The sequence below is a fragment of the Ochotona princeps genome, chromosome 1 (genome assembly GCF_030435755.1).
Source record: "Ochotona princeps isolate mOchPri1 chromosome 1, mOchPri1.hap1, whole genome shotgun sequence".
NCBI lineage: Eukaryota > Metazoa > Chordata > Mammalia > Lagomorpha > Ochotonidae > Ochotona > Ochotona princeps.
Genome location: NC_080832.1, coordinates 117512471 through 117643123, shown reverse-complemented (window position 1 = coordinate 117643123; position 130653 = coordinate 117512471). Strand labels below are relative to the sequence as shown.

General features: G+C 47.6%; 8 protein-coding genes across 8 annotated transcripts; 5 read left to right on the top strand and 3 right to left on the bottom strand.

The window, feature by feature from the left end:
* Positions 1-20727: 20727 nt before the first annotated feature.
* MOG (myelin oligodendrocyte glycoprotein) lies at positions 20728-29470 on the top strand. Its single transcript, XM_058669973.1, has 6 exons — positions 20728-20806; positions 21909-22256; positions 26139-26252; positions 27343-27363; positions 27886-27906; positions 29014-29470. Exons 1-6 carry the CDS (start codon positions 20728-20730, stop codon positions 29163-29165), a joined length of 735 nt encoding a protein of 244 aa, XP_058525956.1. The 3' UTR covers positions 29166-29470.
* Positions 29471-30603: 1133 nt separating this feature from the next.
* ZFP57 (ZFP57 zinc finger protein) lies at positions 30604-37200 on the bottom strand. The gene is made up of 5 exons (XM_004598417.2): positions 37130-37200; positions 34090-34552; positions 33577-33703; positions 33150-33254; positions 30604-32109 (listed from the first exon to the last, which is right to left on the bottom strand). The coding sequence occupies exons 2-5, from the start codon at positions 34381-34383 to the stop codon at positions 30887-30889; spliced, it is 1749 nt and encodes a 582-aa protein (XP_004598474.2). The 5' UTR covers positions 34384-34552; positions 37130-37200; the 3' UTR covers positions 30604-30886.
* Positions 37201-41663: 4463 nt separating this feature from the next.
* LOC131480811 (cytochrome c, somatic-like) lies at positions 41664-42257 on the top strand. The gene has a single exon (XM_058666922.1). It carries the CDS (start codon positions 41735-41737, stop codon positions 42047-42049), a length of 315 nt encoding a protein of 104 aa, XP_058522905.1. The 5' UTR covers positions 41664-41734; the 3' UTR covers positions 42050-42257.
* An 18803-nt stretch (positions 42258-61060) lies between these two features.
* Positions 61061-77416, top strand: LOC101518025 (RLA class I histocompatibility antigen, alpha chain 11/11-like). Its single transcript, XM_058669963.1, has 6 exons — positions 61061-61133; positions 61391-61660; positions 61887-62165; positions 62795-63070; positions 63158-63256; positions 77409-77416. The coding sequence occupies exons 1-6, from the start codon at positions 61061-61063 to the stop codon at positions 77414-77416; spliced, it is 1005 nt and encodes a 334-aa protein (XP_058525946.1).
* Positions 77417-86050: 8634 nt separating this feature from the next.
* On the bottom strand, positions 86051-88166 carry LOC101517778 (putative uncharacterized protein ZNRD1-AS1; the record flags this gene model as incomplete). The annotated part of the gene is made up of 3 exons (XM_012930688.2): positions 86051-86824; positions 87544-87619; positions 87985-88166. Coding segments are annotated over 3 exons (1017 nt in total), but the record flags the coding sequence as incomplete, so codon positions are not given.
* A 2122-nt stretch (positions 88167-90288) lies between these two features.
* POLR1H (RNA polymerase I subunit H) lies at positions 90289-96066 on the top strand. Its single transcript, XM_058666901.1, has 6 exons — positions 90289-90378; positions 90481-90627; positions 90765-90865; positions 91014-91123; positions 92308-92473; positions 96055-96066. The coding sequence occupies exons 2-5, from the start codon at positions 90486-90488 to the stop codon at positions 92330-92332; spliced, it is 378 nt and encodes a 125-aa protein (XP_058522884.1). The 5' UTR covers positions 90289-90378; positions 90481-90485; the 3' UTR covers positions 92333-92473; positions 96055-96066.
* Positions 95235-98505, top strand: PPP1R11 (protein phosphatase 1 regulatory inhibitor subunit 11). The gene is made up of 3 exons (XM_004598371.4): positions 95235-95513; positions 96447-96555; positions 98285-98505. Exons 1-3 carry the CDS (start codon positions 95445-95447, stop codon positions 98485-98487), a joined length of 381 nt encoding a protein of 126 aa, XP_004598428.1. The 5' UTR covers positions 95235-95444; the 3' UTR covers positions 98488-98505.
* A 1300-nt stretch (positions 98506-99805) lies between these two features.
* Positions 99806-111239, bottom strand: RNF39 (ring finger protein 39). The gene is made up of 4 exons (XM_004598370.2): positions 110425-111239; positions 108931-108953; positions 108622-108713; positions 99806-100807 (listed from the first exon to the last, which is right to left on the bottom strand). The coding sequence occupies exons 1-4, from the start codon at positions 110785-110787 to the stop codon at positions 100224-100226; spliced, it is 1062 nt and encodes a 353-aa protein (XP_004598427.2). The 5' UTR covers positions 110788-111239; the 3' UTR covers positions 99806-100223.
* Positions 111240-130653: the final 19414 nt, after the last annotated feature.

Here is a 130653-nt window from a genome sequence, read left to right as displayed (position 1 = left end):
GGCGGGGGGGGGGGGGCGGTGAAAGAGCGCCCGATAGCCGAGGCGCTTGCTCCCTCTTGCCTGCTGTGTGAAGCGAGCGCACAGTGGATGGCAAGGGGCCCATGCAGGAGAGAAACTGAGGTAGAAGAAAAGGTGGACGTGGAGGAATGTCAAATGGGCAGGAGCCAGGAAGATCTGGACCTGATGAGACCTATGTTAATGAAAGGCCAATTGCAAACTCTGAGGACAGTAGGGGACGTGCAGCTCCAGACTGGCCCAGGCCGTTGTCTGCAGCCAGGGGAGGGCGGGAGCTGTGGTCGGTGACAGGCCTGATTGGAGCTGGGAGAGAGGGGAGGGGCTTCAAGAGAAAGGTGGGAAAAGTCCGGAGCTAATGGGGCTACCTACCACCCAGGACCTCTGCCTTCAACGCTTTTCCATAATAAACCCTTTGCCAACCTGAATTGAAATTCACACATGACACATCGGGGATAATCAAAGAGTTCCTGTCAGGGAAATAAAAGCGAACTTGTAAGAAAGTAACAAACTATTTTACTGAATGAGTGTCAGAGCCTTACTACGGTAGACTCCGTGTTGTTGTAGGCTGTTTGCGCCCATCCATGCTGTCACCGGGAAGGGGCCGCTCCCAGCGCCCGCTCACACAGGTGCTGCGCTGTGTGACTCAGTTACCTCCAGCATATTGCCATCACTGAAGTGATTCAATGAAATGTGGACAACTCCTGGTAGCAACGTGAGTCTTCCCTAAATGTGTGCAGAACCAAAATTGCATTCCTAGAAAGTCCATTGTGTATTTAGACTATTTTTTAAGATTTATTTCTTTTTATTGGAAAGTCAGATATACAGAGAGGAGGAGAGACAGAGCAAGATCTTCCCTCCATTGAGTCACTCCCCAAGTGGCCACAACAGCCGGAGCTGGGCCAATTCAAAGTCAGGAGCCAGGAGCTTCTTCCAGGTTTCCCAGGCGGGTCCCAAAGTGTTGGGTTTTCCTTGATTGCTTTCCCAGACCACAAGCAGGGAGCTGGATGGGAAGTGGGGCTCTGGGGATATGAACTGATGCCCGTGTGGGATCCCGGTTCTTGCAAGGCGAGGACTTTAGCCACTAGGCTACCTCACCACACCCATATTTAGACTATTAGAAAAAAAAAAAACTGGTGTTCTAGGCTCAGATAATTAACCACAGGTTTTCACCTACACTGGTGTCCTAGGGGACTTGGGAATCTGAATGAGGGACATTCTTTGTGGTTCAGCTGTGCTCTGAGCATCATTTATACCCCTGCCCTGCTCATGATTATCAGTAGTGCCTAGTTCCATGGTTGTCCTAACAAGAAGAGGACCCACAAGCTTCCACAGTGGGTGTGTGGGGTGAGAGCCACTGAGCTGGAAAATGAGTAGATGAGAGAGAGAGAGGATTTCTGACCACTCAAAATCACAGGCCCCACTCCCCGCAGGGCCTGCCCTCTCAGCACACAGAAATGTGGGTGCAGTAAGATCATCCACACAGGAGGATCATCCTGAGGTGAACAGCTTCCCCTTTCTGCAAGGGGCAGAGGAGCTTCCTGACTTTGAGACCAGGATACAGGTTCATTCACCTGTCAGCCTGGCCACTCATCCTTGCTGGCACGGCTGTGTGCCCAGGGAACATGCTTCCCTGCCCCCAGCAGGGCCCCTCCATGGGAGGTGTCTGAGCAGGTGCTTTCCCAAAGCCCAATCTAACTCCCAAGATCCCTACTCAACCTTACACCTGGGCACTACCTCCAGCCCCCCTGAAGTCCTGCTGGGGGGGGGGGGGGGAGTCACAGAGTCTGTGATGTTAAAAGTTACACTGCTGACACTAAATTCAAAATGGAAACAAATTAAAGGTGTAGGAATCACAGATACTGGTTCAGTGCATCAGAATGTATCTATTCAAGGAATAGTGATGACATCACAAGTGAAAGACTGTTCTGTGACATGGAGATGAAATATGAGACTTGGCGGAAAAAAGATATATACAAAATATGTACAACCGTGGTTAAATATATGTGTTTAGAGATTGGAAGAAAACACATCAAAATGTTTACAGTGATTGCCTCTGAGCTTTGAATACGCCTTGGTCACATTTGTTGTCCAACGTTTGTTCAAATTTTTTGCAGGTGTTACTTTCATAAATAGAGCTTTTTCTAAGCAAGTGAAGTAACTAAACTCGAAATTCAGCTGGTCAGAGTCGTTTCAGGAATATGTCAGAAGTTCCAACCACACTCACTGCAAAACTTGCTCATTGTTGTCCTTCGTTAGCTGTAACTTCCTTCTTTCACTCTTCATCTGTCAATGTCGGTGCCAGGAGTTCTGGCTCCTACTGCTCAGCACATAGAGACAGTAAGACCCAGCCCCCTGCCACTACCGAGCATTCTACCTGCACCTTCCTAGTCAACCCACTGCCTTCTTTTGCTTGAATATCAAACACAAAATTTCTCCCCTCTGGGGCTGGAGATGGGGAGCTTAAGACTGCTCGCATCTTAGGCCTAGTGGCTAAAGTCCTTGCCTTGAACGCCCCAGGATCCCATATGGGCGCCGGTTCTAATCCTGGCAGTTCCACTTCCCATCCAGCTCCTTGCTTGTGGCCTGGGAATGCAGTTGGGACCCTGCACCCATGTGGGAGATTCCTGGTTCCCGGCTTTGGATCGGCGGGCGGATGGACGGAAGATCTTCCTCTCTGGCTGTCCTCCTGTCTGTATATCTGACTTTGTAATAAAAATAAATAAATCTTAAAAAAAAAAAAAGACTGTTCTCATCTCTTATCAGAGCAATGGTCTGAGTGCTACGACTTCATTTTTTTGGTGGACGTAAGCATTCAGAATCACTGCACCAGAAGAGGATAGAGAATCTAACAAGCCCTTTCAAATCCTGCTCACACACAATTCTAATTTGGTTATTGTTTTAGTATGCTCAAGGACAAATACCTCCATCTGGTAACCTCTAAACAACAGGAAGGCGGGGGATTCCAAAAAACATGCCCAGTGTCTAGTGAGGGCCTAGTAGCTCACAGGTGGTGCCTTCCAGCCATGTCCTCACTTGGTGGAAGCCACTAACAGGTGCCCTGAGGGCCCTTCAGTAAACGCAGTAATCCCACTGAGAAACACTCTCCCCTCCGCCCCCCCCCCCCGTGACCTAAACATCCACAATAAAGGTCCCAGCATGGTAGCCTAGTGGCTAAAGTCCTCACCTTGCACGTGCCAGGTTCCCATTTGGCCATCAGTTCATATCCCAGCAGCCCCTCTTCCCATCCAGCTCCCTGATTGTAGCCTGGGAAAGCAGATGAGGAAGGCCGGAAGCCTTGGGTCCCTGCACCCACATGAGAGCCCCAGAAGAAGCTCCTGGTTCTTAGCTGCTGGATCAGCTCAGCTCTGGCTGTTGAGGCCACTTGGAGAGTGAATCAATGGATCAAAGATTTTCCTCTCTGTCTCTCCTCCTCTGTCTATATTTGACTTTCCAATAAAAATAAAATAATTCTTAAAAAAAAAAAAAGGGCAAATGTTGTGGCTCAGCTGACTGAGGCACAGCCTGGGACACAGGTGTCTCTTATCAGGATACCCAGCAGTTCATGTCCTGCTTGTTCAAGCTCCCTGCATGTCTGGGCAAGCATTTGATGATAGCCCAAAGCCTTGGCACCCTGTACTCCCATGGGAAGACGGAGGAAACAGTCACTTAGCGAGTGAACCTGCGGTGGAAAATCTTTCTCTGTATGTCCTTCCCAATGTAAAAAAAAAAAAAAAAAAAAAAAAAAGACTGACATTGTGACTTGGTGAGGTAAGCCACCACCTGCCATGCTAGCATCTCATCCATTGGAACCCCACTTCTCCATTTCTGCCACAACCCCTGCTAATGTACCTAGAGAGGCAGTAAAAGATGGCCCAAGTACTTGGAACCCTGCCACCCAAATGAGAGACCCAGGTGGAATTCCAGTCCATAACTCTGACCTGGTTCAGCCACAGCCATTGCAGCCATTAGGAGAGTGAACCAGCAGGTGGATAATCTCTAAAATTAAGAAAAACAAAAACAGGTAAATGGTCCCACATAGTTATTTGAAAGGGAGAGAGAGCTTTTCCTCACTGATTCAGTCCCTAAAGGCCTAAACCAGGAACCAGGAACTCCATGCCGGTCTCCTACATGGGTGGTAGGGTCACAGGTTCTTGGGCCATGCTCCACTACTTTCCCAAGCACATGAACAAGCTGGATCAGAAGTGGAGCAGTCAAGACTCAGAATTGGTGCTCCAGGATGGGATGCCAGCCTTGCAGAGAGCAGTTCAACTCACTGTGCCATGGCATTGTCCACTATGGTCACATCTTACGATCACATGAAAGACTATGTTTCAACATATAAATTCGGGGGCAACACAACATTCAGATGGTAGCAGTTGTATCTTCATACGTCTGGCCTTGGCTCTTTGTGCTAGTATAGGACACAGAAACACAACAAAACTCTTTCTTTCTTTCTTTTTTTTTAAGAATTTTTTTTAATTGAAAAGTCAGATATACACAGAGGAGGAGAGCCAGAGAGGAAGATCTTCCATCAGATGATTCACTCCCCAAGTGACCACAACGGCCGGTACTCGCTGATTAGGAGCCAGGAGCTCTTACGGGTCTCCCACGCGGGTACAGGGTCCCAAGGATTTGAGCCATCCTTAACTGCTTTCCCAGGTCACAAGCTGGGAGCTGGATGGGAAGTGGAGCTGCCGGCATTAGAACCAGCGCCCATATGGGCTCCTGACGCGTTCAAGGCGAGGACTTTAGCCACTAGGCCACGCCACTGGGCCCGACAAAACTATTTCTATAATGCCTTTGTAGGTATTTACACATGAGCACAATCCGGCAGTCTCAAAACCTCACTGAAATAAAAAAGCCACACTGTGAATGCCTACCCCAGTACCTACTGCCCCAGTGCTAGGGGCTCAGGACGGTGGGGTACCTACCATCGTCTCAGGTGCTCAGAGCTGATAACAGAGTCGACATTTTGAGGTCCCTTTAAAAGTAATTTTTCCATTAGGCAGCCTTATGTGATTATTAAAAAAAAAAAAGGATGCAACATAATTAAATGCTAGGTTATCTCATGCAACAAAAAACAAAACAGTGAGCTTGTTTGTCTTTTTACAGGGTATGTGTGGTCAAATTAAATAGACTCAGAAAAAATTTAGTTTTCATAAATTTAGTATTTCTACTCTGGGAAGTAGGAAAAATTATTTCAATATTTCACATTTAGCAAGTGATATGTTTAATCACACACACATATATATAATTAAGCATATGCTATCTCAGATATCTAGACATAATTTATTCATTTCAATCTGAAAACACAAGGATCTTAGTGTGTGTGTGTGTGTGTGTGTGTGTGCAATTGATTGGCAACGTCCTTGTTTTGTTGCAACGGATTTTTCTCTTCCATTATGTCCAGTTCAGACGCCTATAATGGTTGCTTTGGCTTTTTTTTTTTAAAGATTCATTTATTTTCACTGAAAAGTCAGATATAGACAGAGCAGGAGAGACAGAGAGGAAGATCTTTCATCCGTTGATTCACTCCCCTAAGGGACCACAATGGCTGGAGCTGAGCCAATCTGAAGCCAGGAGCCCAGAGCCTCTTCCAGATCGCCCATGTGGGTACAGGGTCCCAAGGCCTTGGCCTGTCCTTGACTGCCCTCCCAGGCCACAAGCAGGGAGCTGGATGGGAAGTGGAGCTGCCAGGATTAGAAGCAGGGCCATGTGGGATCCTGGCACATTCAAGGCGAAGACTTTAGCCGGCTGGGCTATCGTGCCGGGCCCACTTCTTTATTCAAATTCAATAACCAAATAACACTCAAAGTAATAAGACACATCCCCCATATGTTTTCTTTAAAAACCTACATCATGTTTGGGACTAGAATGATAGTTGAACTGGCTGATCCTCTGCCCACAAGCACCAGCATCCCATACAGACGCTGGTTCCACTTCTGACCCAGCTCCCTGCTTATGACCTGGAAAAGCAGTGGAGGCTGGCCCAGAGTCTTGGGACCCTGTACCTGCAGGGGAAACCAGAAGAAGCTCCTGGCTTCTGCCTTCTATATCCACAGCTCCTGGCTCTTGGCTTCAGATCAGCTCAGCTCTGGCCATTGGGGCTACTTGGTGAGTGAACCAACAGATGAAAGATCTTTGTCTCTCCTTCTTTTTGTCTGCCTTTCTAATAAAGGTAAACAAATTGGAAGGAAGGAAAGAGAGAGAGAGAGAAACCTACACTATGCTGAGAAAAGTCCATCATTTAATATGCTTGTGCAGATCTAAAGTGCATATTAAACACCGTTGTATTTCTGCATTACATGTATGACTATTGCAGTAGTTTAGATAAGCAAAAACTTGAAGTGGCCTCATGCCATTTGAATATGAGAAGATATTTACAAATAGATGGTTTAGGAGTCAAGCAAAAAATCTGAACCACTGAACTAGCACCCTTATTCATGGAAATGCCATATAGGGAGCATCTCCACAAGGGCCCAGTGTAGGAGCTGGTCCCTGCAACAGGGCCAGAGGTCACTAGGAGTCACCAGGATCCTTGCAGAAGAGAATTCCAGGAACAGCGATGATGTCAGCGCCACTTGCTGCCATCAGCGTAAACAAGCACCTGCTGAGTTTACTCCCTCTTTCTGGAGTTGTAAAGAGCAGACATGACTCACACACACACCTTCAGACGCACTCCCTATTCATGCACAGAAACAGGATACCTCATTGGCGCCTGCTTTGCAAAGGACTCACATTTGCTTCTTGCCATGCAGTCTCAGATCCTCCTGCCTCTCACACACAAGGCTTGATGGCAGCTCTCTGAACCTGTCCAGACACTTGCAACTCAGCCACCTCCTCAGCCTCCCATCCCATGCTGCCTCACTTTCCTCACAGCTTTCATGCCACCTTATCAGGGAAGCCCTCCTTGAATTCCTGAGACAGACTCCCTGCTCCTCCACCCTACCAGCCATTCTTATGTACATGTCTTTGGATATATATGTGTATGTATATATGTGTATTTGGATCTGTTCTGTTTCACCACTTGCGGAGTGAACCAGTGGATGAAAGATCTTTCTCGCCTTCTCTCTGTAAATCTGCCTTTCCAATAAAAATAAAATAAATATTTTAAAAATTATATATGTGTGTACACACACATACACACACACACACACACACACACACACACACAACACGAGAGAGAAAGGCAGATAGATTTACAGAGAGAAGGAGAGAAAGATCTTCCATCTGCTGATTCACTCCCAAAGTGGCTGCAATAGCCAAAGTTGAGCCAATCCGAAGCAGGAGCCAGGAGCTTCTTCCAGGTCTCCCATGTGGGTGCAGGATCTCAAGGCTTTGGACTATCCTCCACTGCTTTCCCAGGCCACAAGCAGGCAGCTGGATGGGAAGTGGAATAACTGGGACATGAGCCAGTGCCCATATGGGATCCCAAGCCATACAAGGTTAGAATTTAGCTGCCAAGCCATTGCACCGGTCCCTTTACTAGCCATTCATTTTTTAAAAAATATTTGTTCATTTTTATTGCAAAGTTGGATATACCGAGAGGAGGAGAGACGGAGAAGGAAGATCTTCTGTCCGATAATTCACTCTGCAAGTGACCACAATGGCCGGTACTGCACTGATCCGAAGCTGGGAGCCAGGAGCCTCTTCCGGGTCTCCCATGTGGGTGCAGGGTCCCAATGCTTTGGGCCGTCCTCAACTGCTTTCCCAGGACACAAGCAGGGAGCTGGATGGAAAGTGGGGCTGCCGGGACTAGAACCAGTGTCCATACGGGATCCTGGCGTGTCCAAGGGGAAGACTTTAGCCATTAGGCCACCGCGCTGGGCCCTCTACTAGACATTCTTGCATTATACTGTGTTAGGGGCTTCAAACAGCTGGTGAAAAACGGAATTAGATGTTTATTTTGGTGCAAAAAATTTTGAAATTCATGCACATAGCTTTTGCATACTACGGATTTTCCATGAACTTTTTGAAGACCTTTCATATCCGTCATTCAGAAAACTTATCTCAGTGACAACTAAGATAATTATGAGATCATGCTTTTAAAAAAAAAACTTGTTTTTATTTAAAAGGCAGATTACCGAAGAGAGTAGAAGAAACGGAAAGAAATATCTTCAGTCTGCTGGTTCACTCCCCGAATAGCCTCAACAACCAGGGCTGGGCTGGTCCAAAGCTGGGAGTCAGGAGCTTCTTCTGGGTCTCCCATTAAAGTGTAGGGGCCCAAAAAGTTGGGCCGCCCTCTGCTGCTTTCCCAGGCACATCAGCAGGGAACTTGATCAGAAGTGGAGTAGCCAGAACTGGAACTGATGCCCATACAGGAGGTCACCACCGCAGGCAGAAGCTTAACTTACGTCACAGCACTGGCCCCGTGGGGTCATGTGTTTAATATCTGCTTTCCTGGACAGGCTGAAAGCTCCATGAGAACAGGGCTCCTAAAATATGTTCATTTTAATCCTACGACAAGAGCTGAATAGTCAGACAAGTGATTAGCAGTTTAATGAAAGAATCAACAATCTTCTGACTCAAAAAATAGTTTTCACAGCACTGTGCAGAATTATCATGCCACTCTCCCAGTTTCTTAGCTCCCTCCTGGTCTCCTCCTGGTTCTCCATTGGTCTCTCTGACAGAGATCCTCCAGGTCCAGAACAGGGGATGACACAGTATGTGAAGCTGCCGCTCCGGATGCCTGTATGCCGTACCAGCGAGTGCCAAGTCCTAATCTACCTGGGGATGCACACCCTGAAAGGTAGCACGTGATGGCTCAAGCACTTGGTCCCTATCACCCATGTCTATGAGTTCCTGGCTCCTGGCTTTAGCCTGGCTCTGTGCCCAGGCTGCGGTGAGCATTTAGAAAACAAGCCAGAGAATGGAAGATGTGTGTGTGTGTGTGTGTGTGTGTGTCCTCTTTGTGTCAATCTGCGTTTCAAATAGGTAAATAAATCATTGTTGAAAAATTCATGCAAAATGAAATGTACATTTTCCACTAGCTTTTTCAAGTGCCTAGTACATTGCTAACATGACTATAAATTAACACAACTCCTTCCTTTGGGGAAAAAATTCATGTTATTATATGTGGTAGAATTTATTATCACATAAAAAAAGAGAACAATGATGAGCTCCAGTGTCCTTTGAAGTCCCACTTGGCTGAGGCTGAACTCAGACTCCTGCTGATGGAAGGGCTCAGTATGTTATGTATTCTTCCTGGGCTAGGTCTGTGGATATTTTCATAAACAAAGTTCTTTTAGAACATAATGGCAGGGTATTATAATTTAGAGGATTGTTCCATATCAACGCATAAAGAACTTCCTCCGGCTTTATTATAGCTAAATTGTTGTGTTACTCCATTTTCTGTTGCTATGACTGAACACCACAGACTGGGTAATTCATGGAAGAAACAGAAAGTGTTTAGGGATGGGCATTGTGGCACAGTTAAACCATTGTTTGTCAAGCGGGCATCCCACAGCCCAGCTACTGCACTAATCAGGCTTCCCACGAATGTGTCTGGAAAAACAGCAGATCATTACCCAAGCATCTGGATCCTCACAGTGCATGTGCGAGACCAGGATGAAGTTCTAGGATCCTGGCTTTGTGTCCAGTCACAGCTCTTGCAGGCATTGGGGAGTTACCCAGCGGATAGGGACCAGCACTGTGGTGTACCAAGCTAAGCCTCTGCTTGCAGTGCCACTATCCCACAGGGATGCTGGTCATGTCCCAGCTGCTCCTCTACTAATCAAGCCCCCTGCTAACGTCCTGGGAAAACATTAGAGGATGGCCCAAGTGCTTGGACCCCTGTACCCACATGAGACACCTAGAAGCTTCAGGCTCCTGGCTTCAGCCCAGCCCAGCCATGGCCTTCTGGAAAGGGAACCAGCAGACAGAAGATCTCTCTGTGTTTCTCCTCTCTGCAACTCTACCTTTCAAATAAAAATTAATGAACCTTTAAAATAAATAAACATCAGATAGAAGATCTTTCTCTATCTCCATCTCTCACTCTGACTTTCAAGCAAATAAATGATCTTTTAGGATCTAGTTTTATTGGAAAGGTAGATCAACTTTACGATGAGAAGGAGAGAGATCTTCCAGCTGCTGACTCACTCCCCAAATGGCCCTGACAGCTAGAGCTAAGCTGATCTGAAGCCAGGGTCAGGAATTTCTTCTGGGTCTCCCAGGCAGGTGCAGGGTCCCGAGGCTATGGGTCATCTTCTGTTGCTTTCCTAGGCCTCAAGCAGGGAGCTGGACCGGAAGTGAAGCAGCTGGAACACAAACTGGTGCCCATATGGGACTCCACTTGCAGGTAAGGATTTAGCCACTGAGCCTTCATGCCAGGCCCATAAATTATCTTCTTCTTTTTTTTTTTTTTTTGCATAAATTGTCTTTAAAAGAAGAAGGAAGAGAAGGAGAAGAAAGCTTATTCAGCTGACAGCTCTGAAGGCTATGGAGCTCAAGATAAGGTGGCTGCAGTTTCCTTACACTCTGGGGGGTGCTCTACTGAGTCGGGGTCAGCTCCAAATAGCACGTGATGAGACAGTCAGCAGGCTGCCTCAGGCCCCTATCTCATGCCTAGAATGTCTCCAGTGCAACCGTGAGGCCCCACCTTCTTGGGAAAAAAATTATGTATATACATATGTATGTGTGTGTGTATTTGAACGGCTGAGTGACGTAGAGAGAAGAAGGAATGAGGCATCTTCTACCTGCTGGTTCACTCCCTCCAAATGGCTGCAAAAGCCACATGTGGCCAGGTCAAAGGCAGCAGGCTGGAGTTCCAGCCCCTCTCCCCTGAGGGTAGCAGGGACCCACTACGTGGCCTATCATCTGCTTCCTTCCCGGGTACACTGGCTGCAGTTGGCTCAGAAGCCGTGTGTGGTGCTGGAGCTGAAAGCTGCAGCTCAGCTTGCTGACCAACCTTCAAATGGACCCAAAGATGGGTTCAGTCTTTCGTGGTTGAATGACCCTGCACATACATCACTGCCTGCATGTGGGGATTTATCTATAGAGTTATTTCCTATAAGTAGAATTGAGCAAATGCCAGATGAGCCTGTTATTTTGACAGATGTCGCCAAGCTATAGGCAAAGGGGGACCAGTGTCTGAGAAAAGCAAGCCACCACCAGGTCTGCTTAGAAAGACCAAAGGATTCAGGGTGTGTTTCCTATCTACGCACTGATATTGTTGCATCACTCTCCATAGCGCTCATTAAAAACGTGGTAGTGAACTTCTTTCTCTTCATTGACTCAGTATTTGTAGAAGCCTGGCACTTGGGTGCCACATGTGGGAGGTAGGCATGGTATCAGCTGTATTAGTGCCTCCAGTCTGCTACAGTGATATTTTTTCAAAGTTGTATTCATTTTTATTTATTTTAAATTCAAGGGGGAAGACACATACAGGAAGAAGGAGGAAGAAAGAAATCTTGCATCGACTGATTCATTTCTCAAATCCCTGGAGCTCTTGCTGAATCACCCACTGAGCGTGGCAGGTACCCAAGGAGTTGAGCCATCACCTGCCATGCTGCTCCAGAGACGGAGCGAGGGCTAGAACTCGGGCACTCCTGAATGGGATGTAGATATCCCAAATGATGTACACTTTTTTTTATTAAGATTATTTATTTTGTAAGTTACACAGTGGGGGAGGGAAGGGATGGAGGGAGGGAGAAAGAGAGATCAAAATATCTTTCACCCACTAGTCTACTCCCTAAATGGCCACCAATGCACAAGGCCAAACCCAGAGAGGGTCCAAACTCTTGGGCCATTGTCAGTTGCTTTTCCCAGGCCAGCACTAGAGGGTGGATTGGAAGTGGAGCAGCTGGGACACGAACCAGCACCCGTATGTCAGTGTCACAGGCAGTGATGGCCTCGTTGCCACAGGGACACTGGCCCCACAAGTGTTGCTTAACTATTGCACAGAACACCTGCCTCCCAGTATGGTGATTTTGAAGCTGGGGTTAAAAAAGGACAAACTAAGATCATGTTCTGGCTCTATTATAAGCTAGAACAGATATAAGTACTTGTTGTGGGGCCTAATTTACAAATTAAATTTCCTTTCTTTTAAAAACTATCATTCACACACTTACACATATACCTATGGCAGTAACTAGCAGACAAGTCAAAAGTCAAAATGCTGTGGATTGATTTAAAAAAAAGAACTTACAGAAGTTTAATTTTGCTTAAAAAAAGAAAATCACTTTGGGCCTAGTGCAGTGGCCTAGCGGCTAAAGTCCTCGCCTTGAACGCGTCAGGAGCCCATATGGGCGCTGGTTCTAATCCCGGCAGCTCCACTTCCCATCCAGCTCCCTGCTTGTGGCCTGGGAAAGCAGTTGAGGATGGCCCAAAGCCTTGAGACCCTACACCTGCACAGGAGACCCAGAAGAAGCTCCTGGCTCCTGGATTCGGATTGGCTCAGCTCTGGCAGTCAGCCATTTGGCCATTTGGGGAGTGAACCACAATAAATCTAATCACAGAAAATTTTTGTTATGTTATGAATGTTATATGTTGTGTATAAACCAAAATTGAAATGTCAATGAGGTGGTCACAGAAGGTGGATAAGAAATCGCATTTACTTTTACCATACTGGTTACTCATTACTATGTCAATTAATTCCATGGTGATGTAAATTTTTGCTGATGGTATGTTGGAGCTTTTAATCGATCGGGATGATACTCTGCTGGCTCTGTCTTCAGACCAGAGAGGGTATACCTAAGAAGCCGTTGAGCTTGACTAGACAATAAGATGCTGGACTCTATGTTTGGTATATGCTTGCAATGGGGGAATCTCAACTGAACTTGAACTGTGGTTATGCAACAAGGTGGAGGAATCCACCATGGTGGGAGGGTTTGGAGAGGGGTGGGGAGAATCCCAGTACCTATGAAACTGTGTCACATAATACAATGTAATTAATGAATTTAAAATAAAATTTAAAAAAATATATATATATAAAAAAAGAAAATTTTTGAAGTAATAACCCCATATAAAGAACAAATTATTATTTCTCCCAGAAGTTCTGAGTTATGAGTTAAAGTATGGATTGATAATCCAGTCTGTATGAATTTTGCAAAACGTGATTTTGTGGCTGATTTTGTATTTCGCTAACTACTGTCACCCTCTTTAATGAATTCATGTTAAACTTCCTGCCATCGCTGCCCGCCTCCTGCTGTGCAGCCTCAGAGCAGTAACTCAGATCGACCACTGGATGGCGACAGTTACAAGGAAAACCTAGGTCTCTCCGGAAATTGAGCATTTCTGAAGAACACTGTTTTGTAATTAAAAAAAACAAACAAACCAAAAAAAAAAAAAAACTTGCTTGTTAAGACAGAGCCAGTGAGATCATGTGATCCTCCCCAAATATCTCCAACAGCTGAAGCTGGACCAGGCAGAAGCCAAGAGCCAGAAACTCCATCCATGTGGAGAACAGGGACCCAAATACTGGGACCATTTGCTGCCTCTGAAATACATTAACCGGGAGCTGGGTCAGAAGCAGACCAGGACTGGAACCAGCACTCCACGGGCCAGCACTGGGACGTGATGGGTACAGTCGCTGCGCTGCACTGCGGTGCGGTGCCACTTCCGTCCAGCGTCCTGCCTTAGAATACAGTGGAGAATGACCCGAGGCCCATCTGGACTCCTCTGGGTCCTGCAAGGGTACTTGAGTCTGACAGGTGTCCAAAGATGGGATCCCCCCTGCACACACACACACAGCAGGTGCAGTGGGCAGGTAAGGCTGTCCTCTTCCTCGCTCAGGCTTGGAGGCTGCGGAGGTGGAAGTGAGGAGTAACGCAAAGGGAAGAGGAAGACAGGGACGAGCAGGGACGGCCGGCTGCAGCGACCCCACCTGGGGGCCTGGGCCCTGAAAACCCCAGCTCTTTTACCTCGGGTGGATCTGCGCAACTCATGCAGCCCCAGACACTTCCAATTCCTTCTCAGGACTTGAATTAGGAGCTTGAGATCCAAAGTCAAAAACAAGCTCTGCTATGCATTCTTCCTGCAGCCTTATTTCACTTCGCATTCCTCTCTATTCCATGCCGAGGAGGGCATGGGGAAAATGGTGAAACACAGCCCTAAACTCACAGGCTAACACGGCATGCATTAGCCAGGGAGAGGCGGAGCCTGCCTAAGACAGAGACATCTCCTGCTGCAGTATCCTGACCCCTGAGAGAATTCTAGAAACTCCATTCAAGGGCACAAGTATCCTTCCCGTAGAATCTTATTTGCAGGGGAGTAGTGGGGGATGCCCTGTGCTTGCCAGGTTCCAAGATGATCCGCGAAATGACAGCCTCCAGTTTCCAAAAAGGCCCCGCGGCGTCTTCTCCTGGCAGCTGCAGGTGACAGAAGGGCCCTCCCAGGTGGCCGCTTGCAGGGAGCTGAGCCAGGTACCCGAGCCGCCACCTGCGCCTTCCTCCTCCCGCGTTCCGGCCAAGCGACATCACAGCCTCCAGGTGCCCTGGGCTTCACAGAGAAGCTATGAGGACAGCAGCGGGAAAGCAAGTGACCGAGAGCTTAGCTTGCAGCAACTTGGCGCGGCTGGCACACACTGCGTTTTGACCCCTTTGTAATCGCGAGCTTTTCCCCGCCCCAGGGGCGCCTTGGCAGCCAATAACCTCCTGGAAGCCATAACGTCAGCTGTTGCAGGGCAGACAAGGCCCGTCTCCCTCGCCTGCACCTGCAAGGTCAAGGTGATGAAAAGAGAAGCGAATGGAGAAGAGGGGAGGCCGGGAGGAGCGGGGAGTGAGGGAGGCGGAAAAGGGGGCAGGGATGCCTCTGTGCTCATGCCAGCCTCCGGAGGAAGACCCTACGGTTATCTAGCCCGTCCCCCTGGTCTGTTTTCTGAATGGAGTCTGGTAAGACAGTTGAGCAAATGTTGGGGACTTGAAGCCCAGGCTCCCTCAGAGAGGAGCTGGAAATGGGGACGGGGGCGTGCGGGCACGTGTGCCAAGGCTCTGGTGCCAAGCTGCATTAACCTTAAGTGTCCTCAAACCCGCGTGTCACATTCAATGGAAAAGCAACATGATGACAGGCTGGCAGTCACATCACAGAAGAAACAAAGAGGCCTTTTCCCTGCTTTTTGAACTAGGAACCGTGTGGCTTTATGGTAGATCGCTGACATGCTGGCCCTGCTAGACTGAGAGCTGCTGCCAGGTTATGTGTAACAGTACAAGGTTGAAAACGCTGACCTGGCACTCATGTCCGGTACATAGTTGATACAGAAGTCGAATACAACTTTCATGAAGGCAAGAACCTTGTCTATCTTACAGAAGCTGTTCTGACAGGACCTGGGAGTGAGCATTGTGGCACAGCATGCTAAGTCCCTGTGTGAAATCCTGCCTCCTATAGCGGAGTGCTGGTTCCACTCCCAGCTGCTGTGCTTTGGAGCCAGCTCCCTGCCAATGCAATATAGTTCCTACCACCCATGTTGAGAGATTCAACTGAAACTCCTGGCTCCTGGCTTCAGCCAGAGCAAGGACTGACTGTTCAGGGAGTACACCAGTGGATGAAGGATCTTCTCTCTCCCTCTTCTCTCTCTGCAACTCGACCTTTAGAATTAATTATGTTTTTCGACAAAACCAAATACAAAGCTTGCCACGTACAATTTTCTGTTTAATACGTTTTAATTGATATTCATTGAGTATGCTTTTTTGTTTCAGTAAAGTATGTAATTTAAAAGTTAAGTGGGGGCCCGGCGGCATGGCCTAGCGGCTAAAGTCCTCGCCTTGAAAGCCCTGGGATCCCATATGGGAGCCGGTTCTAGTCCCAGCAGCTCCACTTCCCATCCAGCTCCCTGCTTGTGGCCTGGGAAAGCAGTTGAGGACGGACCAAAGCCTTGGGTTCCTGCACCCGTGTGGGAGACCTGGAGGAAGTTCCAGGTTCCTGGCTTCGGATCGGCGCAGCACCGGCCGTTACAGCTCACTTGGGGAGTGAATCATCGGATGAAAGATCTTCCTCTCTGTCTCTCCTCCTCTCTGTATATCTGCCTTTCCAAATAAATAAATCAATAAAAGTGACCCATATTGTGCCACCGTCCCATATGGGCAGCAGTTCAAGTCCCAGCTGTCCATTTCCTATCCAAAGAGCTGTTAATGTGCCTGGGACAGCAGCAGAGGATGGCTCGAGTCTTGGGCCCCTGCACTCACATGGGAGATCCGAATGAGGCTCCTGCCTTCGGGTCGGCCCAGCCTAGGCAGTGCAGCCTTTAGGGGAGTGAACCAATGGGAGGAAGAGCTCTCGTTTTTCTCTCTCAGCTCAGCATTTCAAATAAATCAATACTTTGAAAAATTTATTTTTATTGGAAAGACAGATATACAGAGAGAACAAAAGACAGAAAGATCTTCCATCCGCTGGTTCACTTCTCAAATGGCTGCAACAGCTGGAGCTGAGCCAATCCAAAACCAGGAGCCAGGAGTTTCTTCCAGGTCTCCTACACAGGTGCAGGATCCCAAGGCTTTGGACCATCCTCCGCTGATTTCCCAGGCCACAAGCAGAGAGCTGGATGGGCAGCAGAACAGTCAGGACACAAAATGGCGCCGATATGGGATCCTGACACATGCAAGGTGGGGATTTAGCCGTTAGGTCATTGTGCTAGGCCCAAATCAATATATCTATAAAAGAAGAAAAAAAGTGGGGCCCCTGCCACCCACGAGGGAGATCCAGAAGAAGTTCCTGGATCCTGGCTGCAACTGGCCCAACTCTGGCCACTGCTGGCATTTAAGGAGTGAATCAGCAGATGGAAGACATCTTTCTCTCTGTCTCTCCCTCTGTGTAATTCTGCCTTCCAAATAAATAACTAATTTTTTTTTAAAAATGTCGAAACCATCTAGAAAAGAAATGGGAGAGAATAGAAGTAAAAGAGGAAGGGTAGGGTGAGAAGTATCATTATGTTCTTAAAACTATAGATGAAGTACATGAAATATGCTCCTTTAATTTTTAATTGAAGCAATGTAAATGGCCTGGATAACTAGCTTTAAAAGTATGATATATTCATACAATAAAATACTGTGTAGTTGTATTGACTAGCAAGCCGTTAAGAGCTTGTTACTATCTCTGCAAAATTAAGGGTTGTTACTATTATTTTTTTTAACCATTGCATTTTAAAAAAATTTTCCTCTGGAGCGCCCTCTAGTGGCTTTATGTAGAGTTTATGGAAAAAATTAGAAAAGCTCTATGGGGCTTGACAAAGTTCATGGAAAATGAATATTATGAAAAAAAGCAGTATGTATTTTTAAATATTTTGAATTAAAGTAAACTTATCTTTTTGAATTCCATTTTCTGTGAGCTTTTCTTCAGTTAAAAGGTAGAATGAGAAAGAAAGAAAGAGATTTTCCATCTGCTGGTTCATCCCCTCAGGGCTGTAACTCCATCTTAGGCCTTCCACATGGGTGTAGGAGCCCGAGCATTTGGGCCCCATCTGCTCATTTCTTGGGAGCATCACCAGGGAGCCGGATGGGAGCAGGGCAGCCGAGACGGGCCTGTGCTGTGACACAGGGCTGGCATCTCAGGTGGCAGCTTGACTTGCTGAGCCATATCAGCCCCTCCATGAATCCCTGAACTACCCTCAGATAGGGTTCAATTACTGTATTTCCAATGAATGTTATAAGATCAAAATTTTCAAACATGAGAGATTGTGTTTCATATTAATGTAGAATTATTCATTAAGTGGCAAACACAGGAAGCAGAACAAGCATGTCTGTTATCATCTGTGATGTAGACAAATATTATAAAGATATGAATTTTGCACATGACCTGGAAAAGATTATATTATCCTGTTGGTGGGCAACAAAGTGGGCAAGCTGCTATTTTAGTAGATGCTTGTTATTAATTATCTGTCACACACATTCACTGTATTCAGAAAATGTCACTTTGCATGCGTGACCTCTTATTAGATCGAGAGAGATGCAAACCAAGCTCAGAATCTGGGGAAGAGCAACACAATTAAATGACAACAATTAAAATGCCACTTATGCAAACTCTGAAAGTGAGCAGCTCTGCTCAGCACAAGTGGTGTTCACCTCTCAGACGAATTCACCTCAAGCTCCCTGCCTGGCAAAACCTGCTGCTCCTACGCCCTGGGTTTCTGCGAGTGACATCACCATCAGCTTTATTTTGCATAATTCACATGTCCCCCAACACCATGTCATCCAACTAATTGCTTGCTCCAGCTTCAATAGTCTACCACCTTTCTGGAGGTCTGAGACAGTTGAGGGCCTGGAGGTGAGGAAGGTGGGCCCATCACAGGCCTTGTTATAGTGTAAGGTTTACTAGTGCCAATTCTGGGACAAGAACAAATGATTTGAAATCCCAGTTCTGGGGCCAGCCCATTGGTTCAGCGAGATAACCCTCCACCTCTAAGTGCCAGCATCCTATATGAGCACCAGCTCCCTGCTGGTGACCTGGGAAAGCAGTGGAGGACAGTCCAAAACCTAGGAACGCTGCATCCATGTGGAAGACCTGGAAGAAGCCCCTGGCTCCTGGCTTCAAATCAGCTCAGCTCTGACCATTGTAAGCATCTGGGGAGTGAACCAGTAGATAGGAGATCTTTCTCTCTGTCTCCCCTTCTCTCTCTAAATCTGCCTTAAATGACTCTTAAAAGAGAAAGAGAAACCCCGGCTTTGTCAGTCCCCACTGGGGTGACCTGGAAGAAGTTACTTTTTTCATGCCCTTATTTGCTCATCTGCAGACTGTGAGTGATAGAGTAGACATTTGTTTGGAAGCATAAGAATAAATGAGTGAATGCACAAAACCCTTAGAAGAGTGGGACAGGGGCCTGGTGGGGTGGCCTAGCAGCTAAAGTCCTTGCCTTGTGCGCCCTGGGATCCCATATTGGTGTCGGTTCTAATCCCGGCAGCTCCACTTCCCATCCAGCTCCCTGCTTGTGGCCTGGGAAAGCAGTGGAGGACGGCCCAAAGATTTGCGACCCTGCACCCGCATGGGAGACCCGGAAGAGGTTCCTGGTTCCTGGCTTCAGATTGGTGCACCGGCCGTTGCGGCTCACTTGGGGAGTGAATCATCGGACGGAGGATCTTCCTCTGTCTCTCTTTCTGTCTGTATATCTGACTTTGTAATGAAGTAAATAATAAAATCTTTAAAAAAAAAGAGTGGGAGAGGAAGCACCCAGGGAGGTGCTCGTTGACCAGTTTTGTTTTGTTCAGAGATGCTGTGATTTCTGTGACTCTGAGAGCACAGCGCCTAATCCTCTTTGCTCTCTCGTCTCTCCACCTCACCCCCTCTGCCATCCAGCCTGTGACAGCTGACTTGGTGCTGGACAGTTGCAAGCACCCTACCACCCCAAGCACTCCTGGGGGAATGTGTTGTGCAAAATTATACTTGATTGTTCATCATGGAGGAAGAATATCCCATAGCAGTTAAGGTTCTAGAAGGAGAGAATGCTAACTCAAGAGCAAGCACAGTGGGCCCTTTCCCCCATGGGATTCAGCTCTCCAAACCTGACTTTCACCCACAAAATTCCAGATGGTCAAACCTGGCTTGTATCAAACTCCAGCTGCTTTGCAGGGAGAAAGAACAAGCAAATCCCAAACACAACAGATAGAATCTACCCTTCTAACCCGTCTGGATAAAAAGCAGACAAGTATGTTCCAGAAACACTCTCGCATGCCTTGCTGCCTGATGTGATTTGAGGTGATCCTTTGCAGGGATAGAAATGCCCCATCCTTATGTGTAGCACATGTTAGGTAGAGTAACGTTGATCACTGAAGAATGGCTCCTGCCATCAAAGAGCTGGATTCTTAAATGTGCCTTACATTTTAATTAACATGTTACCTGGTAACTATGATTATAATACATAGTTATAGACAGCACCATTTTACTTTAGCCATCCAGCACTTTCTTCTTATTGGTCAAAGGCTGCCTCGTTTCAAGAGTGGGAAATTTTTGTAGCTTGGTGCCAGGGCTGGTCTCACCTTACACTTTCTAGCTAAATACCGAGATAAAGGAAATGGTCATATTAGGATTTCACTTCTTTGAGCGACATTGAGGAAGCCGAATAATAATGTCCAGGCTGAGGAGGTGTCCTGCGTGTGACTCCGTGTGACATCTATGTTGGCTCACATGGGTGCAACCCTGGCTGATCCTGCTCCCTCCACACACAGGTGGCAGTCAACTCCTGCTGTGCACCTGCAATGCATCCTCTGGGGGCTGAAGAAGATTGTACCAAGGTGACCCATCACACATCAAATCCTACGGAAGAGCACTTGGATCCGCAGTAGCAGAAGCAGCAAAGAGAACAGCCCAGTCATGATGATGGTGAGACAGCAGTAATAGGAAACAGGTAAACGTCTTATTCCCTTAAGAACTAACAACAATCCCTCTCCTTTGGCTAGTTCCAGGGTAAATGAGAAGGAGTGAGGGAACCTTCAGACTTTGTGAACAAGCCTCACCCACTGATGGGCCCCTGGAGTCCACCTCCAAGGCTGGGGTGCCTGGAGTGGGGGAGGAAGGCCCCGTACCAGGCAGCTGCTGCCCCAGGCGGCTCTGAGCGAGTCAAGGCAAACCCTGGTCTTCCCCTCCTCTGAGGCCCTTTTGTGTGAGTGCCTGGTGAGGGTGACGTGGGCTGTTGTAACCGGCACAGCTGTGGCAGCAACTGTGGTGGAGGAAGGGCCTGGGCAGTGCCGCCTTCCTGCATCTTCCTCAGGCTGCTTGGTGGCAGGGGACATGCTCCCCGTGGGCAACTGCCTGGCCTGATCCTGCTGCCGGGGCTCAGTGTCCCCACCAATGATGAAGATGACAGGTGTACCTGGCTGCCTCCTCTCCCTCCACCTTCTGCTGTTCCTCCAGCTGCCTTCCAGCCATGCAGGTAAGACCTGTGCAATGCCTGCCCTGGGGAGAATTTGGAACAGAAAGTCCACATTCCTGGGGCTTGCCTCCACTGCTCCTCCTCTTTTGAAAACTTAAATCCACTCAGAAACCTGCCTCACAAACACCCACGGGGCCCTTGCAGCCCTTAGGTTGGATCCTGACTTTCATGTGACTTTAACACAAGAGCACCCCAAGCCTCTGTTTCCTGCTTTCATTTTCTCTTCTCAAGTGGCCACAAAACAGGAAGAGCCTCTTGGAGTCATTGTCAGAGCCAAAAGACTTGAACTACCTGAGTGTGCTGTGCCTGTATTACGGAATACATCTCACTAAATGCTAGGTGATGCTGGGAGCCAGGCACTGGTCCATCTTTATATGGCAGCCCCGCAGAGGAGAAGTAAAGGAAGCAGAAAGCAAATTCCTAATCTCAGGGGGCACCTGACTGCTGAAGGAGGCCTTGTCTGTCACTCAGGGAAGTCCCTCCAGGTATAAGGAAGGAACCTGCCCTCCCTAACCCCCAGCAGCTCAGAGTCTACATAGACATGACTAGCAACATGTCCAGAGCAAGGATCTGGGGGCTGCAGGGAAGCTGACCATGTGGAGGGAGGGAAGCAGGAGATGAATGCATCCCCAGAGAAGAGGACCCCAGGGGAGATCATGGGGAGCGGTGATCTGGGGAGGGGCACAGAGGTAGTAAAGTACATGGAGCCACAGAAGCTAAGTCTTAGAAGAGGAACCCACTTGGTCCATTTGACCATGGAGCATTGACCTTTAGCACACTGGACCACTTTTCCAGAGAGACCCGAAGGCCAGGCTGAGCAGGGACAGATATAGGTGGCAGAAATGTTGGCAGTAGCTATGAGGGTGGTCACGGGACAGAGTAGTCTGGCCAGGACACCCACACCCTCTCTATAGTCAGAGATGTTATGGATTTGTCCCACTGCAGAAGAAAACTCCAACCCTTTTTTAGCACTAGAAGCCCACAAGCCCAAAGAGGAAGCAAATGCCCTTCTTTGGCTGCCAACCCCCTCCTTCCCTGCAACGTGTCTGCTTGTCGAAGACCCTTCTGACCCTCCTTCTCTCCCCTTTGGTATCTTGGACAGGACAGTTCAGAGTGATGGGTCCAGCGCGCCCCATCCGGGCTCTGGTTGGGGATGAAGTGGAGCTGCCGTGCCGCATAGCTCCTGGGAAGAACGCTACAGGCATGGAGGTGGGCTGGTACCGGCCGCCTTTCTCCAGGGTGGTTCACCTCTACCGGAATGGCAAGGATCAAGATGCAGAGCAGGCCCCGGAATACCGGGGCCGGACAGAGCTGCTGAAAGACACCATCAGCGAAGGAAAGGTGACCCTCAAGATCCGGAAGGTTCGGTTCTCAGACGAAGGGGGCTTCACCTGCTTCTTCCGAGATCATTCCTACCAGGAGGAGGCGGCCATGGAGTTGAGAGTAGAAGGTGAGCACAACCACGCAGAACTAGATGCTTTTTACCCACCGAGTGAGTAGCCAAGGCCTCCCGTAGATACTCAATCTTCCTTGTGCATAAGATGAGGTCCTGCAACCCACATACCTCACCCCAGAGAACCCATCTCAAGAACTGTACACGTCAGGACACAGGAAAAGCTATTCTAGTGTCTGCTGCATCGCAATTTCCAGTGGCAAGGGAACCAAAGGTAAGGCCTCTGAATAGTAAAGAGACTAAGTTAGGAGTATCCAAACGGTATCTATTGCGTAGCAGTTAAATGGTGTTGATAGAGCTGTGCCCTGCGGCTTGGAGGCATTCCTTGAGGTATTGTCAAGTAAGAAAAGGCAAGTTACAGAATGTTGGGAACACAAACATCACCCTGTGTTTTCCAATATACATTCCTATTTGTGGATTTCAAAGGTTTTTGTAGCAACATAAACTTTTCCCTTAGTTTGTTTTTTTTAAATTTCATTTTTAAAAGATTTATTTATTTTTACACTTGATCTTAGCCAAAAGGCCAGCGATAGATTTATTTATTTTTATTGGAAAGGCAGATACACAAAGAGGAGGAGAGACAGACAGGAAGATCTTCCGTCCAATGCTTCACTCCCCAAGCGGCTGCAATGGCTGGAGCTGAGCTGATCTGAAGCCAGGAAACCGGAGCTTCTGGGTGGGTCTCCCACGTGGTTGCAGGGTCCCAAGGCTTTGAGATATCCTCGACTGCTTTCCCAGGGCACAAGCAGGGAGCTAGATGGGAAGTGTGGCCGCTGGGATTAGAAGCAGTGCCCATATCAGATCCCGGCATGTTCAAGGTGAGGACTTTAACTGCTAGGCCACGGCGCCAGGCCCTTTATTTATTTTTAAATTTCTGCTTCTGCAATCCTAAAATATTCCTATACATATAGATAGATAGATAGATAGATAGATAGATAGATAGATAGATAGATATAGATAGATAGATATAGATAGATAGATAGATAGATAGATAGATAGATATCAGAGAAAGTTATGAAAGAACAATTACAGAAAAGTTCATGTGGATCAGTCGTGGGTATGAGGGAAAGACAAGCGTAGAGGTGTGTGATCCAGCCAAAAAGTGAGAAGGAAGAGGAGGATTCAGTGCCCTTGCACAGCAAGTTCCCAAGTCAGGGTGTGGGGCAAATCCCAGCTAGTCCACTCTCAGTCCAGCTTCCTGCTAATGCCCCTGGAAAGGCAGTGGGAGATGCTACCCATTTGGGAGACCAGGAAGAAGTTCCTAATTCCTGGGTTTAGCCTGGCTGAGCCCTGGGCTGATGTGGCCACTTGGGGAGTGATTCAGCAGTTGGAAGATCTCCTCTCTCTCTTATTTAAAAAAAAAAAAAAATTAAAGGAAGAGAGCAGTTTTATCCATTTGAATTTACTTGAGTTACATCAAAGTGTATATAAAATGCATATGTGGAAACATATAAGAAAACTTTTAAAAAAATAAAAATAAGTTAAAAGCAAAAACAGAGGGAAAAAAAGTGAATGCAGCTTTCCTGCTTATTTCGTAGTACTCGAGGGGAACAGGAATCATCTGAAAGTTAGTCTAAAGCTCCAAGTGGACCTTTCCGCCCTCTGACTTTGGATGTTCTTTTCCTGCCAACAAGGATGTTACTGTGTAAGATAGCATTACCCACTTTCCTATCCCCCTAAACCTTTTTTTTTCCTTCTTTTTCCTTTAACTGTAATTAACTATGTAAAGATTGTCAACAACAATACAATAAAAAGAAAAAAAAATTAAAAAAAAAAAAAGAATCAGTCGTTCAGATCACATTGCAATGAATTCCTCCGTGGCTGTATCTGTGGTGTTTCCATAGATGAGAATTGTTGAAAAGCATACTCCTTGCAAAAGGTAGTTCCAGTGAAGAGGAGGCCGACCCCTCAATATCATTTCAGAGAAGCCAGCATTACCACTGAGCCTTGTGGGAGGGACGGGATGGGAGTTTATTCTTTTGTTCTCCCTCAAGACAGATAAAGTGGCTGGAGGGGGACTTTGCAAGTCAATTGACTTTCAATTGAAGAACAGCATATTCTGGGTGGCTGAGCCTTCCCGCTCCCACCTGCAGAGCAAACATCAGACAGTCCACCACTCCCGTTGTCTCCCCGGCAGGGAGAAGACATTGTGTGAGGGATAACAAAGCGCTAGTTCTGGCGATGGTGGTGGGGAGACCTCGGCTTTCCCCAGCTCTTTTCACGGGTACTTTTCACCTGAGCAGAAGTCTGACACTTGAGATTTCTCCAGTTTACTCTAGTAAACTAGCACAGTAAATGCCCCCGGGCCAGCAATGTGGCTTAGCCGCCTCCAGCAATGCCGGCAGCTTCAACCTGGCTCAGCCCCAGCCATTGTGGCCAGAATTTAGCATTTAGGGAGTGGACCAATAGTTAGATGCATACTCTCTTTCTTACTTTCTCACATTGCCTTTCAAATAAATAAATGGATCTTACAATAAATAAACACCTAAAATTAGCTGCCTCCCCCCGCATGCTCCCTTAGTCCCAACACAGCATGACGCAGAGAAGAGGGGAGGCGGGGAGCTTCGCCTCAAGGGAGAAAGTTTTCCTTAGGATTAGTTTTCGCATTCCAATGCCCTCCTCCCATCCAGGAGTTTGCAAGGCTAGGAATCTTAAAAAACAAAACAAAGCAAAACAAAAGACCATTTGACAGGAGGGATGACTTGATGGCCCAGGAATCCTGGAAGCCTTAACTTTCATTGTAGTAATGTTTTAATTTGTTATGTAATGGGTTCCCCTCTTTTGCTAAGGAGTTCCCGATTTCTCTTTTAAACACTTTTGATCCTTTTTCTGACTTTGACTGCTTCTCTAATCCTGTCTTTAAAGTCTTCATCATGAAGCTTGGAAAAGGTAGACATGTGAGGAAATCTTCACGTGCCCGTCTCCAGCTGCAACAGTCAGCAAAGCAAGGGTGACCCATTCATTTCACCTGCTCACCATTCCTACTGTAAGAGCTGAGGCAAGCCCTGGGCAGCACCATCATTCCCTGTTAGGCATTCAAGAGCTGCCACTCCAACTGTAGGGACTCCTTTTTAGGGATGGGCCTACTCCTGCAGCAGCAGGCTAAGCTGTCGCCTAGTCCCACATCTCCTAACCCCACAAGACTCCTATTAATACCAGTTCAAATCCGGGCTGCCTCTGATTCAGCTTTCCGCTAACATGCCCAAGGGGCAGCCGAAGATGGCCAAGTCCTGGGATTTCTGCCACCCGTATTGGGGACCCAGGTGGCATTCCTGGCCATGGTCTCAGTTGGGTGCTAACCCTGCTAGGAAAGTCCAACAGGAGCCACACATTCCTGTCTGCCTTTGGAGGGTCCCAGAGTGTGAATCCTGCTGGTAATACCGCTGGTCACTTCCACAGTCCTTCCTGCCCTGGATGCCCTGTGAACCTCTAGAGGCATGAGCAGACTCAGGTTTGATTTGTTTTGGCAACAACACTTTATAGATGATGCTATATGCTTTTACTGCTTTATATCAGGTTGATAATGCTGGCTTTTTTTTTTTAAATAATTCTAATCCTGTATGAGCTATAAAATGTATACAAAACAAAACCCAAAAGGAACTGTTCACAGTGTGTACAACCAGCCCTCTGTGTTGGTGGGTTCTCCATCTGTGGGTTCAGCCAACCACAGATGAAAGGAACATTTGGGAAAACAAATGTGGTCCGTGCTGAGCATGTAGGGACGTTTTCCTTGTCAAGAATGAGCCCAGTATTTACATTGCATTAGGTATTGCACATAAACTGAGGTGAGTTGATGCGTAAGGAAGCGTGTGCCTATTCCCATGGACGTCTTGCACAGGGTGTTGAAGGCGCAGCTGACGCTGTCATTGTGCTTTTCAGATCCCTTCTACTGGATCAACCCAGGGATGCTGGTTCTCATCGCTGTACTGCCCGTGCTTCTCCTGCAGGTCACCGTGGGCCTCGTCTACCTCTGCCTGCAGCGCAGACTCAGAGGTGAGGTCCACAGGTGCATGGGGCGGGTCTGCATCCCTCCCTGGCAGGCACTGGCCTCTTAGGACCTGGGGCAGTTCACATTTCTTTTTTTTGAGAGGTTCCTGGGCATTTGACTCCATGGTGGTGATAGATTTTACCTCTTACCTTATGCTTTCCTGTGTCTACTGCAACCTTGCCTCCCCCAGGAGGTAGGTCTGGCACAAAACTGCCCCCGTTTTATAGGAGGAAGCTGCCAAGGTTGGAGTGGTCCCAGGACTCACGCAAACTGATGTTGCTCTAAGTGACAGAGTCCAGGTCAGCGGCTCACACCTGGCAGCTTCATGCCCTTGGAAGGGCAGAAGCTCAAAGATGTAGGCTGTTAGGAAGCTTAAAAAAAAAAAAAAAAAAGAAAAGGTACCAAAGTGAAAGTTTTCCTGTGTTCAAAAGTTACTTCCTCAGCGCTGTTCACTCAACACAGAGGACTGGAATTCAACTGTAGCCACGGAGGCTCCTTTGTGTGTCTGGAGTCTCATCCTGAGCTTTCTCCCAGGCTCCGAAGTATTCTCCTTAAGACCAACATACAAGGACCTCTGCCACCCACTGCCCTTACTAAGAGGACAGAGCAGTGAGGTTGCTCTCCAGGTGAGAGGGCCCAGTGTCCTCTTCTCACCCTGATTCATTCCAGATGCGCCTGGTGTTACCTACTGCTCCCCCAGGAAAAGGTCCCCAACCCCAGCACCGGGCAGGGAGAAGCCGAGTGGTAACCTCTGGAAGCACTAGGAGCGCTGAGCCAGTTCCTTAATCAGATGGTGGCCTCAGGTTTCCAGCGTGGCAACCCAGCAGGGTAGCTTGGCAATGTGAACGTAGCAGTGGAAGAGGCAATAAAACCTGAGGATGGTTTGGGGCACTGCCATTTACAGCGGGGTCTGCCTTCTTAATTCCAGACTGATACAGTTAGGGAGCAAGCCTCAGCTGCTGGCTCCAGACCCCACACTCCGCCTGTCCTCCTAAGAGGGCTCCCACACTGTGGACAAACAGCACAAAGGCCAGGGGCAGGGCTGGGATGCGGGGTTGAGCAAGGACTAAATCTGTTGCCTTTTTTCCATTTCAGGAAAACTTCGAGCAGAAATAGGTGAGTTCCAGTCACCCTCCTCAATTCCACATCCTTGTTAATCTTTTAGTATAATCAAAACAAGTCATTTTCTCAGACCCTGTTCTCTCCCTGGTGGAAAATTCGCCAGTTAAAGTGTTCACAATCTGGGCTGGCACCGTGGTCAGCAGGTTAAGCTGTCACTTAGAATGGAGTTCCAGCTTCTTGTTAATGTGTACCCTAAGAGGCAGTGGGTTTTAGCTCAAGATGGGAAGCCCAGATTGAGTTTCTGCACAGCCTCAGCAGCTGCAGGCCTTGAGGGGAGGGGACCAGGAGATGGAAGAACTCTCTCTGCCTAATAATGTCACCACAAAATTTTAAAACAAAACTCCACCAAGAATTGCAGAATGGCTCATTGCTGTCCATTGCCATCAGCCAGAGAAGTCCTACAGCTTCCCTTCCCTCCTCATGTGTCAAAGCTGAAACCCATGTAAAGACGTTAAAAGGCAGACTCTCACCCCCCGAGAGCCACACTAAACCCACTTCTGTTTCTACCTCTTTCAGAGAATCTCCACCGGACCTTTGGTAAGTTTAAGCTGGGTGTCTGTTCCAGCCCCCCACCTTTACTTCGGTATCATCCATCACCTAGGGGAGCAAGGACACCTGGCTCCCCGTTGGGTCCCTTTCCCTTCTTCTCTTTTTCTTGAAGAAGTGACCATCACATGTAGGAATAGCAAATACTTATATACCTTGTATGTGTGTGCCTGGCACCATGCTAACAGCTTTGCAAATGTTAACTCGCATCCCATTAACCCACTGTGCACCTTACTTTTTTTTATTGTCAGGAATTCCAAAAGGAAGGCAAACAGATCCTTTGCACATAAATTCGGTGTTGGAGAGGTGAAACACACACTTGAGCACGAGAACAGGGTATCTACCATGCTGATGTCTCAGAATGAATTTTCATATAGAAAGAGTAATTGTACATGACTAATCACAGAAGTCCCTGGAGATTGAAGCCATCAAATTCAGTTATAAATACTGCTTCCCTGAATGAGGCCATCTAAATGATGATGTGCGTAAGGCCTCTGTCCTTTGGTTCACTTGCCCAGTACCTAAAGACTGGCTACAGAATGACACCCAGGTATTTGTTGAATGGTGGCTGCAATGTTTTTCCGTCATAGGATTTGACATTAGATGGGCATATAAATACACATACAAATAATCGAGAACACTTAAAGGACTTTTGTTTAGGCTTAGAATACCAAAGATATTAACTCTTATGTTTTTAAACATAAACAGAGAACACATAGAATACTGAATCATTATATTGAAATAGCATTAGCACAATTTGTTATTCAGTAGCATGCACCTTTAACACTAAGTGACAAGATGGCAGTTAAGTCCAATAACTTGTAATTGGAATGAGAACATCTGGGGTTTCCATTGGTGACAAGTTTCACACTCCGAAGATGCTGATGTGTTCATGTCTTTAATAAAAGATAATGTTGCATTCAGCTAGAGCTTACAGAAAACACAATATGCAGCATTTTGCTTATCCAAGTTCATGGGCTCTCTAGAGTCTGTCCCTTCTAGAATTCTCTAGATTGGTGTTTTTGAAGGGCCCCCGGTGGTTGGGACATGGTGGGAGGGAACGCATGTTAACCATTACTGTTCTGATGAACCACTCAGATCCGCACTTTCTGAGGGTGCCCTGCTGGAAGATAACCCTGTTTGTCCTCGTGCCAGTGCTTGGACCCCTGGTTGCCCTGATCATTTGCTACAACTGGCTACACCGAAGACTAGCAGGTACAGTGGCTGAGCAGCGAACCCCCAACCTGTGAGGGCCAAGGCAGCTCTGAAGGGAAAACAGAAAGAGGGGGAATCAAGGCTTAAAACTCAGGAGCCGAGAACAACCTGTGGGGTCCTTCGGTGAAAAGAGCAGTCAGTCAGACAACCCTTTGGTCCAGAGGGAGGATGTGGGAGAGGCAAGGCTAGTCGTTTCCCACTGATCACCTGCTTGTTTTTCTGTTTTCAGGGCAATTTCTGGAAGAGCTACGTAAGTTCTCTTCTCTTTCTTTTAAGTTTAACTGAATACCACATGATGTGATATCCACATTTTCCCCCCCAAGATTGAGTCATTTGAAAGGTAGTTACAGTCTACGGCCATGCCACCCTGATCACGCCGAGCTCATCTGAAAGGTAGTTACCGAGAAAAAAAAATGATATATCTTCCATCTATTGATTCATAACCCAGATGTCCACAACATCCAGGACAAGACCAAAGTCAGGAACCAGGAGCTTCATCTTGGTCTGCCATGTGGATGGCAGGGACCCAAGCAGTAGGCTAACCTCTGCTGCTTTTCCCAGGCACATCAGCAGGGAGCTGGATTGGAAGCCGCTAGAACTCCAACCAGTGCCCATATGGGATGCTGGTGCTGCAGGTGGTAGCTTTACCAGCTATGCCATAATGCTGGTCCCAAGATTTCCCTTTTTATGGCTAAGTACATTCCTTAAAATATATACATTTTCTCTATCCAGTCATCAATTGATGGATATCTAGGTTGATCTTCTATCTTTGCTACTGAGAATTGGGCTGCTATAAACAGAACAGGTTTTTCCAAATCATTTTCTCCTTCTTCTAGGAAACCCCTTCTGAGTGACATCCCATCTTGCCAGGGATCACAGAGAGCCTGGGTGGTCCAGGGATGGACCTTTTGAAGTCTCATCCATCAAGCTGCACATTCACAGGCCTGCTCACTATGGAGCATCCCAATCAGCATTGCCAGAAACAGGAACTCCAAATAGAACAGATTTCCCTTCATCTGTCATCTTTTTCCACCCTCTCACCCTCCCCCACTTCTTTGTTCCACCCATATCCTCCTGCTCCACTCTGCACTCTTCTACCTGGAAGCTTTCTGGCCAAATCCAAAAGGTGCTCTGGCCACTTCAGAGCACAGCTGTGCTGGAGTAACAGGGCAGTGGGGAGGCTGTCAGCCAGAAACTAGAGATCAGCTCTCAGCTTTGCTCCTCCTCCCAAGATCACAGCTCTCACTGGGCAGACCTGGGAAGTATGGGAAGGGCCCAAAACATCTGGAACAGCTGAGTGAGCTGAGAACTCCGACCAAAAACCAGAGAGAAACCCACGAAACGCTGTCCAGAGCTCCATGTCGCCTGAGCACCTAACAAGGACTGAGGTGGATGAAGGCTGGGAGGTGGCAACACATTCGCTTTGGAATAGTACCCTTCCATTTCCTCCACGGAGCCCTCACTCTCTCCCTCCTCTCCATCTTCACACCTGTCAGATTATCCACTGTCCCACTCAATGATTACGACCTGATGGTCTCAGACATGGAGAAACAAATTAGGTGCTAATTATTAATAACACAAGTTTCCACGCGCACACCTGCTTTTCCTTTTTGATACTGCTTTAGTTCCCTGCTCACCTCTCTCCCAGCCGACCCCAGAGGTCAGTTCTCAGGAACAGTAAAGACAAGGTCAACCCTTAGTCAGAAAACATTGTTTCTGTGCGTTGCCAGCCCCTTACCTCCTCTGAGGCCTCATCTCATTTGCACACCTTCTTCCTCGCCTCCCCACCCCTGTGAGTTTGTATTCTAGGAGATTCGCTTCTTCCAGGCTTCTGGTCCTTGACAATTAAAGGGGAGGCAGATTGAGAAAAGCCAAGTGACTGGCTCAGGACCACCCAGCACTGAGGGGAGCTTCCCAGGAACCGTTCCTGGCTCTTAGAGTTCTTCCAGTGCCCCAGGAGGGCCTCTTTCTCCCCAAAGCACACGTCACAGATGGGGCACCGGTAGATCTTCTGTGTCCAGTGCACCTGCTGGTGCTCTACCAGTCTAGAAACTGAGCCGAAACACTTGCCACAGTGGAAGCAGCGGCTGGGCTGCTCCGGAAAGTGGGTCTGCTGGTGTCTGGAAAGATGTGATTTCTTGTTAAAATTCAAGGGGCAATTTGGGCAAATGAAGATTTTGAATTTTGAGGGCTTCGCTGGGAGGGCGTTGGGTCTGGGATCCAGGTAGGGGGAGCTGGTGTCAGATGCCTGGGTCCCACATGTAGGCTCTGGGGCTGTAGAAACTGCTGTCTGATTTCCTCTAGCGATCACCTGGTTCCCGGTCTCAGGACCCTGGGTTCTAAGTACACGTTCCTGGGTCCTGGGCTCTGGTGCCTGGTTTGTATTCACAGGCCTCTGTTTTCTGACAATGGGAACCTGAAATCTAGCCTCAGTGTCCAGAGTCCTCACCAGGTGCTCCTGATTCCCAGCTACCAGTTCCTGGTTTTGATGTATCTTTTGGTGACGTTTGAGCTCAGACTGATCCCTGAATCTCTTTTCACACACGGGGCATGAATGGGGCCGGTAGCCCAGGTGGACGCGGCGGTGACGACTCAGACCAGATGCGTCACAGTACGTCTTGTCGCACAGCGGGCAGCGGAAGGGCCGCTCCCCAAGATGCATGCGTCTGTGGTAGCTGAGGGCCTTGGGGTTCCGAAACAGCTTCCCACACTGGCTACAGCTGTTAGTGGGCTTGGGGCTGTGAACAAACTGGTGGCTCTGCAGGTAAGAGCTCTTGCTGAAACTTCTGCCGCAGGTGAGGCAGGGGAAGGGTGACCCAGCCTGGGATGCTGGCAACCCTGGGGTCTTGTCCGGAGAGCCAGCTGGAGCAGAAGGTGGACTCTGGTCTCTGCTTGTGCAAGCAAGGGATACCACGTCATCGCTCATTCCCTCCTCTCTTTGACTCTGTCCTTGCTCTTGAAGTTCATCCTTCTTGTCCCCTACAGTGAGTGAGGATAACAATGCAAAACTGACCGTGAGACTACTTGAACACTCCAAGCTACTACCCGCTTCCTTTCCTCCTCACCCTCAGACTTTACCAGCTAGAGAAGAAAATCTATGTTTTTTCAAATTGTAAGGAAACTAAATTATTCAACTGGAATCTTTGAACAATGTCAGAGATCTAAACTTTAACACAGAAGACCATTTCTTGAAATCCATTCTTTCCCAGTCTCACTATGGCTATACCTCAGATAGTCACAGAGGACTACACAACATACGACAGTCCCTCATCTATTGATGTGCTACCCAAGACTTCAGTTACCTGCAGTGGAAAAATAATATGTGAAAGTTCCATATTTTGAGCCAGAAAGGCCATATTCCCATAACTCACAGTATAGTCTTTTATTACTAATTCTAATTTAAGCTCTCATTGTGCTTCACCTTGGAATTAAACTCTATCATAGGAATGTATAGGGAAAGTATAGAACAAGTAGACAGGATTGTGTACTACCCATGGCTTCAGGTATCTATCAGGGGTCTTGCAACGTATCTCCAGTGCCTAAAGCAGGACTACGGCATCATGACAACTAGGAGACTGGAGGGTGAAAAGAGATGCCATTCATGATCCATCTGGGATGAGAAGTATACCCCAGGACTGTCCAGGAGATGTGGTCAGTGTGGCTTGAGGCCTCTCCCAACTCCTTACTCTACCCCCACGGAACATCATCAAGTTTATCAACCTTGCTTCAATTTTCTGTTGTGTGGAATTTCTTGATCAAAAGAGATCACTGACGCGATCCACCTCCGTGTACTCTCTCAGGACCTAGAAACTGAAAGCATCTGCTTGGATCTTCATCTTGATACCAAGAAATTAGAGCCAATGACCTCAGGCCTCTTTTAGCCCCAAGTGTGACCAGGCTGCACACGTGTGAGCTGGGAGTGGTGGTGGCGAATGCACAGCCTTGACCTTCTCAGTGGGCTCCCCACCCAGGCAGGGTTTGTCCTGAACCTTCTGCCATCTCTCCCTTGTGATTCTCACCTGCAACGAGGCCTCTGCCGTTCGGGGGACAGACAGCAGCTCTCTGCGATTCCGCTTTTGGTTCAGGGTCGGTGATCACATTTGGTTTAGTCGGAAAGATGCTGGCTGGTTAGTGGGAATGGGAGAGGTGAGTTAATCTCAGACTTGATCCCTTCATATCGTACGGGGACAAAAGGCTACCTCCCGTATCCTTGGTTGAAGGGCCACAGTCTGGGATATGGAGATACAAAGGCCAGCTCCTAGCAGGGTGCCTGGCACACGGAGTGCCTTAGCAACTATGGGTTGGGTGAACAGCAAAATATACAGATCTGAGAACACTGCCAGCACATTTACAAGTGCTTTGAATTCTTCTTCTGCCCCCAACTTAATGACCCAAGCCTAGAAGGTACTTCACAAAGCCAGGGAGGGACAGGGAGCAGCTTCTCACCCACAGATGCCAGGTTCCTACGGATTTCTGCCATCACATCCTGGTAAAGGGCCCTCTGGCTGGCATCTAGACAATCCCATTCTTCCTGCGTGAAGTCTACTGCCACATCCTCATAGGTGACTGGCTTCTGGAAGAGCAGGAGAGCCTTGGGAAGTCTACAGAAGCCCACTGGAGCCTCGAAGTTCCAACAGCTGCAAACCCAGACAAGCAAACCCCAGATGGAAGACAGCACGAAGAAAAGACTGACTTACAGCCAGCGACCGGGATGCGCAGCAAGGAGTAATGAAAGGGAGAGAAACTAAAGGGAGGTAGACTGAAGATACATAAGAAAAGGCCACCATCCTGACAAAGTTCAGGGAGTGTTCCACAGAGCAGTTCAGGGAGCTTTGGGGCGGAGTTGAGACAGGCCACCCCTCAGCCTGGAGCCCACTGAGAGTCCAGAGGACCTGCAGGCAGGGCAATGAGCAACAGGACCCCCACAGTCGGGGCTGGGTACCAGCTGGGGCTCCTCACCTGCACCCACGCACTCCGCCAGTTGTCTTTCTTCCCGATGTCCTGCACCACATCTGCCGCCTCGTCCACCTGCAGGGTCGGCTGCTCAGACGCCATCTCATTCCTGGGGCCTCTTTCCAGCTTCCCTTCCTGGCCTGGTCCCCAGGGCACACTGGTCTCCTTCTGGACACTCTCTGCCCGCCCACATTCAGGCAGATGGAGGGGCCCCGGGAAGGCCCCTGGCTTCGATGCGGATTCTGGCTCCGAAGGGCTTCCTCCCTTCTTTGTTTCACTGTCTAGATTCTCCTCTGTCATCACTGAGAACTTCTGTTGTTCGCTCAAAGCCTGGGCTGCAGAATTGAGGGCCCTGGTCACTCTTGGTTCGGCTGCCACGATCCTATAATGTGCTAGGCTGGGAACCAGATGTTTGATTTCTGTTTGGTCCTGCGTCTCTGGCTACTGGCTGGTGCCCACCTCTAGAAACCTGAGGCCAGAGAGAAACAAGACAAATAAGCAATTAGAAGAGTAAGCAACAATAGCTCCCTTCTTTGGCTAAGGAATACCAAGGCTTATATAACACCTGCTCTGTGTCATTGAACCTCTGGGGAGTGCCCCGGATGTAACAATTACTGACCTTAAGGGATCCGGCATACAGAGATGCTGAGCAACTTTCAGAAGAGTAGGTGGGAAATCCCAGACTCAATAGCATGAGAAAAAGCACTCCTGCCTGGGATAACCATGCCTGGCTCCATCACAAAGCGCCTTGAGCGAGTCTCCTCTGTGATTTGTATTGGAAGAGTACAAAGACGACACTCTCAGAGACCCCCTTCCTGAACCCAAACCAAATGTTTACAATTCTGTCCTGCATTTTAATATTCAGCTGTTCCTCAAATTACAATGGTGGTTATATTTGAATAAAAACCCACTGGAAGTTGAAATTTTCCATTAGGAAAAAAAAACACCCACATTTAATTCCCCTAGCCTGGGCAGATATGTGATGTAGCTGTTAAGCTGCCTTGGATGCCCAAGGGTTTGAGTTCAGCTGCTCCTCTTTCCCACGCCTTGCTCAGCTGCACCCCAGGAGGCAGGAGGTGACTGCCCGAGTATGTGGGTCCTGTCACTCACAGGGAGACCTGGAGTTCCCACCTCCGGCCTTCAGACTGATGTAGCCCCAGCTATTACAGGCATTTGGGGAATGAACTAACAAGATAAGAAATCCCTGGCTGTCTCTGTCTCCCTGCCTTTCCAGCAACAACAAAAAACCCACCCCTAACCTTGCTGGCATCTTTGCTCAGGAACACGACGTTCTGTGGAGCCTTGGTCGATTCCTTTTGTGATTACAGGGCTGACTGGGGCGCAGCAGCTGCTTAACATCCGAAGAGAGCACTTAAACAGCCAGCCAAGATTACAATTTCAAGTACAATTTACTTATTTAAAGGTTGATTTATTTTTATTGGAAAGGCAGATATACATAGAGGAAGATCCTCCTTCCGATGATTCACTCCCCAAGTGGCTGCAACGGCTGGAGCTGAGCCGATCCGAAGCCAGGAGCCAAGAGCTTCTTCCGGGTCTCCCACATGGGTGCACGGTCCCAAAGCCTTGGACCATCCTCGGCTGCCTTCCCAGGCCACAGGCAGGGAGCTGGATGGGAAGTGGGGCTGCTGGGATTAGAATCAGCGCCCATAAGAGATCCTGGTGCATTCAAGGCAAGGACCTTAACCGCTATGCTATTGCGCCGGGCCCTAAAGCACAGTTTAAAGTACAGTTGCTAATAATGATGACCTCACACCATGGTAAAATCAAAATTGCTGCAATGGGGTCAGTGTCGTGACGGAACAGGTAAAAGCCACCAACGACGACATCAGCGTCCCATATGGGCACCAGGTTTGTGTCCCAGCTGCTCTGCTTCCGATTTAGCTCCCTTCTAATGGCCTGGGAAAGCAGCAGAGGATGGCGGGGACACTGGCAACCACACAACAACTCAGGGCTCTCAAGCAGCCAGGAATGCCATTCCCTGCCTGCACCCTCCAGCCCTACCCCCACCCCTGGACATTTCCTGCCCAGAAGCTTACTATATTGACAACAACTCCTCTAATCTCTCCTCTCTTCTGTGGAAAGAAGAGAATAAACACGGAAACCTGTCGGCGCCTTCTCTTTGACTTTTGCCCTCCGTCTCCCCTTTCCTCCCTTGCTCAAGAGCGTTTGGTGGGCTGTGCAGAGCCAAGGTTCTGCTCCCATTTTTCAGCCAGACACAGGGCAACTAGCCTCCACGGTCGGACGCTCCAGGATCTGCCCTTCTGGATCCCTGGAAGGGAAGACCACTGCTGGCCCTGGTCCTCCAACCCCACGTGGATGGTGGGAGATGCCCTCGGTTAGGGTCTGACTCTCACCTCCGGCGGCCCCACGTGCGTCGCCCACCTCACTGCTCCCCGGCACAGGGTCCAGAGCTCCCCGTGCCGCCTGGGTGCGTCTCCGGAGGCTGCAGCCCCAGGCGGCCTTCTCAGTACCTAGGTCCGGTCCCACCCTTCCGCGGGGTCATCTCGGGGAATGTGGCGCCATCTTCCAGGGTTCTGCTTTTCTTCAAACTCAAACACCGGGAGCTCGCTCCTCACTGCGGGTCTGAAACTGACCCAACGCACCATCCAGGCCTCTGGGGGTCCCTCCTGCGCCACCCCCAGCCGGGGCCTCCAGCCGCGGGCGTTCCCCGCGCCGCCCGAAGGCGCTTTCGCCCACCTTTGGGGGTCACCCGTGCCGCTTCCGCACTGAACATGGTGGTGGGTCCAGAAGCGGCCCCTCCGGCCGGGCGCTCAAGGCCCTCTTGGCTCTGAAACTTCTTTTTTCGGGGTCCCGGCTGCCTCTGCCGGAGCCAGCAACCCCGCCTCGGTGCCGGGACCACACTCCCGCCTAGCCCGGGCTTCCCCGTGGGGTCCCTGGAGCTGGGACTCGCCCACGACCAGGGGAGCGCGATCTCCCCTCGCGGGCAGCGAAGCGCGGAGCCCCGGACGGCCCGCCTCCAGCATCCTCTCCCGCCGCGAGCGCGAACCCCCCACGCCCCACTCACGCGACGGCAGGGACGTCGGTCCGGGGTGGGACCGCCGGCGAGCAAGCTCCGGCCCAGCACGCCCAGGCCCGGCGACCGGCGACCCCGCCCAGACCCCGCCTGCTTCCGCTCCCTCCCAGTCGGCAGGCCACCTCCCACCTGCCCCGGGACCTGGCAAGGTCAAGAGCTCGCGTCCCTGTCGGGGGTCGGCGCTCTCGGTTCCAGCTTCCAGAGGCTGCGCACGCCAGGAGGTAACGGGCGCTGGGTGAAGCACTTGGAAGCCCAGAAGTTCTCGACTGAACCTGGCCCAGCCTCTGCTGTTGTTAGCGTTTGGGGAGTAAAACAGGCTGCGGGATGGCTCTATCCTTTCAACGCTCATATAAAGGAGGGAAAGGGAGACAGAGAGTGCTCGCCCGAGAACCCGACAGCCCTTGCAGCTGAAGAAATAAGACAAATAGGGCCCGGCGCGGTAGCCTAGCAGCTAAAGTCCTCGCTTTGAACACGCCAGGATCCCATATCGGCACCAGTTCTAATTCCGGCAGCTCCACTTCCCATCCAGCTCCCTGCTTTTGGCCTGGGAAAACAGGGAAAGCCCAGACTTGGGATCCTGCACTTGCATGGGAGACCCGGACGAAGCTCCTGGCCCCTGGCTTCCGATTAGCACAGCACCAGCCACTGCGGTCACTTGGGGAGTGAACCATCGGAGGGGGGTTGTTCCTCTCTGTCTCTCCTCCTCTCTGTACATCTGACTTTGTAATCAAAATAAAATAAATCTTTTTTTAAAATTAAATACATTGCATTATGTGACACAGTTTTATAAGTACTAGGATTCCACCATCCCCTCTCCAAACCCTCCCCCGCCCCGGTGGATTCTTCCAGCTTGTTGCATTACCACAGTTCAGATTCAGTTGAGATTCTTTCATTGCAAGCATATACCAAGCATAGATTCCAGCATCTTATTGTCCAGATAAGTTCAACGGCTTCTTGGAGAGACCATCTCTGGTCTGAAGGTAGAGCTGGCTGAGTATCATCCCCATCAATTAAAAGCCCCAACCTAACATCAGCAACAATTTACAATGTTATGGAATTAATTGACATAGTAATGAGTAACCAACATGTTTAAAAAAAAATGCAAGTTCTTTACCACATCCTGTGACATCTTCGTTGACCTTTCAAGTTTAGTTTATACACAGCCGGGTTCTATACACCTTAAAATGGCTATAGATTACTATTCAACTGTCTTGCGTCTATTTTCATTATAGTATTTAGCAGTTTATAGCGTTGAAGCATAACTTTGGCTTTTTTTTTTTCCGGGTAGTCTAGACTGGCTTAAAACTCTAACAAGACATATGTCAACATTTTAGGTGCAGAACAGTTTTAGGAGGGACGTGCAGAGAAATCCTCAATGCCCTAGTGAGGAGTAAATAATCCTTGTGTCCCACCTAGTAAGGTATAAGTGAATCCACGCTGACCATTTCCTGTTTGAATCCAAGCTTTCCTTGTTGTTCTCTGTCTATTCTAAAGTTTTGATTGTTTGTTTGCTTGAGGGGTTTCTGGAGCGATCCTGATGGTCATTGCAAGAGAGGGTGGGAACCCAAAGTTGGAACCAGGCAAGGACCAGAGAAAGCTCCCCTCCCTAGTCCGGAAGGAAGTTTACTGTTCTTCTGTTTCTGCGGACTGCTCAGTGCTCCTGGCTGTTGTTCTGACGCCTTTGGATCCTGTGAGGAAGGATTTGGATTTCTTTCATCCCATGTGGTGGATCCAAGCAGGAGTGGATGACCTCAGAGTTCTTGGCCTCCGAAGGTACTCCAATTCCCCATGGTCTCCTTGGCAGCTGGGATGTAGTCCTTGGTGCCTGTACTGACAGTCCTTGGTGAGAATCCGTGAGTCTTCAGGGTTGGCATACAAGCCTCCTCCTGTCCCCCTGCTCCACTCTGGGGTCCCCCCTGCTCTGTGAATATGACCTCCTGTTAAGAGGTTGTCATGACTGCTCTTAATTCCCCTTATATGCCATTGTAGTTTAACTGTTTTCTAATGCTGATTCGAGTCTGTTGTCTATCAGTTACCAGTTATGGTCCTGGTAGCTTATATTTCACGTCTTCCTTATACATTCTAGGGGGATGAAAGATTTCTCTGCTTTCCTTCCCAGCTATGGGATAACATAGGGTATTAAAAGTATATTAGATTTTACAGTTCTTTGATGTAGATCACAAGCAGTCTGACTCACATTGATTGTTGGTTCATTGGTTATTTCACAATATCTTATTGTGTGTGAGATAGGCTGTTTGAGGTTGATATAATGTTACATTTTACATATATTGTTTTTTTTAAATTTTTATTACAAAGTCAGACAGAGAGGAGAGACAGAGAGGAAGATCCTCCGTCCGATGATTCACTCCCCAAGTGACCGCAACGGCCGGTACTGCTCCGATCTGAAGCCAGGAACCTGGAAACTCCTCCTGGTCTCCCGCACGGGTGCAGGGTCCCAAAGCATTGGGCCGTCCTCGACTGTTTTCCCAGGCCACAAGCAAGGAGCTGGATGGGAAGTGGAGCTGCCAGGATCAGAACTGGCACCCATATGGGATCCCGGGGCATTTAAGGCGAGGATTTTAGCTGCTATGCCATGCTGCCGGGCCCACATTTTACATATATTGTTTTTCATATTGACATCATATCATCTTAAATTAAGGCAAACATGTGGTAACTAACCTTTTGGGATTGGCTCATTTCCCTTAGCATTATGGTTTCCAGTTGAGCCCATTTGGCCACAAAGAACTGCATTTTGTTTTTTTTAATAGCTGAATAGTATTCCGTGGAGTATATGAACCACAGCTTTTTTTTAATTAAATTTATTCATTGATTACATTGTGTTGTAATTACATAGAATCTGGGATTCTTCCCCCACCCTCCCCCCATGGTGGATTCCTCCACCTTGTTGCATAACCATAGTTCAAGTTCAGTTGAAATTCCCTCTTTGCAAGTATATGCCAAGCATAGAGTCCAACATCTTACAGTCCAGTCAAATCCAACTACTTACTGGGTTACCCTCTCTGGTCTGAGGGCAGAGACAGCAGAGTATCATCCCGGTCAAATAAAAGCACTAATATACCGTCTGCCACACTTAACATCATTATGGAATTAATTGACATGGTATTGAGCAGTCAACATGTTAAAAATAAATGCGATTTCTTAACCACTTTCGAACCACAGCTTTCTTATCCAGTCTTCCGCTGATGGGCGTTTCAGTTGCTTCCAGGTTTTTGCAATTACTGATTGTGCTGCTATGAACATAGGGATGCATGTTGGTTTCTCGTGTTTTGGATATATTCCTAGGAGTGCAATTGCTGGGTCATATGGTATGTAGATTTTGAGTTGTTTGAGTGTTCTCCATACTGATTTCCAAAATAAAATAAATCTTAAAAAAAAAGAAATAAGACAAGTAAACATATATGCAGACTACTTTTCATGGACAAAGACCAGGCATGAAGAATGCAGAACTCAGATTCAGAAGGCCATGGGGAATTCATCCTGAGCAAGTCCAGACACAGCCTAGGGGCCCTGCAGAGAATTTTCTATATCCAGGAACCCTTGATCCTAAGGCCCATTGGCAGGACCAGGAAATAACATTCAGGTTCAGACCCGAGGAGTGAAGCTGGCAAGGAGCGAGACCCATGGGCCCTAGACAGCAGGTCCCTGTCCACTTGGGTCTATGAAAGGAAAGAAGATGCAGGGTGCTCCTGGGTGATGTGGGACTTTTTGGAAGGGATCCAGGTTTGCATTTCAAAAGGGACAATGTTCTAGCATCTAGTGCTGGGAATGGGGAGATGGGGGGATACGAAGGTACCTCACTAGGATTCCTTGGATCATTAAGTAGACACCCGGCCCAGACTCAAACATGGGGTCCCTGTAACTCACTCTAGCTTCCAGCTACATGCCCCACCAAGCCCTGGGAGCTACTCTTGGGACCAGCTTCTTGACAGCAGTTCCCACTGTCTGAGTAAAGGCAGCTTGCAGCTGAGGGCTGTGGCTATCCCAATGCAGGGCACCTGTCCTAGGGCTGGAGAGTGGGGATTGACTTCCAGGAGGTAGCAACAGCAGCAAGTGACATAATTTTATGGGGTGCCCCTCTGACCAGAGAACAGGCAGTTCCAACTTGGAGACTTGACTGTCCTGTGGTCACAAGAGACTTGCATGAGCAGGCCTTGTAAAGAACAGCCCTGGAACTTAACATGGCACAGGAGCGCCCTCTTGTGTGCAGAGCCCTACTCTGCTCCTGGCATCACTAGGACGCCCCTAGGAGTTGGGTCTTCTGGGTTCAGTTCTGTGGATACATGGAGGAGCATCCAAGCTGACCTGGGGTCCTGACCCAGGGATTTGTGCTGCAACTCAGGCATAGCTTGGAGCTGTGGGGCTGGATATCAGCGTGGATGAAGACACTGTGAGCAGCCTTGCAGTGCCCAGGGGTTAGAGCAGAACAGAAGATTAGCAAAGAACCTTTTTCCCCACAGACCCCTTCCTCCCCACCTCATACCGTAGCCCTAGAATATGGAAAAGCAGAGAGCGGGACGTCCAGCTTCTGAGGGCCGACCTTTCGAGCGCGGAGGACGACCAGCGCGAACTTCAACAATGGGTGATGTTGAGAAAGGCAAGAAGATTTTTGTTCAGAAGTGTGCCCAGTGTCAAACCGTGGAAAGAGGACGCAAGCACAAGACCGGACCCAATCTCCATGGTTTGTTTGGGCGGAAGACCGGGCAAGCGGCCGGCTTCTCTTACACAGATGCCAACAAGAACAAAGGCATCCCCTGGGGGGAGGACACTCTGATGGAGTACCTGGAGAATCCCAAGAAGTGCATCCCGGGCACCAAGAAGATCTTCGCTGACATTAAGAAGAATGAGAGGGCAGACCCGATAGCTTATCTCCAAAAGGCCACTAATGAGTAATGCTTGGCCACTGCCTTATTTATTACAAAACAGAAATGTCTCATGACTTTTTTAATGTCCATCATAATTTAATTCTCCTATATCAAAATTCAGATCATGAACGGCTGACAGAATATTTTTGTTTTGCAGTCCTGATTTTAAACAAGATTGCTTTGTGTGGTTAAATAAAAAGTGATTGGGTTTGTTGAGATGTGGATGGTAATTTCCAGTTCAGTCAACCTTCTCCCTGTTATCCCCCTTTTAAAGGATAGGATTGGACTAGACTCACGTTCCACTTTTCACAAAATTTCAAAACCCGTTAGGAGGTTGGGTTTATACTTAAATACCAGGAAAAGCACTCAGAACCAAGTAGGACTCAACCCACCTTCTGGTTTGTGTTCTTTACCTGCTAAAAGCAAGAGAGCCGAGGGTGGACAAAAGTGTCTGTATTTCTGCTCTTACCTGTGAGACCTAAGAAATATTCCCTGTATCTAAACTGCTGCCTTACTGAAAGGCAAGTTAGTGTGGTTGCTGTTGAATATTTACCGCTTCTCACATTTGATTGATGGTCTTTAAGATCAGGCGCTTGGAAAAGTAGCATGACCAGAGTAACAAGTAAAATGTGACTTTTGGATTCCTTACCACCTTAGACTAACTTAGAATTGAGGATTGTCTAGAAGCAGCTACTTGGAAACATTATATTGGGGAACTGCTGTACATCAGTCTTTAGTAAACGGTGCTTTTGCCAACTCATTGGAGGGACTGAGGTGCAGGACATAGGCCATCAGCACAAAATTTTAACTTATGTCGTCACTAGACTTCATTAAAAAAAATTGTGGACTCTGACAAAAAAAAAAAAGAATATGGAAAAGCAAGTCACTTTCACACCCACTTTCTAGTCCTTTCCTTAAGGCACTCTTCTTGTAGAATATGTCTAGGAGTACAGAAAAGTTGCAGCCAGTGCAGAACTCACATCCCACACTCATTTTCCCTTGCTGATAGCATTTTACTTTACTGCTACACATTTGTCACAGCTATTGAAGCCATACTGGTATGTCACTGCTGAACTTCATACTCTATTGTGATTGCATTAGTTTATTCTTATTATTTGATATTTTATTTATTATTATTATTATCATTTTATGATACAGTTCCATAGGCTCCTGGGATTTCCCTTACACCCACCCAATTCCCCCCCACCACCAAGTTCCTCTATATCATTACTAAAGTATAGATCTTCATACACAGTCATATGTCCAACATTGGGGACATGGACAATGGCAGAGAGTCCAGCATCCTATTGTCAAGGTATAGTAAACAGTTTAATTGTAAGTCCACTTTGTCTGGAAGTAGAGATGGATACTTTATTGTATCCTCACATCTGGATATGTTGGTCTCCATTTCATAGTTACTGTATTTCCCCTTAAATGAAAAATCACAATACAAAATCAACAATAGGAAGAAAAATAGAAATTTACAATTCCATGAAGTTAAATAACATGTTACTAGATATGACAGTCTCCATTACACAGCTACTATACAACCCCTTAAATGAAATGCCACAAAACAAAATCAACAACAGGAAGAAAAAAGAAATTAACAACACCAAGAGGTTAAATAACATGCTACTAAATGACTAACGTGTAGCTGAAGAAATGAAAAAGAAAATCGAGAACCCTCTTGAAGAAAATGATGCTACTGTATGATATATAAACCATTGAATAATTTAATCACAAGAAACTGTTTTGAAGGGATGAAACTAACAAAAAACAAAAACATCAAAATCCATGAGATATAGCTTAGGCTAATTTTTGTTGGTGAAATGTATCTCTCCTAGAGAACAAATACATGTGTTTTGTTTTTTAATCCAGTCTACTAATCTGTGACGTTTGATTGAGCTTAAGCCAATTATTTTCAGGGTTAATATGAATGGGTGGTAATTTGGTCCTATCATTTTAGGAATGGGTTGTTCATTGATTTAGTCTTCTGTTGCCATTTTACTGGGATGTTCTTCCCATTTGCCTTTGGTTTGGGTAGGTGCTATTCCTCTTCTCTGTCAAGAGAACATCTTCAAGTATCATTTGTAGGGCAGGTTTGGAAGAGGCATATTCCTTTAACTTTTCTTTAATGTGGAGGATTTTTTATTTCATTTTCAAAGACAAAAGAAAGCTTTGCTGGTTATGTTATTCTGGGCCGACAGTTTTTTTTTCTTTTAGAATCTGGAATATGTCACTCCATTCTCTTCTTGACTGTAGAATAGCCGTGATAGGTCTCCTGTGAGCTTAATTGGCATTCCTTTATATGTCAATTGGTTTTTTTCACGTGCACATTTAAAGATCTTTTCCTTATGTTCGATTGAAGATTGCTTGATGATCATGTGTCTTGGTGAAGATTGCTTTTGATCAAGCCTGTTGGGAGTTCTGTGCCCCTCCTGGAACTCGTTTCCCAGTTCTTTCTCTAGATTAAGGAAATTTTCCCTTATTATTTCATTAAATATATTTATAAAACCAGCTTCTCTTTCTGCACCTTCTGGGACTCCCATAGCTATTATATTTGGTCTCTTAATACTGTCTTTCAATTCTTGAATACTTATTTTGGCCTGATCCAGCTCTGCTTCCAGCTTTTTGTTTGTTCCCCCTGGTGACAGGAAATATCTTCCAATTTTGAGACTCTTTGTTCTGCTTGCTTCATTCTATTTTGGAGACTCTCCACTGTACTTTTAATTTGCTCTACTGTGTTCTTCATTTCTGATATATCAGCCTTGATTTGCTTTATTGCTGCTTTCGCTTGTGTAACATATTCCTTAAATTCTTTGAACTCTTATATGTGCTTCTCGTTGTTGATTAGAAGTTTTAAAATGAGTTTTCTGAATTCTGTGTCTCCCATATCCTCGATGTCTTCCTCAGTTAACTCTGAGGTTGGCATAGGGTTTTGCTCCTTTGCAGGGGAGTTTTCAGTAATATTCATTGTGCCTCTGTCTCTTTTGCTCTTGGTCATTGCACTTCTAGTTATCAGATTGTTCTCCTTCAGACAGGTTTCTAAGCTTTGTTACCCACAGGTCTACATTTTGATTTTACTTATTGCCATTGGTATACAGCTTTTGCTTGCAGCCACTTGTGTCACTCCCTCCAGCGAGTTCCAGGTCTGATTTCCTATGTTAGATTTCCACCATGGTCTCCGTAGCCCCAGCTCCTGGCTCACCACTCTCCACCTCTTGTGCTATTGTGCTGAGGTTGCACTATTGTCTGTACAACCTTTCTCCCACTTCCGGTTGGAGCAGGTCCCAGGATTAGGGAGACACCAGGTGTCCTATATAGCCAGGTTGTTGGTGGTGCTGATCTTCCCAGAACCTATTGGCCGATAGGTCTGGGTGACACACGGACCTATTTTTTTTTTTTTAACTTTTTTTTTTTTTATTTAACTTCATTAATTACATTGTATTATGTGACACAGTTACATAGATACTTGGGTTCTCCCACCCCTCCCCAAACCCTCCCACCATGGTGGATTCCTCCACCTTGTTGCATAACCACAGCTCAAGTTCAGTTGAGATTCCCCCATTGCAAGCATACACCAAACATAGAGTCCAGCATCTTATTTTGACCCATGTGATGCTACAGTCGGTATTATTTTCCTGTGGGACTAGTGCAATCCACTGAACTCAGTGAGTTCTTGTGAGCTCAGCACATGCACAGTTCACTGTTGTCCCCTGCAGTCCTAAAACTTTTGCCACATTGTGCAAAATAGCGCGTGACGTGCCCCTACTAGAGTTCTTGATCTGCTGACCTGTCTTGGATGGGACCTGTAGAATGCTGTGTTGCTGCAATTCATTGAGTCAGAAATGAGTTCACTCCCAGCTCAGTGTATGCTCAGTCCTTTCCGTTGCCTTTGCCTCCTTAGCAAATGGCACCCAATTTACCTCGGGGGGGCTGACTGGGCTGTGGAATCCACCCGGTTCTCGCACTGCCTGTATTGGATCTGCTGCTCTTCCTCTGCTCCTGGTCACATCAAATAGACCAGCAGGATAGACGGTTCTTTGTCTGGGTTCACCTCCCAAGCTCCCAGTGAAAGTCCCTTCCCACCTGGTTGCTGGTGGAGTTCCAGCTGCTGGTGGAGTTCAGATCACCGTTAGCTGAATGTTGCTGGATTATCAGTCACTGCAACACCACACCATTGTTTTCGTTGCTTTCCTGTGTCTGTCAGTCTCCAGGTACCCCTTTGCTGTTCTTCTGTCCTCTCCTATTTCATGTGTCCTCTCTGCTTCATCCTGATGAACTTTTTCTCTGTCCATTTAAACGTGTCCTTACTCTATTCTGCCATCTTGATTTTATTATTATTATTATTGATGATGATGTTACATAGTTGATTAAGGTGATAAGGGTCAAGGGCTACAGGAAGGTAGGTGAGACCATTAAAAATTTCCGCAATCTCTTTTTCTTCTTTCCTGTATCTGGAGGAAGGGCGGAGATAAGGGGAGAAGCCACACCCAGCTTCCCAAACACCTTTGTTCCCTGGGATGGAGGACAGCCACCTGATACCATCCCAGGGTCCCCAGTGTGTGGCATGCTCCCAGGCCACTGTTCAAGTGGTTTTGATAGTTCAACAGTTTTGAATTACTGATCTCGCCACTCCAAGCATCATGAAATCTCTCCAGAATCCACTGGTTGACATAGTTCACCTTAAAATTTCCATTTGTCCAGATATTCACTGCCAAAACTTGGCTGGGGTAGTTGATGAATTTATTCTGTCTTCCATCCTCTGTTGTGGTACCAGGTGTCCTTAGCTGACTCCATTGTACTGCCATGTCCTCCATGTCCACCTGAATATGCTGTCCACCGCTCTGTTTAACCCACTGAGGAGGCTCAGCTCTGACATATGCACTCCACAGTCAGACCATGAACCTGCACTTCTGTCCATGGTTGGGGTTCTGAGATCAGCAGTTCAGTTAGGGGAATACCCAAACAAATTTCGCACAGTCCATTGTCCCAAACAGCTTATGCACATGCTGGTGGTTGCAATTGCTGGGTCAGTTCTGCTTCCAGTTCTGTCTTCTACACAAACCAATGGGTGTTGCAATCCTGCCCAACACACACTCAGCCCTCACACAATCCAGTGGGAGCTGCAGCCTCTTCGGAGAGACTTGCAATAACCTCCACCAGCCCACGCCCTGTCTTGCTGTTTGTGCTTGCCAGTATGTACAGAGACTGGTCCAGTCTGTCCCACATTCCACTCAGTTCTCACACATGTCAACGGGCATTGAAGTCTAGTTCAACCCAATCAGCCCCACTGTCTAGCCTACACAAATGCCTTTGGGTGTCATTCTCTCTCTAGCCATGCCTGCCCCAGTCCTGGTTTTCATGCTCACCAGTTGGAGTGGCAAGAGGGAGGTGCCCACTGTTTTCCTAATGGGCTCATTCCCACTCCCTGATTTTCACTCTCCAGGTGGCACTGAAGTTTAACTTGACAGAATTTGCCCCCGTGCCACCATTTTGCAGCTGATGCTGTGGCAAAGTCCAACCAACTCACCCCCACTCTGACTTATGCATGTACCAGTAAGTACAGTTAGCCCAGACTGGCTTGTCCCCAATCCAGCTTACATGCAGACCAACAGGTGTTATAACCTTGCCTGGCCTGGTCTGCTCCCATACCAACTCTCATGCTCACCAGTGGGAGTAATGGTCCTGCAGGGGATCTCCACGCAGCCCCCCACTATAGGGTTCATCCCCTCCCCTTCTGGGTCTCACTTGTTGCTGGTTTAAAAACATTTATTTGCTTTAAAGTTAGAGACAGATCTTCTATACTGTGGTTCATTCCCCCAAATGCCTCCATTATCAGGGGCTGGGCTAGGCTAAAGCCAGAGGCCAGGAGCCAAGGGCTCCATCTGGATCTCCTAAATGAGAGGCAGGAACTTAAGTACAGGAACTTTCCAGGTGCATTAACAGGGAATTGGATCAGAAGTGGAGCAGCCAGAGCTCTAACTGGCCCTTTGATATGGAATGTGGGTTTCTGAAGAGGTGGCCCACGCTCAGTCAGCCAATGTGAGTGATTGGAACAGACTGGGCCATTCAGTGCCAATCCTTGGCATACTGCTGCACTTGCCAGGATTCCACCAACTGCAAGTGGCCTTCTTTTGTATCCACGCATTCCATACTGTACCCATCTCTGAGGCACTGCACAGAAACCATAGCTAAAGGGATAAGCAATTTGCAGCTTGCAGCTGTGTAACAACATGATAGCCAGGTCTCTCACATGGGAGACTCACATGGGCTTCTGGCTTTGGCCTAGCCCAGCTCCAGTCACTGCAGTCATTTGGGGCATGCATCAGAAGAGTCTCTCTCTGTCTCTCCTTCTGTTTCTCTGTAAATCTGTCTTTCGAATAAGTATCTGACACTAAAATGTTAGAAAAGGAAGGGAGACAATTCCTCTGGCAGGACACAGTCCCTGCAGGTAAGCGCATGAAACATGATAGGAAACAGCTCAGAATAGGCCATGGAAAGTTTCCCACAGGTATACATTTGGCATAGGTCGGGGGCAGACCAGGCTGAATCAGTTCATGTCATCCACTGGCAAATCCGAACACCAGAACAGAATGTGGATCGAGCCAGGTTCGGTCGCGACAAAAACCAGTGCACAATGTGGAATGCCAGGGTGAGGTTGCCTGTACTGGATGTGACCGCAGCACCCAACCAGCATGCGTGAGATCCACAAAGAGAGGGGGGGAGCCGGCAGGGGGATTAAGGGGGTGGTCCCCCCGCCGGACAGCTACTCCCACTGGAGAGCGTGGGCTGGGATGGGGACAGACCAGACTAAGCAGGGCTACAACACCTGTGCGCCGCATGTGGACTAGATCAGGGAAAAGCCAGGCTGGGCGGATTATTCCTGCTGGTGCAAGCATAAATTAGAGCGGGTGAGGGATGTTTGGGCTTGGCCACAGCATCAGCTGGCAGAAGCTGGCACTGGGGGATAATTCTGTCAAGTCAAACCACAGAACCACCTGAAGAGTGCATAATCCGGGACTGAGAGAGACCTGAGAGGGAAATAGTGGGCTCCTCCCTCTTGGGTTACTACTCCCGCGGGAGGGCATGAAAACTAGGACAGGGGCTGGGTGGCTAGACAGAGAGGCACTCAACAACATCTGTGAGGGCTGGATAGTTGAGCTGGTTAGAGGGAACTAAACTTTAATACCCATTGACATATACAAGAGCCAAATGGGATGTGGGACTGACTGGACTAGTCTGCTACACAAACTGGCAAACCAGGGTAGGGGGCGGGCCTGGTGGGGGCTATTGTGGGTTGCTCTGATTAGGCTGCAGCTCTCACTGGTGTATGTGAAGGCCGAGCATGTGCTGGGCAGAAGCGGGCTGGACTGCAACACCCATTGGTTCCAGTGGAAGTCAGGACTGAAAACAGAACCAACCCAGCAATTGCAACCACCAGCTGATTGTGGTGATGGACTGTGCCGGGTTCTGTACTTGCTAGAACATACAAGAATATGATCTGGAAATACCTCAAAGTTTCTTTGGGGATCTCCCCAATCGAAATGGTGGACTCAGAACCCTAACCAAGAAAAGACAGAAGAAAGAACAAGTCAATCAACCACCTCAGCTATATGTTGGCAGCAAAATACTGGGCAAATGGAGACTCTATGATGGACTATGTCAATCAGTGGAATCTTCAACGACCTCATCGTGCTTGGAGTGGCAAGATTGGCAGCGATTCATGGCTGGTGAACTATCAAAACCACTTGAGCAAGTATCTCATAGCATGCCCCACATCAGGGACTTGGGGTGGGTGGGTGGGAAACTGGGTGGGGCTTCTCCCTCAATATCCCCCTTTTCCTCAGATACATGAAGGATATAATATGGAAATAGTCTTACCCACTTCCCTATAGCCCTTGAACCTTTTGACCGTAATTAACTATGTAAAGATCGTCAAAAATATAATTTAAAAATTAAATTAAATTAAAAAAAGAAAAGGAAGGGAGAGAGGAAGGGAGGGAGAGGGGGAAAGAAATGAAAATGGCCTTCTGTGTTGGTTTCTGAGTAGATGGCTTGAGGAACAGAAAGGTGGTGGTAGGAGTGGAGAGGGATGTTGCGCTTGGTATTTATATATTCTTTTAAAAATATATAAACATTTAATTGTTCAACAGATATTAGAGACCCATTCTTTGACAAATATTGTGACAAGCACCCAGCAAACAGCAGTGTCTTTATATGTGCTCAAATGTCCTCTGAGCTGTCTTGTGGATGAATGCACACTGTTCTCACATTAACACCTGCTTACTCCTGTGCAGCCCTCGGAGTCGCCTCCAGAGCATGTGCTAGGACCCACGTTCTGATGATCTGTTGTGGGATCACTGCGTTTCCTGAATTCCACTTCCAGAGCAGGTGGGCTGGAGCATATGGACACGCTTTCCACCAAGAAATGCTGAACATGTCCGGAAATCTGAAAGCAAGAAAGTAAATCAATGACCATATCCCACAGAGAATGGGGAAACCTCTGGACCTCCATAGCGGACCATGTCCTGGACCTTGGAATTCCCCGATTTATGAACTGTGAAAAAATAAATGCCTATCCTGTGTAATTGACATGGCCTGTGGCATTCTGTCCTAGCAATGCAGACTCAGTGAGGCAACCTACACAAATGCATTCAGTCGTTTCCAAGAATCTACCCCCGTTCCTCACTGTGAAGCTCCCTACCTAACAACACCCTGTCCTGCACAGGTGGACTGGCTGCCTGCACACCTGGATGTCCCTTGCCTCCTCCTGGACAGTCCTTTGCCTCTTCTTGTGCTGGCTTCCCTGCTCCAGGATCCTGTATGCCCATTCTTTGTTGCTTTTGTTCTCACCAGCCTTTTTTTTTCTCCCCTTCACCTAGCTCATATCACACAGGAGCCTGGAACATGAAATGCTGAAGACGTAAATGTCTGAAAGTGTGTGTAGGGTCTCCTAGTGCTTACACCAATGTTGATTTGGTATAGAGTTATAGGCTAAAATTATTTTGTATTTCAGAATTTGTGCTTTGTAACTCCCAAAGTTACTTTTCCCGCTTCTCACAGTTTCAAGTTTTCTTCCTCTGCACCTGTTTTCCGATATTTCGTTGTGATGCACTTTGATGTGGATCTGTTTTCATTGTCTATGGTTGAACACCTGTGCTTGAACTACCACCTACTCCTACCTACTTGATGGGAATCACTCAAAGTATAATTTTTGCTGGTAAGTCCTGAGAAATTATCCTGACATTTTATAGTAATTCTTTTTCTTCATCCTTTCTGAACTTGTATTATTGTTTGATAATCCACAGCTGGCAGCCGAGTATGACCATAATTCTTCCTTGCTGGCCATCCCCTTTTAATTTTTACCACTTCTTGGCAGCACAACTTTCATCTTCCAGCTCATCTAGTGAATTATTCCTGTATACTTTTTAAATTTCTTAAGAGTTTTATTCTATTCTCTGACTACACATAAATTTTCATTTTCATATATTTCATCTTTTTTACATGTTTTACATAGACAGTAATAATAGTGAACCTGCATATTTCTTTTCAATTATTTTATTTTCTCACATCAGAGTCCAGAAAACATCATAGAACATATATTTTTGAAAATTTGTTTAATTATCTTCTTAGGATAAATTTCTAAGACAAAGACATCTGTAAGATGGAAACGTAGTTAAAGTTTTGAGATATTTTTACAAAATTCCTTTTAAGAAGTTTGTATCCTGTTTTTTTATCTTGAGAGGTTCTTTTCTGTTATCCTTTACTTTCATCTCTACTAAACTGATATATTAAAACTTTTATTCCATATCTGATTTCACATTTTTATTTTTGTTCATTTTTATTTTTTTAAGATTCATTTATTATTTAGAAAGTCAGGAATTACAGAGAGAAAGAAACAGAAACAGAGAGATCTTCCCTCTGCTAGTTCACTCCTCAGATGGCTGCAGTGCCTCACACCGGGCCAACCTAAAGCCATGAGCCAGAACTTACGTCTAGGTCTCCCACATGGGTGGCAGGGGTCCAAACACATGAGCCATCTACTGCTGCTTTCCCACATGCATTAACAGGGAGCTGGATCAGGAGTGGAACAGCTGGGACATGAACCAGCGCCCATAAAGGATGCCTGAATTGTGGACAGTGGCTTAACCCTGAAACAGCACAACATCAACCTCATTTGTATTACTAATAAATTTGTTCTAATTTGTGTTTCTTCTTTTCCAAATTGCTAATATTCTTACTTTTCTTCAATGCATGTGTATGTACTACAATGTGTTGAATTTAAGACAGATGAAGGGCCTGGCACAATAGCATAGTGGTTAGAGTCCTCGCCTTGAATGCACCAGGATCCCATATCGGTGCCGGTTCTAATCCTGGCGGCCCCACTTCCCATCCAACTCCTTGTTGTGGCCTGGGAAAGCAGACGAGGATGGCCCGAAGACTTGCGACCCTGCACCTGCATGGGAGACACGCAAGAAGCTCCTGGCTTCAGATTGGCTTAGCTCCTGCCGTTGCGGCCACTTGGGGAGTGAACCATTGGACGAAAGATCTTCCTCTCTGTCTCTCTGTCTCTCCTCCTCTCTGTATATCTGCCTTTCCAATAAAAATAAATAAATCTTACAAAAAAAAGACAGATGAAAAAACAATCTGTGACATCTGGGAATTTACTTGATCTGACATTTGGTAGGTTTAAGTGTTCTTAGAACTGTCTTGTTGCTCACTGCTAGCCCATTGTTATTCTGCTGTACACAAACCATATAAAATAGTATCAGACAAGGTGACCCTGCAATCTTGACAAGATAAGAAAAGAAAAAAAAAAGTGACTGATGCGCAATCTTATCTAAGCAAAAGTGAAGACAAGACACTAGGCAGCCCATAAAATACTAAATATCTCCCTGTGCTGCAACAGAAATGATAGCTACTTACTTAAAAAGATAGCAACTTTACTTTTGAAAAAGTTTATTTTTATCTATTTAAAAGGAAGAGAGAGGGAGATTAGTAATGAGGTCTGGCTCAGGTCAAAGTCAGGATCTGGAAGCTCCCTGCTGGTGTCCACTGAGTGGCAGGAGCCCAGGTCCTCAAGCCATCATCAGTTGTTTCCCAGGGTGTGTATTGAACAGGAAGCTGGATTGGAATTCTGTGTCCTCAGATGTGAAATGCTGGCATGCCCCATTGAAGTGAACCTGCTGCACCACCTTGTCTGGCCCTGAGTTGAGCTTTGTCCTTGCACTTGTATGGATTCATTGTACGTCAGAGTTATTGAGACGCTCAACTGGGGAATTGCTCCTGTGTCTTAGCAACACTCAACCTGAAGTGAACCCCTGCTTCTGTGACTTTCTCTCTCTCTTTTTTTTTTTTTGATAATTTTTTTCAATTTGGTAATCTTTACATAGTTGATTGGGGCACAAAGAGTTAAGGGCTACAAGAAAGTGGGTAAGAACATTGTTCCCACATTAATATTATTACTATATTTTTGTGTATCTGGGGTAAGGGAAGAGATAAAGGCAAAAACCCCACCCATCCCATGTCCCCAAGGAGCATGCTCTGAGGGTCCTGCTCAAGCAGTGTTGATAGTTCAACAGTTCTGAATTGCTGCTAATCTCACCACTCCAAGTGCATGAAATCTCTTCAGAATCCACTGGCCGACATAATCTCTTCATGGTTGGGGTTCTGAGATCAGCAGCAGTTCACTTGGAGGGAGCCCCGGAGAAACTTCGTCTGAGGTGATCCCAGACCTGATTCTTGCATGTGCATGCCAGTACAGGGTCCGGCACAGCCCGTTGCCCCAATTAACTTATGCACATGCTGGTCGTTGCGATTGCTGGATCAGTTCTGTTTTCAGCCCTATCTTCCACACAAACCAATGGGTGTTGCAATCCTGCCCAGCCTGATTCTGCCCACTTCACACTCGATCCTCATGCAAACCAGTTGGAGCTGCAGCCTAGTTGGGGTGACTACACATAACCCCCACCAGGCCTGCCCCCTACCCTGGTTCCTATGCTTTCCATTATGTACTGCAGACCTGTTCAATCTATTCTACATCCCATTTAGCCCTCGTACTACTATCCAGCCCACACACATAATTGGCAGGTGCCTTTCTGTCTAGCCACCCCTGCCCCAATCCTGGCTTTCTTTTCTTTTCTTTTCTTTTTTAAAGATTTATTTATTTTATTGGAAAGGCAGATGTACAGAGAGGAGAAGAGACAGAGAAGATCTTCTGTCCGATGGTTCACTCCCTAAGTGGCCACAACGGCCGGTGATGCACCGATCAGAATCCAGGAGCCAGGAACCTCCTCCGGGTCTCCCACGCGGGTGCAGGGTCCCAAGGCTTTGGGCCGTCCTCCACTGCTTTCCCAGGCCACAAGCAGGGAGCTGGATGGGAAATGGAGCTGCCAGGATTAGAACCAGCGCCCCATATGGGATCCCAGGCGTTCAAGGCGAGGACCTTAACCATTACGCTGTTGTGCCGGGCCCCCAATCCTGGTTTTCATGCTCTCCAGTGGGAGTGGTAACCCAAGAGGGAGGCGCCCATGATTTCCCCTCTAGGCCACTGTCACTTCCGGATTATGCACTCTCCAGGTGGTTCTGCAGTTTAACTTGACAGAATTAGCCCCCAGGGCCAGCCTCTGCCAGCTGAAGCTGCAGCAAAGCCTCACCCACTCTAATTTATGCTTGCACCAGTAGGGACAGTCAGCCCAGCCTGGCTTTTCCCTGATCTAGCTCACATTTTTATCTGTGAACCCCAGGGATGAGATATCTTGCAGGGCTTGAGTCACCTGGTCTAGGTCCTGGGGCCCACCTGTGTGGTGGGCATCAGGTCCATAAGCCCCAGGGGCAAGGAGTTTGGCAGGGCCTGTGTCATATGGCTCAGGACTTTCAGCCCATCTGTGAAGTGGGTGCAGGTTCTGTGACCCCAGGGGTCAGCGGCTTGGAGGGGTCTGGGTCTCCTGGTCCAGGTCACTGGGCCCACCTGCACGGTGGGTGCTGGATCCATGAGCCCTAGGGGTGGAGCATCTGGTGGGTACCAGGTTTCATGGCCTGGGGCTTTGGGCCCACTAACACAGTGGGTGCTGTGTCCAAGAGCCCCAGGGATGGAGGCCCAGCTTGGCCCGGGTCACCTGGTCCAAGTCCTTGAGACCACCTATGAGAACTCATCCTCCTCAGTGTAAAGGATGGCATGCTGGACGGCATACTGTGGTGCACACAGGGGATATGGTAGCCAATTGGGGCCTGCAGAAGACATTTGGTGCCACCGAAGAGAATGAAGAACACAACCTATGGACAACTACCCCAGCCAAACAATGACAACAAATATCTGGGCACTTGGAGACACTAAGGTTGACTTTGGACTTTGGAATCAATGGACTTTGGAAGGGATTTCTCATTCACAGATCAGTGAGACCAATAGCATCTCATAAGTATTGCATCCACCTGGGTAGAACACTTGGAGTATGCACCACATTGGGACCCTGGGTTGATACAAGGTGGCCGTTCCCCATCCCTGGGTACTGGGATGATTTGGAGGTTGGGTATGGCTTATCTCCTTATCTCCCTCTTGCCCCAGAAATGGGAAGAAGAAATAACAAAGTTTAGAAACAACGGTCACACCCACTTCTCCTTAACCCTAGATGCTTCCCAACCTGATCAACTATGTAAACATCATGTAAAATAAATTTAAAACAAGAAGAAGAAGGGAAAAAAAGAGGGGAAAAAAGACTCACAAACCCATGGCTGCTATATGAAAATCATTTTCACTCCCATGTGGGAGCAGGGGCCCATGAACTTGAACCATCCTCTGCTGCTCCCAAACCTGTAGGAGGAAGCTGGATAGGAAGTAGTGCATCCAAGTCTCAAACCCACATCCATTTGGGATGCTGGCACTGCAGGTAGAGAATTAGTGTGATATACCACTGTGCAGGTCCCTTGACTGGATTTATGTAACTCTACCTTTCAAATAAAAATGAATTTTTAAAAAAGCATATGCTATCAATGGAAAATTATTTTTATCTCCCTCACTGAGAGCTTGATAGTTTCCTAATACTTAGAACAGGCTCTCGCACAATCTGTGGCAATGTCAATAATATGGATTTTTGTAAAGTGTGAATACACATGTCAACATTGGAAAATATATGTAATCTGAGGAATAATGCATCACTTTCTTTTTTTTTAAATTATTTATTATTTTTAATTCATTAATTACATTGTATTATGTGACACAGTTTCATAGGTACTTGGGTTCTCCGAACCCCACCCCAAACCCTCCCACCATGGTGGATTCCTCCACCTTGTTGCATAACCACAGCTCAAGTTCAGTTGAGATTCCCCCATAATGCATCACTTTCTTAAAAATCATGTATTAGCACAAAATTCATAGAATGTACAAGACCTGTAGACTTAAAAAAATTATTTATTTTTATTGCAAAGTCAGATATACAAAGAGGAGGAGAAACAGAGAGAAGGGTATTCCTTCTGATGTTTCACTCCCCAAGCAGCAGCAATGGCCGGAGCTGCACCGATCCGAAGCCAGGAGCCAGGAGCCTCTTCCGGGTCTCCCAGGTGGATGTAGGATCCCAAGGCTTTGGGCCATCTTCAACTGCTGTCCCAGGCCACAAGCTGGGAGCTAAATGGGAAGTGGGGCTGTAAGGATTCAAACTGGTGTTCATATGGGATCCTAGCGCTTTCAATTAGCCGCTAGGCAACCGTGCCAGGCCCAAGATCTGTCAATTTTAATGTAACACAGCATAAACTATTCAACAGTGCTCCAGGTTCCACATTGCAAATAACCTTTAAGAAGCCAACATTTATATTACTGCAGTACTAAATCCAAATGTTTGTTACTATCTCAAGTGTTATTAAACTCTTATTCCTATGTGAGACAGGACTGCAAAAGGTTTGTGTAAAATACAGTTAAAAGATAAGGTAAGGGCATAGTGGTTAAAGTCCTCGCCTTGTATGCGCCGGGATCCCATATGGCTGCTGATTCTAATCCTGGCGGCCCTGCTTCCCATCCAGTTCCCTGCTTATGGCCTGGGAAAGCAGTTGAGGACAGCCCAAATCCTTGGGACTCTGCACCCACGTGGGACATCCGGAAGAGCTCCTGGCTCTTGGCTTCAGATTGGCGCAGCACTGGCCGTTGCGGTCACTTGGGGAGTGAACCATTGGACAGAAGATCTTCCTCTCTGTCTCTTCTCCTCTCTGTATATCTGCCTTTCCAATAAAAATAAGTAAATCTTGAAAAAAAAAAAAAAGATAAGTAAGGGCCCAGAATGGTAGTCTAGTGGCTAAAATCCTTGCCTTGCACATGCTGGGATCTCATGTGGACGCTGGTTCATGTCCCAGCTGCTCCTCTTCCCTTACATCCCTTTCCTTGTGGCCTGGGAAAGCAATAGGGGATGGCCCAAGCCTTGGGACCCTGCATGGGAGACACAGAAGAAGCCCCTGGCTCCTGGCTTTGGATTGGCTCAACTCTGGCCATTGTGGCCACTTGGGGAGTGAACCAGTCGACAGCGGGTCTTTCTCTTTGTCTCTCCTTCTCTCTGTAAATCTAACTTTCCAATAAAAAAATCTAAAACAAACAAACAAACAACAACAACAAAAAGATAAGGCAAGGATGGGTCCAGCTTCTCCTGGGTCTGGTGTCGGCGTGGGCATGGGGACTCCTGTACATGCTTGGGTCCCAGGTGGCTGGAGAGATAGGGTCCCAGGCCAGGTTGCTGGCATATCATGCCATGGGCTGCAGATATATGAATGCACTTGGAAGCCAAGCGGTTAAGGCTCCAGGCTTAACCAGATGGTACCCCTCCAGAAGACCAGACTGGGGAGCCCATTTGTTCATCAGCATGGGGGCTGTGGGTTGCTCAGGAAAGGGGCATGAGGATGTATGGGAGGGGGAACCGCTGAGGGAGTACATTACAGGTGAGGAATAAATTTTGGGGTAATTCCATCAACCAGGCTTACCTGTACTTGCAGGTAAGCCAGAAGGCTGAGACTGAGAAGTTTGGAGGAAGGAAACTGGAGAACCTTTCTGGATCAACTCAATAAATGCGTCTGCCCATGTGGGAGAGCTGAGCTGGGCCAGAAAACATTGACCACTGCCAACTACCAGTGCTCATGAATCTAGCATGGGGTGGGGGTGGTACTGGTGGTGGTTCTACCTGGCAGGGCTAGAGCACAGCACCCACCAGTGAGTGTTGGAACAGGAAATAGGTCACATTAGACTGGGCCATGACACTAACCAGCATGTGAGAGAACAGGGCCAGGGGCAGATTCTTTGGGGAATGTGAGGGCTCAGCCCTGTAGGATTGCAATACCTACCTGCTAGTTTGCTCAAGAGTTGGAGGTGGTGATGGATCAAACTAGCATGACCACAAAACTCACCAACACTCCTTGGAACTGGGATTGGGAACAGCCTGGGCTGGTCCAGGCTACAGCACCTACAGGTGCACCCAAGAATTGGGTGTGGTACAGGCCAGACCACCACATCTACCAGCACACACAAAGGCCAGTTTGAGAGGCAGATTATGTTGGGTAAGTATTTAGCACCCACTTGCACGCATGGGATCTGGTTCTTGGAGTGGGTCTGCCAGGGAACCCAGGGAACCCCCCTAGTGGCCTGTAGCTCTTCTTGGTGAACAAGTGGGTGCTGGTCAGGCCAGGCAAGCAGCTCCATTGGTCAGATAGTGTGTGTTTTGGTTGGTTCTGGGGGAGTTGGGCAGTGGGTAGACTGACAGGCTTGACCACACCATAGCACATTGGCATGCACAGGAGCCAAGATGGAGTGCTGGCCATGCCAAGCTAGGCTAGGCTATCACACCTACTGGTTTGCATGAAAGCCAGGGAGGAGGGCAGGCTGGGCAGCGCTACACTGCAGAACCCACCTGCGAGGGTTGGAACTGAGGGCAGTTTCGGCCAGGCCAGGATGCAGCACCTGATGGCAAAGGCTGAAACAAGAGATTCATTATGCCAGGCTATGCTGGAGCAACAATCAGCATGTGCAGGATGTGTGGTGGGGAGTGGACCTGGTTGGGGAGCTAAAGGGATAACCCAGCTCGGCTGTTATTCCCAGTGGTGAGTGTGAGAGCTGGAATGGAGGTGGAAAACTTAGTTGGATAAATTGGGCTGTAGCATCCCTCGGCATGGGTGTGAACTGGGCCTGGGATATATCAGACTAGGCTAGGCTCCGGAACCCACTGACACTCGTGAGAGCCAGACTGGGTGAAGGACAGGCTAGCTAAGTGTCAGCACCCACTGAACCATGTGAGAGCCAGCTTTGAGGTTGGGCCAGGCAGAGGTGGGTTATGGCACTCACTGACAAGAGCTGGAATGGATTTGGGCCAATTCAGTAACGCCACTCTACCTACCAATGAACAGGAGGCCAGCCAAGTCAGGCTAGATAAAGCACCCACTGGTATGTGCAAGAGCTTGGAGAACTCTTCTGTCCAGATACAGTCCGCATTGGTGATTACAAGAACTGAGCCTTGGAGCAGCCTAGAATAGGCTAGGTTACAGTATCTGCCAAGTGCTATAACTGTGGGTCAGGTCTGGGGGCAGACTGGATTGAGCCAGTTCATAGCACCCACTGACAGATGTCAGAACCAGGACAAGATGCGGGATAGGCCAGATTGGGCTGCAATATCAGCCAGTTCACATTAGGGCCAGGTCTGGGGCCTGGCTGGGCTGGGCTGGGCTGCAACACCTGCCAGCATGAACCGGAACTAGGGGCAGGCTGGGACAAGCCAGGCTGCAACACGTGCTGGTGAGTGTTGACCTGAGGTAGGTCATACCTTTCTGGGCTACAGTATCACCAGCATATGTGAGACCTGAGTTTGGGGGAGTGTGGCTGGTGAGCTCAGTGGGGGAGCTGCACGGGTTCTCCTACTGAGACACCGCTCCAGCTGGTGTACATGGGACCTGGGACTTGATGCTGACAAAGATGGGCAGAGCTACACAACCTGTTTGCCTGTTGTGTGTTGGGTCAGGAGAGAGACAGCTAGGTCTAGGACACTGCATCCACTCATGTGCATGCATGAGCCAGAGTAGGTGCAGGCTGTTGGGGTTTTGCCAGTGTCAGCTGGTAAGTGCTGGTACTGTGGCAAAGCCCTGTCAGGCTGGATCACTGTACCACCTGTAAAGGGCACGATCCAGGGCTGGGGGTGGGTCTATCAGGGAAACTGTGGACACCATTTTGATGGGCTGCCACTCCCATTGGTGAACATGAGAACCAGGTCTGGGGGACTCATTCTGCTGGACAGGAGATAGCACCCACATGGGAAACCCAAAAGTAGCCCCTGGCTCCTAACTTTGGCTTGACCTAACCCTAGCTGATGGGGAGTGAACCAGTGGAGGGGAGAACTCTTTCTCTGTGTGTCTCTCCCTTTCTCTCGCTATATATATCCTCTCTCTTTCTCTCTCTCTCTATCCTTATCTCTGTGTCTTTTCCTGTCAAAATAAAAATAAAATAAAATTTTTAAAAATAAACTCATCTGTTCTATATTCTTTATTTTTGGAAAATTCAAAATTCACACTAAAATGTTATCGTCTATCACTGTTAATATACTTTTAAAAAGAGATTTATTTTCATTCGCTAGCCTGCTGCACCAGAATCAATATTAATATTCTTGTTAAGTAATTCAGAGGGGCCCTAACTTGCTATAAGTGTTGATAAGCATAGCTTCCAGAAAGATTTCCTTTGAGGGCCTCATTCATTGCTAAGTGCTATGAGGAGATTCTGAAACCTAAACATTTGAGAACTGCTGACTTACTCTCCCGGCCAGGAAAGAGCGCCTGGCGCATCACAGCGACCCTGGCAATCTGCGGTCCGACTTCGGAGCCTGGGAAGCAGAGCAGGGGGGCGTGCCAATCCCCCCGAGTTTCACTTCCCCACTCTCAACTTGTACCGGGTCTTTCTGCCTGGAGACTGGCGACGCATACTCAGCTTGCACCCCCATTGGGCGTGAGGTTTCCGAAGGAACCAATCAGTGCCGATCGATCGGGGCTATAAAGTGTGCACCGAGGCGCGGGAACTCAGATTCCTAGAATGGTACCTCTGGTGACTCAGATCTTCCTCCTGCTTTTCTCTAGGAGCTCGACACCATCTGAGACCGCAGCGGGTGGGTGCGGGGCGGGGAGGGGGTCGGTCTCTGTGGGGCAGGAGCGAGGGGAGCGCACGCTGCGCCCTGAGAGCCCCCAGCTCGCGACCCCCTTTAGGGTGGGGATCCTTGCCCACCGCATCCCCTACTCATCCTCTAACCCACTCCCACGTGCCACCCCTTTTGCTCTCAGAGCCGTCTCTCTCTCGCCTCCCTTCTCGCTGAAGTTCGCCCCCGGGTGGGGGGTCGGCCCAGGTCTCAGCCCCTCTCTCCCTCAGGCTCCCACTCCCTGATGTATTTCATCACCGCCGTGTCCCGGCCCGGCCTCCGGGAGCCCCATTTCATCATCGTGGGCTACGTGGACGACACGCAGTTCATGCGCTTCGACAGCAACACCACGAACCCGCGGATGGAGCCGCTGGAGCCGTGGGCGCTGCAGATGGAGCCGAAGTACTGGGACCGGGAGACTCGCTTTGCCAACGACATGAAGCGAATCTACAGCGCGTACCTGAAGGACCCGCTGGACCGTTTCAACCGTAGTGAGGCCGGTGAGTGACGCGGCCCGAGCTCGGGCGCGGCCCCTCCTCGTGCCGCTTGAGCCGGACGGAATCGCCCTCACGCCTCCCCGCTGCCCCCTGTGGGAGGCATCCTTCCCCTGGACCCAGGAAAAGTCACTCGGGCTTAGGTTCTCAATTTTGGCCACGAAGGGTGCTGCTGATCAGTCACCGCCCTCTGTCCAGTGCGGAGGTGTGACTGAGCGCGGCCGGGGGCCAGGGTCTCACACCTACCAGGTCATGTATGGCTGCGAAGTGGGACAGGATGAGCGCTTCCTCCACGGGTACTGGCAGATTGCCTACGATGGTGCTGACCTCATCTCCCTCAACGAGGACCTGCGCTCCTGGACCGCGGTGGATACAAAGGAGGCTCAGATCACTAAGCGCAAACTGGAGGCTGCACCTGTGGCTGAGTACTACAAAGCCTACCTAAAGGTGGGGTGTGTGAAGAATCTGAACAATTCCCTGATGAAGGGCAACACGGTGCTGCAGCACCGAGGTGAGTGGGGGCACCTCCTTCATCTCCTGATTCACCCCAACACACACACACCCTCCACAGAGAGGACAGGACAACGGGAGCCACTGCCAGAAGAACACCACCCTTGCCTTGACTGGGACTGTCCACATCCTGTGCCAGAGAGCCATTCTGAGTGCCCCTCCTTCTCATGGGCCTGTGCCCCACGTTCCTCAGGACAGTCATGTGACTCAGACTCTTCAGAGTGGGAAGAGAAAACAGTACTGAAACTATTGGGAGTTCCCTTTGACCCTGGACAGCAGGCTTGGCATCGTAAGGCCAAGTTCTCTCAAGGTTTTTCTTCTGCCTTCAGAGTGGCCGTCTGAACCCATCTTGTCCTGGTCTCAGCTTCCAATTGGGCCACCTTCGCCCCAAAAAAGTGTTTCCCACCAGCCTTATCCCTCCCAAAAAGTCTCTCAGAGACCTGGAACCTCTTACACTGACTGCTGCTTCTTAAACTTTTCAACAACTAATAGATAATCCCAGATCCTAGAGACCAGGCTGCTGTCTGCGTTTTACATCTCCCCCCTACCCCCCCCCTGCCCGTCAATCATCATATCCGTTCTCCAGAGGGCCACACGAGCCCCATTGGAGTTTCTTATTCTTCGTTTCAGCCCCTCTCACGGCTCATGTGACCCACCACCCCGTCTCTGACCAGAAAGCCACCCTGAGGTGCTGGGCCCTGGGCTTCTACCCCAAGGACATCACACTCACCTGGCGCCGAAATGGGGAGGACCTGACCCAGGACATGGAGCTGGTGGAGACCAGGCCTTCAGGGGATGGAACCTTCCAGAAGTGGGCAGCTGTGCTGGTGCCTTCTGGAGAGGAGCAGAGATACACATGCCACGTGGAGCATGAGGGGCTGCCAGAGCCCCTCACCCTGAGATGGGGTAAGGAGGGCAGGAATGGAGGAGCCTTCAGCAGGGGCAGGGCTGAGACCTGGGGTCAGAGCCCCTTATTGTTGCTTCCCCTTTCAGGGCCTCCTCAGCCCACTGTGCCTGTATGGCAAGTCGGGATTGCAGTCATTGTGGGAGCTGTGTTTGTAGCTGTGGTCACTGCTGTGTTGATGTACTCAGGTAGGGCAGGGGTAAGGGATAAAAGGGTGGGTACAAATTTTCTTGTCCCATTGGAGAGTTTCAAGCCCCAGATGGAGATTTGTCCGTCTCCTGCCTTGTTGCTATGAGGTACTATCCACACACATGTGCCTACCAAGTGTGGGCCCCTGTATGATCACATGGCCAGGAAAGACTGGCATGTCTGGCTGGTGATTCTGATGATAGAGACCTGGATCCCAGCAGCCACACAAGAGTAGAGCCCTGCCCAAGGACAGATCTCCAGGAGGCACTTGGTCCTCTTTCCCACACATCTCCTTTCCTCATGTTTCCCTGAGTCTCCAGTCAGAATTCTGGAAACTTCCCTTGGGTCCAGGACTAGAGGTTTTCTCTAGAAAAGCGAGCGGGAACATGGTCTTGCCCTGCCAAGGCAACACAGGTAGGACCTGAAATTCAATGCACTGAGGCACGGTATGGTAGCCTTAGTGGCTAAAGGCCTCCCCTTGCATGCGCCAGGATCCCATGTGGCATGGGTTCACATCCTGGCTGTTCCACTTCCCATCCAACTACCTGCTTGTGGCCTGGGAAAGCAGTTGAGGACAGCAAAAAGCCTTGAGACCCTGACTCCATGGAATACCTGGAAGGAGCTCCTGGCTCCTGGCTTGAGGTTGATTCAACACCAGCCATTGTGGCCACTTGAGGAGTGAATAGGCAAATGGAAGATCTCTCCTCTCTGTCCTCTCTATAAATTTGACTTTTACAATAAAAAGTAATAATAACATTAATTTAAAAAGTTGAATTTAATACATGTATAATAGGTTATTTACTTATTTATTTAGGAAAAACAGATTTACAGAGAGAACGAGACACAGAAAGATCTTCCACCTCTTGGTTCACTCCTCAGATGGCTGAAATAGCCAGATCTGATCTGATCTGAAGCCAGGAGCCTAAAGTTTCTTCAGTGTCTTCCGTGTGGGTGCAGGGTCTTGTTGGTCCACATACTCCACTGCTTTCCCATGCTACAGATAGGGAGCTGGATGGGAGGTGGAGCAGCCAAGACACAAACCAGTACCCGTATTGGGTCTGGTGTGTGCAAGTAGCGGATTTAGCCATTGAGCCATTGTGTTGGGCCCAGGAGGACTGTTTTTGCATGGATAATTTTTTGTGGCTTGTGAATAACGTTACAAATATCTAAATGGCTCTTGGTGGAGGGAAGATTTCCCATCCCTGCTCTCAGATACCATGATCTTGCCTTCTGCTTGACCTCTCACAGGGTGCATTCTCACAGGGTGCAGAAGGATCCGTGCTTGGGCTTCAGGTAAGGATGCAGAGGTGGGGCTTCCTGAGACACAGTGACAGTGTGGATGGAAGTCCATGAGGATGGCCATCCACCCATCCTGTATGTCCTGTCACCTCTGACCAGGGCCTGATTTAGTCTACCCAGACAGCAATAGTGCCAGGACTCAAGTCTCTCATGGCTTCTGGAGGCCTTGAAGTGAGCAAGCGGATGAGACAGAGGGGAACCTGTCTGGGCTATACAGATTTGCTGAATCTGGTCATAATCCCTGGGTATCAAGACCTCTCCCCATATTGACCTGTGTTCTTTTCCCTCGTTGGTGTTCCTGATGCAAAGGTTGCTACATCTCCACACTTGTCGTTATTTATTTGTTTTTTTTTTTTTTTAAGGATTTATTTATTTTTATCGGAAAGGCGGATATACAGAGAGGAGAGACAGAGAGGAAGATCTTCCGTCCGATAGCTCCGCAACGTCTGGAGCTGAGCCAATCTGAAGCCAGGAGCCAGGAGCTCTTCTGAGTCTCCCACGCGGGTTCAGGGTCCCAAGGACTTAGACCATCCTCAAAAGTTGTCCCAGGCCACAAGCAGGGAGCTGGATGGGAAGCAGGGCTGCCGTGATTAGAACTGGTGACCATAGGGGATCCCGGAGGCATTCAAGGCAAGGACTTTAACCACTACACTATCGTGCCGGGCCCCACACTTGTCTTTAGAAGATTCATTTATTTATTTTGTAGACAGAGTAACAGAAGGAGAGAGAGAGAATTTCTCACTTCGTGATTACTCTCCAAATGGACACAACGGTTGGGATCGGCCAAGTCAGGAGCCCAGAACTCCATCATCTCCCTCCTGCACGACACGTCTCTAACACCTGGATCATTTTCTACTGCCTTCTACTGCTCTCTAAGACGCAACCTGGACTGGAGCTGCCAATGCATTATTGGTGTTTATTGGTCATTATGCACGGTACCCATTTAAACGATCACAACAGAATATATGCAGTATAATTGTATTTTTAGTTCCTTGTTGACATTGAGAGTCTGGATATAAATTTATTTATTTATTTTTAAAGATTTATTTATTTTTGTTGCAAAGTCAGATATACAGAGAGGAGGAGAGAGAGGAAGATATTCCATTCGTTGATTCACTACCCAAGTGAGCGCAACAGCCGGTGCTGTGCTGATCCGAAACCAGGAGCCAGGAACTTCCTCCAGGTCTCCCACGCGGGTTCAGGGACCCAAAGCGTTGCTGATTCGAAGCCAGGAACCAGGAACTTCCTCCAGGTCTCCCACACGGATGCAGGGACCCAAAGCATCGGGTCGTCCTCCACTGCTTTCCCAGGTCACAAGCAGGGAGCTGGATGTGAAGTCTAGCTGCTGGGATAGAACCAGCGTCTATATGGGATCCCGGTGTGTTCAAGGCGAAGACTTTAGCTGCTAAGCCACGCCGCTGGATATAAATTTAAAATTTTTGTCATTAGCTATGCTTTGTGGGCTAATTAATTAAAAGACATAAAGGTTATTAAATGTTGAAAAATAAAATCTAACCTTCCGGATTTTATGTGTTTTCTGTGCTGTCTTAACACATGGGACAAGACTGTGAAGGGGCGAGTGTGGACAGTCAGTGCTCTGACCGTGCTCAGTGCTCAGGCCGTGCTCTGACAGTGCTCAGGCCATCTGGGCTTTGATGCACTCACTCCTTAGTTCAGTCTTCCTTGCTGTCTGTTTGTTCTAGTGCCTCCAGTAGAATCTTTCCCTCCTGGAACCTTTGCTCATAGACATGTAGAGGTTAGACATTGCCTGGGCCTTGCCCTGAACCCAGGACTGCAGGCAGGTCCTCTGGCTAGGTCAACCGAGGGCTGAGACTGAATGAAGCCTGGCTCTGGATCACAGTCCCCATCTTTTGTATTTGAATTTTTTGCTTGGTTTCTGTGGAAGACTATGACTATTCTTGTCTTGTGAGTGAGTTTTGATCTCTGTCTCACCTGGGGACAGCTGACAGGAGCAGCAGGAGATATTCTGTCTGTCCTTGTCCTCATGAGGCCAAGAAGGCCACTGCACACTGGAAACACACCTGTAGTGCAATTCGGGCCGGTAACTTATTGCAGCAACTGAATACTCACATGCAGTGGCACGAGGGTGTTTCACAGTATGAAGGTGTTAGAAGAAAGAGTATATCTAAAGTTTGTACTTTGGTTGGATATTTTGAGGAAGGCCCTTAAGTGAGGCAGTTTTACTGTTATAAATTATAAATCTTGTCTGTAGAGAGAAAAAGCTAGAGCATGGGAAATGATCATCAGAAAGATGTGAGAATTATAAATGTACACACATCAAGGAACAGAGTTGTTTTTATTATTACATTTCATTTTTTGACACAGTTTTATAGGCTCTGGGGTTCCTCTAACCTCTCTCCGTACCCTCTCCCCATGGTGGATTCCTCCACCTTATTACAGTATTATAGTTCAAATCCAGTCATGATTCTTTCATTGCAAGCATGTACCATGCATAGTCCAGCATCTTATTCTCCAGATAAATTAAACAGTTTCTTGGGAAGACCATCTCTGGTCTGAAAGCAGAGCTGGCAGAATCTCATTCCGACCAATTAGAAGCCACAACATAGCATGAACAGCAGTTTACAACATTATGGAGTTAATTGACATGGTATTGAGTGACTGATATGTTAGAAAATGCAAGTTCTTAACCACATCCTGTGACTACTTCATTGACGTTTCAATTTTGGTTTATACACAGAACCAGCTGCTATACACCTTAAAATGGATGTAGGGTACTATTCAGCTGTCACATGTCTACTTTCATTTTAGTATTTAGCAGTTTATAGTGTTGCAGCATAATTTTTACTGAACTTGGCAGATTTTAGGATAGTCCAAACTGATATCTCTAACAAGGCATATGTTAACACTTGAGGCGCAGAACAGTTTTAGGAGGGGTGTGCAGAGAAATCTTCAATGCCCCAGCTAGGAGTAACTAATCTTTGTGTCCCACCTAGTGAGGTATAAGGGCATCCATGCTGACTGTTTCCTGTCTGGTTCTAAGCTTTCCTTGTTCTCTGTCCATCCTAATTTTTTGTTTTGTTTTTAGGTGGGTCGGATGTGGGGGGGCTCCGGAGCAACCCTGATGGTCGTTGCAGGTGAGGGTGGGGATCCAAAGCTGGAACTAAGTAGGGACCAGAGAAAGCTCCTCTCCCTAGTCCTGAAGGAAGTTTACTGTTCTTCTGTTTCTGTGTACCGCTCAGGGCTCCTGGCTGTTGAAGGAACGGAGTTCTAAAACACATGAAGGCAAGATGAAGTAGAAAGCAGAGAATGTAACATTAACAGCTTTGTGGACTGCATCATTCCCCGCCCCACTCCAAATTTATTTGTGGAGGCCCTAATCCCCAATGTGACCATATTTAGAGATACAGTTTTTAAGGAGGTAATGAAGGTTAAACAAAATCTTAAGTTGGTAAGACTGGTGCTGTTGTAAGAAGAGGAAGAGATGCCGGAGACCCCATCCTCCTCTCCACACAGGCTGAGGAACTAAGCAGAAAGTAAGCTCAGAACAGTCTTTCAAGGAAAGTAAACAATCTTTTAAAAAATATATCATGAAGGCAATAAAAGACATGCATACACTATCAGCCAACTTAAGATATCTAAAGGACGCTATACCCAACAGCAAAACACATGAGTACTTCAAAAACTAAATGGGAAAATGAAATTAAAAGATTAGTGTTTCAGGGATCAAAAAATTTGAAAAAACGCAAAGGTATTTCCATAATGTGCATATTTCATGATTAACCTTTCGAGTGTGTGGGGAACTTATACCACTAAACAATTCTATTAATAAGAATCACAAAATCCTCAGGAGGTTTTTCTAATTATTATTATTGCCATCGTGTGTGTGTGTGTGTGTGTGTGGCACAGCAAGATAGAGCACTCCATCTGTTGGCTTGCTTCCCAAATGGTCACAATAGCTCATGACTGGAATTAAAATCAGAAACAGAGACTCAGCCCCAAACCTGGCAATGGGTGGCAAGAACCAGGGACCACTGCTGCCTCCCAGAGTGTGCACCAAGAAGAAGCTATACAGTTTTTGTTTGTTTGTTTGTTTGTTTCTGAAAGGCAGATTTACAAAAAGAAGGAGAAACAGAGAGAAAGATCCTTCGTCTGCTGTTTTACTTACCAACCTGGAGCTGAGCTGATCCGAAGCCAGAAGCCAAGAGCTTCTTCTGGATGTCCTACGTGAATGCTGTGTCCCAAGGTTTTGACCAGCCTCTAACTCCTTTCCCAGGCTATAAGCAGGGAGCTGGATTGGAAGTGTACCAGTTGGGAAAAGAACCAGTAATATATGGGATTTCAACACATAAAGGAGGAGGATTAGCCAAGTAGGCCATTGTGCCTGGCCTATGAGACTTTATTTTTACATATTTATATTGTAAGCTTTCCTTAGCACATTGCTTTAATACCAACATAAAATTTTTGCCTTGTTGTATCCTTAGTTTCATTAATCTCAATGTATTTTCTAATTTCTAGTTTGATTTATTTCTTTAGTTTATGATAGTATAGTGTTTTATTTTATTTATTTATTTATTTTACATTTTATTATTATTATCATTTTATGATACAGTTCCTCTTCACCAAGACACATGATCATCAAGCTCTCTTCAACACTACATAAAGAAAAGATCCTTAAATGTGCACGTGAAAAAAATCAATTGACATATAAAGGAATGCCAATTGAGCTCACAAGAGACCTCTCACAGGAAACTCTACAGTCAAGAAGAGAATGGAGTGATGTATTCCAGCTCCCAAAAGAAAAAAAATGTTGGCCCAGGATAACATATCCAGCAAAGCTTTCTTTTGTCTTTGAAAATGAAATAAAAAAAAAAATCTTCCACAGTAAAGAAAAGTTAAAGAAATATGTCTCTTCCAAACTTGCCCTACAAATGATACTTGAAGATATTCTCTTGACAGAGAAGAGGAATAGCACCCAACAAAACCAAAGGCAAATGTGAAGAACATCCCAGTAAAATGACAACAGAAGACTAAAGCAATGAACAACCCATTCCTAAACTGACAGGACCAAAGTATGACCCATACGGCTTAAGCTCAATCAAACGTCATAGTATAGTGTTTTAAGTTAAGCTTTTCTGATCAGAAATTGAATCATTCAATTACTGAGCTATTTGGGGGGTTAGAGTGACCACATAACCTTTTTTAAAAGGTTTGTTACTTTTATTGGAATATAGAGTTATAGAGAGAAATTTCTTCTATTCACTCATTCTTTCCCCAAATGGCTGCAATAGCTGGAGCCAAGCAGAACCAAGCCAAAGCCAGGAGCCAGGAGCTTCTTCCGGATCTCCCAGACAGGTGCAGCGTCCTAACACTTTAGACCATCCTCCACTGTTTTTCCAGGTGACAGACAAATAGTAGCTGGATGAGGATTGGAGCAGTTGGGATATGAAAAGGCACCCATATGGGATTCTGGTGTTTGCAGGGGAAGGATTAGCCAATTAAGCCATGGCAACAGGCTCAAAAATAAACAAGTCTCTCTCTTTTTAAATTAGTGTACTTTGATTTTTAATATCATTGTCTAACAATTGGATCTCAGTTTCTGAAATTTGGTCCTTTCCAAGCTGCTATATGGAACACTCAGCACACCAATGGCAGACAATTTGGAACCCTCATGATGTCTTCGTGGCCAAGAAATATGTAAGAGTTCCTTTATGGTTTATTTTGTGTGACAGCGCAGTGACAGGGTAGCTAATTGACAAAACACAATTCCTCTCATTTTTGTTTGTCTTCGGATGTGGTCAGCATTTAACTCAGTGTACTGAGCAGAGCAGATGGCTCTTTCCAGTAACGGTGGACCTCATGGAATCAGCTGAAGGTGTGGATACACAAAAGGCTGGTTCTCCCTGAAGTAAGAAAGAATTCCTTCTGCTTGTCTGCCTTCAAAGGATTAAATCAATTTTGGGGTGTTTGGACTTGAACTGGCTCTTGGTTGTTCTCAGGCCTGCTGGTCTCTTTTTTTTTCATTTTTTTTATTATATTTTTGACGATCTTTATATAGTTAATTAGAGTAAAAAGGTTCAAGGGCTATAGGAAAGTGGGCAAGACCACCATTTCCACATTGTTTCCTTCATGTATCTGAAGTAAAGGGGGATATTGAGGGAGAAGCCCCACCCAGTTTCCCACCCACCCCAGGTCCCGGATGTGGGACCATGCTCTGAGATACTTACTCAAGTGGTTCTGACAGTTCACCAGCCATGAATCGCTGCCAGTCTCAACACTCCAAGCACAATGAGGTCGTTGAAGAATCCACTGATTGACATAGTCCATCATAGAGTCTCCATTTGCCCAGTATTTCGCTGCCAACATATAGCTGAGGTGGTTGATTGGCTTTTCTGTCCTCTGTCTTTTCTTGGTTAGGGTTCTGAGTCCACCATTTCGATTGGGGAGACCATATTCTTGTATATACTAGCAAGTACAGGGCCCGGCACAGTCCATCGCCCCAACCAGCTGGTGGTTGCAATTGTTGGGTTGGTTCTGTTTTCAGTCCCGACTTCGACTGGAACCAATGGGTGTTGCAGTCCAGTCTGGAGGCCTGCTGATCTTTGAACTAAAAATTTCCCCATCAGTTCTCCTGGGTATCTTGCCTGTAGAGCTTGGGACTTCCCAGTAAAAGATGCTGCATCATGAGGAAATCCCAAATGAACTTGAGCTGTGGTTATGCAACAAGGTGGAGGAATCCACCATGGGGGAGGGTTTGGGGAGGGGTGGGGAGAATCCCAGTACCTATGAAACTGTCACGTAATACAATGTAATTAATGAAGAAATTAATAAAAAAAGATGCAGCATCTTTAATCTTTATGGGCTGGCCTATCCTGTGGCAGAAGGAGCTACTCTGTGCTCAGCATTGTTGAATCCTGGAAGCCATCCTTGGCTGTCATACGCTCTTCCAGCATCCCCTTGAAATAAGCAGGCTTGTGGAAGCCATTCTTTCTTGTGCAACACAGAGTTAACTGCGTGAGTTTATGTCAGTGATGCCACTGAACACAATGAGGGCTTAGTTTTGGACTTTAGGTTGTGTTCATCCAACACTTGGATAGTTCAAATAAGATTTTATCTTTATTTATTTCTTTATTGAAAGATTTATTATCATTGGAAAGCCGGGTATACAGAGAGGAGGAGAGACAGAGAGGAAGATCTTCCGTCCGATGATTCACTCCCCAAGTGAGCTGCAACGGGCTGATGCGCGCCGATCCAATGCCGGGAACCAGGAACCTCTTCTAGGTCTCCCACGTGGGTGCAGCGTCCCAAAGCATTGGGCCGTCCTCGACTGCTTTCCCAGGCCACAAGCAGGGAGCTGGATGGGAAGTGGAGCTGCCGGGATTAGAACCGGTGCCCATATGGGATCCCGGTGCATTCAAGGCGAGGACTTTAGCCGCTAGGCCACGCCGCCGGGCCCTATTTATTAAAGATTCATTTATTTTTAATGGAAAGTCAGACTTACAGAGAGAAGCAGAGACACAGAGAGATCATCCATCCACTGGTTCACTTCTCTCATGTGAATGTAAGGTCCCAAAGCCTTGGGCCATCCTCCACTGCTTTCCCAGACCACAAGCAGGGATCTGGAAGGGAAGTAGAGCAGCTGGGATACATACCGGCATCCATATGGGATCCCAACACATGCAAGGTGAGGATTTTAGCCACTAGGCTACCACACTGGGCCCAGATTTTATACTTTAAATGCTAACTTCACTAGGGATCAGAGACTCTAACTGCTTCTGCGCCTGACTCCTCACACTCCCTCCCCCTGAAAAGTAAACCGTAACTGCTGTTAGGGATAATAAGGCAACAACCACTCTGATATTTCATGTTGAAAATTAGCATAAAAGGCAACTGCAGCAAGGTATTCTTTGAAGGGTCAGATCTAGAGGCCCCTGGTAAACGGTAAGAAATCATTTGATGTCTGACTTACTGCCTGGAGCTTGAAGGCTTCTCTTTGTTGAAGTCTAGATAACAAAACATTAGACAGTTATAATGTTTCCCAAATTACAATTTCACAAGTTCAGCTGGAAACCTCTATACTGTGCTTTAGAGTTTAAATGTGAAAGAATTGTCAGGTTTAAACCTTTGTGGGAGTAAAAGTCAAACCTAAGGGCCTGGCGTGGTAGCCTAGCAGCTATAGTCCTCAGTTTACATGTGCCAGGATCCCATATGGGTGCTGGTTTGTGTTCTAGCCACTCCATTGAATGTTCAAGTCAACTTTATTTTTTTAATTGATTAATCTTTTGGGGAATTGGAAATACATTTTGTTAACCATACAGACATTTAAAGATTTATTTTATTGCAAAGTCAGATTTACAGAGAGAAGGAGAGACAGAGAAAAATAGGAAGAAGAAATAGAAAGTTTGGAAACAATGATGACACCCATTGTTCCTTAACCCTGGACCCTTCCCACCCTGATCAACTATGTAAACAACATCTAAAATAAGTAATAATACTAATTATCATAACTGTGTTGCTTTAACAGAGGATCAGTTTAGTTCCATGTAACAATAATAAATATTTAGAGAATACTGCAAGCAATGTGATTAATTACACCACACATCCTTTAAGAATTAGCCATTCTCCTGTAGAACAAAATATCTTACAAACAAAGCTCTCCTTACAGATAAGAACACATGGGGTTATCTCACAACGAGAAACACTTTTACAGTTGGAAGACATCTTGACCAGTAAACATAGGCACTGATACACATTAGCAAGTTTTGAAACTTTATCAAAGATCCATGCAACCACGTGAGTCAGACATTTGGATTAACGTTATTTTCTGAACAAGTGTATTCACTCACCTTGGTAGAACACAGAAACCTCTTTATAAAACAGCTCTAGGGCCCGGCGGCGTGGCCTAGCGGCTAAAGTCCTCGCCTTGAACGCACCGGGATCCCATATGGGCGCCTGTTCTAATCCCGGCAGCTCCACTTCCCATCCAGCTTCCTGCTTGTGGCCTGGGAAAACAGTGGAGGACGGCCCAAAGCTTTGGGATCCTGCACCCGCGTGGGAGACCCGGAAGAGGTTCCAGGTTCCCGGCTTCGGACCAGCACGCACTGGCCTGTTGCAGCTCACTTGGGGAGTGAATCATCGGACGGAAGATCTTCCTCTCTGTCTCTCCTCCTCTCTGTATATCTGGCTGTAATAAAAATAAATAAATCTTTAAAAAAATAAAAAAAATAAAACAGCTCTAGGTATAAGCAGTGACATTAGTACAACATACATTTGGTATAACTTCATAACCTTACAAAGTACTTTGCATGACTTGAATGACCATCATATTATTCATGCTGAGTCTCATTCTTTTGAGAATTCCAGGGATCCTACTGGAATTCCCAAATCAGGAGACTTGGTTTAGAACACTGAAGAATTATCAGGTCTAAGTAATTTGGCCAAATTAAAATACATTTAACTAGCATTCTAATAAACACTATAAACCAGATCCGATTAATTATTAGAAATAGGTAGATAACTAATTTCTTTCAAGACTCAAGAACAGCAAGAAACATGGAAAGCCTTGCAAGGCACAGGAAATCTCATTACTGAAGTCAGTTACAATAGCACAGGAAATACTTCATTCAGCACATGAACCCATTATTTATAACAACGAGACACATCATGAAACAAAGAAGAATCACATACTCCTATAGTCAGGAACCAAAAGAAAAAACCAGCTTAAACTGCAGAGAAGGGGACAATTTCTCCCAGGTTAGAAAGCGTTAACGGAGTCAAGCCTCTCCAGCCAGGGTGGGCAGACTGACCTGGCCTGCTGTAACCAGCAGCAGTCCCTTTTTATTCAGAAAATCAGCCAATGAGATACGCAAAATGAGATTATATCTCCTGCTAGATATTTCTGACAATGCCTGCAAGGGTGCAGCCAAGAGATTTCAGCTAAAAGCAATACAGAACAGGGAAGGGCCAAGGTGAATTCAGAAAGTCAGCTGTGTGGTTCTCACAGAGGTAGATCTGGCACAGCAGCTGAGTTAATACAATCAAGCTATGCAAAGAAAGCCCAATTTAGGCCAGTTCTCTTCATTCTCTAGCATATAAGCAGGCTATATATATGTATAGTAGATAAATCAGACATCTTTCTGTAAGCTTTGGGTGTCAGAGGAATCCCAATGTCTAAGGTGGCAACCCAAGGGGAGTCTGCTCAGTCAGTTCCCTTTAGCAGCAGCATGCCAGAATGGGAGCTTTTCCTGGTATTTTTAACAACAGCACTTGCAGAAACTACTGAAATGAGAGGATAAAAACAGAAGCATCCCTCAGTTTATACCTCTTCTGAACTTGGGACATCTCTCTGGATGCCAGCCTGTGGCATCCAGACATGCACTGAAGCATACAGGGCAGGTAGGTTAGCATGTGTTACCCAATGTTGCTTAGCCTTTTGTACTTTTGGAGGATATATTGTCATAACAGCATGTGCAGGGAGGGATCAGTTCCAACTACCAATGGCATGCTAGAACTTGGCTTCTGCCTAGCCAAATATATCATCACTTTGCCTCTGAAGAGCATAGTTGTTCTGTCCTTGAGTTGATGGCAAGTCTGATTTCTACAATGAGTCTTCCCAGAAAGAGTGTTAGCAGTAAGCCAGAGTAAGAGAGAGAGAGTGCTCATCCTGGCTGTTGCTTAGGCTGGCAATTACTCAGGGGATGGGATTAATAGGCATAGTTGGAGGATAAAACTCTCTCCAGTAAGCTTCCTCTCAGATAGAGGCTACACAAAAATGACCTGACAAATGAAATCCAAAAGAGAAATCTATGAAGGAAAGGGGACACTAGGGACCCTGCTGGAGGACCTCTCTCTGTAAGTTCAGGCTATGTGGGGACCTTACCTGTCAAGGAACCTAGATGGAAAGGCTGCCACCTGCAGAAGGGCGATTAAGTCCTGTCAAAGACCTAATGAGATACTTAGCAAATATAGACTAGCAAAATCTAGAGTCTGATTCATAGGAATTGAGATCTTCTGGCAGTGAGATAGAACTTTTAGGGATTTCTAGCAGAGAAAGAGATGGAGGACATGTCAGAATCTAGGACTCATCGAGGCATGCAGCAGAGGGCTCGTGGCCTTGCTGCGAACTATACCCAGTCTTACTGACAAACTGATCTCTGCAGAAGGAAGGACAGAGTACAGCATTCAGCCTGACAATCTGACAGGCTGTCAGAGTCTGGGGTTCAGTCAGAGAGTAGCCCTGACCTGAATTTTTGAAGTACTCCAAGACCTTCCTCCAGTCTTATACAACAGGCCAAGTTCACAAAAGGAAACTGAGTTCAGACAGGACCAATATTCCTGGATCTTGGATTCGCTTAGCTCCAGGGGATTGATCCAGCCTAGTCAGCACGCCTGGTTCTCTACTGATTTCCTAGGCCAGGGGGCTGGATGGGAAGTAGAGCAGCCAGGAATGAACTAGCACCCATATGGGATGCTGGAGCTTGAAAGGGGAGGATTAACCAATTGAGTTATTCCACCAGGCCTTGTCAAAACATTGTGTTTTTGTTTGTTTTGTTTTGTTTGTTTTGTTTTGTTTGTGTGTGTTTGAAAATATATACAAATTTAATTGTCTCTGAGTATGAAGCTACTCTACAGCATAGGAAACAATTTAACAGAGTAAGTCAGCAACATTTGGTATAGGAGAAAGTATCTGAAAACCATGCATCTGATAAAGAGCTAACATCTGAAATACATAAGAATCTCAAACAACAGACTGTTAAAGAAACCCCACTAGGTTTTGGAACCTTGGGCTAGAGGCAGCTGGCAGCCTCCCAGGGCTCTGGGCGGCCCTGGGGGGCGGCCCAGCCAGGCCGGATCCGAGAACGAGGACTCAGCATTCCAAGACCACCACCGTAAGGCAGTGAGGGGGTCCCTGGCTATTTTCCAGGCCCAAGAGCTACCACCTCCCCCCTGGCCCCACAGGTCACTTCAAGAGATGGAGTGGTGATGGACTAAGCTAGGTGTGACCGGGAAGCCTGCCTTTCACTCCCCAAGTGGCTACAATGGCCAGAATTCAGCCAGTCTGAAGCCAGGATCCAGGAACTTCTTCTGGGTCCCCCATATGGGTTCAGGGTCCTAAGGCTTTGGGCTGTCCTCTACTGTTTTCTCAGGCCACAAGCAGGGAGCTAGAAGGGAAGTAGAGCAGTTGGGATACAAACTGGCACTGTAAAGGGGTCCCAGTGCATGCAAGGCTAGGGCTTTAGCCATGAAGCTACTGCATTAAGCCACCCCGAAGTACTTCTAAGAAACTGGTACAGACCTCTCCTCATACTATTTAAATTATCTCAAGGGGCCAGCAGGGTGACACAGTAAGCTAAACTTCCATACTGAGGCACCAGCATCCTATATGGGTGCTGATTTGTGTTCCAGTTGCTCCACTTTTTATTTTTAATTTTATTTTTGATGATGATTACATAGTTGAGAAGGTTGCACACCCATGTGGACCACTGATTAGACTGGGAAGGGTTGAAGAATAGGGAAATGTGGGTGAAATAGTTGTTTCCAATTTTCTTTTTCTTCTTTCTGTATCTAGGGAAATGTGGAAGAGAAGGGGAGAAGCTGCACCTAGCATCCTAACTGCATCAGTACCCACAGATGGGGGATGGCCACCTAATGTCATCCCCGGACCCTGATGTGGAGCATGCTCCAAGAGTTCTGCTCAAGTGCTTTTGATAGTTCTGAAGTGCTGTTGATTTCATTGCTCCAAGGATAAGGAAATCCTTCCAAGGTTCATTGGCTGACATAGTCTACCTTAGAGTCTCCATTCACCCAGGTGTTTGCTATTAATGCTTGGACGGCAGAGTTGTCCAATCTGTTCTGCTCTTTATCCTCTGCTAGGGTACTAGATGTCCTCTGCAGGCCCCAAAGAACTGTCATATCCCCCATGTGAATCTAGGCATGTTATTCATTGCTCCATTTTCAGCACTGAGGAAGCCCAATTCTGACGTGTGCACTCCATGGTCAGACCACAGACCCTTCAATTTTCCTTATGGTTGGAGATCTGAGTCCAGGGGTCCAGCTGGGGGAGTTCCCAAAGAAATTTCAACAGAGGCGACCCCATAACTGAGACTTTTGTGTACCAGCCATTGAGGAGTCTGGCTCAGTCCATCACCCACACCAGCCTATACAAATACCAGTGGTTGCAGTTGTTGGGTGAGTTCTGTCTCCAGCCCCATCTCAGATGAAAATCAATGGATGCTGCAGCCCAGTCTAACCCTGCCTACAAAAATACTTGGCCCTCACATACACCAGCCTCAGCCCTTTTGGAAAGACCCCCCAATAATGCCCAACCAGGTCCATCCCCAGCCGTGGTTCCTGTGCTTGCCAGTACATGCAGCAGGCTGGTCCAGTCTGGCCTGCTTCCCATTCAGCTCTCATATACATTAATGAACGCTGCAGCCTAGCTTAGCCCAGTCAACCTCACTATTGAGCCTACACTCATGCTGGTGGGTACTATGACCTGTCTAGCCTGGTCCACCCCAGCCATGGTTCTCATGCTCAATGGAGGGAGCTGTAGCCCACCAGAGGGGTGCCCACAGTTTCCCTACGAGGCCTACTGCCAGACCCAGATCTTGCATTCTCCTGGTGGTTCTAAGTCTAGCCTGACAGGACTGGCTCCCATTCCCAGCACTTGCTAGCTGATGCTGCAGCAAAGATAACCAGCCTGTTCTTACTCTGGCTCTTGCATACACAGTGGATGTGTTCACCTAGCACAGCCTGGGCTCTCCTCATAACCCAGCTTAGAGGCAGGCCAGCAGGCCTGATCAGCCCCTGGTCCTAGTTCTCATGCTTGGCAGCAGGAGCAATGGCCCCTGTTGTCCCCCTACTGGACTCGCCAACCACCACCAAGTGTTATCTGTGCCGGTGGGCACTGGTACTCAGTCTGGCATAGCTCTCCTCACCTCAGAATTTGCCAGTGGGTGCTGCAGCCTGGCCTGGCCCAGCCTACCCCCAGTCCTGACTCTCACTGGTGGATGCTGCAGCCTATCCTTGCCCAGTCTGCTCCCATTTCTGGCTTTCATGCAAACTGGTAGCTGTGACAGTCTAGCCTGGCATGGCCCACATTCTATCCTGGCTCCTGCACATGCCAATGGGCTAAGATTTGGCTCAGTCTGCCTAGTTCACCCCCTTCCGCCTCACCCCAAACCAACCCACACACTCACTGACAAGTGGACCTCCTTGCCTGGCCCAACCAACACACAATCCTATCTCATATGCTCACCAGAAGGAGATACAGCCCACCAAAGGAGATCCCCAAGGGCTCCCATCAAGTCCACTCCCGGACCCAGATCTCATGCATGCTAGTGGATGCTAGGTCCTTACCCAGCATAATCTATCCCCTCTATCTTGGCCTTTGTGTGTGCTGGTAGATGTTGCAGTTCGGCCCGCTCCCACCATATTCTTGGGTGCACCTGTAGGTGCTGCAGCCGGCGCAGCCTGGCCTGTTCCAAACCCCAGTATCCATGAGGTGTGGGAGGTTCCATGCTCATACTTAGCTCAGCCTGTCACTACCCCCAGCTCTTGAACAAACCAGCAGATATTGCAGTTTCACATGTGTGAGTCCATATACCCCTCAGAGAATCTGCCTCCAGACCTGGTTCTCTCAAATACTGGTTAGTGTCATATCCCAGCCTAACATTACCCATTCCCTGTTTCAGCACTCACTGATGGATACTGTGATCTAGCCCTTCCAGGCAGACTTCCAGCCCTAGCTTTAGTGTGCAGCGGTGGGTAGTGGTTGATGTTAACTAGTCCAACTCAGGTCTCCCATGTGGGCAGATGTACCGGTCTGACCCAGTATTTCCTTCAGCTTCCATCCAAATTGCTCAGTCTCAGCACCCTCACTTACCTGAAAATATGGGAGCCTTGTCGGTGGAAGTCTCCCGAAGTCATTACTCACTTGTAGCATTCTCCTTCAGTGATCCCTCCTCCAACATATCTCCACACCCTCTTCCCTGAGCAATCCACAGTCTCTGCACCCAGGAAAGCATGGATTCCCTAGCCCAGTCTTCCCAAGCCCTGTCTTCTGCTGGGGTGATGTGCTGGGGTGATTTTGAGAATTCATTGCTTAAATTTCTTATGCGCCTCAGATGTTTCTGTCCATATGAGGGAATTAAGAAGAAATTAATTTCATCTAAGGAAGTATTTTCCCTGGGAACTCCAAGAGACCATCTATCTGCTGTCTTCCTGGGTCCATTAGGAGTCATGTGCATCAGAAGTAGGTTAATGGACACTCTAATTTAGGGGTGTTAAATGATGACATAATGTGCTGTGCTATAACACCCACCACCCTGCACCAACTTTACAGTTATATTTGAAAAAAAAAGGTGGGGGGTTTATTGGAAAGGCAGATTTACAGAGAGAAGGAGACAAAGAGAAAGATCTTCCATTCACTGTGATATTCACCCAGTGGCTGCAATGGTTAGGGCTAAGCTGATCTGAGGCCAAAAGCCAGGAGTTTCTTTTGTGTCTCCCGAATGGGTACAGAGTACCAAGGCTTTTGGCCATCCTCTCCTTTCCCGACCACAAGCAGAGAGCTGGATGGGAAGTGACGCCCCTGGGACATGAACTGGAGCCCATTTGGGATCCCAGCACTTGCAAAGGCAGGATTAACTAATTGAGCTATTGTGCTAGGTCCCCACGTGGATTTTTTTTTACATTTTATTAACTACATTGCATTATGTGACAGTTTCATAGTTCAGGGATTCCCCCAACCCCTCCCCATGCCCTTCCCCCCCCACGTGGATTTTTTACACCTAGTGTTTCTACAAGGCAATTTTTCTGTCTCATTACAAGTTCACTGCGTTTTCACATCTAGTTCTGCATTTAATCTGTTGTTACAGTTGAAGTGTAAAGGTGTTAACAGAAAAAAAAAAAAAAAACTCAGCCCCACAGAAATATGATGAACCTATAAGCCACAGCACTGGCCACCTATTCATTTCTAGGCAAAGTACACAATCTAAAACCAGGACCTGGTAGCGGGAGACCAGCAACTACAACAAGTGCAAAGGACTATGCATGAAGAATGGGGTATAAGCAGTCCAAGGGAGGGGGGGACAGGCTTATATACCAGGGTAGGACGGGAGCTAACTCTGTTTTGATGCTGTATTGATAAATAAGTCAGAGGTGACAGGCAATAATCTCCCAGAGTTCAGCACTTGTGAGAATCAGGCCTCCGGTAACTAACCAGGATGAGAGGAAAAGATCACATGCAGTTCAGCTTCCTGGTAGAGTGTACACTTAGGGAAAGAGATAAAAATATTTACATATACTCTTCACATATACTTCAAATCTCTTCACATATACCTCAATGGCTTATACCTTACAAAGTTTCTTTAATAGCTAGTATTTATTAAGAGCCTACTACCTCTTTTAATGCCCATTATTTGTATTAATTCTCAGTTTCCATGATCTTGTGATATTCACCACAGAAATAAGGTAGTTGAAAAAAAAAAAAACAAGTGGTTTTGTTTTTAGAGTTTGAAGGCCAGAATCAAAGCAAAGGCAGGAGAGGCTGCCAGTCAATATACATTTGATACAATCAATCTGTTTGGATGGCTTGCTGGATGTGAGGAGAGACGTGCAAGGGGAATAGGCACCTGAAGATATTTCTAAGGGTTTTAGTTCCCACTGATGAGTACAAATGTCATTAACAAGCATCTGTATGGACTAGAGTGAACTGAGTGGGAAAATTAAAGTTACACAATAGGAAAATAATTCAGATGTAAACATATTGACTTTTAAATGACTTATGGGACAACATGAAATGCCCAGTATTGCTTTGATTGGTTGATCTGACATGTGGGATTCTGTTTCTAAACTGCTATACAGCAGTGAACATTGTGGTATAGCTACTGTTTGTGATGCCAGCAGCCCAGTTTAGAATACTGCTGTCAGGCCCAACTGATCCACTTCCAATCAAGTGCATCTACAAATGCACCTGGACAGGCAGCAGATGATGCTCCAAGTATCTGGACCCCTGCCACCCACATGGGAGACCAGCATGAAGCTCTTAGCTTCTAGTTTGGACCTACCCCAAACCAGGCTATTGTAACTATTTAGGTAATGAACCTGCAGAAAGATATCTCTGTGTGTGTCTCTCCCTCTTCCTTTCACTCTACCTTTCAAATCAACATTTTGAATAAATTAAAATACATTTAAAATAAATGTTTTATAGTTACATAATGAACCTAGCCAATTTTTACAGTAATAGGGTTTCTTTAGACAAGGTTATCTAATTGGAAAACCATGATTATAACACGTTAGGTTCTTCTAAGAGTAAATTTGCACGGGCAGACATTGTGGAACAGAAGTTTAAGTTACGACTTGGAATTCTCACATCCCACTTCACTGTCTTGGAATGAGCATCAGCTTCTAAGCTTCCAGTCAAACTTCCTGCTAAGTTGTCTGGGAGGAAGCAGGTGTTGGATCAAGCATTAGGCTTCCTGACTTGTATGACATCCGAATGAAGTTCTTCTGGTTTACTGGCTTTGGATCAGCTTTAGCTATTGTGGGTATCTCAAGAATGAACTAGAGATGAAAGATCTCTGTTACTCCTAAGCCTTTCAAAATATAAAAGTGGGACAAGCACAACAGCTCAGCTGTCTAATCCTCCACCTCCAACCACTGGCATCCCATATGTGTGCCAGTTTGTGCCCTGGCTGCTCTGCTTCCCATCTAGCTTCCTGTATGTGGCCTAGCAAATCAGTAGAGGATGGCCCAAAGCCTTCGGGACCCTGCCATGTGTGTGTGAGACCTGGAGGAGGCTCCTGGCTTTGGATCTACTCAGCTCCTGCCACTGTGGCCATCTGGAGAGCAAATCAGCAGATGAAGCTCTCTCTCTCTCTCTCTCTCTCTCTCTCTCTCTCTCTCTCTCTCTCTCTGAAAATCTGTTCTTCCAATAAAAAATAAAATCTTAATAATTTATTAAAGTTCCATTGTAATGGCATAAAGGAAAAAAAGTCCTCATTAGGAAAAATCAGATAGGAATGACTTCATGTGTCCCAGGCAAATTCAAACACAAAAGAGAGAGTTTCTGAAACCATTTTAAGAAAATTAAGTCATTTCCATTCAGAAGCTTTCTACATTGCCTTTCGAATCTGTTTGGATTTGAAAATTAAGATTAAGGAGCCCCTGAAAAATACAGGAAACTGATCTGAGTCTAACAGAAGATATGCAGTGATCCATCAACACAGCAAACACTGTCAGATGCAGAAAGAACTGGCATCATGGTGTAGCAACTTAAACTGCTATCTCTGATGCTGGCATGCCATTATGGACACAGGTTCCAGTCTCAGCTGATGCACTTCCAATGCAGCTCCCTGCTAATGCATCTTAGAAAGCAGCAGAACATGGCTCAAGTGCTTGAGCCCCTGAAACTATGTGGGAGATGGAGTTCCAGGTTCCTGGCTATGGTCTGAGTCAGCCCCAGTCATTGCTGCCATTTGAAGAGTGTGATTCAGCAGATGGAAGATTTCAATCTGCCTTTCTGTAACTTTGCCTTGGAAGGAAGGGAGAAACAGATTAAGGGAGGGAGGGAAAGAAGGAGGGAGAGAGGAAGGAAAGATGGGGGAAGGGAGGTGAGAAGGGAGGGAGAGAGAGAGAGAGGAAAGAGTACTTCAACTTGGGGGCAGTGTTGGTACATGGGTTATTCCATCACGTGCAATGCCAGCATTCTATATCAGGTGTTAATTTGAGTCCCAGCTGCTTGTTTCTGACCCACCTCACTATTACTGCTCCTGGGAAAGCAGCAGTAGATGGTCCCTATCACACATGTGGAAAACCTGGATGGAGTTTCTGGCTCCTGGCTTCAACTAGCTCAACCCAGATATTGAAGCCACTTGGGGAGTGAACCAGAATGGAAGATCTCTACCTTTCTATCATTGTGCCTTTCAAGAAAATAATACATCTTAAAAAAAAAAAGTCTGTCACAACTCCTTAGGGCATCCAGTTTCTTTTCCTTTTTTTTAAAGATCTATTTTTCTTACAAAGTCAAATATACAGAGAGAAGGAGAGACAGAGAGGAAGATCCTCCATCTGATGATTCACTCCCCAAGTGAGCACAACGGCCGGTGCTGTGCCGATCCAGAGCCAGGAACCAGGAACCTCTTCCAGGTCTCCCACACGGGTGCAGGATCCCAAAGCATTGGGCCGTCCTCAACTGCTTTCCCAGTCCACAAGCAGGGAGCTGGATGGGAAGTGAAACTGCCGGGATTAGAACCGGCGCCCATATGGGATCCCGGTGCGTTCAAGGTGAGGACTTTAGCCACTAGGCCACACTGCCAGGCCCAGGGCATCCAGTTTCTAAAACTCTGTTCTGTACTTACCAATCATGAATTCTTATTTATCGATGAGGATAATATTTGAGTTACATGCTTGAGAGAAGCCGAGCAGGGTCAATCCTGAGGATCCAAATATTGGGAAGGTCTTGTTTGTTCAACACCTTTTATTTGAAAGGCAGATTTACAAAGAGGAGAGACAGAGAGATCATCCATTTGCTGGTTTACTCTTCAAATGGCAGCAAGGACCAGAGCTGAGCTATTTTGAATCGAGGAGCTTCTTTGAGATCTTCCACATGCATGCAGGGGCCCAAGGATTTAGGCCATCCTCTACTGCTTTCTCAGGGTATAAACAGAGAGCTGGATACAAAGCAGAAACCAGCACCCATATGGGATGCTAGCACTGCAGGCAGGTGATTAGCCCCACTGTACCAGCCCTAGATCTTGTTTTAAGTGGATCACAGGAAATGACAAATTGTGGAACAAGCATTGTGGCATAGCACTTTAAGCTGTTGCTTGCAACACCTGCCTTCCACATTAGAGTACTTGTTCAAATCCTCACTGTTCCACTTCTGATCCAGTTCCCTGCTGTTGCGTCTGGAACGCAGTAGAAGATGGTCTAAATACTTGGATCCTGCCACCTGTGTGGGAGACTCACCTGGAGTTCCAGACTGGTGCCTCCAGCCTTTCAGCCCATCTGGGGAATTGTAGGGTCCGGTCTTCCAAGGGTTAACTCCACAGCTTAGCTTGTTTCTCTAGGGGTAACAGGATGGGCAATCTTGGCCTGATACATTTAGCCAGTGGCTGGCTTTACCACAAGTTCCCTCTTCCCTGCTTCCCCTTTTTTAAGATGCCCCCGGGGAGCTTAGGAGTTGCCTGAGCATTGAGAAAATACTGGGAGGAACTAGGCCAGCTATAAAAGAGGCAGGCCAACTTCGAATAAACGGCATTCTCTTTACAAGAATGACCCACTGTGTGTTGTCTTTTTTGTAACCCTAGTTCCCTATGTTCGGCTCGGGGTATGCAGCGACACAGGTGTTGCTGACAGGGAATGAACACAAATTTAAGATCTCTCTCGGGCCTGGCAGTGTGGCCTAGCAGCCAAAGTCCTCACCTTGAACGCACCGGGATCCCATATGGGCGCCGGTTCTAATCCCGGCAGCTCCACTTCCCATCCAGTTTCCTACTTGTGGCCTGGGAAAACAGTCGAGGATGGCCCAAAGCTTTGGGACCCTGCACCCGCATGGGAGACCCGGAAGAGGTTCCTGGTTCCTGGCTTTGGGATCGGTGTGTACCGGCCTGTTGCGGCTCACTTGGGGAGTGAATTATCGGCTGGAAGATCTTCCTCTCTGTCTCTCCTCCTCTCTGTATATTTGACTTTGTAATAAAAAATAAATCTTTTTTAAAAAAAAAGATCTCTCTCTCATTCTGCCTTTCAAATAAAAAAAAAAAGATGTAAAGTGTTTCTTAAGTGACAAAATGTGGAGCTAGAAGAGAAATGAGATAGCCGCCTCCCTTCTCGGACCTCCTCTTTCCTTCCCCTGCCCTCTAGTGTGGAGGCAACGTCTTCCCTTTGAGCAGCACTCTACACACACTTCTATCACAACCTTTACTGTCTCATGTTAAGTGCTTGTAGAGTGAGTTATGCCAATAGCTGTAAACTATTTAAGGGCAAGAACTCTTTATTCACTCCCAGTAACTAATACAATGCCAGGTTAATAGAAAGTTCTGAAAATTAAGTTTCTTATATAATTAAATTGTACGGTGCAAGTCAGAGTTTTAGAGCCTGGTTAACAGTTTTCTGAAGGTGTGAATGTGAAATAAAGACCTTAGCAATGGCATCCAGATAAACCTGAGGGTCAGGAGCAGGTGGAAAGGCAGTTAGCTGAGAAAAAACCCTCATTCATCACCATCACCCAAGCTTCCCAAGTAGGGAAACAAACATTTATTTAACAATTAACAAACAGTAATGATTCACAAAAATCATAATCTTCCTGTAAGTATTACATGATAAAATGCCATGATTTCCACTTTACATACTGGAATACTTACCACCACAAAGGATAATTTTAAAAAGCTAACCAAATTTCATGTTCATAGCTTCGTTATAGCTCTGGATCTGACACAAATGAAAAATTGCACCAAACCTTTAGGAGAAATAACTAGCAAAAAGTTTCTTTTTAACAAATATAACTTCCTCACAAAAGTGCTGAAATTTTACCAATATTTCATTTTTCCTATTTGACTCCTCAAGAAGGGTGGCACAGCCAAAAACTTTCTTTCAGCTGGTTGTACAATCATACTTGTTACTTCTCTACTCGGAAACGTTTCCATAAGAATATTTACTTTAATCTGACTTCCGCTGTCTGGCTGGAAAAGCGGATATGCAACAACTCGTTCAAACTCTTTGCTCTCTTTCTTGACTGCCTTGCGCCTCTCACGTATGGGCAGTGGGCTCAGACTTTTTCTCAAGATCCTTTCCTGAAGTTTTTGCTCTAGGAGTTCTCTCCCCCGAACCATGCGTTCCTGGTGGTTTTTAATTTGCATCTGTTCCCTTTCACTGACCTTTCTTCTCTGTGTGGTCTGTGTGCCTTGCTCTTCCAGCACGATTTTCGGTAGTATGAACTTATCACGGGGTCGAAGCTGTTGCTTAACTGTTTTCTTCCTGGATTCCCTGGCCTGGCCTATCTGATATATGTGCTTTTCCATGTGTTTCAACTCTCTCTCTGGTACCAAGTAGTAACACTGCTGCCCCTCGATGCTTTCGGTTATGCTCTCCTCCGTCTCCTTCTTCATTCCATTGTCTGCCCCTTCTTCTTTCATCATGTCTGCTATTCTTTTATTATAATAAGACTCTGCCTTCGCGAGCCAGTAATCAAAAGAAAGCACTTGTTCCCTGCGTAGTGTTTCATATTCTTCTCGACGCTTCTGAATGATCAGTTGTCTTGCTGCTCTTGTATGTACACCACCTAGATTCTGGAGAGTAGGTTCAGAATTTTATAATGTACTCATCTCTTTCAGCACACGTAAAAAAGCAGCCTACCCTTCCTATTGACATCAATACAGACACTTGTCCTTTTATTTCTGCTTGTGTGACTGGATTCTACTTCCATCCCTCCCAAGCAAGCCTGTGAACTCCTAGAGTATGATGTACTCAGCACCACCAATTAGCAGCTAGCTGTAAACCTAAACTATTGAATGTTTTCAGGAAGATACTTCATTTTGCAGTTGTAGAAAAAGCTGAAAATGGGCCAGTGTGATGGCTCAATTGGTTAATCTTCCACTTGCAAGCTCCAGGATCCCATATGGGCGCCAGTTCATTTCCCAGCTGCTCTACTTCCTATCCAGCTCCCTGCTTGTGACGTGGAAAAGCAGTGGAGGATGGCCCAAAGCCTTAGGATCCCACACCCACGTGGGAAACCTGGAAGAAGCTCCTGTCTTCAGATCAGCTCAGCTCTGATTCTTGTGGCCAAACCAGTGGATGGAAGATCTCTCTCTCAATGTAAATATGCCTTTCCAATAAAAAAAATAAACAAATCTTTTTGCAAAACGGAAAAAGAAAAAACTAAAAAGTGAAAATAACTACTAATGTAGACATCCACCTAAAAGTGTTACCTGTACAGAAGGATTTCAGACCTAAGGCTCCCTCTCCTAAAGGTTTTCTAAGCTGTGTAACGTGAAGGTCAAATATTTACCAAGATCTTCTTCTCCAGTGGAGACTGTTGACCTACAGCAACCCTAGGGTCCTTAGATGCTTTCACCCAGGCGAATCTGGAAGATAAAAGACTGATTAGAATTTAGGACATACCACAGCACATGTGTTTACAATTTATCTGAGTCAAAGAAATCAACTGCTTCAGCCACAACCAACACTACTTCTCTTACAAAGAGAAAACCTGCTAATCAGTAAAACCGTAGCAAGCTCATTTCCCCACTGCATCCCTGTGGCAGAGAGTAAAGAATGCCCTTTTAATAGAAAGAGAATTAAAAAAAATAAGGAAATAGAAATTGATTGTATGAGGTTAAACTTATTTGTGTGTTGAAATATGCCATAAAAATTTACTAGTACTACATACTTATTCAGAATGTTTAAAATTGTTTTTGGAAAGAATATGAGCAACAACAAAAACCCATACTTGTCCTGCGGACTCCACGTGAGCCACTCTGAGTCCGGTAGGGAGGTCTGGTCGAGGGAGGAGACGGGCTCACTGGGGACGCATCGCTCAAGCCGGTCTGACAGCTGTGTCAGTCCTCCGGCCTGCTCTGTTTCCAGACACACCTCTAACCCTCGGCTTTGTCGATTTGCTCTTTTTATGCAGTTTCATGAGCCGGGATCTGTCTCTATCAGCACATGCAGCGTCTCTGTCCATCGATCCTTATTCATTCAGTTCATTGTGAGCACATTCCCTGCTTGCCCTGCCCCTCAGCCTTCATACTCAGGCTATTATGAGCACATTTCCTGTTGAACCCCTCAGCCTGGAAGTGTGTGTGATCACCTGGAGCTTGTTTGTACAGGGCAAGCAGATAGCAAAATACATGAAAACCACCACCTCTCATATACCGCCCTAGTCCATTTTGAGTCTATGGCGAGGCTGTATTTAAGGCACGGAGAAATTCTGCTTTATTAGCGCCGTGCCTCTCATACCATTATGGTTAAAGGACTGGGCTTTGGAGGCTCACAGGGCTCCTTCCCAACACTAATTCTACTCCTTCCTAGGTGTACGACTCAAGGCAAGTAACCTTTCTCAGTTTCCTTATCTATAACATGGAGATGAGACAAAAACGTACCCCTAGGATGATAAAGAAGAAATGTTAATTATATAAGGATCCAGGCACAGAACCTGACGTGCGCTCTCAGTAGACGCAGGTTATCTAGCCTCCACAAACCCCAGATCCTCTATAGGCTCTTCAGTCTGTCAGTAAGAATTTTTTTTGTCTTTCTCTAAACACTTAACTTCGCATTGTGATGCCTGTAGTTCTATGTCAGTCACCTTTGTATTTTATATTGTTATTTATATTTTCTATTTTATTATTTTATTTCAGAGGCAGAGATGGAGTAAGCTCCCTTTCCCTGGCTCACTCCCCAGAGGCAACGGCAAAGGCTAGCTCAGGTCTGAGTCAGCAGCCAGAAATCCAACCCAACTCTCCCACATGGGTGGCAGAGACTCAATCCCTTGAGCCAGGGTGGGTTGCTGCCCAGAGCGCACTTGAGCAGGATGCTGGAATTAGGAGAACCAGGATTTGCACCAGGCATTCCAGTACATGATGCAAATGTCCCAAGCAGTATTTTACACAAGGCCAGAGATCCACTCCCCTCACTAAAATTTAGGTCTCTAAAGGAGTGGAGATTAAATTTATATCTACAAATACAACTACCTGCCCCTATTAAATATCTGGTCTGCCCAACATGCACAACTCACTTATGTGCATCTATTCTGAGTGTCAAGACATCTGAGCATCTTCATTGCTGCACGCAGCATCTAACCCAGTTCTTCTCGCTGGAGTCTGTGACCTCAAGTCACAAACCTCAATGGCTGGTTGGGTGCTCATGGTCATGGTTGCTCATTGAGCATTCTTCTGCTCTTTGCCACATTTGTCTTTACTAACCTTCCTTCAGGTATACACGTGTATCTGTTTTACACAGCTGCCTTGGATTCGCACATTCTGCAATTGCCAGTGCACCTGTATCATATCCAAATGATCCGTTTGTGCTCTTGGAGGTGAGCGAACACAATTTAACTTTGCAACTACTGCCTCGGTTTCAAATTTGGCATCAGTGTAAAGTGCTCACTGGAAATAACACGTGCTTTTGTGGGGGAAGAGGGGGGATGCCTTTTACTGCCTGTATTCCTTTGCCACATGAGATGGCTGGCCCTTCCCCAAAGGTTCCAGCTCATCCGTGCTTCCTTTCCGTCCTGGGGGAAGGACCCCCCACGCCTCTCTGCCTGCCCCAACAAAGCTCACGCCTTCCAACCGCCCAGGAATGGCCGGAAAGCTCACTCTCCTCGCCCAACGGAGTGTAGGGAGCCCAGGAGCTCTTAAGTCCCCACACCAAAACAGTCGCTTCGCTCGGTTCACCCACTTGCTCCGCGGAAACAGAAACACCAGCTCGAGAACTAAACAATTCTACGGCCAAGTAGGTAAAGCTTTCAGGGACACAGCCTCCAGGGCCTGAGTCTCTCGCTCTGGTATGAGACAAGCAAACATCCCAGGATTAGTGGGGAAGATCGTCGGACTCACGTCCCCAGGTACTTCATTCCCGTGGTCCGGCGCCCGCCCTAAACCTCCAGGGCCGCGGCGTGCGCCGAATTGTGACGTCACAGCCAACGGCACGCCGGGCCGCGTCGGCGCTCTAGCCCTCCACGCGCTCGCTGCCCCACCGCTGGCGCCGGGGGCTGACTCTCTAGCCCGCGCTATCGCGCCACTCTCGCCTGCCCTGGCGGAGTCGTAGGAATCTGTCCCGTTTGGGTTCCCTGGTGGCGGAGGCCGAGCCGTAGGTGGGAGCGAGGGCTCGGGGTCTGCTCGCCGGGGTCCTGGGAGAGGATGGGAGGGCCCGCCCGCCTGGAGTGCGGAGAGGCTCCTCTGTCTCGTGTTCACAGACGTGTCCTTCCCTTGCCAGCGCTCGGCCCGAGTGGACATGGAGCGCGCTAGCACCGTCACCAGCTCCAGCTTCCAGTCGGACTTGGACTTCTGTCCCGACTGCGGCTCGGTGCTGCCTCTGCCGGGCGTCCAGGACGCGGTCCTCTGCCTTCGCTGTGGCTTCTCCGTCCACGTGCGGGGTGCGGAGCCGGGGAGGGCTGGGGAGGACCCGCAGGGAAGCACGGAGGGCGTCCCGGCCTGGCCACCTTGGGGGGCGAGGGGCGAGGGGCGAGGCCACCCCCACGACCCCCACACCCAGCCCTTAATGTCTGCGCAGACTTGGAAGGGAAGCTCGTGAAAACTTCGGTCGTGTTTCACTCCCTGGGCTCAGCCGTGCCTGGGACGGCGGAGGAAGGACCCGAGTTCCAGGGGCCAGTGGTAAGTCATGGAGGTAAAGGGCTGACCCCCCAAAAAAGTAGCGAGGGAAAGGGGGCGGTGGCTGCCGAGCTGTGGGGAGCCCCGCGTGCACTCCGGAGCAGGCAGGGCAACCTGCCCAGGCCCCCCTGAGCTCCCGGTCTCCCCGCAGGTGGACAGGCGCTGCTCCAGATGCGGGCACGAGGGGATGGCCTACCACACCAGGCAGATGCGCTCGGCCGACGAGGGGCAGACGGTCTTCTACACCTGCACCAAGTGCAGGTGCGTCCTTTGCGCCCCGCTGCCCGCCGTGCTAGTGGGCACAGTGACCTGCGCGCTCTGTGGACGGGATCCTGGGGGTGGCTCCACTGGGATGTGCCAGCACGGGGCCTGCGTTGGTCTATCCTGTTTGGGATTTGTTCTATCGTTAACTTCGGAAAACTGTCGTTTGATGTGGTTTCCCTGTTTTCAGTGGTCCCCGCCGCAGCGCTCATTGGTTGTTACACCTTTTCCATCTTTCCTGTTTTTATATGGCCTTCTGAGTATTCTCTTTAGGTCTCTTTTCCACGTCTTACTCCAATTCTTAAAGTTCTACTTTTTCAATTTTTTCACCGTCTCAGTTCCTGAGTTGTATTTCAAGTCACTCCTTTTATTCTTTAAATGTGCATTAGATATATTAACAATGGATTCTAGTTTTTATGGATATAATGTTGCTGTCTGCTATTTCTGCTCTCTTGTGGCACCTTCTTTTTGACTTAAAAGGAATTCCTTTGAGGTTTGAGCTAAGTTCTGTATTCTTAATATTTGTGTTTGGGTGCTTGAGGCACTGTCAAGCCTGAATCATCTTTAAATACACACTCTTGTTTTATATATTTTAGACAAGTCATGTATTATGAATTTTAACTGCAAGTGCATGGAAGGGCCTATGTGTTCGAAATTCTCAGCAGAGCAGAGTAGTATGGGGAGAAGTGTGACTCCTGTCACGCTGTGGATTCTAAACGCTGCCGTGGCCTTCACAATAAGGACACCATAGTAGTAGGGGCTTCATGTTAACCTGTCTAGATTTCTGGTTTTATATCATTTTAAACTAGTGTGAGATTGCCTTTTCTTTCTTGGCATTTACTGCTGGATTAAAAATATTTATAGTTAGATATCTTTTTCCAAGTTTGTCACTTGCTATTTGTTTTTTCTTTTATATGAACATCTTAAGTTTTAAATTTTTATGAGGTTCAGTTTTTTTCTCTCATGGTGTTTCTTGTGTTCTAAGAAGTCTGTGCATACTTTATAACTTAACAGATTTCTTTTTGATCCCAGTGATTTCCATTGTTGGAGAAGTATTTAGGGAAGCCAGGCCTCCAGAGTATCATAAAGAAAAGTCCTTATTGGACTGTCTCATTGAAGATTTCTTCTCACACTGCCAGGAAACCTTTCTTTGAGCCAATGTAACAGCCATTTCTTTCTTGCAGGTTCCAGGAGAAGGAAGATTCATGACTTTTTTTCTGGGCAGCTCCACAAATCTTCCCCAGAAGGCGAAGGATACCGGTTCTCAGATGCCTTACCCACTGGACGTTAGCTGCAGTGCTTGGCTCGGTTGTCTTGCGGGGTCACTGTTCCCAGAGTGTTCTACCTCCAGTTGACTTTTTAAAATTATATTTCTGTTTAAGATCCCCACATGTTATTTATAATTTATCTTATTCCCAAAGGAATTTAAATAAGTTTATAGGACTATATTTGTATGAAAAGTTGTCACTCCGATAAGACTGAAAGAAGGGGGCCAGGAATGAGGATAATAAAGGAGCAGTTCTAAGTATTCTCCCTCTATTTGGGTTCCTGAACTTGGGGAAATAAAAACCAGGTTTTGGTTTGAGAGATTCAACAGCAAATTTAAACATGTTGTTTGCTATATAATTTTGGACAAATGAGATTGTAGGAATGCCAGTATGTACTTATTTAGGAAAACTTTAAAAAAAATTGCTCTTGAGATATATATTTACTGAAATATTCTTCTATGGAAAAACAGAAGTAAACGTGACAAAGACTCTCACTCCACAGAAATAACAGAAGTACATGTGTGTCCTCTGGTGTGTACGGAGGTGTCCGTGTCTTCAGGATGTCCATGGAATAGGAAGAGTATTTTGGAACAAGAAAAATCAGAAGTCCGTGTAAAGGACAGTGGTCCAAAAGTTCACGGATAATGTAATTATTAAAAAAAACTATGCTTGAATTTTAAAACTTTTTTGCACTAGAAATTTAATTTTCCATGAGTCTTTTTAAGTATGTGTATATATATACATACATATATATATATGTATATATATATGTTAAACAATTTTATGTATTCATTCTTTTATTGGAATCAGGCTCTGCTGAAGCCAGGAGCCAGGAAGTTCAATCTAGTCTCCCAAATAAGCGACAGGGATCCAGCCACTTGGAACATCATCTGCTGCCCCCAGGGTGCACACGGGCAAAAGCCTGGAGTCGGGATTGCAGCAGGACTCAAACCCAAACATGTGGATATGGGACATGGGTATCCACCCTGGAAGCCCCCAGACCAGACTCCTGTCCCTGGGTTTTTAAATGCATTATGCTGTACATGCTAAATTCTATCCTTTTTCAAGGATTTAGTTTATTTGAGTGGCCAAGTTAGGGGAGAGACAGAGAGCAGTCTTCCATCTTCTGGGTCACTTACCAAATGACCACAACAGTTGGGCTGGGCCAGGAGTTCCAGGTCTCCTTTAGGGATGCAGGGGCCCAGGCACTTGGATTAGCATCCTCTGCTGCCCCTCCCTTCCTCACTGGGAGCTGGATCAGAAGTGGAGCAATTGGCACCCATATGGGATCCCGACACTGCAAGTGGTGGCTTAACACACCACATACTGCACCATAACCATGACCCTATTCTGTTTTTTTTTTTTTTTTTCTCTTTTTCACTTTGACCCCGAAACTGTCAAGAATAACAAGTACCTAGTCAAGGGACAACACAACACATTTAGGATTTCATTTTTCTTGCATTCCTTGCCTTAAATGATGTTTATCCATTTGACACAGATGAAGTATCTGCTGATTCTGAAATACTTAGAGTCTTAAGGGGCTGTATTGATGTCAAAGAGGGGCCAGGGACGCACACAGGTCTGCCCTGTGAGTGCCAGGAAACCCCAACAGACCCAAGGTCTGTGTTAGAGGGGAGCTGGACGCACTTGGACCCAGGCTCCGCGAGAGATATAGGAGCCTCAGCTGGTGGTTCAACCACTGGACCAGAAACTGAATCCTGCACTTAGAATGCAATCAAGAGGGGAGAGTACTAACAGTCGTCATTGTGCCCCCCATCACACCCGTCATATCTGTGGGCCCATCTCCTCCCCACAGCAACTGCGGGCAGATTTCCTGCTGTGCATTTGAACATGGCTGGGAGCTGGCCTTCCTAACCCACTACTGAAACAGACAAACCTGTTCATGTTTCAACACTCACTTTAAACCTTTCCCTGGCCCTCATCCTGGACTGGATAAAATCCCAGTTTCTTAGCAAATACAGCTTTCCACACGACCAGTACCAACTTGCACTATCGCACCTCACTGGCTTCTTTCTGCACACATTGGGTAAACTGCTGTTTCCCTTCAACAAAGATTGTCCTGTTGGTTCTTGCTTTCCCACTTTCTCTTCCTTAGAAACTGGTACAAATTTTTATAAAGTGACCTATGCTGCAATTTAGGACTATTTCTTGGTTTGAAACCTATCCTCCCTCCCAGAGCAAGCTGACAGGCTAGAACTAAATTCACTTTCACGGGTGAGTTAGATCTGTTAACTCGTGTTTTTTTTTGTTGTTGTTGTTTAATATCCTGTGCCTTTCGCACTACGCTGGGCACTCAGAATCCGGGTGTCACACATGTCACCCTCAAGCCCTGGACACTGACCGGAAACACCGCACTTGCAGGTGCTTTCAAGTCTCCTCAAGTTAACGGGCGCTGAGTAGAACCCATATCGCTTGGTTCATCAAGTGTTTCCCACTGCTCCCTGGGCCCGTTTTCCATTCAGGGAAGCCTAGACGCAACAGTAATAGGGAATAAGCCCAAGAAAGCGTCGTTTCTGTCGCCCCTGACTTTTCCTGCCCCAGGGTCAAGGATGCAGCGGTACGGCCACAGCTACAGGAGGTCCGAACCTGCCTCCCCTCCTCGCGACGCCGCCCGCAGCACCCGCCGGATCCCGCCCGTCCCGCCGCCCCGCGGGTGCGAGCTCTCCTGTCGCCCAGGCCCCGTCCTGCCGCCGCCGCCATGACACCCTTTCCTCTGAAGTTGCGCGCCTGCGCACTTACACCTTACAGCGGAACTCCTCCGGCGACGCCGGCGTTTTGACGCGTTTGGTGCAGGGACGACCTGGGGCGGGGGACTGCGGGTGCGTCACACCCGGAAGCAGGGAGCCGGAAGTGGGGTTGGACAGGTTCTCCCCAGGGGTGGGGACGCGGAGGCCCAGGAGGAGGGGGAAAAAGGCGGAGGCTCCCGGCTAACACTCCTCTGCATTGGATACCGATTCTCTTAGATCCCAGAGACCCAGAAAAGGGGAAAGGTGTCCCTGTTCCCTTCCTTCCTCCTCCCCTCAGCCATAGCCATGGCGGAGGCAGGGGCCGGGCTGAGTGAGACCGTCACTGAGACAACGGTTACCGTGACAACCGAGCCCGTGAGAAAGCAGGGGGCGCGCTGCTTTGGGGTCTGGGAGGAGAGGGGGACAGGACTTGGGGAGCTACGGCACGGTGCGGGAGTGCGGGCTGAATAGCTGGGGTTGGGAGAATTACAGTGTTGGAGTGGCCGGGATGCAGGTGGCTGAGCCAGGGCCAGTACTAAGGACTTGTTAGGTGTTGATGCTGAATTCGTAAGTTGTGGAAGAACGGGAAATGGAGGAATAAGCAGCAAGGCAGCTTGCGGAAGTGCTGCCTGATTGGAAGGCAGCTCTAAGGGAGTTGGATCAGGCAGTGTTGGTGGGATGGGTGTAAAGGGAAATGGAGGGAATGAGGAAGCAAGAACCAGAGAGGCGAACCAGAAAGGGAAGATATAACTGGAGAAACATCACCATGTTGGGAAAAGCAGGTTTACATGGCTTTTCCAAGAGAGTGTTGCATGGGACTTAATAACCGCTGGAGTTTAGTAATTAGTAGTTTGGCAGAAGTCACCACGAGAGATGACCAGGAGGCTAGGGAACAGGTGAATAGGAGGTGATGCAGGCTGACTTTAAGGACCAGAGAGGAAAGATTGAGAAAGATAATAAGAGGTCTGGAGACTGAAAGTCCACGATTGGACGCTGAGAAAATCGTTTTCAAGCGTTCATACCACCAAGGATGCTTTGGGGAAGAGGAGAAGCAGCGAGGGCTGTGTTATTCTTGGAAGATTTGCTGAGCCCTCCCCTAGGTTAGGAATTGTGTCTTCTCTCTCTATGCACATAGTCGTCAAGAATAGGGAATAGTACTTCCTCCTCGGGGGCCTGTTCTCTGCACTGTACCCAGCATTTGCCTCCTCCGGGTCTGGGTGGTACAGACTGAGCTGGGGAGAAGGGAGGGAGTGAGAAGGATCACTAGGGGAAACCAGTTAGGTGAGCCCACCCCTCTTAACCTTCTAGGAGAATCGGAGTCTAACCATCAAACTTCGGAAACGGAAGCCAGAGAAAAAAGTGGAATGGACAAGTGACACTGTGGACAATGAACATATGGGGCGCCGCTCATCAAAATGTAAGTGAATGTGGGCTCACAGTAGCCATGAATTTTTTTTTTTCTTCTTAAAGATGGATCTATTCCCAGTGACTCAGTAGATAAGTACTTACCTTGAATGAAAGCACCGGATTCCATATAGATACCAGTTCATGTCCCGGATGCTTCACTTCCCATCCAGCTCTCTGCTTGTGGCCTGGGAAAGCAGTACAGGAGGACCCAAAGCCTTGGGAACCTACACTTGCTTGGGAGACCCGGAAGAAGCTCCTGGCTGGCTCCTGGCTTCAGACTGGCTCAGCCCTGGTCATTGTGGCCATTTGGGGAGTGAACCAATAGATGGAAGATCTTTCTCTGTATCTCCTTCTGCATAAATCTAATCTTCCTTTCCAATAAAAATAAATACATCTTTGTAAAGATGTATTCTTATTTATCTGAAAGATAAACACATATATATGGAGAGAGAGAGAGAGAGAGGTTTGCTGGGTCACACCTCAAATAGCTGTAACTTCTAGGGCTGGGGCAGGCCAGAAGCATGACTAGAACTTTATCCGTGTCTCTACCACAGTGGCAGAGGTCCAAGCGCTTGGACTATCTTCTGCCTTCCCAGGCACCTTAGAGGGAGCTGGATCTGAAGTGGAGCAGTCAGGACTCAAACTAGACCGTAGCTTAATTCTCTTCATTACAGGACCAGCCCCAAGCCATGGACTTTTTATTCCTGTAGATGTATCTTTTCTCTTTTCACATCACCCAGATGCTCACAGTTCTTTTACTTCCAGGGTAATTCCCTGGTATCAGGAAGGTAAAGGGAAAGATGGAGGAGGGGGCCCAGCAAGATAGCCTAGTGGTTGATGTGCTCGCCTTGCTTACCTTTGATCCCACATGGGCACCGGTTTGTGTCCCGGCAGCCCTACTTCCCATCCAGCTCCCTGCTTGTGGCCTGGGAAAGCAGTCGAGGACGGCCCAATGCTTTGGGACCCTGCACCCACGTGGGAGACCTGGAAGAGGTTCCTGGTTCCCGGCTTCAGATCGGCGCGCACCGGCTGTTGCGGCTCACTTGGGGAGTGAATCATTGGACGTAAGATCTTCCTCTCTGTCTCTCCTCCTCTCTGTATATCTGACTTTGTAATAAAATAAAAATAAATCTTTAAAAAAAAAAGATTTATTTATTTTTATTGGAAAGTCAGATTTACAGAGAGGAGAAACAGAGAGGAAGATCTTTTGTCTGCTGATTCACTACCCAATTGGCTGCAATGACCAGAGCTGAGCCAATCCGAAGCCAGGAGCTAGGAGCTTCTTCTCGGTTTCCCATGCCGGTATAGGGTCCCAAGGCCTTGGGATGTTTTTCGACTGCTTTCCCAGGCCACAAGCAGGGAGCTGGATGGAAAGTGGAGCTGCTGGGATTAGAACCGGCGTCCATATGGGATCCCGGGGCTTTCAAGGCGAGGACTTTAGCCGCTAGGCCACACTGCCGGGCCCATAAATAAATCTTAAAAAAAAAAACGCAGTAGGAGGGGCTAGAGGTGGGGTGTGCCAGGAACTAAAGGCAAGAGGAATCAGAGATAAGAAAGTGGGACTTTGGATTTTGGTTCCCGAGCAGGACTGTGGTTTGGGTGCCTGAGTGCCAGGCAGTGGGTGCCGGAAAAGAGAAGACAATGAAGTGGATGCTTCCAGCTGAAATCCAGTGGGACTGGCATTGAGCATGCATTGTACTCTTTCTCCTTTGTAACTGGACTCCTCCTTCCAAATGCAGGCTGCTGTATTTATGAGAAACCTCGAGCGTTTGGCGAGAGCTCCACAGAGAGTGAAGAGGAGGAAGAGGAGGGCTGTGGTCATACACACTGTGTACGGGGCCACCGCAGAGGACGACGTCATGGAACCCTGGGACCGACTCCCAACACCCCTCCCCAGCCTCCCGATCCCTCCCAACCCCCTCCAGGGCCAATGCAGCACTAAATTCCTCAATCCCCACCATTCCTGTGTGTGTCTGGCCCTGAATGTATCCACGTGGCTACTGGGGAACTAAACCCATGGTTTCATCCCTTCTCCGGCCCTCTCCTTCCCTCTTCTCTGCCACATAGAGAGAAAAGGAAGCGGAAGTGGGCAGAGATCCTGGAATTCTGACTTGCTGCTATTTCCAGAACCCAGCTTTTCTGGGGTTCCCTCAGCCCTCACTTCTCTCAGAACCCACCCTCCTCTCTCCAGGGTCCCAGGCACTTTGGTCCCAGGCTCTGCCCTTTGGTCTCACTGCCAAATTGCCTGTTCTGGGATCCAGTAATCTTGGCCCCCTGCATTCTCAACTTGAGTCCCAAATATTTAAGCTTAGAGTGGTCCCAGCTTTCACTGCCAGGGTCCCAGTCAGATTCCAGGCAATCTCACCCCAGCTGCGTTTGATAATTCTGGCCTTGTGCTCTTCGACCAGTGTATTTATGCAACCCACTTCTTCCCCTTGCCTGTGGGATATGAGGTCTGAGAAGAGACCTCAGGCCTCCCAGCTTTCCCTCTCCTTTCCTCAGAAGGAGTTAGGAGAGAGAGGCCTTTGTCCTTATTGCCTCTGGTGGAAGATAGCCCTGTCCTCTGTGCCCACAATTGCCAGGTGATGTAGGATTTCTGACAGAGCTGGCTTGAGAGTTGGCTACTGAGCGCCAACACACCCTCAGCCTTTGGTCTCAGCTTCAGAGATGGATATGATGTAGTCCTGGGGTCCTGGGTCTGGGCAAGGAGGCGAGTGTGTGTCCCCTCTGCTGCACTCTTAGCCCTCCTTCCCAGGCTCCGAGGTCTCTGCCAGCCCGGGTGGCCAGCTCTCTCGGCTTCCCCACCCCTCATGCTGTAATCTGGTGACCGTTTCCCAGGTCTGTTGCCATGCAGTTGCAGAGATCAGTCAAATCCATACCACCACTGAGATCTCATTTATTGCCACAGATGCACAAAATAAATAACTCAACATCGCAAAATGTGTTAAATACGGGCCCATTTTATATGTGTGGGGAAGAGATATGAGACTAAGGGTGAGTTCTGGAATGTTCGGGCCCTTCTAAATCGAAGAAAGGAGGGGTAGCACCATTGGTTCTCTTTGGTGAGTGCAGGAAGGAGTTTTAGGAAGGGTCTTACTGGGCAAAGGCTATGAGCATAGGAAGCTGTCACATATCCAAAGTGGAACCGAAAGGGCTTGCTCCACAGGCGATTAAGTGTTGCAGAGGCCCCAGGGCCCAGCCCAGAGTCAAGCCTCTTGTTATGAAGAGAAACAGAGTGGACAGTGCCTCGAAGCACAAGCCTCAACCCTGGACAAGGCACCAAAGCCGCCTCTGGCGCTAGGAGAGGAGGCAAGAGGGGGAGGTCAGCGTTTGCCTAGCGAGGTCTCCACAGCCAATGGCCCCATCACCAGATCTGAGTTGAGGCCTGGGAGGGGTTAGAAGGATGGAGCTCAGCTGGGAAGTACTGAGGTGAGGTGAGGAGACACTTTCCAGAGAGGGAGTGAGCAGGAGTGGATTCAGCTTTATGCATGTGGGAAACCGGAGACAAGTTGAGGGGTTATTTGTGAGGGGTGATGAGAGAACGTGTCCTCGTAGGGATGCTTATCAGTACTCCAGTGGGCTTGTAGACATGATCCCTGGAATCGGGTGTCGGCGCCCAACATGCGGCCGCCTGTCAAGGTGGCTGGGCTAAAGTACAGTGAAGATTGGAGGCGACGCTCAGCCTTCCGCTGGCACGATGCGGAGTGGGATGCGGGGATCACGGGTGCAGAGCAGCGGGAAGACGCGCTCCCCGAGGGGGCCAGGAGCCTGGAAGGCGAAGAGCAGGTCCAGCGAGCGGCCGTCGTAGAACGCTACGCGGCCTCGCTCCCAGTCCAGGTCCACCCGAATGCGCCGCGGTGGGGGACCGACACCGGCCAGCAGGGTGGGTTCGGGTGCCGTGAGGGCCCACAGGCGGCCGCCGCGGCCTTCTACAGCCCACACAGCCCCCGCAGGGCACAGCCTGACGTGGCCCTTGCGTTGCACCGACTCCCCGGCCGCGCCCACAGCATAGCGGCTCTCCCCGTCGTCGTCCTCATCCTCCCCGGAAGAGTCCCTGCAGGAGGCTGCGTCTGCCGTCTCCACCTCCCAGCAGTGGCGGCCGGCCCCGAAGCCCTGCGCGCCCAGCACCGCCGGGAGCTGATCGAAGCGCGCAGGGCCGTCCGAAGGCGCGGGAGTCCCCGGAGGGGCTAGCCGGACGCTGCGGCGATCAGCGGAGATGAGCAGGAGACGGTGTGCTGTGCCAGGGTCCAGGGTCAGGTCAGCTGGGGGAGGAACAAGCAGAAGAGAACCTTGTGACAGGGGCATCGTGTCAGGAGCCGGATACGGGTGCTGGCCACACTAGAAACTAAGGGTGTTGGTGACCACGACTAAGGCCAAAAGGACACACAGCCACAGAGCCGGGACTGGACACCGAGGCATTGGGGAAGAGCTGTGCCGGCCCAGGGCCCAGAGCAGAGAGGCTGTGTGGAGTGTGGAGCTAGGGAGAGTGAGATTGATGAGACTTCCAGGGAAGGTGTGAGGTTGCTACCTCAATCTGTAGCATCTGGGGTGGGGCTGGGCGGGAGCTGGGTCAGATGCAACAGGAAGAGGGCTGTGAAGCAGAGAGACCAGAGACTGATACTTGATACAAGAATACCAAGTGGGGAGGGGCACGGGAAGGAATCCAAGCTATCTTGAGAAACCAGCCCACCCACTTACAGGAACTGGTGTGGGTGGACAGACCTATTTCGATTGGGGCTGGCCAGCCAAGGAGAAGGCGGTGACGGCCAGAGGAGCCAGGGAGAACCATTGGCCTTGTACTTATGTGGGGTGCTTTGAAAAAAGATGTCAGAGGCCTGGTGCAATGGTTTAGTTGGCTAATCCGCCCCTCGCAAGTGCTGGAATCTCATATGTGCGCCGGTTCATGTCCTGGCTGTTCTACTTTCCATCCAGCTCCCTGTTTGTAGCCTGGGGAAGCAGCAGAGGATGGCCCCAAAGCTGTGGGATCCTGCACTTTTGTGGCAGACCCAGAAGCTACAGCTTTGGGTCAGCTCAGTTCCAGCCATTTGGGGAGAGAACCAGTGTATGGAAGAGCTTTCTGTCTCTCCTCTCTTCTAATAAAAATAAGTAAATAAGTAAAAAGATTTCTGGGTTAGGGATTCTAAAAGCAATCTGGGTTAGGTGGGATGATGGGTGACCAAAGAAGACAGAACCTCTTTAGGAGGGCAGAGAGAGATTGAGGGCAACCATCGGAGGGGCAGGGAGATGCTGGGGAGCAGGGGCCCTGTGCACAGGTGTGCTGTGCAGTTGAAGGCAGAGATTCCTAGGGAGCGGCCGAGCTCCAGAGGTCTGGAGTGTGTGCGAAAAAGGAGGTTGGAAAATGACGGAATATGAAGGAATGAGACCAGGCACTGTCACGAGTTAAAATGTCACCATATGCACACACCCAGGTACGTCGAAGTTGCCAATACCTTATACTTGACCTGAAAGACCCTCACCAAAAACCATGAACTTTAACAGCAAAAATGCGATTTTGCAAGGCTTTAACTAAAAATAACAAGATCTCTGAGAAGAAAGCAGGCGAGGTCAGGACTAGCTTGTCACACGCTTGTCATACATTTGTGGTCAAACATCTGGCCCCAAAAGAAGGAAGAAACGTTAAGAAAGAGAGCCAACTCAGCGCCAACTCAGCGCCAACTCAGTTATTATTAGACTTCGCCTATCAGAATCCTGTAACTATGCATCTCGCTTCTGTACTGTACTTTTTTTTTGCCTCCCTACCCTATAAAAACCCACCGCCCCAACCTAAAGGCGCGCAAGTCTTCCAAGAGACCTTGTCGCCCCGGGTACCTGTGTATCTGAATAAACCTCTTGCTGTTTGCATCCGTACAAGTGGTCTCGCTGTTCCTTGGGAGGGGCCTCCCTAGAAGGAAAGTACCCTTCGGGGGTCTTTCATTTGGGGGCTCGTCCGGGATGAGAGACCCCTGCCCAGGGACCACCGACCCATTTCCGGGAGGTAAGCTGGCCAGCATTTAAATTTTGTCTCATTCTCTGTGTGTGTGTGTGTTGATAAATATTGCGCTTGCGTTTGTACGACTCGGCCGTGTCGCTTTGTATTTGGCGGAGCCGTGGAGGAGCCGACGGGCTCGGACTCCCGACCGCAGCCCTGGGAGACGTCCCGGGGATATTTGGGGCCAGTGGCAGTGGCCCATTTGGAATTTTGTGAACCCGACCAGAGTAGGACTCTTTGGGGCTCCCCCACTGTCCAAAGGGTACGCGGTTCGTTTGGGAGACGAGAGATCCGGACTCTCATCACGATCTCCATTTGAGGTTTTGCTTTCGGTTTTGCACCGAAGCCGCGCCGCGAGGTTGTTCTGTCTCTGTTGTGGTCTGTTATTTGTGTGTTTTGTTAATTGTCTCTTTTTGAGTGTTATTGTGACAATAATAATGGGACAGACTGTGACAACACCCCTTAATTTGACTCTTAATCATTGGACTGAAGTTGAGGGCTAATAATCTCTCCCTCCAGGTTTAAGAAAATCTTGACAGACTCTGCTCTGTGGAATGGCCCACCTTCAAAGTGGACTGGCCGAAAGAAGACTTGTTTGTTGAACTCAATTGGGCATTTAAGTTCCTCAAAACTTTAAACTAAGCCTTCTGGCTTTGAGATGTCCAGCAGGATCCCTGGACCGCTCAAAGATAGAAGAGAAATTTGGATAATTTAATTATAATGTGATAGTATTATACAATTGTGCCAAGTTTATTGCTTCATATGTTCTATTAAAGTAAATGAGTATATGTGGGGTTACAACATGTGCGGAATTGAGGTTTTCCTGTATTACTGCAACTGATTTTAGTGATGAGCTCTTAGTATTCTGCAATGTTTTCTACTGCCTTTGTTGGTTTTTTTTTGGTCTTGAAGTTTTAACTATTTATTGGCTCATAGTGCTATTTTAGCTCTGATCAGATTTGGCCTAAGTGTTTATATCTAGAACAGTGCTTGCTAAAGTTCTAAAAAGCTGCTAATGCATATATTGGTGATTATGTTTATTGGTTAAGTTGTCCTAATTATAAAGCTGTATTAAGTTGTGAAATTATTTGTGTTCTAGTTTGCAAAAAGCATTTTTTTCCTGATTCTTTGCCTCACAGGAAGACAACGAATTCTTAAAGGATGTGTGATAAAATTATTTATATTGTGTATATTTTTTTAAGTATTTAATTTTTAAAGTAATAGAATTGAAATTGAATTTTGGTTCCTTGTTAGAGAACAGCGTTTTATTGATGATTAATCTGCTAATTAAGTTCAGTAGCCAAGATTGGAATTCTATATATTCTTGATTTTAATAAAACAGAAGATAAGAAGATGCTCCAGGCTGTGGGAAAGAGAAGGACATGCTTGGAGCCTGGCCTTTGTTCTTGCCATTGAGATTCTTGAAAATGAAAAAGTTCCCAAATTAGCTAAAAGAAGGTAACTGCTTTTTATTCCCAAGTGGGTTTGCATTTTAAAATGTTTTAATGAATTGGCTATGAATAAAAGATAATTGAAAATAACCTACAGCAATTGTGCTTAAAATTTAACCTGTTTTTGTTTAGGAAATGTTTTTAGTTTGGAGTTTTAAATGTTTCAGAATGTCGATCCAAAAAATTGCCAGATGGAAGCTGGTTGTAAACCTGAGAATGTGTTCTTGGTGAGAAGGTTATAAAAGGAGAGTACTTTTGTTAAAGGAAGAGCATAGCTTGTAGAATTTTTTGTCCTACAGGAGAATGGCCATCATAAAATAGAAAGGGAGAGCTGGGACAAAATACTTGAAGGTTTAAGCACGTTAAGAAAGAGTTGGGAAGTCGGAAAAGTTGAAATGTGAGTCTTGTAAGCTTTATATAATTGGCTATAATTTTTAAGATACTATGACAGTATTGTTTAACCTTTTAACACTAATATCTGAGGTATATTGATATTAGATATAAATGTGCTCTTGACGAAAAAGGTTATAAAGGAGAGTTTTTTTTTGAAATAAAAGAAAAAAGGATATGGCTTGTAAAATATTCTATTCTACAGGGAAATGACTGTGTTAGACTGCAGTGCTGAAGAAGAAAAAAAAAAACAAAGAAAAAACATTTACAGGATAAAGTTTATTAAAAAAAGAATGGGGATGCTAGAAAATATCTGAAAATAAGAAAAAAACTCTAATTTTAAAAGCTATTAAAGAAAATTAAAATATTCAATTTTAGATAGTCTGTTTAATTAGTGACTTTGCCAATTGTCTATCCAATTTTAGTAAACTGCTCTAGTTTCAACTTTTGAATTTATTAAATTCTTTAAAAGTTGTGAGATGATTTTATGCATTAATTTTTATTTTTAATGTTGTATTTTCCTTTAGGTAATTAAGAAAATATATATTTTGCCTTCCAGTTAGGTAATTTTTGAGTTCTCTATATTGTCTTGGTTAAGTTCACATAGCTTAAAAAGAGCTGTGTTTTTAAGAGTATTTTTTGATATGTATTTAATTTGAAATATTTATATGATTGTTTTATAAGTAAAAAATGATCTGCTACTGTTTAAATCAGCTTGACTAAATATTACTTGATGATAATAAGAAATCTCTAATTAGATTCTTTAAGATCTTTTAGTATATTTAATAGGTTTAATTCTTGTGTTTTGAGGTTTCCAAATGGGCCCTGGAGGTCTAAAAGTCAAAAAAAAAAAAAAAAAAAAATGTGTGTCAAAGTCTCTATCTTTCTTTTAGTAAAGGTAATAATTTGTTTTGAATATTTGGATTATATGCAAAATATTGTAAAATGTAAAATTATGTTAAATTTCAAGTTCTCTCATACTGTTATTAGTTATGATGTTTAGACTCCTAGGTCTAAAAAGTACAAGAGTGTGCAAAATTTTATAGGTGCACAGCTGGTTTCACAGTATTATCTAAATGTGGCAAGCTATGTCATCTATTTTACTTTATTTATAAATGAAAATATTTATGAATAAGAATTGTTAAGCTAAATCCTTTTAAAAATAATATATGGATGCATAATTGGGCTCTTAAAGAGTCATGTCTGTTTTTGTTTTCTCAGGATCTATGAAGTCTGTTCAGTTGTATAATTCTACATGCATTTAAATAGATTTACTGCTAAGGGCACCGTTTCAAAACACCATAGGATGCCAAATCCTCATAAACTAAGTGGTAAAATGCATGGCTATGATAACTCAGATGTCAGGTAATGTTAAAATGCTCCAACATGGGAAACGGTTCTTACAGCAGACTCATAGACTGACTAACTTGAGTAGCACTCAGTGGCCTCAGAATCAGCCCAAAGGCATTCTAGTCTGACAAGAGAGCCAGCAAGAGAGCAAGCATATCAGGTGTGGAAAGCCAGGACACTGCTGCAAAGAGTGTCCCTCCGTGAAGGACCTCTGTGGTCCATGCCCCAGTGCAAAGAAGCAGCCATGGAAGATGGTTGTGCTCTTCTCTCAATGGAGGAGAAAACTTCCACTTTGTGTGTGGCCTTGTCTAAGAATACTGGGAGTGCTGTGAATTCAAGAGGCTTCCACAGCCTAACCATCGTGTGTCGGAGCCTCAGGTGATCACTGACGTCACACATAAAAGTGCTAATTTGTTAAAATTCACTAGAGTCACTGTGTACTGACTTCCCATGCAGGACCTATATCTTCAGAGTTAAGCCTTATTAGAGTAGGACACCCTGAGTACTCTGAAGCAGAGCTCATGTCTTCCTTACTTGCCAAATTGTTTGGGATTTCTTTGCTCATCTGTTAGACTATAATTAATAGATCGCTTGCCTCTGTCTTAAAATGTGTAAAGTTTTGTAAATTTTTGTTAGAATGTTATAAATTATCGAGTAATTGTAAATGAAAATCTGTTTTAATCTTTTGCCATCCATAGTGTAATTAGTAGGTCTTGCAATAAAATGTTTTCAGGGCTGTGTTTTATATTTTAGGTTATGTGTGTCATCCTGAATCTCTTAGAATTTACAACAATTGATAAAATATAATTATTTTAGAAAAATCTAATACTTGCCTGTTCCCTACTGTTAGATTCGTCGATTTTCAGGGAAGGAATAACTGTGCCAAGTATGTAAAGGGAACCTGGATGGCCTTTGTTTCAGGGAGTCATAGTCACAGGCTTCCCTTCCCTTCCCCATACAGCAGACAGACAGACCTGGAGTTAGGGCTGCGGAAAAGATAGATATGAAAAAAATGAAAAAGAGCCCTTTTTGGACTCTACTTGACATAGAAGCGGTCATCTCGGCCCTTGTTAAAATAGAGTGATGTGGATTTGTGCCCCTCATTAGTACTACGGTGGTTTCACAACCTGAGGGGGCCCCACCAGAATTTTGCCATGCATTCTAGGATTAATTGGAGACAAACTCCGCCCTTCTTTAAATACGATGATAAGGAGCTTCATGTGTTCTGTCAAACTCATTGAGTACTTTTAACTGAACTCACAACCTACTAGATTAAAAAAAATTATAATTGCCTTTGTTTTATCATCTAGACTTCAACAAGAAAAAAAACACCCAGAGCTCAGACAACATGCCAGATACCTCCGATGCCTTCTACATTCTACCGGGGACCCTTAGACTGACCCCCAGAGGAGTACCTAACTGCTGCCCTTGAACTCCGTCCTCTGTCAGCAGGAAGCAGTTAAGAACGAACGACGTCCCTGTCCCCCTAACAGCAGTTAAGGTCACTTCTTCTGGGGAGCGGAATATAAGAAGAATTAGACTGGGTAGTAGGCAGTTAAGGTATTCTAGGTCTCCGCCATGTCTTAGATTCACCAGAGCACGTCTCTTCCTAGAGACAAGGGTGACCTTGGCGTATCGGTTCCCCACCTGAAGCATCTCTGGCCATTGTATAAGAGAGCCTCAAGCTGATCTCCTTATCATTAAAAAAAAAAAGGGACTGGACTTGGTCTTTCTTTAGTAAGAAAGCCTGTGCGTGGCTCTTAAAGAGAAACATTGTTTTTATATAGATATTAGAAGAAGCAGAAATAATTTAAATCATGGTTTCAAAAGTCCCTGTGGTTCACCACCCTGATATCAACTCTTTTGGGACCCTTATTAATTCTTCTATTAATATTATTGTTTGGACCATGTATTTTAAATCGCCTAGTTCAGTTTATAAAAGGCAGGTTATTAATTATTCAAGCACTAGTTCTGACCCAACAGTACCATCAACTTAGATAAATAGAATTAGAAAATTTTTAACGAGTTTAAATGGAAGATTCCATTTAAGTTATAAGAGAAATGGGGGAATGAAAGACCCTCACCAAAAACCATGAACTTTAACAGCAAAAATGCGATTTTGCAAGGCTTTAACTAAAAATAACAAGATCTCTGAGAAGAAAGCAGGCGAGGTCAGGACTAGCTTGTCACACGCTTGTCATACATTTGTGGTCAAACATCTGGCCCCAAAAGAAGGAAGAAACGTTAAGAAAGAGAGCCAACTCAGCGCCAACTCAGCGCCAACTCAGTTATTATTAGACTTCGCCTATCAGAATCCTGTAACTATGCATCTCGCTTCTGTACTGTACTTTTTTTTTGCCTCCCTACCCTATAAAAACCCACCGCCCCAACCTAAAGGCGCGCAAGTCTTCCAAGAGACCTTGTCGCCCCGGGTACCTGTGTATCTGAATAAACCTCTTGCTGTTTGCATCCGTACAAGTGGTCTCGCTGTTCCTTGGGAGGGGCCTCCCTAGAAGGAAAGTACCCTTCGGGGGTCTTTCAGACCTTATTTGGAAAATGAGGCCATTAGGGTGGGCTGTAAGCCCGCATGACCGCCACCTTATCAAAGAAAAAGATGCTGGCACAATTACTAAGGCTCACAGATCACGTGAAGGCCAGCTCTTAAGCAACACTGGTAGGGGCCTCTGGAGTGAGGTCACACGCTCTGCCCTCAGGAGAAAGCCAGACGGCCAGCCTTGGGTTTCAGGCCTCTGCCTGCAGAGCCACCAGATAACCCGTGTGCTGGGTTGTGTTGTTTCATTATTGCAGTGGCAGGAAGCTGACACAGAGCAAGTGCTCATGCCTCCATCCTTCCACTGAACTGTGAGTGAGCAGCCCAGCGGACTTTCTTCCTTACCTGCCAGCCGGTGCAGCATGTTTTTAGACGCTGGGTAATCTTCCGGGAGCTCTTCCTCTGAGTTGGAAGTCCTGGGTGTTTGGACATCAAATCTGGACGGATGAGAGAGAAAGGTCAGGAAGCAGTGCTATGCCTGCCCTCTGCTGCTGATGCCCCCACTCCCACCCCAACTGCAGCCTTAGGGTGGGCAGAGGGGAGACCACTACCCAAAGAAATTTCTGCCTAGAAATTGAGGCAAAGAGAAGTGTGCTCAGGTGGAAGGTGATGGCTATGGAGGTTCATATGGAGATTAAAAAAGGGGGAACTCACCGTCTCCATGTCTTCCGCATATCCTGGCAGGGAAAAAACAAACAGACTCAGGCTTCACAGTCTGGGGCTCCTCTTCCCTGCACCTGTCGCAGCCATCTTCCCTCTTCTCCTGAGCTCCCCGTCATCCCCCATTCTCCCCACCTCCAGCTTCATGCTTCCCTTCTTCCTCTCTCCATTCTCCAAAGATGATCAATCCCCTTTTCTCTAACCTTATCCCTGGCCCCTTCCTTATCCACCTTCCTGACAGCATCCAGACCATCATCTGACCCTGCATCCCCACCCTGGAGACCAAACGCGCCCTCAAAGCCCACAGCTATGAGTTGGTATATAAAAGCCTTACAACAAAGCTGCTTCCCCTCCTGTCATAAAAACCCAATGGCGTTTATTGGGTCCTTTGTTTTGTGTCTCTACCCTAGCCAAGGAGGGAACAGGGACTTGGATGTGCGCCAGGAGGTCCAACTGGTGCAATGGGAACCAGGAGAGGGCGCCAGAGGCTTCCCTCCGAACTGGGGGACCCAGTTCCTGGACCCTACATCCCTTCCCCGCCTCCCCAACCCACCTCGCTGGAGCACTTGGCCGGCGCTGTGTGCAGGGGGAGACGGGAGGAGGGGCAATGGCTCTAATTTATGCCAACTCCATCTAAACTAATTAGGTCTATGAAGACTTCACAGGGCGAAAGACAGGCCGGAGATCTGATGGAGTGCTGGGGAAATGTCACTCGGGCATCCCCAACGCCCGGGGGTTGGACAAGGGAATAGGGTCGCTTGGTGGCAAGGGAGAAAGAGCCCAGGAAGGGTAGGAGGGGCGAGTGGGGGATGAGGTCGCTGTGTGCACAGGCGCCAAGGGGCCTCTACGGCTGCTGTCCCTGACTTCGCCTCCACCGGTCACCGCCCCAGCCCGGGGACCTGGGAGGAGCCGACAACAACAACATTCAACTCGGAGTGGGGCGCGGAGCGGGCGGGGGTTGGCCACAAGGGCTTCTGCCTCCCCCTCCCGCCCCAGTCCTTTAGTCCGTCCTCGGTCCTCTCCTTCCCCACCCCTCCACTCCGACCTCTTCTGCTCCCTGTCCCTGGCGCTGGTTCTGACCTCCCGGACCCAGGTTCAATTTCGTCCTGGTCCGCGCCCTCTGCCCCGTCTGGTGCCCAGCCTGTGCCTGCGCTCTCCGCGGTGGGTATCAAGGGTCTCCCAGCCCAATCACCATCTCATCCTTATGTGTCTCCTAAATCGCCCCTCGCAACAGTTTCTCTCATAAAACTCGGGCTGGCTTCCAGCCTGCTCCCCTCAGCTCAGTGTCAGCTCTGCCCGTGGTCCTGGCCAGCGCTCTTCCACCTGGAGGACCCCGCGCCATCTCCAGCCCGCCCCTCCAGCCTTTACCGGCTGCTCCCAGCTCCGTCCCTCACCTGAACTTCTACCGCGGGAAATGTCATGCGGGGGGAAGGAGGAAACCTATGAATCTGCCCCTCCCACTCACGGCTCGGGACCCGCGCAGCTCACCTCGCCCTGCGGATCCAGGCAGCCCATGGTGGGGATGCGACCCCCTCGGCGTCTTCCCGTTCTGGCCCCGGGCTCGGCCAGCTTCTCCCGCAGCCCGCGGCTGATGCGCACCTCCACCGCGAGCCGCACGTTGGACCTCAGGCAGCGGCGGGGACATGGCAGGCCGCAGCAGGGGCAGGTGGTGGGGGGCGCCTGGACGCCGGGGGCCGGCGGGGCCCCCCAGCGACGGGCCAGGCACGCGCGGCAGAAGCTGTGCTCACATGCCAGAAGCACCGGGTCCTCGAAGGGGCCCCCGCACAGCGGACACGTCGCCAACTGCTCCAGACGCTCCACCAGCCCCGGGCCCAGCTCGGACGACTCCATGGGAAGCCGGGGTCGGGGCGCCACCCCCGGCGCGACCTCCGAGGTGACCGCCGGCGAGCACGCAGAGCCCCCGCTGCTTGCTGACTTGAGCCTCCTCTGGCCGCCTCCCACATGAACCTCCCGCCGCTTTTCCCTGCCCCTGTCTTGGGACTGCCTGTCTTTATCAGAGTCTTTCGATCCCGGCGAAATCTCCCCCACCACGTCAGGTTTTATAGGGAGGGAGGAGGCTCCGGCGGGAGGTAAACAGCAGGACTTGCGTAACGCCTCAGCTGGTTCTCCCGCTTCGCCGTGAGGCTTGGGGGAGGGAGCCCACAACTCCACACCTGGGTTTTCGGGCCCAGGGCAGTCACCAGGGGGAGTCCTGGGGAGGGGTGGGATCTGGGAGGAGGCAGACCCCCCTGGTAGCCCCTCCGGGGCCGAACCTCGCCCCTCTTCTCCCGTGTGTGCGGGTGGGCAGGCTGCCCAGGCTCGCCAGTGGCGTGTGCGCTCACATCGCCAGGGCGTGAGTCATCCCAGGTGGTTGGCACACCTACATCTGGGGGCTGGCGGCCGGAAGCTCAGATGTTGGTTTGTGTGGCTTTGGCAAGCTGTGCGTGTGGCTGTCATTCATGGAGCCTCTCTCCTTCCCATCTTCTTGCCTTTCCTATTAAGGCTTTGAGGACACCCTGCAGCCTTGGCAGGGGCGGGGTGGGGAGGCACCCAAACTTCTCTCTGAGTGTTGCTTCTGACCGGCTCCAGAGGCCTCGGCTTACTTCCTCCCGGTGGCTCTCTTGCAGGCTCTGTTTGTCTCTGTGTTTGTATTTCCATGTTTCTTGCTCTCCTTCCTTGGAATCTGTCCAAGCATTATCGATTTCAACTCTCTTGGCTCCACAGGCCTGAGGACAGGGCCTGCCGCCTGCCAGCGTCACACAGCGCAAGTGAAGCCACACTCATACCTTCCTGCCTGAACCTCTCCTCCGACCCAACTCTTCTCTTCCATCCTTTTTTTTCTTTTTTTTTCTTTTCTTTCCTTTCCTTTTCTCTTTTCTTCTTTCCCTTTCTTTCTTTTCTTTTTTTCTTTCTTCTTTCTTTCTCTTTCTTTCGTTTTTCTTGCTTCTCTCTCCTGCTGATTTTTTCCCCTGATCTTTCCTGATGCCCGCTTGCCTCACCTCCCTCTCTCCGTCTCTACAGATTCCTCCTTCCCTGCTTTCCTTTCTTCCTCCCTGCTCCAACTTCTTCCAGGCTCTCCCACCTCTCTGATGCCAGAGTTTTCTTTCTGATACCGTGGCAGAATCATGAATAAGTAAGCAACCAAAGATTCACAACTGACTTCACACACACCCTTCTACACCACGTGTACCACTCACTGATGTCTGTTGCCTGTGTGCCCAAGCCTTCAGATGGGTACACTCCTGTTGCAATGCAAGATCTTGGCCAGATCTGTATCGTCCGCACACCCTGGGATCACCAGCAGGGCACAGCGTATCATTTAGGGACAGATGGACATGCTCAGAGAAAACATACAAGCAGCCACCGTGTTATTAGTTTTATTGTCAATAAGAACAACAATGCAACAGCAGGGAGCTGTGAGGAAGCAGCAGCAGTTTATTGAGCACCCCTTCCAGGCATCCTTCTTCCTCCTCTTCCTCCTCCATACTTATTAGAGATGTGCTCTAATAGGACATTCTGATAAACAAACCCACACAAACAACCCAGGTGCATTCATTTTGAAACTGACCTCCCAGTTCAGTGTTCCTACAAGGCAAGCAAATAAGCCGCCCAAGCAACAGACAACGGATATGATAAAAATCTATTTTGTAAAAGTTCACTTTCCTGCTATAATAGATAAAATAATGGTCTCCCAGAGATGCCCTGTCCTAGTTTCTGAAATCTGTGAATGTGCTAACTTATACAGCAAAGGGTCATTATGTTTACAGGTAAAATTGGCTCCACTGAGCTTCAAGATTGGAGTGTAGTCTGCATTCTCCAGGTGGGTCTGATGTAATCACCGGGACCAACAGCAGAGGACCAAAGCAGAAGGGGAGAAGCAGGGAGACCACAGTAGTGGAAATATTTGACTGCCACCACCAGCTTTGAAGACCGGGATGGGGTGCCAGGAGCTAGAGGGGAGCTGCTAGAAGCAGCAAATGGCACAAGAGTGCCATTTTCATGCATTCTTCGTGAAGTATCCAGAAGGAACGGAGGCCTGCAGATACGGATTTTACCCAGCAAGATCCTGCTCAGCCTTCCAAATAGCAGAACTGTAAGATAACACATGCCTGTTGTTTTCAGCTGTGGAATTTGTGGCTATTTGTTCCAGTAGCAACAGGAAACTGAATCCACACTCTTGCCCCCTCTCCCTCCATCTCAGGCCCTCCGGCTTTGCTTTTACATCTCTCAGTGTGTCACGTTTTCTGGATTTTTGCTGTCTCTATCACCCCTGTTTCTCATTTTCTTCAGATTGCCTCATTTCCTGATTCCATCCCCCACTTCCAAGGTCACTTAGACAAGGAATTCTTCCTGGGTCTGCAGCCAGAGCTGGTGGGGAAATGCCACCAAGGCTCTTCAGCACTCCTAGTCACCAACATAAGTGCCCTGACACAGCCTTCAAAGTCTTGGCAGGGATTTGTGGCCCTGGAAGCACATTGGACCCCTCTGGGCAATGTCGTTTCTCAATGCCCAGATGACACTTCAGTCCAGTTAACAGAATCTCTGGGACCGGCTCCTGGGCATCAGTGGTGTTAAAAAAACCTCTCAAAGGTGGTTTCAATTTTTAGCCAAGGGAGGAATTGCTGGCTTGCATAAAGGTGTGAGCAGGGGAATCTGCTCCTTCTGTTTCCTTCCTTATGTTCAAGTTGTGGATGTCTTGTATTTTTGTGCAAGCATACCAAGGCTGATCTTGCTGAACAGTCTGCACTCGCCGTTCCTTCTGTGTGGGCCCCTCTTCCTCCAGAGCTTCTCATGGACCTCTCTGTCTTCTTATTCAGGTCTCAACCCAACGGTAACATATTCAGATATTTTCTTTGACCAGTTGTAGCTCCAGTAGCTTTCCTCGAAGGTATTCCTATCTCTTTACTCAGACTTATTGACTTTGTAGGATTGCCCACAATGATTTCTTCATCTGTTTTTGATCTATTGTTATCCTACAGAAGATAAGTAATATCGGGCCAGGAACCTAACTTTCAGGTTCACTGCTGCTTTCCCTGCCCCTGGAATGGCACCTGGCACACAGGTCTATAACCATCTGTTGAGTTACCACTGATTGGGTAGAGTGAGAGGAGCCTATGACTGACTCTACTTAGACCTTTCAGATGGCAGACACAGGCATTCTTACTCTTTTCAATCAATAGCCAGCTACCAGGCACGGTGCTGGGAGATGCTCATGCGATTTGATACCTGGTGCTCAGTCTGGCTGAAGAAGCTCATGACTAGTTACCAATGGCCTGCTATGATCAGATGCTGAGGATTCCTGCTAACAATGCTTCAGTTCAGTCTTTACACCCTGGTTATAATGAGTTCATTCCCGATGGTTCCAGCACACCAGCAAGCGAAAAGGCATTTGGAGACAGACTCTGCCAGGAAATAACTCACAACTCAAGACCTCCTCCTCCCTCTGCAGAGTCCTTAATAACTGAACACTTGATCCCATAATCCATCCTCCAGTTCATTGTTATCTCCAGGGAGGCGGAAGGGTGGAGATGGTTGTGTGAGTGGTGTTTGTGTTTGCGTGTGTGTTGGCTTGGCTTGGCTTGCTGCAGTTGTCCATGACTAGATCCTGACTCTGTTGGTGTCCATCTCTTTTTCTTACATATAACCACTCCCACCTGTTCCAGATGCTCTGTGGATGCCTACCAGTGGTGGTACAGAACGCTACAACTTGATACCTGGCTATGACACTAGCACATGCTAGGGGTAGGACAGGCTTCATCCCCTCCTTCCTTTCTTTTTCTTCTTTTCTTTCCCCTCCCCCTTTCTTCCGTTTATCTCCAGCATTCTTTAAAGTTGTCTAGCATTCTTTCTCCGTCCTTTTAGTCTAGAAGTCATGAGAAATGTTTCAGGGGAGAGGTGGGTCTTGAGTGTTGTTTGAGACACTGATGACAGATCTTGATCTTTGCTTTGCCCTTAGAGAATGTGATGGACAGATAAGGGTATCCATCACCAACTAAAATCTATCATTACTGAATTAGGAAGTGTAATAAGTCAGATAAGAGGTATCCATCATCATCCAAATCTGTCATTATCAAATTATAAAGGTGTACAAAGAAAAGATGGGGTTGAAGACTCTGTTGACAGGCTGGAGGACACACGTGAATGGGTTCCTAAAGGCTTCCTGGCAGAGGTGACCTGTAGCTGAGGGAAGGTTGAGCTGAGTACAAGAGAAGTGGAAACCCCTAAATGAAGAACGTGAAACTGTGGCCAGTGTTGTGGCCTAATGGGTGAAGCTGCTGCCTGTGACAGTAACATCCTGTATGAGTCCTGCCGGTTCTAGCCCTAGTTGTTCCACTTCCAATCCAGCTCCCTGCTAATGCACCTGGGAAAGCAGTGGAAAGATGGCTTGAGTCTTAGGCCCCTGCAACTCATGTGCGAGACCAGGACAGTTAAAAGCCAGCACCAGCTGTGGCTGACACTTGGAGAGTGAACCAGAGGATGGAAAATTCTCTATTTCTCTACCACCTCCTCTCTCTCTATAACTCTGTCTTATAAATAAATAAATAAATAAATAAATAAATAAATTCCTTTAAAAAAAAAGAATATGAAACGTCATGGGAAACAGGTGGGAAAAAGGTCCAGAAAGTAACAAGCACAAATGAAGGAATGCACAATTTTTCTTGCCTCTCCAAAACAGTGCCTTTCACAGAAATTATCTTCAATTTCAATTGGTTCAACAGTGACTCATTTTTCCAAAAAAGTTGCAGTTGCAAAAGCGTCTTAACTTGGCTGAAAGTTCCTCAGAACTGGTCAGTTTTTCCTTTGTGACTGCTCCAAGGGCACTGGGTGAAATAGCCAGTGTCCAGGATCCATGAACTTGAGGTAGAGATGAAGTTGAGGAGCCATGAACTTGAGGTAATTAATCCAGTGAATCCTGATGCTCAACAATAAATACATTTTAGAATGTCACCTTTATAGTTAGATGATGTTATAACAACAGCCAAGACCAGCCATCCTACAGTGAGGACACCAGGGTTTTGTGTGGCAAAGGATTCATCTAGGCTCCAATAGCTGCTAAGAGGTGTCACGAGGGCTGAGATTCAGCCTCCTATCTCCAAATTCCATGTTCTTTCCCTTGAACTTTTATTCATTCTAGTTTCTGAGACCTCATTTTCTCTTTTTTATGTTTCCCAGAAGCCTCCTTCTTCTCTCTTCTTTTAAATATCTTCGTTAGGCTAGCTGTTTCTCTGAGATTTTTTAAAAAAAGATTTATTTATTTATGTTGGAAAGGCAGATCCTACAAAAAGAAGGAGAGATAGAGAGAGAATGTCTTTCATCCATTGGTTCACTCCCCAAATGGCCATAATGGCCAGAGCTGAGCTGATCTGAAGCCAGGATCCAGGAGCTTCTTCCAGGTCTCCAACACAGGTGAAGGATCCCAAGGCTTTAAGTTATCTTCCGCTGCTTTCTCAGGTCATAAGCAGGGAGCTGGATGGGAAGTGGAACAGCCAGGACATGACCTTGAATCCATTAGGAATGCCAGTGCCACAGGTGGAGGATTAGCCTGAACAGTCATAGCACTGGCCCTCTCTTCTTTCCTTGAGCCTAGCACAATGGCTCAACTGGCTAATCCTCCCCTGTAAAGTGCTGGGATTTCGTATGGATCTTCCATCTTAATGGATGGATAATCTTTCTTTCTCTCTCTTCTTCTCTCTGTAAAATCTGTCTTTCCAATAATAATAAATAAATCTTTTTTTAAAACCTGTCTTGTCTATGTCTCTGACATTTCTATCTATCCTGTAAATTCTCCTTCCCACACTCCCTGCTTGTTCCTCTCTTCTCCAGGCCTATATGTCCCACAACCCCTTAGCAACATCCCTTTAAGAGAGGTACATACATTAATTTACTCCCTCAATAATTTTTTACTAAGTATCTACTATGTGCCAAGCACTGCTCCAGGAATTGGGGGGTACAGTGGTGAGCAGGTGAGATGCAGTCCTTTGCTCTCTGATGATTTAGATTCTACTGTGAGAGACCAGCAATAAGCAAGTAAACAAACTAACAAGATAATCATAGATGATGATAAGTGCTGTGAAGAAAAGGAACCACACAAGAGGGATTGCTGGAGCAGGTAGGCGCTTCATTTAGCTGGATGTCAGAGAAGGCTTCTCAGAGGAGGGAGCCTTTGGACTGAGCAGCTGATGGAGAGCGGGATCCCACAATGGGATGAACAGGGGAAGGGCCCCCTCGGCAAGCCCAACAGCACTCCTTGCAGCCGGCATGACCCTGGCGAAGTATGCAGTGTGCCCGCTGTGGGCTGACACCGGATCCGAGAGGCACCAAAGCCAGGCTGTGTAGGACCATAGGGAGCAGGATTAGGAGTTAGGTTTTGTCCTAACAGCAGCAAAATGCTCACAAAGAGTGTTAAGTGGGGGATGGTTCATGTGGTTTAGGAGCTCATTTCACCCCGGCAATCTCCTCTCTTCGTTTCCCTTGCTAACTCTCCTGCCCCTTTACAATATTTACATTCACCATGACTACATCATTTCCACATCTGCTTCCCTGTCGTGGAGGATGGGTCTTTCAAATGATCTATTACCACTAACCTCTATTACAGAGCTTAAACAATGTAGAATGTTAGTGTCAAAGGTGATGTGAATAGCATGGAGTCTGACCCTTACATTTTGGATAAAATAATTGATGTCCAGGGACGAGAGCTAGCTGGCCTTAAAAATACAAAACAAAATAATAAAAAAAAAACCTCACAAGCTATGCCCTATGCATTATTTGGGAGTTATATACACTAAGAAAAATTATTCATCTGAAATACAAATTTAACTGGACAGCCTGAATGCCTGTATTTTTGTTTAAAGGTTTATTTATTTAAAAGCTGAGCTATATGGCAAGACACAAAAACACGGAGAGAGACAGAAATCTTCCATTCAAGGTTCATTGCCCAAATGGCCATAAAGGCTAAAACTGGGTTTCTCCAAAGCCAGTACCCAGGAACTTCTTCCAGCTCTCCCACATGGGTGCAGGGGTCAGAGGACTTGAGCCGTCCTCCTCTGCTTTTCCATTAGAAACACAGCAGCCAAGACTCAAACTGGTAGAGCACAGTTATAACTATGTAATTAGTCACTGACTTTATCTGCCAAATCTCACAATCCTACAAACATACAAACATCCAATACACAGACAGCAGCAGGGATGACTAACTTAGCTTGGAGTGTCACCTTAAAGTGGTACATGGAGAGCTGAGGGCGGAGACAGTAAAACAATGGTAAAGACTTAGACAGGGACTAGTCAAGCAGAGCCTCCAGGAATAGGACCAAAGTGGGGTCCGATGCATGCTAATGACATCCCCAAGATGCAAGGCGGTCATCCTGAAAAAAGAAAACAATTTAGTAATGTAGGGGAGAGCCAATGGTAGCTCAAGTTAATGGAACCCAGCGGAAGTGGAAGTGAGCAGGCCAGTCTACAGCATCTTTTGTAGACAGAACTGGCAAAGTGTCAGTGTGTTCCTGGGGCAAAGGAAAACCAGGGATGAAATCCTAATTTCTGGAGTGGACAATCAGGTCATTATCAGTGCTCTAAATGAGCTTAGAATATTGGGAAGGAATCACGACAGAGGAGTTAAAGACAAAGCAATGAGGTAACTCATTCCATCCAAACAGCAGTGCTTAACTACTGCCCTTCCCCTCTTAAGCACGTCCTCTAACGTGCATGAACATTTTTTCTCTCTCTTCCCTTGTCTCTCTCCCACCCTCACCTCCACTATTTTTTTTCTTTCTTGTTCTCTCTCCTTTCTTTTTTGTTTTGGGGCTATCCCCCTCCCCAACCCACCTCATCCTCTTTTTCTAAAAGACTTTTTTTTATTTGACAGGCATATATATATATAATATATGTATATGGCAACAACAGCTGGAACTGAGCGTATCTGAAGCCAGGAGCCAGGAGCTTCTTTCAGGTCTTCCACGCTGGTGCAGAGTCCCAAGGCACTGGCTTATCCTCTATTGCTTTCCCAGGCCACAAGCAGGGAGTTAGCTGGGAAGTGGAGCAGCCAAGACATGAACTCTTCATATGGGATGACACTGCTTGAAGGTGGAGGATTAGCTTGCTGAGCCACGGTGTTGGCCCCTTGGGATCATCCTATTTCCTCTCTGGAATCTGAGATCAGCCAATGGCATGGGCGGAATGTAGGAAGCAGAAATGGAAGGATGCCTGTAATTTGGCACTCCTAGTTTTCCAGTGGGCCTGGTCCACCACTTAACCTCCTTTTCTTGGACACCAGGAAGCCACAAGGCTGGGAGGAAAGAAAAGAATGTGGACTAAAGCAGCTGATCAGACATCAAGGAAAATCCACAGCTCCATGTGAGCCCAAACTCCTTGTTTGATTGTTTGCTTTTTAAGATTGATTTTATTTTTATTGGAAAGTCAGATATATAGAGAGGAGGAGAGACAGAGAGGAAGATCTTCCATCCGCTGATTCACTCCCCAGGTGCCACAATGGCTGGAGCTGTGCTGATGTGAAGCCAGGAACCCGGAGCCTATTTCGGGTCTCCCACACAGATGCAGGGTCCCAAGGCTTTGGGCTGTTCTCAACTGCTGAATGAAACCTGGATGGGAAGCCTGAGAATGAATCAGCACCCATATGGGATTCCAGCGTGTGCAAGGCTAGGACTTTAGCCACTAGGCTACTGTGCTGGGTCCTCAAATTCGTTGTTTTAAAGCTAGTGATGCGCTTGAGATCTAGTGCCAGGCCCATGAGGCGGGAGCAGAGGGAACAGTGGGAGAGAAGAGGAAGTCAGAGAAGTGACAGCCACAAGCCACACTCTGCATGAGATGGCCTTGCGTTAGCACCGAGCAAGGCCAGCCTGGTGGGAGAAGGTAGTGGGAAGGGGCCAGCTTCACGGCATGATGTGGGGGGAGCTGACAGGTAGTGGGAGAATCAAAACGATAGAAGAGCTGTCTGGGGCAGGTGTTAGACCTAACATGAAGATGCTATGGGAGGTGCTCGGAGGAGCTCGTGTCCTGTTTCAGCTGGCTAGGATTTCAGTTCCGCCCTCACTCCCTATTCCAGCTTCCCACTAATGCTGAGCCTGGAAGGCAGTAGGTGATGGGTCAAGTGGCTGGGTAGCTGCCACCCACATGGGAGAGCTGGATTGAGCTCCTGGCTTCCGCCAGGCTCAGCCCGGGCCATTGTGTTTAGGGAATGACTCATCGCATGGGAGCTCTCTGCCTGCCCCTGTCTCTTTTAAATAAACAACAACAAAATTCAATAGAGAGTGTGAGAATAGTTCGCACTAATATAGAAACTCATCATTTTTCAAAGCTTTAAGCTTTTCTGCAGGTCTTCACTGCTTAGGGAGAGTGTGTGTCACTCCTGGCTCTAAGGGAGCAAACAGGGCTGGTGGCCAAAGGTCACAGCCAGGGAGGGGTGGAGGCAGAGCCCGGACTCTTAACTCCCAGAGACACGGAGACACAAAGTATTGGGGTTAAACCTGTGTGAGTCAGAGAAACCAAGTCAGGAACATGAAAGGAAGGTTGAGGGCAGCAGGGAGACCCGGTGAGGAAGGCAACTGACCCAGAAAAGTGTGACTGACGTTCAGCGCCCTGGGCCTGGACTCTTTGCCAGCAAGACGGACCTTCCTCCTGCCTGTCCTTCCTCTTCCCCAGTGACCTGTCACCCAAACACGGTCGGCATGCCGACTCCTCCCTCTGACTTCCTCCCGGGCCTCAGCCTACGGGTCCGCAGCGCACACCCTCTGGCGCCTTGCCTGCCCGGGGACCTGCCTCGGTTTCCTGGCAGCCACTCCCTACGCGCAGCGTGCCGGCTCTCTCTCTCACTCGCTTTTATCTGCCATCTCAGAGCACCTTTGTGAGCGTCCCTGAAAGTCGTGCGTGGTGAAAGAGTCCACGCCCAGTCCCGGCTCCCCTGCCCCCAGGCTGCGTGGGGGGCTGGAGGAACCGGGAGGGGCTTCAAGGAAAGCCCTGGAAGAGACCCTCTAGAGTTCTTGGGGTCTTTCTCTAAGCGAGCTGCGAAGACAGGGGAGAGGAGAATGGCAAAGTCTGCAGGGGGAACGGATTAGGGGAGAACCCGGCCCCGCCAAGGGGGTAGGAGGGCGGAGGGTGGAACAGTGGAACCTCAGCGGGAGTGAAGGTGTGCAGTGGCTGACAGCTTTGCAGGAATGGCTGGGCGGGGGTTGGGGCCAGGGGAACCGGGACTTGCAACTGCATGAGGTTGAGAATGAGGTTGAAAGTGGAGTACTAATCTAGTTCTTGAGACTTTAGAAGACCTTCCTATGTTTTAATTCGTTTCATGCTTGCATGGCAAATCGCTTTCCTCTAACTTACGGATCACCCAACCAGCTGAAGTTCAGACAGGTAAAGGGACTTGCCTTGAATTCACACAGGTAGGAGGACTCTAAATGCTGTACTGGATCCTGTATATCACAGCTGCAGTCCCTTGTCTACATAACATGGTGAACAGATAAGAGGGATTCGTTTTTTAGGGAAGTGAGGCTCTTCAGCCAACTAGCTAGGTGCCAGGTACAAGCTCAGTGGGAAATAGGGCCACCTGCCATCAGAAGCCTGCGAGTCCAGCTGGAGGGTGAAGCAGGGAGCACAGTCCAGGCAGGGTCTCCTCTGGGGAGGGGGCCTCCTCCTGGGAGGGGAGCTCAGAGGAGCTTTACAGTCCTAAGTGGGCAGAAGGGAAGCTTGGCCCTAGGGGCTGCAGGGAGTTGGGGAAGATGGAGAGGGCCTTTGAGGTCAGAGTCTGTGAGCAGTGTGTGTAGGAGGGTGCAGAGCTGGGTGTGTTCACGGAGAACAAAGGAGGGATGTGAGAGAGCCTGGATGGAGGAGCTGAAGAAATGGCGTGGAGACAATAGGGCAAATACAGAAGCCTGGCACGGCTGCTCTTTGGGAGGGATCTCCCAACTCCAGTGTTCCAGGACCACAAGGGCAGTTCTTCATTATGCTGAGGTGATGGGAACGCTGGTGGATCCTCACTCCTAGGAGCAAAAGGCACCACAGGAGGACACCACAAAAAAGTTGGTAGAAAATGGCATTAAAAATATCCTCATTTGGATACAATTATTGACATCCATGCCTACTTTTTACATAGTGTCCATTTTCCATGGACCTTCTGGAGACCCGCTTATCATGCCTGATACATTCTAATTCACATAGTCATTCACAAGAATGAAGAAAATCTGTTTGGGTTAACATGAGACTCTCTCATGCAGCACAGAACATTACATCCTGTGGGTTACGATCCAGACACAGGAGAAGTGCAGGGAGCAGGAAATAGGAATCCAGAGCCAAGACAGCCTGAGGGAATATGTAGGGGTAGAAGATGGCTGGCAGCCCATGGCATTGGGGACAGGGCACAGGGGAGCAAGGGCCTTGAGTCTGGGCTTCAAGCTCAGGACATGGAGGTCATGGTGCTGAGGGTGTCACATCCATCCTGGTGTCCCAGGCAAGTGTCCCAGGCTTTCAAGCAGTGAGGAAGTAAACTATGATCAAACTTGTTCTAGAGGTCATTCCGGCTGCAGCTGGAGCCTGGCTAGGAGGAGCGAGGGAGACCAGTTAGGAATGAGAGACCAGGAGGGCTGCGCCAGGCTGACCGTGGGAATGGTGAGGGGGCAGAGGTAGGTGTGTACATCTGGGCTGAGGCCCTGACAGAGCCCTCAATACTGCCTTCAAGCCACACAGCCCTGATGCTGCCTCCTGCCTTCACAAAGCTTCCTCATACCCAGCATGGAGACTCACAATGCCAGCCTTTCTTTTGTCCCTCCCTTCTCTTCCTTTCGGTTCAGATCTACTTTTAGCAGATGTGCTTGCCTGCTGTTAAGACCTGGAACAAATTACTTAATTCTCCAGGCTTCAGTGTTTGCACCTGTAAATTGTGGGGAATGGTAATTACCTTTTGGCAGTGTGGTGTGGGTTCATTTTTTTTTTTTTATATATCTCTACCTACACGAGTCATTAGCATATGCTTTCATTTGTCAAGAACTGAAGTAAGAGAATGAAAGTCTGCTTTAGCGGCTGTCTCCCTGTGATGTGGTCCTTCAGGGACTAAATCAGACAGAAACATGGCCCCAAAGGTGGAAAGGTCATGGCCCCACATCCTTAGAGAGCGTCTCCAAAGAATTCAGGTGCAGGGCATCCACCAGGCTGTTGATTTATCCTGAAATGAGTCACTGAATCCCTGAAACTAATGACAGGGGTGAGATCACCACCCCAAAAGGCAGGGAGCAGGGACAAGAAGGCCCTTGGGGTCCAAGGAGCTGTCACCAAACCAGCAAAGAATTCGTATCTAATAGATCTTCCTCAGGGCTCAGACAAGTAGGTAGGACAGTCACCAGGAGGCTGTGATGCCAGGCGGGGTGACAAATAGCCCAGCCGACAGAACAAGTTGGGCAGTCTGTGTTCTGGAACGGTGAGGGAGGTCTGGGTGGGAGAGGGGTCCTAGGTGAGCCCACTGAAAGGGTGAAGGACACATGGGTATAAGAAAGGGCCCTGGCCAAGCCTCCTGGAAGGGTGAGAGAGGTCTGGGTGGGAGAGGACGCCAGCCCTTCCTCTTTGTGACCCACCTGCATCTGGACCATTTTACAGGGGCTGAGCATGTCAGCCTTAAGACCAAGGATTGGTCCTCTGGGTTGAGGACCTTGAAGATAAATTCAAAATGGGCTCTATCTGGACTGGATTCTACATGCACAATGCACATGCTCCCACACCACAGCTTTATCTTTCCCCAAGTCTCTATTTAAACCCCTGGAGAGAATATAATAGCTCCCTCAGTCACAGCTGCCTTCTATCATGCTCTTTGTAGGCGTTAAGTTGCCTTACAGAAGACTGACCTCAGGTAAGTTTACTCTGAGACCACTACAAAGCAAGACAAAGCAAGGCTATTTCATAATTCTGAGCACAGAGTAAGTCATTGTGCTACTCACAAAGTACTAAACACACCTTCCTTGCTGTCTTCTTTATTAATTACAGTTTTACCTTCATTCTAGTCACTGCGTCCTATAGATAAGATAAACTAGAAATTCAATTACAGAATCTGCCCTGCTTTCTGACAGCATTAATCTAGAGCAACCACTGCTCCTGGCAGCTGACATCTCTCTTTGACCTTCCCCCAAATTATCTACCCAAAAGCCCAACTCCTACAACAGGCTGTTTGCTAACACACTCATTTTTTAAGCGCTTATTTACTTGAAAGAGCAATAGAAAGAGAAAGCTGCTGATCTGCCCTGCGAGTGGCTGCAACAGCCAGGGCTGGGCAAGAATGAAACCAGGAGACAGGAACTCCATTTGATTTTCACCCATAGGTGGCAGAGGCCCAAGTATCCAGGCCATTGCATTGTAAGACTGACCCCAACACTCTGACACTGAAATGTCCCATGGGTCCTCATGGGATGCACTCTGCCTTCTTGCAAGGACTGAACCCACTTGTTCAGCCACAGGTGTGTTCCTGGGGGTCTTTGGCTGAAGGACATGGGTCCTGAAACCATCCAAGCCCACTCAAATCTTGGCCACACCTTCCAGTGGGTAGCACAAGAATTACCCAGCCATTTTCTAACTAGCTGAGAGATGACCAATAGGGAATGTCTTCCCCACAGGTTTCCACCCGGACAAGGAGGGATCAGGGAACACTTAAAATCCCAAGAACCTTCCTAAAACCTTTGGTGTCTCTCCTTCTTTCGTGAGACCCCCTCCCTGCCCTCCCCCCACTCCATCCCGCCAATCTCCCAGCTCCCTCCTGGGAGATGCTTTCCCCTTCCCTCTCCTCTCCCCATTCACCCGATTACTTCACATATAGAACTCTGTAACCAATCCTTGGCTTTTCATTTCTATACTAAGCTGAGGAAAGGACCTACAGAGCTCTTCTGGTAACAGATTCACCCTGGGTTCTTTCCTTCTTTCTGACCCTCTGGGATCCATGTTGAGATCTGGTTCCACCCCATGTGGGAGAAGATGATACAAAGGTGAGAGGTGCTGTCAGAAGGGCCAAAACTAGTCATCCATTCACTCAACAGGTATTTATGGCACTCCCACACACACTACAGGCTGTTCCAAGTGCCAGGGACAATAAGCAACTACAGCATTATCCCTGAGTTTTCAGGAAGCTCTTGATTGTGATTGGGTATGGGAAAGAGACAGAAAGTATTAGGATATGTGGAGATAAGTCCAGTGACGGAGAGGCATGTCTTGGGGGCTGTCATGTGATCATGGAGCAGGTGCATCTAAAGCAGTATAGGAATCAAGGTTCAAGAAAGGCTTGCTGGGGAAGAGGATACTTCGTGTGAAGGCTGAATCAAGTTTCTAAGAAGGAGTAAGAGCTGGTCAGAGAGGTGGTAAATCTTGTGGTAAGAGGGGAACTTGATACAATTTGCACTTCCTGGAGTGAGAAAGATAAGCAAGTGGGAGGAGGAGTTAGGTTAGAGACACCTAGATGTTGTGGGCTAAGGAGTTTGTTAGCACTCCTAAGCTGAGCACTACAGGCAATGGGCTTGGGGCTGAAAGCACCTGGTCTAATGGAACTCAGCTGTATCCAATATTGAGAGTGTGGGCTAAAGCGTAAACAAGAACTAGGTGAGAGGTCAAGAGTGGAGGCAATAAAAGCAGGCCTCGAGAGAGGCCAGGGAGAGACATTTCCACCATCTCTGGTCTCCATGTCGGTGCCTCATCTCCAGATCCTTCACCGTGCCCACGTTACTGACCCAGCTGGCCACAACACCTAGAAATTGCAATATGGAATTTGGGCTTTGTCTTCCCAGGATGTGACATCACTGAAAATTGAGAAAATCCTGACGTGATTATATATATATATATATATATATATATATATATATATATATATAATTTTTTAAATCAGTTGAGTGCTCAATATAGTAGCCATGTGGCTAAAGTCTTCTTGCGTATGCTGGAATCTCGTATAGGTGCTTGTTCATGTCTCAGCTGCTCCACTTTCTATTCAGCTCTCTGCTTGTATTCTGGGAAAGCAGTAAGGGATAGCCCAAAGACTTGGGACTCTGCACTCATATGGGAGACCTGGAGGAAGTTGCTGGCTCCTGGTTTTGGGTTGGATCAGCTCTGGCCATTGTGGCCATTTTGGGAATGAACCAGTGGATGGAAGATCTTTCTCTCTGTCTCTCCTTCTCTTGTTTTCCAATAAAAGAATCTCTTGGGAACAAAGGTGGGCCTAGGTGACTTGGGACTGGGTGCCAGCTGGGCTAGGCTATAACTCCCACCAGAGTGAGCTGCAATTGGGGGTGGAGCCTGGCCAGGCTCCAGCACTCACTGGCAAATGCCGAGGCAAGGTGGGCCATGCCAGACTCGGCCGCAGCACCCAATCAGCACACGTGAGAACCAAGGGGGGGGCACACCATGTAGGGGAAATGAGGAGAGCTCCCTGCTGGACCACCACTCTCACTGGAGAGCTTGAGTTGGGATGGGGCAGACCAGACCGGGCACGGCTACAACACCTGTGGGCCTCATGTGAGCTAGATCAGGGAAAAGCCAGGCTGGGCTGACGGTTTCTACTGGTGCAAGCATAAATTAGAGTAGGTGAGGGTTGGTGGGGCTTTGCTACAGCATCAGCTGGCAGATGCTGGCACTGGGGACTAATTCTGTCAAATTAAACTGCAGAATCACCTGGAGAGTGCAGATCTGGGAGTGGGAGTAGACCCAGTAGAGAAATAGTGGGCATCATCTTCTTGGGTTACCACTCCTACTGGACAGCATGAAAACCAGGACTGGGGCAGGTGTGACTGGACAGAACAGCACTCGCTAGTATGTGTGCGGGCTGGATAATGGGGCTGGTTGGGTTGAAGTAGGTTTCAATGCCCATTGACATGTAGGAGAGCTGAATGGGCTGTGGGACAGACTGGACCAGTCTGCTGTACATACTGACATGCACAGGAACCAGGGCAGGAAGCAGGCCTGGTGGGGATTATTGTGGGTTGCTCTGACTAGGCTGCAGCTCCCACTGGATTGTGTGAGGGTCGAGTGTGTGTTACGCAGGATCAGGTTGGACTCCAACACTCATTGGTTTGTGTAGAAGACAGGGCTGAAAACAGAATTGACCCAGCAATTGCAACCACCAGCATGTGCATAAGCTGTTTGGGGCAATGGACTGTGCCAGACTCTGCACTGGCAAGCACACATAAGAACCAGATCTGGGATCACCTCAGATGAAGTTTCTTTGTGGATCCCTCCAACTGAACTGCTGATCTCAGAATCCCAACCATGATGAGAATTGCAGGTTCCATAGTCTGACCATGGAGTGCAAGTGTCAAAGCTGAGCCTCCTCAGTGGGTTAGACAGAGCAATGGACAGCATATCCAGGTGCACATGGAGGATATGGCAGTCCATCAGAACCTGCAGAGGACACCTGGTACCACAACAAGGATAGCGGACAGAACAAATTGATCATCTACACCAGCCATATGTTGTCAGTGAAAATCTGGGCAAACAGAGACTCTAAAGTGGATTATGTCAGCCAGTGGATTCTGGAGAGATTTCATTGTGCTTGGAGTGTCAAGATTTGCAGCAATTCAGAACTGTTGAACTCTTGAAACCACTTAAGCAGTGCCCTCAGAGCATGCCCCAGTTCAGGGACCTGGAATAGATGGGAGGCTGGGTGAGGCTTCTCCCTCTCCCCCATTCCACTTGACCCCAGATAGGAGAGAGAGAGAAAGAGAGAGAGAGAGAGAGAGAGAGAGAGAGAGAGAGAGAGAATGTGGAAACAATCTTAGCAACTTTTCTGTAGCACTTGACCCTTTGTGTCCTAATCAACTATGTAAAGATTATCAAAAATAAAATAATAAGTAAAAAATGTATTTGACGGTGTCTCTTCTTTCAAGAGGCACCCCGCCTCTCAGCTTTCTCTTCGGAGGTGCTTTCCCCTTCTCCCTTTCCCTGATCACCTGGTCACTTTACAAACTTCTCTGTCTGAAAAATCAGTTGAATATCTGTAACTCATTTTAGAAGCAATACTTTATTAATAATTAGAAATATTTTTATATGAAAGGCAGAGTTAGAAAGAAGCAGAGAGAGAGAGAGAGAAAGAGAGATATCTTCCACCTGATAGTTCACTCTCCAAATGTCCAAAATGACCAGAGATGAATTGATCTGAAGCCATGAACCAGGAGCTTCTTTTGGGTCTCCCACATGAATACAGGGTCCCAAGAACCTGAACCACCCTCTACTGCTCTGCCAATGTATAAGCAAGGAGCTGAATCAGCAGCCAGGACAGGAACTGGGTTGCTAGCATTTGCAGGTGGCACTTCAGCCCAGCCATGGCTATTGCAACCATCTGGGAGTGAGTCAGTAGATGGAAGATCTCTCTCTTTTTCGCTCTGCAACTCTGACTTTAAAATAAATAAATATCTCTTCAAAAAAAAGAGAGAGAGACATATGCATGCAGGGATAAGAGGAAAAGACCACATGAAAATGGAGGTGGAGCCTTGAGTGACACCAACAGAGCCAGGGAACGCCAAGGACTACCAGCAAACAACAGCAGCTAGACTAGAAGGAAGGGGTCTTCCTGAGACTTTCCCAGTGGGAGCATGGCTCTGCTGACATGATGGCTTCTGATGCTGGCTTCCAGAGCTGCAGGAAAATCCAATTCTGTTGTTTGAAGCCACCAGGCTTTGGTGGTTTACCGCAGCCGCTCCAGGAAACAGCACAGGAGTTGAGGTGGTGGGGGAGGCATTGAGTGTTTTTATTTGTTGTAGCCAAACAGCCACATATTTCTAATTATGGGATGTTATCTTTTCTCAGACCTAAAACTAGTTTTTATATGGATTTATTTATTTCTTACTTGGAAGAATCACAGAGAGAGGAAAGACACAGAGAGAAGAGAGATACATATCTTTCATCTGCTGGTTCACTCCCCAAATGGTCACAACAGCTGGAGCTGGGCAGATCTGAAGCCAATAGCGTTTTCCTCTTTGGGACCTCCTATGTGGCTGCAGAGGTGCAGTCACCTAGGCTGTGCTCTATGGCCTTCTCGGCACATCTGGAGGGAGCTGGGTCAGAAATGGAGCAGTCAGGATTAGAACCAGTGCCCCCATAGGATACTAGCACTGCAGAGGGTGGAAGAGGGAGACTTAGCTTACTACACTACTGTGCTGGCCCCTTCTTCATTTTTTTAAAAAGATTTCTTTTATTTATTTGAAAGGCAGAGTTACAGAGGGAAGGAGAAATGCAGAGAGATCTTCTATCCATTAGTTCACTCCCCTAAACAGCTAAAACTACCGGAGCTGTGCTGGTCCAAAGCCAGGAACCAATTGTCTCATCTGGGTCACGCACATGGGTGCAAGGGTTCTAGCACTTGCACTATCCTCTGCTGCTTTTCCAAGCCCTGAGCAGGAAACTGGATCACAAGTAGAGCAGCCAGGCCTGGAACTGGCATTCATACAGGATACCTTCATTGCAAGGGACAGCTTTACCCATTGGAGTACAGCACGGGTCCTGGCTATTATTCTCCTCAAGATGACTTCTGCATGTGTTTTGGATCAAAAGACTTGGAACATCCACATCATATCCAGATGTGGAAATGCTCAGATTCCTAATTCAAGAGGTTGTGAGGAGTCAGTAGAATAATGTCTCTGAAATCATTTAATACACTGACAAACCTTTTTATCTATTCAAAGACAGAGGAGGAGAAACAGAGAGAGAAAGAATCTTCCATAGACTAGTTCGTTCCACAAATGACTACAACAGCATGGCTTGGGTCAAGAGGAAGCAAGGAGCCTGGAACTCCATCTGGCTCTCCCAAATGTTTGGCAAGGGCCCAGGTATTTGGGGCATCTTCTGCTACTTTTCCAGGAGAATGAGCAGGAAGCTGGATCAGAAGTGGAGTAGCTGGGACTGTAACCAGTGCTTATCAGGGACGGCAGCATTTCAAGTGAGTGCTAACTCAGTGCACAACAGTGCCAACACTAATGGTAAGCTTTTTTTTTTTTTTAAATTCTATTAATTTTTACTAGAAAGGCAAATCTACAGAGAAAAAGAGACACAGAGAGAAAGATTTTCCATTCACTAGTTCACGCCCCGAATGGCCACAATGGCCAGAGCTGAGCTAATCCTAAGCCAGCAGCCAGCTTCCTCTAGGTCTCCCATTTGGGTACAGGGTCCCAAGGTTTTGGGCCATCCCCTACTGCCTTCCCAGAACATAAGTAGGGAGCTGGATGGGAAGTAGAGCTGCTGGGAACCAGATCAGTGCTCATATGGGATCACGGCACTTGCAGGAGCAGGACTATCTAATTGAGCCATCGCACTAGTCCCCATTAGCCACAACCAAGGGAGCCAGTTGGAAAGTGGAGCAACCTGGAGCAAAACTGGTACCCATATGGGATGCCAGCACTTGAAGGAGGATTAGCCTACTGAATTATTGCACAGATCCCTTACCAGTAAGCTCTTACACAGCAGTGATTAGCATTGTTAAACTGTGTGCATAAGAGAAAATATCTTGGATTAGAAAATGGAGATCTAGGTCTTGTAAGGGCTCAGTATCCCCTTGTTTTCCCTGCTGCATCATTGAATGAATGGCTGGGACACTCCTTAGGTGGCTCAGCTTCTGGAAGTTTCTGACAGATAGGGTCCCTCTTCCCCAGGGCCCAGGAGGTGTGGTTATAGTTCAAGGGTAAGATCCAGGTCAGTGGGCCTCCTCAGATTTAAACATTGCCACAAAGCCTGCTTTCATTCACCACAAACCGGGCTCCTGAA

Bases quoted from the DNA above. Each gene is read 5' to 3' on its own strand.
- PPP1R11 (XM_004598371.4), top strand. From the start codon at position 95,445: ATGGCGGAGGCAGGGGCCGGGCTGAGTGAGACCGTCACTGAGACAACG. The intron at 95,514-96,446 runs GTGAGAAAGCAG...TTAACCTTCTAG, and splicing joins TTACCGTGACAACCGAGCCC to GAGAATCGGAGTCTAACCAT. The intron at 96,556-98,284 runs GTAAGTGAATGT...TTCCAAATGCAG, and splicing joins GGGGCGCCGCTCATCAAAAT to GCTGCTGTATTTATGAGAAA.
- LOC101518025 (XM_058669963.1), top strand. From the start codon at position 61,061: ATGGTACCTCTGGTGACTCAGATCTTCCTCCTGCTTTTCTCTAGGAGC. The intron at 62,166-62,794 runs GTGAGTGGGGGC...TCTTCGTTTCAG, and splicing joins CACGGTGCTGCAGCACCGAG to CCCCTCTCACGGCTCATGTG. The intron at 63,071-63,157 runs GTAAGGAGGGCA...TTCCCCTTTCAG, and splicing joins GCCCCTCACCCTGAGATGGG to GGCCTCCTCAGCCCACTGTG.
- RNF39 (XM_004598370.2), bottom strand. From the start codon at position 110,787: ATGGAGTCGTCCGAGCTGGGCCCGGGGCTGGTGGAGCGTCTGGAGCAG. The intron at 108,954-110,424 runs GTGAGCTGCGCG...TTTCCCTGCCAG, and splicing joins GCCTGGATCCGCAGGGCGAG to GATATGCGGAAGACATGGAG. The intron at 100,808-108,621 runs GTAAGGAAGAAA...TTCCTCCCCCAG, and splicing joins CATGCTGCACCGGCTGGCAG to CTGACCTGACCCTGGACCCT.
- LOC131480811 (XM_058666922.1), top strand. From the start codon at position 41,735: ATGGGTGATGTTGAGAAAGGCAAGAAGATTTTTGTTCAGAAGTGTGCC.
- MOG (XM_058669973.1), top strand. From the start codon at position 20,728: ATGAAGATGACAGGTGTACCTGGCTGCCTCCTCTCCCTCCACCTTCTG. The intron at 20,807-21,908 runs GTAAGACCTGTG...TATCTTGGACAG, and splicing joins GCTGCCTTCCAGCCATGCAG to GACAGTTCAGAGTGATGGGT. The intron at 26,253-27,342 runs GTGAGGTCCACA...TTTCCATTTCAG, and splicing joins CCTGCAGCGCAGACTCAGAG to GAAAACTTCGAGCAGAAATA.
- POLR1H (XM_058666901.1), top strand. From the start codon at position 90,486: ATGGAGCGCGCTAGCACCGTCACCAGCTCCAGCTTCCAGTCGGACTTG. The intron at 90,866-91,013 runs GTAAGTCATGGA...GTCTCCCCGCAG, and splicing joins CCGAGTTCCAGGGGCCAGTG to GTGGACAGGCGCTGCTCCAG. The intron at 91,124-92,307 runs GTGCGTCCTTTG...TCTTTCTTGCAG, and splicing joins TACACCTGCACCAAGTGCAG to GTTCCAGGAGAAGGAAGATT.
- ZFP57 (XM_004598417.2), bottom strand. From the start codon at position 34,383: ATGACAGAGGAGAATCTAGACAGTGAAACAAAGAAGGGAGGAAGCCCT. The intron at 33,704-34,089 runs GTGAGGAGCCCC...CTGCTCTTCCAG, and splicing joins GGCGGAGTGCGTGGGTGCAG to AAGCCAGTCACCTATGAGGA. The intron at 33,255-33,576 runs GTGAGAAGCTGC...CCCACTAACCAG, and splicing joins TAGGAACCTGGCATCTGTGG to CCAGCATCTTTCCGACTAAA.